Source organism: Dendrobates tinctorius, unplaced genomic scaffold (assembly GCF_039654945.1).
Source record: "Dendrobates tinctorius isolate UK_male_01 unplaced genomic scaffold, ASM3965494v1 ptg000046l, whole genome shotgun sequence".
Classification (NCBI taxonomy): domain Eukaryota; kingdom Metazoa; phylum Chordata; class Amphibia; order Anura; family Dendrobatidae; genus Dendrobates; species Dendrobates tinctorius.
Window position 1 is genome coordinate 61,146,001 of NW_027361714.1, and position 144,179 is coordinate 61,290,179.

At 45.2% G+C, this 144,179-nt stretch overlaps 1 protein-coding gene across 1 annotated transcript; it reads right to left on the minus strand.

The window, feature by feature from the left end:
• Window positions 1-3,549: 3,549 nt before the first annotated feature.
• On the minus strand, window positions 3,550-88,021 carry DCBLD1 (discoidin, CUB and LCCL domain containing 1). Its single transcript, XM_073575943.1, has 15 exons — window positions 87,672-88,021; window positions 47,094-47,312; window positions 35,009-35,146; window positions 32,227-32,278; window positions 29,800-29,872; window positions 19,313-19,446; window positions 17,418-17,458; window positions 14,779-14,985; window positions 13,898-14,022; window positions 10,598-10,745; window positions 9,813-9,929; window positions 9,275-9,359; window positions 9,074-9,120; window positions 8,874-8,993; window positions 3,550-7,390 (listed from the first exon to the last, which is right to left on the minus strand). Exons 1-15 carry the CDS (start codon window positions 87,760-87,762, stop codon window positions 6,867-6,869), a joined length of 2,121 nt encoding a protein of 706 aa, XP_073432044.1. The 5' UTR covers window positions 87,763-88,021; the 3' UTR covers window positions 3,550-6,866.
• Window positions 88,022-144,179: the final 56,158 nt, after the last annotated feature.

Genomic DNA, 144,179 nt, shown 5'->3' on the forward strand with positions numbered 1-144,179 from the left:
GGGCGGTACTTCCGGGTCTGCGGCCTAGCCGCGCTCTGAAGCCGGGGACTAAATTTATCCACCGCCGCCCAGGCCTGGGGGGCGGGCCGCCAGAAGTGACACGCGGCCCGGAGGCGGAACTTCCGGTCGCGGCTTAGCTTTGGCTAAAGCCGCAGCCTCAATTTATCCCCTGCCCGCGACGGGGGGGGGGGGACGGGGGGTGCGAACTCCATGGCGCCACAAAAAATGGCACTACTTACTGGCGCAGGCTTCTCCGCACCGCTCTGCAGCCACGCTCAGCCAGACATGGCCGGTGGCATCTGACAGCTAAGGGCTCCAGCCCCAGATCTTCGCTGCAGGAGCCCTCTCCTCACTGACGATCCTCTTCAGCCTCCCAGCTCAGGTGAGGGGGCCTTGAAAAAAATAGTACGGTGCAGGCACCCTAGCTCCATCTAACCCCTTTGGGGGGTGAGGAGAGGGACCATCCGCCGCCTTGCAGCACCGTAGTCTAAGCATTGGTGGAGCAGGGGGGGCCGCACGGACTAGTCTTGTGCCTCTGTACAGCCCATGGTTTCAATACCTAGGGGTGGTCAGGGCTAAGTCCGGCATTGTGTCCCACGTCGCGGGAGAGGATACGTGGAGGGACACTCGCACGTGGTCGCCCGTTGATGGTTTGGGGAAATCGGACCCTTTCAATAGGATCCGTTGCCCCTGTCTCATCTTCATAGACGGTAAAAATAAAATAAAAAAAGGTCTGGGGAAACGGCCCAGATATGTCCCACGGTGCGGGAGAGGATACCCCGAGACGATACTCAACACGTGCTCGCCTGTTGATGGTTTGGGGAGATCGGACCCTTTCAAATAGGGTCCATCGCCCGTCTCATCTTCATGGAATAAAAAAAAAAGAAAAAGTCTGGAGCAAAACCAGACGTGTGTGCCTCCATGGACACTAAGCAAAAAACTGAGTTCCGCCCGCAATAGGGGCGAGGGTGTATACGGAGGAGCTAACCTTTTTTTCACTTAGTGTCAGCCTCCTAGCGGCAGAAGCATACACCAACAGTATCTGTGTCCCCCAATGAGGCGAAGGAGAAATGAATCATAGAATCGTAGAGTTGGAAGGGACCTCCTGGGCCATCTGGTCCAACCCCCTGCTCAAAGCAGGATTCGCTAAATCATCCCAGTCAGATGTCTGTCCAGCCTCTGTTTGAAGACTTCCATTGAAGGAGAACTCACTTCTCGTGGCAGCCTGTTCCACTCATTGATCACTCTAACTGTCAAAAAGTTTTTTCTAATATCTAATCTGTGTCTCCTCCCATTCAGTTTCATCCCATTGCTTCTAGTCTTTCCTTGTGCAAATGAGAATAAAGTTGATCCTTCTACAATGTGACAGCCCTTTAGATATTTGTAGACAGCTATTAAGTCTCCTCTCAGTCTTCTCTTTTGCAAACTAAACATTCCCAAATCCTGCAACCTTTCCTCATAAGACAGGGTTTGCAGACCGGTCACCATTCTGGTCGCTCTTTTCTGAACTTGCTCCAGTTTGTTGATGTCTTTTTTAAAATGTGGTGCCCAAAACTGGACACAATATTCCAGATGAGGTCTGACCAAAGAGGAGTAGAGGGCAATAATGACTTCACGTGATCTAGACTGTATGCTTCTGTTAATACATCCTAGAATTGCATTTGCCTTTTTTGCTGCTGCATCACACTGTTGACTCATATTCAGTCTGTGATCTATTAGTATACCCAAGTCTTTTTCACATGTGCTGTCACTTAGCCCTATTCCTCCCATTCTATATATGCTTTTTTCATTTTTATTGCCCAGATGTAGTACTTTGCATTTCTCCCTGTTAGAAACCATTCTGTTAGTTGCTGCCCACTTCTCCAGTTTATTTATATATTTTTGAATCCTCTCTCTCTCTTCTCTAGTATTAGCTATCCCTCCTAGCTTTGTGTCATCAGCAAATTTAATCAGTTTACCCTCAATTCCTTCATCTAAATCGTTGATAAAGATGTTGAGCAATACAGGGCCCAGGACAGAGCCCTGTGGTACCCCACTTGAGACATTCTTCCAACTGGATGTGCAGCCATTTACGACCACTCTTTGGGTCCGATCACTAAGCCAGTTATGAATCCACCTAACAGTTGCCTTGTCCATTCCATACTTAGTCATTTTTTCAATAAGGATTGTATGAGAGACTTTGTCAAATGCTTTGCTGAAGTCAAGATATACTATATCTACAGCATTTCCTTGATCCACCCAATCAGTGATACCGTCATAGAAGGAAATTAAGTTAGTCTGACATGACTTATTAGTTACAAACCCATGCTGACTCTGTTTAATCACTTCATTCTTATCCAGGTATTGACATACATGTTGTTTAATAATTTGTTCAAAGATCTTTCCTGGTATAGAAGTCAGACTCACCGGCCTATAGTTGCCTGAGTCCACCTTCTTCCCCTTTTTGAAGATAGGAACAACATTTGCTCTTCTCCAGTCTTCTGGCACTTCTCCTGTTCTCCAAGAATTTTCAAAGATTATGGAGAGGGGTTCAAAAATTTCTTCTGCTATCTCCTTCAGTACTCTGGGGTGTAATTCATCTGGACCTGGAGACTTGAATTCATTTAGGTTAGCTAAGTGTTTCCTCACTATCTTTGTTTATAGATATCCTGGATTCTTCTATTCCCTTAATAGGACAGTGAATAACAGTTGATGTTACATTTCCTTTCTGAGAGAAAACAGATGCAAAATAGGAATTTAAAAGTTCAGCCTTCTCAACATCCTGTCTTATCATTTTCATCCTGTAAAAATCCTATAGCATCTTTGACTTTTCTTTTACTTTTGACATATCCCCAAAATCCTTTATTATTTCTTTTGACATCTCTTGCAAGCCTCAATTCATTTTCAACTTTAGATAATCTGATTTGTGCCCTGCAGGTTCTGCAGACAGCATTATATTCTTTTTTAGATATGCCTCCCTCTTTCCATTTTATAAACATTTTTTTCTTCCTTTTTAGCATGTGCTTAAGTTCTGTGTTCATCCATCCTGGTTTCCTTAAATGCTTCCTATTCTTCCCTCTTTTCAGAATTGTTAACAACTGTGCTTTGAGAATTTCATTTTTCAAGATATCCCATCCTTCCTGGACATTTTTGTCTTTAAGGATATCCAGCCATTGGATCCCTCCAATTCTCTTTCTGAATCCCTTAAAATCTGCCTTTCTGAAATCTAACCTTGACGTCTGAGTCTTCACAGGTCTTCCGCCTCTAGTTATCCAAAATTCTAAAATAGCATGGTCGCTACCTCCTAGGGTCCCAGCCACTTTTACCTCCTCAACCATTTCCTCCCTGTTTATAAGGATTAGATCCAAGGTAGCAGTTCCCCTTGTTTTCTCCCTTACCTTTTGGAAGATAAAGTTGTCAGCAAGAGAGGATAAGAATTTCCTTGACCTGTTAGTTTTCCCTGAGAGAGATTCCCAAAAAATGTCTGGATAGTTGAAATCTCCCATGACAACTATGTCATATTTTTTTGGGTGGATTAAACTTTACATAAGATTAACAGAAAAAATACAATTCAGACCAGAATACCCAATTTTATTTGTCTTCACAGTGGATCCAGCAATTACTTATGATGGATGCATAGTTCTATTGGTCAGGTCACAGCAGCTTAAATAGAAATCGGTGAACAAGACTGGGCCATGTATTCTTTTCATGGTCAGAAACCGTGTTCAGATAGCACCATGGCAGCTTCACAGGAATGTACCCACCATGGGTGAGGCTCATGTGTATCCTCCCATACTAACCTAATATTTCAGGTGCATTTACCAAATGTGTACAGATGTCTGACTGATTTCGGTCTGATCAAACCAAAATAGGTGTGTGCAAGATGAAAATTCTCAGGCAAACTTTATAATCTGTACGCTTGGTCTAACTGGTCAGAAATCTGTGTGCGTAAATGCAGCTTTACTGTATAAAACCCTTGGCGTTTTTATCAGTTGTCCGAGATCACTTGTCCTCTGGTTCGAGGCCAATGAATGCAATGTAAAGCAGAACACTGGATTTGCTATGTTTATGTAAGATAAGATCTGCAGTATATACAGAGTATGGGTACCGTTACACTTAGCGACGCACCAGCGATTCCGACAACGATATAACCCGGTCAGGATCGCTGGAGCGTCTCTAAACGGTTGCTAGTAAGCTGTCAAACAGGCAGATTTACCCAATGACGCAGCAACAATCCAGCGATCCATATAACGACCTCGGCGGTCGTTGACGACTCCCGCCTGCGTCCATGATTTCTGAGTCGCTAACGAGGTCGCTCGTTGGTGTCAAACACAGCAATGCCTTCTGGTCAGCAGGACGCCAATGATCAAAAAATGGCCCAGGACATATGAGCACGATCAGCGACATTGCAGTGGGGGCCGGTCACCGCTATGTGTCACATGTAGCGAGATCGCTGGCGAGGTCGCTGTTTGCGTCACAAAATCAGTGACGCTCCAGCGATCTCGCCATGTGAGACAGGGCCTCTATACTCCGGGTCGATGTAGCTGCCTGTGTGACAACTAACGTAATTCCACCTTGTGAGAACACTTCCTTAGGCCAGACATCAATATTGGCCAAAAAGAGGTTTTCGAAAGTTAAAAATGGCACAGTGCCAAGCAATACTGACTGGTAACAGACTGCACAAAGTGCCCCACCCACAGCAGGTTCCCAAGTCGCAGGTCACACTTTGCATTTAGGTCTTTAAGACCTGTCACCAAATCAGAAGTGGCAGCTTTTGCTCTTGCTTTATTCCCGCTGCTCCTGAGTTTTACTTTCTTCTTTTATATCCGCCATATGGTTCCAGAAATATGTTTATTTAGTGTCAATCTGTATGGTTTTTACAAAGGGCGCATTAGTCTCAAGATTCTCTGCTTTTAGGTTACTCTGTGAGAACTGTCCAACTGGTAAAGACGTAAAATTTAGCCCTGGATGAAAAGGCCTATATCTATAGCGGATGTGAGAAAAAGCAGAACATAAAGTAGTGAGACTAAAGGCAAAAACTGGACACTTCGGTCCTGGTGACACAGGTCCTCTCTAAAATTACAAATGTGAAAACACTGGAACAATACTTGTTTTGAAATCGCTCCAATCATAAAGTATTGGTCTCTAACCAAGTAACTACGTGCATCATTGAGAATATTGGTAAAGGCTACATAAACTCTCATTTCATTTAAAGGGAATCTCATGTTGCTATCACATCTGAGAGCAGCATAATGTAGGGGCAGAGACCCTGATTCCAGCAATGTGTCACTTCCTGGGCAGCTTACTTATTTTGATAAAATCACTGTTATCTGCTATAGATCTTCCAGTTCTCTGAATGCTGAGCTCTGTATAAGCCCATCCACATCACTGATTGGCTGCTGTGTACACTGTACATGGGCAGAAGACTGCCAATTAGTGATGGGGGCGGGGTTATACAGAGCTCATGAATATGGCGGACTACCTGGCAGCAGGTTTACTTGTCCTCTATTGATAGAATCAGTGTTTTATCTGCAAGAGATTATCAAAACTACAGCAAGCAACCCAGTAAGTGACATTGCTGGAATCAGGATCTCTGCCCCTACATTATACTGCTCTCATATTCGGTGGCCAAAACCTACTGACAGATTCCCTTTAAAGAACTTTAACAAATCTGCAGTTTTGATCCCCCTTGATGGTTCAAATAAAAAGCTGAGTGTTTCTATTCCTATAAGTAACACTGTGGGGTCTCAGCAATTCACTCTGATCAAAACTTTGACATGTTGCAAGTTTTTTTGTTTTTTTTTTAACAAAATCGGAAAACCTCTATCTATTCGCTTTTACAGTTGAAACTATACTTGGTAGGGGAGTTAAAAAAAAAAAAAATAAATAAATTAGTAGGTCATAAAATTATATCTTTTGTTCTGTACTTGTCACAGTTTTGCAAATGTGATGTGCAAGCATATTGTTTGTCACTTTTTAATGAGCTTTTTAGCAAGTGACTGTGAAAGGTCCCTTTGTTATTTTCCGATATCACCTGTCACTCTCACAGGATATGCAGAGACCATGGCAGGTGATAATTAGCAAACTACGGCTGCGGATCTAACTTTACTTCATTTAACGATGTTGTGGCTGGAAATCCTGGAAAACTGTATTTCTGCACAATCAATGGTGGATGTGTTCAGCGTGAATTTAAAAGGACAGCATGAACGTTCTGATAGGAAAGCCTGTGCGTATCAATATGCAGAGGTCACGTGGGGAATAACCAGCATTTAAAGTGACAGACGATATTACCAAGTCAGCCATGTATGAAATGATGTAAGAGCGTCATTCTCACCTACAGACTGCTGATGCAGCTGGTGTCTGATGTCCAAAGGGAATGGATGGGCTTACTGCAGGGATCTTACTATAAATTGCCTGATTCCAAGCAAGATCACACTTTATAAAGTGACCTGGATATCTGCCCCCCCCCCCCGAGCCAGACAATGGGCTAACACAGACCTGTACATGTAATGAAGAGGTATAATGGGTTAACACTGAGCCCATTGGGTCCTGTTTTACAGGAATATAAATTAAACATTCACAGTGTTCATAAAGCACCGGTGAAGTCGGGTGTAGCAATGTCTGGCGCACCCCGACTACATTTAGGTCAAGTACGACATCACGTCAGGACAGAAGCCAGGTATAAAGTGATCGAGTCCGCCATAAATATCTTCTGTACACATTGCACATATTTCACAAGGTAGCTGCGGCTGCAGATACTGGATGCAGACCTTCACCCCATGCGGCAGGATTCCGGGCCATGTCCATGTAAACTCCTTTAGTCTTCAGCAGCTGAGCGGTAACATTCATGTATGGGGGTCTCTATAGGCATAGTCTCCAGGAGCTAGTCATAAGAGGGCCGTTATTGCAGTCTGATTTATGGGCTTCAAACAGTCCCTGGGCGAAGAGTAGCCATCGGCGACTAAGGTGCAGAACTGTGGCTTCTGATAGTCCCTGCTGTCCGCCACAGCCCATGTGCTGTGCATTTTAGGCCGGTCATAGTCGCACTCCTCAGTGTGAACGCTGTGAGGGGTCTGGTAGTCTCCACCACTGTTCTCCGCACTGGAAGACATGGAAAAGCTGACAGCAGAGAATGAATGCTTGCGATCAAGAGATACCACTGGGACGTTGTATCCAGAGTCTGGCGAGAAGGTGCAGTCCCTCATTATGTGACGTTCTATGATGGGGGTGGCATACTCGGGCTCGGGATATGTGAGAGGCAGCGCGTACTCATTGGTCCTGAGGGGGCAGTCATAGTGGGTTTCTTTATCCTGCCCACCAAATGTGTCTTTATTATCGGTGTCCATTGGCTTGAAGGTGGATCCTTTCCTGGTGACGGTGCCAGTGCCAATCATGAGGGACTGCCCATAATCTAAGTGAAAAGAAAAAAAAAAAAAACAATGCTTTACTTAAATTTTGCTATAGTTTGGCTCCAGTGATATAAAAAAAAAAAAGTTATTCTAGAAAAAGTGGAAAAGAAATACATTCAGAGGTTAGGAGGAGTTTACTTAAAACAGGCACAACACAATCTTCCAGAATTATATTTGCATTTCTGGATTCATCCTTACTTATGGTGAATTGCCACTAGATGGCACTATTGCTAAGGAGAATGCCAAATGTGAATCCCTGTATATGGGGTTTCCTGTTCCAGTGAATAGTCCTGAATATCGGAGGACTTAGAAATCTTCTGGCCTTTATATCACACATAGGATCTCTGCTTTCATTAATATGAAAGTCTTCACTTCCGCAAGGTAAAATCTCTCATTCAAAGGGATGACAACAGCCGTGGCGATTTTGTGATAGTAACCTGTGTGATCATAACATGGCCAGGACAGATTATAGAACCCCCAATAGACGTGGTTAGGAATAAAGCGGCTTTCTATGTCACTCCATTGCCCCGTCAACCTCTCTCGCGATGTGATTGCAGAGAGCCCATCTAAATTTGCATGGCAGCCAGTTCTTACTGAAGACCCCTGCATTTGCCAAAAGTACTGTTGTAAAAATAAGGATCAAGAGTGTAAAATGTATATGAAAAACATAAAGTCAAAAGTTTAAATTCCCACCATTTCTCCATTCTATAGATAAAAACATTCTTTCTTTTAATATTTGTTGTCACTGCATCTGATAACCTCTGAACATAAAAAAAAACTAACAGCTATCCTGTACAAATGACGGAAAAAAATAAAATTTAAGCCCTCATACAACTTATACGGCTTTTTTATAAGTAGTAAAACATTAAAAAAAGATATAAATGTGTTGCCACAGTAATCGTACTGCCCCGGAGGATAAAGTTGCCTGGTTATTTTTCAAAGGCAGTAAACACAAAAATAAAAAAAATAAGCCACAATGGTGGAATCACAATTTTTTTCGTCATTGCACCCCAAAACTATTTTTTTCCCATACATTTTATAGTAAGATAAATGGTGTCAAACAAGACGACAGTAGTTTCTCACACAAAAAAAAAAAAAAAAACCAAAGAAAAAACAAAACAAGCTTTTACATGACCATGTCGACGGTGAACTAAAAAATGAGATTTGGGACAAAAAGCAGACAAAAAAAAAGTCAACGTCAGTAAGGGGTTAACGGCAGAGATCTTGATGAAAAGAAATTGATAAAGTATATCACACAATTGCATGACTTTGGATTATACAGCGGATAACCGGCAGCGGGAGGACCCACGGACCCCTGAGCAGAGCAGCCCTGGAACATGGATGAAGGCAGCGTGCTAGGCCTAGCAGGAGCTGTCAGGTGAAGTATGCGGGGTGTGGACTTCATGCCCAGGCACATGGAGTATGCTGAACTTTCCGAGCTAGGAGGGGAATGAAGGCAGGTATGCAGTAACGCTAGGTTCTTACCTTCTGTGTCGCACTTGACAAGGTCGAACTTCTGCAGGATATCCTTGTCACTATTGTAGCTGATGGTATACTCTGTGGACTGCTGCCTCGTGAATGGCTGCTCCTGCTGCTTCCAGCACCCTGCACAAGACACCACGTCTATATTATACAGGCCCCATTAGACCCCCCTGAGTGTAAGGCCTCATGCATCCCTTACTAACCAGTACTCTGGTCCTCAGTCTTATATGTGTCTGTTTTCAATCGTTTTCTGCAATACAGGGTGGGCTTCATTAGTGGAGACATACAGGAGAATATATTGCTTTACCTGCCTGACATCATTTATCAAAAAACATCCCCATACAATTAGATCAGTGTCGCTTGTATCCAGCAACTGCTGGGAATAATGGAAACAAAATACATACCTTCTTGCTATGCATATACAGATGACTGCTATGAATACACACACCACCAGTGCCAAGGTAAGAAAGATTGCTATCAGCTTCCACCCTAAAATAAAGGACAGAGAATGGTATATATGGGACTATGGAATCAAATGTTAGTTTTAAATAAATAAAAACTGATTAAAGGGGTTTTCCAGGATCCAAGCATATCACCTTCTCACTGGTGTGCATCCACCAGTTACGAGAACAGTGTCCTGTGGCCGCTGTCTGTTTGGAGGGGCAACTGAGTACCACGTGAGAAGAGAAACAATGTCTGTACAAAGGAGCAATGCGGGAGCACCTTGTGCCCTTGTTATCCCCACCTGTATGACTGCACGGGCATCTTCCTTGTCAACACAGACCAGGAACACAACTCGGGCCTGCCTTTCTCATTATCTACAGTATTCGTTCACACATTTCCAGAGGAACGACATAAGGAAACGTAGGAAATGGTTTTCTATTAAAAATGTGTTACTAAATTTCTAAATATAAAACAGATACAAATGCTATGAATAAATACCAAAATCACTTTCTTCAGAAGGAACAGGCTCGGTGATGTTCTTTTCTTCCTTTATGACAGTCTTTCGCTCCTTCTCATTTGGCTTCTTCCACATGGGATGAGTGGATGAGTTGTGAGCTGTGAAGGCAAAAACAAGACAGGAGGTTTAAAAAAAAAAAATAAAAAGAAAAAAGTGCCTCCGAGTTAGTACTGGCAGCATGGAGGGCTGTACCACAGCGCAGGTCCTTAGTGTGGAGCCGTACAGTGTCCGTGGGCTCCTGTATGTATTCAGCCATGGGACAATACAGACAGCATCTGAGGGTCCGTGTCACGATATACAGAAAACATGGAGAAAAAAATCACACACACGCCCCTGTATGAAACCAAAGGCATAAAGAGGTACAGTAAAGACCCTCTACAATCTCTATACAAACCAATGTGGCTTTAGTACAAAATCAATAATCATTATTTGTTACAGGTCAGAAGGCCTAAGAAATATTTGTTACCGCAGGTACTTGATGCTCTTATATTACTACATTTCAATAATTCAGACTAATTAGAGCTTACTTTGCTGGATGTCACAATTCTATTTTGTGTCAATGTTGTGATTCTGATGCACATTACAGGATCGATGCGATCTGAATATTTATACCACTCATGGCCACCAAATAAGAACAAAACTAATGGATATAAATGGAAATACGCTACAATAAAAAAAAAAAACAACTAAAAGCGCAGGCTGCCTCACATGGACACGTACACAGTGACACGTACAAACACTCACAGACAGACACGGCTTTACATACATTGTGCAAGTCCACATCCCATCAGTTCCACCTTCAGGGCGATCCTTTGGTTCCACGTCCGTGGTATAATCCGAACAATGCGAGCCACAATTGGAGGAATAAAGTTGTTACGAGTATGACCCTGAAAGTCTGAGCTGCCTGCAAAAACCTTAAGGAAAACACATACAAGTAAAACATAAAAATTAGGTGTGAAGACCCACATGCCGGCATCAGAAAAGTTTTTATTCTGAAAGTGGGTATTCCACCATTTATCACTACAAGTAGTTATGGAACTAGAGGAAATCAAGAGCTGGAGGAAAATAAAGCAGAAGGTGGTTAGGATCCAGATAGGGGACATGCGAGTAGAAGTGTCTGGCAAAGCCTTGTATCCCTTCCCAATGAAATAATCATGCACACTTTGCTGTCCACATTCGCAGGGAGTTTGTTCAGCCAGAATTAAAGTTGTTAGAGTAACCACTAGGTCACCTTTTAAGTTGCCCATACAAGGAATATTAGGGTGTGTGCACACGCTGCGGATCCGCAGCGGATTCGGTCCTGCGGATCCGCAGGAGTTTCTGCTGCGGTGTACAGTACCAGTATATCCTATGGGAAATGGAAACCGCAGTGCAGACGGTGCAGATTTTTCTGCGCGGATTTGCTGCGTTTTCTAATCCGCAGAAAGAATTGACATGTCATTCTTTCTGCGGATTCCGCTGCGGTTTACCATCTCCTCCATTGTAGAGGAGATAAACCGCAGGGCAAAACCGCAGGCTAATCCGCAGGTCTTTTGACCTGCGGATTTTGCTAAATCCGAGCGGATCAATCCGCAGCAGAATCCACAGCGTGTGCAAAGGTAAGTCAGACATAAGCCCCTTAGCGCATCCTACTAGAAAGACGTATCTGTAAGGCCTCTTTCACACATCAGTTTTTTGCCTTCAGGCGCGATCCGGCTTTTTTTGGAAAAAACAGATCCGGCAAAATGCAATGCCGGATCCGGTTTTTCCCCATTGACTTGCATTAGCGCCGGATCGCGCCGGATGGCATTGCGTTTCATCCGTTTTTTGCCGGATCCGGCAACTTGTCTCATTCCGGCGTCTTGAAAAAACGTCTACTGTAACGTTTTTTGTCTCCGGCGAAAAAGCCGGAAGCGCCGGATCCGGCGCTTCCAGCTTTTTGCTACAATGAAAGTCTATGGGCGCCGGAATGCGCCGGATCCAGAAAAAGACGGATCCAGCAACCGGATCCGGTTTTTTTAAGTCTGCGCATGCTCAGATCCAATTGGCCAGCCGCCAGGAACAGAGACGGATCCAGCAAAAAAACGGATCCGTTTCTACAGTTCTCCAAAATTTATGCCGGATCCGTTTTTTCTAAAAAAAGCCGGATCCTGCCTGACGGCAAAAACTGATGTGTGAAAGTAGCCTTAGCCTCTCAAAATTGGAAGCTAGACTACAAAGAACTGCGGCATCATCAATATGGATCGGCACTCTAAAGGGGTTGTCTGGCCTTAGGTAACAAGTCTGCAATTACGCTATGTGACTGCAGACTTGTGAATCCTCACATTGTGCGCACTGCACATTGTGAGGATTCTCCAGTGCCGGGAGTGGGTGATCATGTGACAGCAAGTAAGCGATTTACATACTTCCAGACACATTCCGACTAGACGTGTCTGGTTTCACTCAATGTACAAGCATTCAAGACCATGCCCATCTAGTATGCATGTGACAGCATGCATGCAAATCACATATGCGCGATCACGCACCTGCCGCAGGAGAAGGGAATGTGATGTGAGGAGTCACAAGTCTGGAGTCACATAACGTGTCTGCAGACTTATAGCTTAAGACCAGACAACCCCCTTAAGGGGTTGAGCCACCCTAAATAAATATACATATTATTAACAAAATTGTATTTTTTTTTATATGTAATTGGTACCAGGTGGCCATGCACGTGCAATCAATCTTATGTCACTAGAAGCACTCAAGGGAGACAATATAACCACCTGACCCCATCAGCTATCATCTATTTTAATGTAAAGCTCGGGGGTAATATATACAGAGTCGGTCAGGATGGAGTTATTTGTTTACTGTTGAGTGCAGCTACTGAGACAGATTGATCGCTCCTGCTTGGATATATATATATATATATATATATATATATATATATATATATATATATATATATATCTCTATCTATCTCAGTAATATCATAATGGGGGCAGGCTTTCCAGCATAGAGAATCACTCTCCCCCACCTATCCACTCTCTCTTTCCCATGTGCTGACTTCTCCCGTCTGTGCTCTCTTCTTGTCCTGTCTACCCCATGTGCTATCTCTCCTGTCTGCTGTCTCTCTCGTTCCTGTGCTGTGTTCTCCCCTCATGTGCTGTCCCGTTTGAGCCGTCTCCCCCTGGGCTCTCTCTCTCTCACCCCTGTGTCTGACCATGTACAGAACATACCACAGCTCCTGGGCAGGGGAAGAAGCAAAAGGCACTACTGACATTACAGCAGGAGGTCGCAGAGGATACATTTTGTGAGGTAAAATATTGTTTAAAAACAGTCAGTGAAATATTTTACCTCACAAAATGAATCCTCTGTGATCCCCTGCTGTAATGTCAGTATTGTCTTTTGCTTCCTCCCCTGCCCAGGAGATGTGGTACGCTCAGCAGACGGTCAGACACAGACAATTTTTAAAATGAACTTTCGTTCGTGGGAAACCCCTTTAATGTGACCAGCTTCCTCTGCCTGTAGACACGTCGCGAATCCGCCGCCGAGATCAGCCGAATGATTCACTGTACCTGCGTGGAATTCGTGCAGGCGCAGTGCGACAGTGTTCTGCTGGTGGTACCGTGCAAGAGGCTGCGTGAGTGTGTGAGTGTGTGGTGCGTACGGCGTATAGAGTGTGTGTGTGTTGCGACGGTGTTCCGCTGGTGGTACCACGCAATAGGTTGGTACCAGTAGCACTTTCCATATTGAGACACCCATCACTTGGGTGTCCCAATATGGCGGTCGGTGAACTTCCTCTGGTTGGAATTCTGGGATACGGGGACATTTGGACAGAACAGGAAATGAAAACATTACAAGGCAATTATATAAATAGATAGCCATAAGACAGGCAGTATTGCAAAATGTATAGACTGCATTCGTATGAGAAAACAAATACATGTATAACCATGCATTCGTTTTAAAAGAAGTAGATTGAAAAATCATCAAAATACAGTTTAAATATATAGATTATAGTGGTTCAACGTCTGTCAGAAATTAAAGAGACAATATTAGGGTATAGAAGGAAAAAGTGTGCACTGATCAGAAGTCAGGAATGAGGCTTCACCTTTTCTTCACTGCTCAGTGCTCCCTTATATGTCCTCCACTTGGATCCATCCCTTTTGTAGTTGATGATATAAGATGTCACAAAGAAGTTAAAGTTGGGTAATGTGGATCCTGTAGTTACAATACCTGGAAAATAAAAAAAAAAAAACAGTGAAAGATTCTGAAGCGCTAATATCTTACCGGCATGAGAAAAAAAAAAAAAAAAAAAAAAAATCGCAGATCTGTACTGCCCCATGGTATATCCGATAAATCATCAGATTGTGCTCATCAGTGTTATACGCCAGTGTTAGTGAGCCCTAAGGGGACATTGTTATGCAACACATTTTTAGCAGAAGGGGAACAGTACAGATTTCTAAGAAAAAAGGCTCGAAAATTGTTGTGTCTTAATAGTACTTGCATTTCCTATAAAATTACAGGAGAGCTCTTGGGCCAATTTCTTCATACATTCTCAGGAGTAATAATGGGAATGCCACAAAGGCCAGTTCTCAGAAATGTTACTCCAGGATTGTTATTGCATTACATGAACTTATGAAAACACATCAGAAGATCTGGTAAGTCGCCTTTCATGTCTATGAAGATGGCCAAAGAATCCCTTAAAATCTGACTGAGGAATAAAAGATACAAATGTGTTATAACTTTATTCATATGTTTTCTAAAGGGTTGAAACTGCTGTCAGACACCACTTGTGATGGCGTGCCTCCAGAGAAAGCAAAAGGATGGCGAGTTCAAACTGATATCGGTGGTAAAGTCAAGGAGCCCCTACAGACATTACATAGTGGACCATCTAGTGTGTATGGGACCCTTCAGGCTAGGCTCTGTGTCTATGTAAAAGAGTGATGCAGCAGAATCGCCTTTACTTTGTGCAACAGTGATGGGGCTCACCAGTGATTTTCCTTTTGTCTCCCAAATCAATTGCAAGCCATTCCCGAACAGACTGATGACTGGATGCCCAAGAGACACCTGGACTGTTGAGCTGTGCCTTTTCAGGAGACCATTGTGTCATTTCACCAGTCTCACTGCTCCACTCCCAGGACGAGGTAGCTGAAAATTTGTCTGTTTCATGTCCTCCAGTGAGCGAAGTGCTGCAATCTAAATGGAACAAGTGAAGGTTAATAAAATAAAACCAGCTCTTGTTCTTTGGATCATGAACGGCCTTCACTCATGGCCTAGGTAGTGAGGAAAAAAACACTGGCAAGAAGCCTGAGCTCTAGACACAGCAATAACTGACCCCAGAAACAGAAAATGGAGCTAATCTTGTAGAGGCACCCAAGGATGATTGATAGGAAGAGTTATTTTTACAAACTTCTGTGACATATTTAGCTGGCTAAGTGTGGTATGGTTATTTGGTCACTTCTAACCTACCGGCACCAAACAGTTAACATGATACCAGATCACGTCTACGCATTATGTATTGTGCGAATGCTTCACAAGCATCCTAACCAGTGTTGGCAAAACCAGCACACACTGTAGACATAAAGCAGCAAAGTCAAGATGGTGCTAGTATGGTACATCAGAAGGAGCAGCCCTGAAGGCAGACTCAGAATGTGGAATTTGTGTAACCTTCACACATTGCCTCAACAAGCTACATATTTTACACAGCAGCTGCAGATGTATTATGACCCCGGGTGCCTGATTTCTGAGAGTCCTTCACTATCCTCTGCCAGACAACACTAATTACTGAGCTGATGCACGATAATGTAATGCAATGATGATATAATGCACAATGGCAAATTATATGCAGAGCAGGTATATCCATAGACATACATATCATGCATATTATTGAATATACATAGACATATATTCATAGATATGTATCTATCCCTGTAGATGGATATATCTAGCTATATAGAAAATCTGGTCCTTGGGGGTCCTACAAATATGTAAATAGACCTTCAGATGCAGAACATATGATAAGTTACACTGTCATTATTTAACAAAAAAATAAGCCAATGCAGAAACAGTTTGGGAAAAAATTACACCCTTTCTGCTTCAATAATAAGGTGGGTAAGTAGTAGGCAGGTGGTGCTAATTAATTGCCCTTAAATTTGCATCAACAAGTGTGACTACTCTATAACATCAGAAGGTTTCACACTTTGCTGATCTGGAGTATTCAGGTGTGTGTTAACACAATACCAAGATGGAAAGACATCAGCAATGATCTTGGAGAAGCAATTACTGCTGCCCATCCATCTGTGAAGGGTTATAAGGAAATTTCAAAACAATTAGGAATACATCACTCTACAGCGAGAAAGACAAGTGGAAAACATACAAGACAGATGACAATCTTCTCAGGAGTTGTTATCCCAGCAAAGTCACTACAAAGTCAGTTTGTGTAATGCTCAGACAAATTGCAAAAGAAAAAAAAAGCCCCAAGAGCTACAGCTCACACTCTAAAGGCCTCAATTAGCATGTTAAATGTTCATGACCAGACAATTAGAAAAAAAACTGAACAAGTATGACTTGTTCAAAATGGATACCAGGCCAGGAGAAAGACCCTTCTTTCTAAAAAGAACATTATAGCACAGCTGTAACTGGCAAAGTTCAATGTGAACAAACCACAAAACTTCTCTAATAATGCCTTTTGGACAGACAAGACTAAAGTAGAGATGTTTGGCCATAATGCCCTGCATCATGTTTGGTGAAAACCAAAAACAGCATACCAGACGAAATGCCTCATATCAACTGTCAAACAATGTACTGAAAAGGGTGATGATCTAGGCTTGTTTTACAACCACAGGACCTGGGCACCTTGTAGTCATTGAGTTGACCATGAACTCCTCTGTATACCAAAGTATTCTAGAGTCAAATGTGAGGCCATCTATTCAAATGCTAAAACTTGGCCAAAACTGGGTCATGTAAGAGGACAATGATCCCAAGCACACCACGAAATCTAGATCAGAATGGCTGAAAATGAAAAGAATGAAGGTGACGCAATGGCACAGTCGGTATCAGTTAGGCAGGCCACATACTAAACACTTGCTGAAATAATTTGGTTGTTAGATTGCACTGTACAGGCACATCAGAGAGTCCATCATTCAAACACTACTCTCACGGTTTTTATTGCAGCGCTGGAGTGGTGCTCCTAGTCCAAATTCCCCGCCCCTAGTCTCCTACCTATCAGTCACCATCTTCAACTTCTTTTGGCGCAGCTCTAGTCAGTGTCCGGCAGGTTGTGGCTGCCAGATGACTCCAGTGTTTGCTTGGTAAGCCGGAAGTCACTACTCAATATAAGTCTATGAGAACCAGATGAGGACAGAATGAGACCTTCTCATAGACTTACACTGACAATGTGACCCATTCTGACTTCTGGTCAGTCAGACGTTGGAGTCACAGGACCAAAACAGAGCCGGGAAGATCTGAAAACAGTGGTTTGTAAGTATAATAGGCTCAGAGAGCTTAGATAAGTAGCACCACTCCAGCACTGAAATAAAAGAAAACAATAGAGTGGTGCTTTATTGTAACCGAATACACAAGTTCACCCTCAAGGACACACACAGACGTTTACTGTAAATTATTCTTACCAAGTCTGTTAAACACAAATCTCCGATCAGAAAGTGAGCCACTGTGAGAAAAAACAAAAAGGGGAAAAGCGATTAGTAGCAGGAGACAAAGCATTCTTTCACAAGGCGGGTAATCTCATTATCTGAGAGGTACAAAGTGCTGCTCCTATCAGTGCCTGCACCACAGATGACAGATGAGCACCGAACAAGGCTTTTCTTTCCTTTCAGAGGCCTTTGCCCTGTGTATGTTTGTGTAGAGTCCTCGCCGTGTCACGGATCATTGTCATGTTTATTCACTTTTTAGGAGTAGCATTTAAAAAGTCATCTTGTGGCGATTCAACAGCTGTTCCCAAGTCAGTGTCTTTGGGGATTGGGGTCATAGCAATATGCTCTCCAGTCAAGTGTCAGGCTAAAGAAGGCTCATTTTGCACCAAAATAGCATAAAGAGACAAGTTTTAATGTGAACACTGCATTGCCCAGTGTAAGGCTTTATGCTGCAACGTGACATCTGCTGTGATATCAGCAGGACATGTATGTGGCAGGGTCCGCTGATGGCACGTGAAGAATTGGAAATGTTGGACGTAAAAGTGGCCAAACTTTTATTCCAGGAGCATTTGGCAGCAGATTTCTCCACTCTACCTCTAGAGAAAACACAAGCGTGAGAAGGGCATGTGTGTGTATGGGTGGATCGGGGAGTGATAACCATCGGCCTACTGAGCAGTTGGCTTTCAGACATCCACGAGTCACGCACTAGTTGTATCAGTGTTTTTCACGGATAGAACATGTACCCACTATAGTCTATGGGGCTGTTCACATGTTCATGCTTTCTGAAGACTATGCTGTTTGCAAAAATCACGGCTCCATGAGTGTATGTGAAAATCTCAGAGAGCACACAGATGGCATGAGTCTGTAGTCCGCTTGCTGTCCATGATTAATATTGCAATGAATAGGAGACGCTTTCTAATTTTTTTCACATACATGAAAATGACTGATGAAACAGGTATGGCAAAAACTGACAAGCAAACACTGATGACACTCCGATGAATAACAATCATGGATATCTGACTCAGGCCTAAGGTGTATGGCTACCCTTAAAGTAAAAGCCACTACAAATCTGCTCTTTACCACCTGCTAACAGCATACGACCTTTACCATAGTACGATGTGTCAATAATGGAGTATTCGTGAACTGTGACAACGCAAACCACAAGTCTGTTGGTGACTAATGCACTGAAACTGGAAATATGTAGGTCCAGAAACACCATAAACGTGACTCCAAGTGTCCGCACACAGGAGTATAGCTGGAATTCTAGCCTGTGACGACAGAACAGCGGCACTGCCTTTGGCATTTGAACTCCATTTACCTCCCTTCATTGAGAAAACGCTAGAGCATTTAACCCCTAACAATGGCCATTCTAGGTCTATGAAAGAGAACACTATTGTGGGCCCACACACTAGAAGGAGACTGCTAATTACTTTAGTCGGAGGGACAAGGTCAGGGACGCACAGTAAGGAGGCCAGTCAGAACTTTGCTGTATCATTCCAGCTAACGCGACAGGCTTGCTGCACATTACCATGCCATGGAAATTCAGCGAAAACTCAGACTTGAAAAACAAATGCTGCTCTGAGAAAAGTCTTCATACAGGTGAAAAATATCTGCAGCTCTGTCCAACCGGCCTGACGTATAGATCTGGGAAATAAAGCTCTTTCGTATACGATTGTTTTGGGCGTTTCTAATGTTATTTTTATAAGTATTTTTGACACTGGTTACATGCTTTGTCTTTTTATATAGGGAGCTTATTAAGCTCTACAGGGAAGACTAAGTAACTTTCCAATACATTACTATATACTGTAAAATTAATCAGGGAATAATGCCACTGAAAATGCACAAAAAGGCTGTGTTTGAATCATACTTACTCTTTCGAAAGGATTCCATTCGCCTGTACCCCGCTGTATCGACTTGCGCCTTTGTAATGGGTGAGATGAATCTGACCCCCAAGTTCATCCGCAATAACGCCAGCATGAACTGCTGCTTTGCAAAGTAATGACGTCTGCAAAATTAGAAAATAAATAAAAATTCTGGTCATTTGTAACATATTGTGCTATTAATTGTAAGGGAGAAACCAGGGAAAATGTTGCAAGAGATTTTCAGCATTCATTTTTATTATAAACTGATGTTTATATAAAACCTACACTCATTAACATCACAGAACTATAGCACCATGGCTAGCTTATTGGCAGGGCAGTGGTCTCTGACTCAGACTCCTCAATTTCCCTGACTCCACAGCACTGGAGGAGGAGGTTCACTACTGTACCCAATTTTTCATTATAGGAGCAGAGCACTGCTTATTGGCCTAAAAATACCAGCTGTAATGTCTTAAAGAGGTTTTCTGTGCTCATAAGAGCCATCCATAGTTACTAACCAGTAAGCTTAGGGGGCAGCAGCGGAGACTCCGTGCTGGACCTGGAGATGTCAGGTAAAGGTCACTGAACTTATTGAATAAAGTCGTCTGACAGCTGATTTCTGCCAACAGCTCTCTTATGCCGATGGCTACCTTAAAAAAGATCTTTAACAAGGTCAAAAGTGGCCAGCTTTGTTCTCATTTTATTCTGCTCAGCGGTCAGTGTTGTATACAGCATACATAGTGATGGAAAGATTCTACAGAGGTGGCAAAGTTAAGATCTGTTCAGGCCTCTGTTCAGATCCCCCGTTGTCAGTTTTGTCCACATGTAGTGTCGACAGGCCTTATAATAGGTCTACCAGAACTTGTCATGACACCCAATACAAGGGAAGTAAAACTAACCTGCTGTAACTTTCTAGATAACAAAGCCTTTTATATCGTCTCCAAGAATTTTACATTTAGAGTATTCGAAAACCAGCCAGAGACATAGAAAAAACCTAGATAAAAAGACTGAGAACCAGGCTCAACTGCCACAATCCAAAGTGATACTACATCATGAAACCTATTGGACATTTTCTCTGGACAAGTAATGGTACAATCAGCATAATCGCACAAAATCTGTAACTGGAAACAATAGAGCACAGCTTTAATGGCCATTACGGTATGATATAGTAGTGTGCATCTATTGCTGAGCTGGGAAAGAAATAACCTTGTGCACCTGAATTAATGGACGTGCCTGTCCGTCACCCTCAGGAGATTGTGCAGGAATGTATTTGTTGTTGGGGGGGTCTCTGACCTCTGTCAGGTGCTACTATCCAACCATATCGGTCCGTAGACAAGATGAACTGGATTTTCTCACATGGCCTGTCTGCCTGCCTGCCTGTCCGGGGATGTGCAGACATGAGGAATGTACAGCGCAGGGCTCTAGCTGCAGATGGACGGCTCGCTTAACCACTGATGCGGCTCCAAGCTGAAGAGCTGAATATATTATTGTCAGCACATTAAACCCATCTCAAGCATATGGGAATCTATTTTAGTGCACAACTCAAAATCATACTCATCTCCAGCAATCTGTATATTAGGAATGGATGCTGGCGATTTTAGTCAGGGCTTGCCTGAATCCGCCAATATGGGAACTATCTCCGAATAGGAAAATCCAAGTAATCTGCCTGGTAAGAACTGAGAATTCGAGTGATAGTGACAACAAACACAAAAGGAGAACTGGCTTATATGCATCATGCAGGAGCAGCTTTGCTACACCCGTCATCGAGTGAAGTCCATCTTTAAAGCATTTTACAAAGAAAATACATTTATATGTAAGTTCAGTAACTTTGAATGAGAAATTGGTTAAACTATGTTGTACTGACTCTAGCCAGTAAATGCAGAATTATCTAGCACCGTCACAAGACATTCGGAGCCCGTTTATTGGCCCATTACATGGGCTGACAAATGGGCTAACATGAATGTTCTGTCCCCATACAGCATCAGGTTATTCGCAGCACAATCCCTGTCATGGGGCGATGGGCTGCTTATAACAATGAGGTTTTATCGCCAGCAGAAACAATCCATTCACTCAATGAATGAGCATTGTCCATCAGGCGATTGCCGGCATGTCTACGCTGGCAGATAATTCGGGGCACTGATAATTGGGGTAAATGCACCTTTACGCAATCCTGCTAATTTCAAAGCCGAAACCTTTCAACTATTCCAGCTGGATCAATGTCTGCACACTGGTTATTCTAGTGGATTGCCATAAAATGTATGGTAATGAAACAGGGATTTTTGTGAGTACTCACCGTAAAATCCTTTTCTCCGAGACGCTCATTGGGGGACACAGAGACTGTGGGTGAATGCTACTGCCGTCTGGAGGCTGACACTAGGTATACAAAAAAAAAGTTAGCTCCTCCTCCGCCACATACACCCTCGCCCCGGTACCGGGCGGAAACCAGTTTAGTGCAAAAAGCAGTAGGAGGACATAAACATAATTTTAACTTATGCCAAACATATGTCTGAAAAAGGACCACCCTACCTTAAATAAGGAATTATTCTAATTAAATAAACAAGAGCCAACTGGCTATCAGGGTGGGTGCTGTGTCCCCCAATGAGCGTCTCGGAGAAAAGGATTTTACGGTGAGTACTCACAAAAATCCCTGTTTCTCCTTCGTCTCATTGGGGGACACAGAGACTGTGGGACGTCCTAAAGCAGTCCCTGGGTGGGAAGACAACTCACCGCTCCAAGCCGCATGCCCTCCTGACTAAAGGTGTGCCACTGCTGCCTGGAGAATTTTCCTACCCAGGCTCGCATCAGACGAAGCATGAGTATGCACATTGTAATGTTTACAAAAAGTGTGCAGGCTGGACCAGGTTGCTGCCTTGCATACCTGCTCTGCCGAAGCCTGGTGCCGAAGCGCCCAAGAGGCGCCCACTGCCCGAGTAGAGTGCGCCCCTATTCCCGTAGGAATCGGCGTGCCTCTAAGACGATAAGCCTCCTGAATAGTTAGGCGAATCCATCTGGCTATGGTTGACCGAGAAGCTGCGAGCCCCTTCCTGCGCCCTTCGGGGATCACAAACAGCGAGTCTGTCTGGCGGAAAGGTGCTGTCCTTGACACATACCTCCTGAGAGCTCTTACCAGGTCCAACGTGTGGAGCGCTCTCTCCACTCTGTGAACTGGTGCCGGACAAAACGAAGGCAGAACAATGTCCTCATTAATATGGAAAGAGGACACGACCTTCGGCAAAAAAGGCGGCGGCGGTCTAATGACTACCTTATCCTTAAAAAAAGTCAAAAATGGAGCTCTGCAAGACAATGCCCCCAATTCCGAGACCCGCCTAATGGAAGTTATGGCTACCAGAAACACCACCTTCCTGGAGAGATATGGCAACGAAACCTCCTGTAGCGGCTCAAACGGGGCCTCCTGCAGGACACCCAGTACCAGATTCAGGTCCCAGGCCTCCAAGGGTGCCCTAAAGGGGGGTACCAAATGAGAGACCCCTTGAATGAACGTCCTGACCTGCATGATGGTAGCGATCTTTCGCTGAAAAAGGACCGACAAGGCCGATATCTGCCTCTTAAGAGAACTCGGAGCCAACCCTGCGTCTAGGCCGGACTGGAGAAAAGCCAGGATGTTGGGGACCGAGAAGGATAATGGCGCAACTCCGCGTTCTCGACACCACTGAAAGAAAACCTTCCAAGTGTTATGGTAGATTCTCGCCGAGGCCGGTTTCCGGGCGCTAACCATTGTAGCCACCACATCACGCCTGAACCCTGCCCGGGTCAGAACCCAAGATTCAACGGCCATGCCGTCAAACACAGGGCCCCTAAGTTCGGGTGGCAGATCGGCCCCTGAGACAGCAAGTCTGGACGTTCTGGTAGCCGCCAGGGTACGTCTGCGAGGAGCTGCACCAGATTCGCATACCATGCCCGACGGGGCCAATCTGGGGCCAGCAGAATCGACTGAACCCCCTCGGTCTTGATCTTTCTGATGACCCTCGGGAGAAGTGGCAGCGGGGGAAATAAGTACGGGAGCCGAAACTGGTTCCATGGTAGGACCAGCGCATCTACTGCGAGCGCTCGCGGGTCCCGAGACCGGGCGACAAACACGCCCACCTTGGCGTTTTCCCTGGAGGCCATCAGATCCACGTCTGGAGTCCCCCACCGCTGGCAAATTTGCTGAAAAACATCGGGGTGCAGAGACCTTTCCCCGGCCGCGATCCCCTGCCGGCTTAGGAAATCTGCCGCCCAATTTTCCACGCCTGGTATGTGGACTGCTGAGATCATCGAGTGGTTCCTCTCGGCCCAGCGGAGTACATGTTCTATCTCGCGCATGGTTGCCTTGCTGCGCGTGCCTCCATGGTGATTCACATATGCTACTGCCGTGGCGTTGTCTGACTGAATCCGGACCGGGCGCCCTGCCAGCAAGTGCTGAAACTGCTGCAGTGCCAACCGCACTGCTCGAATCTCCAACAAGTTGATAGGGAGACGCGCCTCCTGAGGCGACCATTGCCCCTGGGCCGTGTGGTGGCGGAAGATTGCCCCCCAACCGAAAAGACTTGCATCGGTCGTGATCACTAACCACTGATCCGGGGGAAAGGGCCTTCCCTGACGGAGAGAGGAGTCGCGCGTCCACCACTGAAGCGCCCCTCGGACCTGAGAGGACAACCTGCACTGATGATCGAGCGAGAACGGGCTTTTGTCCCATGTCGCTAAGAGAGCATGCTGCAGGGGGCGGAGATGAAATTGCGCAAACGGAATTGCTTCCATCGCCGCCACCATCTTCCCTAGAACCCTCATCCCAAACCGGATAGTGTGGGGCCCCGGCTGTTGAAGGGTTCGAACTCCCTGCCGCAGTGCTCGAGCCTTGTCCTGAGGGAGAATCACCAACCCTCGGGAAGTATCGAAAATCATCCCTAGAAATAGAATCCTCTGGGCTGGAATAAGGGATGACTTCTTCCCGTTGATCAACCACCCTAGGCGAGTTAGGGTGTCCAGAGTAATGCTGACATTCTCTTCGCAAGCTCGAAAGGTCGAACCCTTTACCAGGAGGTCGTCCAGGTACGGCATAACCACTATGCCCCGAGAATGTAGGGTGGCCATAACAACCGCCATCACTTTCGTGAATATCCTGGGGGCTGTGGCCAACCCGAAAGGTAGGGCCACAAACTGGAAATGTCGCCCATTGATTGCGAACCTCAGGAATTTTTGATGCGGGAGAAAAATAGGGATGTGCAGGTAGGCGTCCTGGACATCGATGGAGGCCAAATATTCTCCCTGCTCCATGGACGCTATGACCGACCGGAGAGATTCCATGCGGAAATGCCTGACCCTGATGAACCTGTTCAGGAGCTTTAAGTCCAGAACCGGCCTTACTGTTCCATCCTTCTTGGGTACCGCGAATAGGTTGGAATAAAAACCCCGGGTTTTCTCGCCCTCTGGTACCGGGACAATGACCTCGTTGCGCTGCAGCACTTTGATGGCCTCTAGCAAAGCCTGTGCCCGAACTTCCGTCTTGGGAAGCCGAGAAAGAAAAAATCGTTTTGGCGGATCCCTCAAATTCTATTTTGTACCCGGAAGACACTAATTCTGCCACCCATGCGTCGCGCGCCACTGCGACCCAGACGTGGCAGAACCTGAGCAGACGTCCACCTACCCTGCTGTCCCCGGGTACTGGATGTTTCGAGTCATTTTGTTGAGGTCCTTTGAGACCTGGCCCCCCTTGATCTGGGCGGCCGGCCCCGCATTCTGCCCAAGGGGTTGGCCTTGTACGTAACCTGACGCTCTTTGTCTTGGCCATAGCGAGCTGGGCCGGAATTACCGGCCGCTGCCATCCCTGGGGTACGAATTGCTCGAAAGCGCGTTTGTGGTTGACGAAACGGCACTTTATTTCTCTGTTGTGGAAGAAAGCTGCTTTTTCCCCCCGTGGCGTCTGAAATAATCTTATCCAATTTCTCCCCAAATAACCGGTCCCCCTGAAAGGGCAGAGAAGTCAACGACTTTTTAGAGATTGAATCAGCTCGCCACAGCCTTAGCCATAAGGCTCTCCTAATGGCGATTGCATTTGCCGCCGCTAGCGCTGCGCCATTAGCTGCATCTAAAGATGCATTGATTAAATAGTCCCCTGCCATTGCGATCTGACTTGCTATCTCGCCTACTTCTGTCGGCACCTCTCTATCCTGCAGGATTTTGTTCAAAGACTCCGACCACGACATCATGGCCTTGGCTACCCATGTCGCTGCAAAAGAAGGGAGGAGCGCTGATCCTGATGCCTCATATACCGAGCGGGCTAAGCCCTCTATGAGCCGATCGGTGGGGTCCTTAATGGCGGAGCCACTGGGAACTGACAACAGGGATCTTGAGGCTAGGCGAGACACTGGGGGATCCACTACCGGGGATTCCGCCCATTTTTTACAGAGCTCTGATGCGAACGGATATTTCGCTTCTAGCGTTTTCTGTCCCGAAAACCGCTTATCAGGACGTTCCCTGTGCCGCTGCACAATGTCCTCGAACTCAGGATGGGAGCTAAATACTCTGTGTGGTATCCTGGCCCTTTTAAAAGATACCTTATGACCTGTAGCTGGGGAGACATCATCCTCAATACCCAGAGTCTTATTAACAGCTTCAATAAGACTGTCTACCGTCTCCCGACACCCCGGTATATCCAGGTTCAAGGGTTCCTCTACGTCGTCACCCGAACTCTGCTCGTTCCCGGAAAAAGGTGACGGTGAGCGTGATGCCACACTCGCGGATGCTGACGCACCGGAGGGGCCTGGAGACACAGTATGGGTTCTTTTCCTGTGCGTCTGCCTAGAGAGTGTGCGGCCCCTGCAGGCCGGAGGCTCCTGTGAGGTGGACGACCCCTCCCAAACAAGCGAGCCATCGTCTCTACCCCTATCCGGGGCCTGAAGGGTCTCAATCGCTTTCGTAAGTGAAGCCATGGACCGAGACAGTGATAACGCCCATTCCGGGGGATCCAGACCCCTGGGCTCTGTCGCAGGGGAGGGCTCCTGGGCGCGTTCGGAGTCGCAGGCTTCACACAATTTGATAGTCTGTGCTCGTGGGAACATAACCCCACAGGAAACGCATGCGGCATAAAGGAACGTGTGCGTTTTCCCTTTTCCAGACATAATGCCGCTTACTCCTATCACAAGCTAAAGGGGAAAGGAGGAGGAGGAGGGTAACTTTTAAATGTGCCCCGGGCAGTCCAGGACAGGGTCGCACTTACCCACAGTCTGTGTGCCCCCCTTCCAGCGTGACTCCTTGCACTGGCGGATGCTCAGCCTGGTGCCGATCCTCTGGGTAGGTTGCCCGTGCTTTTTCCGCATGCGGCCTACCCTGCTCTGAAGCCGGGGCCTCGATTTAAGCCAGCGCCCGCCCTAGGCTGAGGGGCGGCGCCGGATCTGATGTCACGCTGGGGCGGTGCCGCTGTGACGCCGCCGACCGTGACGTCACGCCGGGGGCGGCGCCGGCTGTGACGTCGCGCCGGGGGGCGGCGCCGGCTATGATGCTGCGCCGGGGGCGGCGCCAACCGTGACGCCGCGCCGGGAGCGGCGCCGGCCGTGCCGCCGCGCCGGGGGCGGCGCCGATCACGCCGCCGCGTGCCCCTAATGGCGGCGCCATCCTGATGAGTCCAGCTCACCCCCCGACGGCGCCCGGCCCTTGGCCTACTCCGGTCCTACACCCTCGCCCTTCCTGCAGGTAATCTTAGGCGAGGGGCGCGAGGAGGAGGGGGGGTACCTGGCTCCTACTCCTACTCCTTGGCCAGAGCCCTCCCCAGCTGCAAAAACTTACCGGGTATTTTGCTCCGTGGACGGTGCAGGCACCCTAACTCCGTCTGCCCAGCAGGGGCGAGGAGAGGGACCGTCCGCCGCCATGCAGCACCGCCGTCTAGCGTTGGTGGAGCAGTGGGGGCGCACAGACTAGTCTTGTGCCACTGTGGAAGCCCATGGTTTCCATACCTAGGGGTGGACAGGGCTAAGTCTGGCATAATGTCCCACGTCGCGGGAGAGGAAACGTGGAGGGATACTCGCACGTGGTCGCCCGTTGCTGGTTTGGGGAAATCGGATCCTTTCAATAGGATGCGTTGCCCCTGTCTCATCTTCAAAAAATAATAAACACGGAAAAAATAGATGTCTGGGGAAAAGTCCCAGAGATGTCCCTCGGTGCGGGAAAGGATACGCGGAGCGATGCTCAACGCGTGCTCGCCCGTTGTTGGTTTGGGGAGATCGGACCCTTTCTATAGGATCCGTTGCCCCTGTCTCCTCTTCATAGCGAGAGAACCGAAAAGGAATTAAAAAAAAAAAAAAAAAATAGTCTGGAGAACTCCAGACTGCATGTGCCTCCAAAGACACTAAGCATAAAACTGGTTTCCGCCCGGTACCGGGGCGAGGGTGTATGTGGCGGAGGAGGAGCTAACTTGTTTTCTGTATACCTAGTGTCAGCCTCCAGACGGCAGTAGCATACACCCACAGTCTCTGTGTCCCCCAATGAGACGAAGGAGAAATGATTCATTTGTGCCACTACTGAGTTAAAGGGGTCTTTCTCTTCCAATAAAGTTGGCCCTCAGTTGTAGGTTACTATAAACAAGCTGCGCTGTACTCGCCTTCCCTGGATCCACCGGCGAGTCTCTGCTGCAACCTCCAGTGCCTGTCATTTGCTGCGGAGCAGATGGCAGCCAATCAGTGCTCTCATCAGCTCTAATGGGGACGTTCCATCCACACTGGCAAAGCTGTTGAGCTCACTGATTGGCTTCTAGGTGACCATAAGTGCTGTAGTCAATGCATACAACGAGAGCAGTGGTTGAAACTCAGTTCTGCACACGGGGATGGTGATCGTGCATGATTTATTTTTTTTACCAACCTGACAGCAGCCTTGTCAATGGTTTCCAATGATGACCCGAAAATGTGATTACAGCTCATTACCACAGTATAAATTAGTGACCAGCAAAAAATGACTAATGTAATGTTTTTAAACAAACTTTATATCCCACTTCTGTTATGCTTTATTTTACTGTTGGCAACATCCTTTTCTACTAGAGAGGATGTGCTGGCAATCAATGACGTGACAATTATTATGCAGATGTTGTCGATCAAATTAACAATTTGTTCTGTGTCCATGGAAGGACGGTCAGCCTGTCTAGATAAACGAGCGCTGATCGGCAAATGTAGCCAATCAGCAGTTGTTTAAGGCCAGAATTATGTAGGGTCAATGCACTTTTTTAAGATCAAATGATCCTTTAACTCTTAATGGGTGCATCATAACAAAATTACATGCAGATTATGTTAATAGTCGTCGGCTGAGTCCAAAAACCATACAACAGAAGGGTAACAGAACTAGATATCGAGTCACTGTTCTGACTAGGTATTTCAGCAGTCCTATGTAAAACCAGTGATAACATACCATGAGATCATGATAACTAACACAAAATGAGGATCTACATGACCAGTGTTTTCTAAAGCACAGCGAAAGGTCGAGGTCAAGAACATACTTTAGCAACTCAAAGATGTCAATACAACAAGTCTTTGTCCTTGCAAATAGGTTTTAACTGCAGGAAACAAGCTTTCACAAGCTGGTAATCCCTGGTAACATGCAAAAATGCACACCGAGAATGTCTTCTATTCATATCCAAGTCTTACAGAAATATTATTATGTAGATAAACCAGTTATGGATGGAATTTAGGCCCCAGGTCCTGTTTCTAATAAATAGGGAAAAACGTGTGGCTGCTAAAATCAAGTTTTAGTCTTATGGACTGAATTCTTGATGAAATGTGCTGATGATTACTTGCTCAAATGATGGGGCACTCATGTAGGTAAACAAGGAAAACATGAAGATAGAAAACCAAGACAACAATGTCTTGAATGTCTATATATAACTACAGAAACTAGGAATGATCAGTCACCCATTGTTGGGAAAGCAGACAGTCCAATTAATGGACGCGGAGAGCACCCAGCTCTCTAATGTCATTTTGATCACTGTCATATATAATTGTCAGGCGTGGCAATCTCCTGGCTTCTTGTTTTGTTTCTTGAGTCAGGTGAAGATCTTCAAAGGACTTCTGGGACACACCAAGCAATCAGTATGTGACACAGAGGTGAGATCTTAGAGGTCACTAATCTCTGCTTCCTTCATGTGGCTGGGTGGTGACTGTACCAGCAAGACGGGTGGGTACTTGCATGCTTTTCATTAAATCGATTGACTTTGAGTTTGTATTTTACCGCAACCGCCTGACCTTGACATGAGGAGTTTCACATATATCTCACCACTAAATTATGGCACTTTCTCACCATCTACTACCAACAATAGGAACAGGAAACATAATGGGCTGAAAAGGTGGTTAAAAAAAAATATATACAGTATATATCAAATCACAATATAGTCATGTTTTATCCCAGTGTTTATTTATTCTGGATATACAAAGGAATAAAGGAAAAAGTCATTGCCTGAGATTTCATCAATCCATTGGAATTTAAGGTCAAATCTAAGACAAAAAGTATATATGAATACTTACATCTCTATATCCTTCATGTACATCCCCTGATATATCCCCTTCCACATCTCTACAGCCAACTGGACAGAACCTGCTGCAAATAGATAAGCGGAAAAATGGATGAAACATCGAAGTTCAAAACATGTCTTTGTTATTCATCTGTCTTTAACAGATCCCATAGACCTTAAAGGGAATCTGTCACCCCCGGGACATTTATAACCTATTATTATGGGCATACAGGTGATAGAAATGTTAAAAAGAGAAAAAAAAGCCAGCTCACCTGAAGGCATGTGTAGTGGATAGCCCGGACCACGTGCAGTCTTCACGCAGTAACCAAGGAAAAAGAAAAAAGGTCCAGCTTTGCAAATTCAAGTCCAATTTATTGTTAAAAACAAGTCCAAAACAGAGCAAAAAATGGTGTGTTCACATGAGTAACAAGTAGTAGATTACGCGTTTCGAACAATAGCTTGTTCTTTCTCAAAACTGTTTTGAGAAAGAACAAGCTATTGTTCGAAACGCGTAATCTACTACTTGTTACTCATGTGAACACACCATTTTTTGCTCTGTTTTGGACTTGTTTTTAACAATAAATTGGACTTGAATTTGCAAAGCTGGACCTTTTTTCTTTTTCCTTGATAGAAATGTTAAACTTGTCCTACCTGTATGCCTCATATTAACCCCTTTCTGACCTTGGACACAATAGTACGTCCAAGGACAGATCCCCCACTTTGATGAGGGCTCCTGCGGTGAGCCTGCATCAAAGACGGGACATGTCAGCTGTTTTGAACAGCTGACATGTGCCCGCAATAGGCGCTGGTGGAATTGCGATTCACCCGCGCCAATTAACTAGTTAAATGCCACTGTCAAACGCTGACAGTGGCAGTTAACAAGCGCTTCCGGCCGCCAGGCTGGAAATACGCGCATCACTGACCCCGTCACGTGATCTGGGGTCAGCGATGCGTTGGCATAACAACCAGAGGTCTCCTGGAGACCTCTATGGTTGTTGATGCCAGATTGCTATGAGTGCCACCCGGTGGTCAGCGCTCATAGCAATGCTGTAGTTCAGCTACATATAGGCGATCTGCTCATTGCTTATATGTAGCAGAGCCTATAAGGTTATGGCTGTTTCTAGCCTCCCATGGGAGGCTATTGAAGCATGCCAAAATTAAAAAAAAAAAAGTTTTTAAAAACATGAAAAAAAAAAAAAAAAAGTTTAATTCACCCCCCTTTTGCCCCATTCAAAATAAAACAATAATAAAAAAAAAAAAAAAAAAAAAAAAAAAAAATCACATATAAACATTAGGTACCACACTTGGAATTTTTCCTGTTTTCGACTACACGGCATGCTAAAACCAATGATGTCTTTCAAAAGTACAATTTGACCCACAAAAAATAAGCCCTCATATGGCCATATTGATGGAATAATAAAAAAGTTATGGCTCTGGGTAGAAGGGGAGCGAAAAACGAAAGCGCAAAACTGAAAAAAGTGCCAGTCATTAAGGGGGTTAATGGTCTTGTTGTTGAGAAATCTTATTTTATTTTTGTATGTTAATGATTTTGGTGTGCGATGCCTAGAAGAAATCTCTGCCTCCTGTCTTCATTGCCATATCACCCATCAGCGTCACAGTGCCATGTGACATGAAATGGTGTCCCTAGAATATCGTGTCTGCTCCCGGCAAGAGTGCGATTATACAGTACCTATTCTGCCCTTCTATGGGTATTGGCTTCAGGGTTCTTCTGCGCAGGCAAGTCACTGCTATTTATGTTGCAGTAAGCTCCAACCTGCGTGGCAATAAGATGCTCTCCTCATCATGCATACATGGGTCAGAAACTGTATGGTTCCTAACTATTCAAACAGGAAGAAAGTTGGGAGAGCACCTTATCGCCGCGCACGCCGATGAAGAAGAAAGCTGAACCCAATGCCCATAGGACGGAATAGGTACTGTATAATCGCGCTACTGCAGTGCCCAGGCGCAGGACTCCGGAGCCACCATTAAATGTCAGACATGGAGACAAAAGGCAGAGATTTCTTCCAGGTAGCACACACCACAGAGCAAGAAATCATTAGCACACAGAAAAAAAATAAGATTTCTCAACAACAAGACCGCAGCATTTAGGCATACAGATAGAACTAGTTTAACATTTCTATCACCTGTGTGCCCATATTAATAGGTTATATATGTCCCGGGGGTGATAGATTCCCTTTAATGGCAGAGTCTGATCTGCAAAACAGATGAGAATAGGACATCCTTTTCAGCCTTAAGGACCGAACACATGGATCTATTTTTATATCTGGATGGCTCAATGAAACCTTACGAGTCCATGTGCTGGCCATTTAAAAACATACAGCATACAACGGATGTGTGAATGTAGCCCAAGTAGAATGGTACACAACTGTTACAAATGTCTTATGCAAAACCATCAACAAGTTAAAATATGAAACGTTACCTGTATTCAGTCTCCTTAAAATGGTTGGATCGGGCCAAGCATGTGATTAAATCTGTTTTTGAAGAACAAAAAGAACAATTACTTACTATCACATAGAAGAGCACAGTAGTATAATGGTTTACCCAATTAACAATTGATGTTAATGCACAAAAAAAGAGGATGTGGTGGCACTCACCAGTAAAAGTCCATTCTTTATTACACAAACGGGTTACAGCATCTTCATATGGAGAAAGGGAGGGGGAGTGTGCGGCTGACAACGGCCGTTTCGCTCTGTTGAGCTTCTAAGGGACCTGCAGCCACACGCTCCCCCTCCCTTTCTCCCTATGAAGATGCTGTAACCCGTTTGTGTAATAAAGAATGGACTTTTACTGGTGTGTGCCACCGCATCCTCCTTTTTGTGCATTCTGCATTCATATTCATTTTTTCATTCGGTGTGCACCCGAAGTACTGGTTCACATGTGCAGTTTATAACGGAATGAACCTTGATGCACCTCTGTTTGTTGGCACTTTGGTTTTCCTGCGGTGCAGTCTGTTTTTGCTTTTGAATTAATGTTAATCATTACCAAATAACACTCATCATATTGGACCCGCGTTATCTAATGCTGGGTGGCGACCAGCTACCTTCAAATCGGCCACCATTTAATGTCCCGTTTAGACTGGCCAACCATAATTATGTGCCTATAGAACCTGCCATTGTGCCATCAGTGACTGACAGCTGTCTCCGTATGCACCCTTTGGCCCCTTTCACACATCAGTTTTTTGCCATCAGTCAATCTGCCGCTTTTTTATAAAAAAAAAAAAAAAAAAACACATCCGGTGACTGATGCCCTGGATCCGTTTTTTTCTCATAGACTTGTATTAGCGACGGATTGCGATGGATAGTGTCACGTTTCGTCCGTCGGATCAGTCGCTGTCCGTCGTTTGCTAGAATGAAAGCCTATGGGCGCAGGATCCGTCGTCATCCGTCAAATGACGGATCCATTTTTTTTAAATGAACATGCTCCTGATAAGTTAAAACACAAGAGAAAGAATAGATATATATACACACATACACACGTCACTGAGACACACACACACACACACATATATTTATAATTGATAGAGTTCTACATAGCATAATAGCCACTAAGTCAATTGCCGGCTTCAGTAAAATCATTCCCGAACCCGACATGATAGGACACATGGTTTACATATAGTAAACCATGTCATATCAAAACGATTTACATATGTCAGTGTTTAATCAATTTAGTAGTTTGTGTAAGGAAAAATTTAGAACTCTAGGAGTTAAATTTAAGGCTTTAAATCATGGAAAAAAAATTGCGTGGGCTCCCACGCAATTTTCTCCGCCAGAGAGGGAAAGCCAGTGAATGAAGTTAGATATTAATAGCCTAGAGCGGGACCATTGTTTTTGTCCCCCCCCCCGGCTAAAAAAATCTGCCCCCAGGCACTCCAGAAAAGGCACATCAATAAGATGCGCCTTTTCTGACACTTAGCCTCTCTATTCCCATGGCCTTTAGCGGTGGCTTATGGATTAATAATAATGGGTTAATGTCATCTTGCTATTGAAAGGTGACATTAAGCCAGGTTAATAATGGAGGTGTGTCAATAAGACACCTCTCCATTATTAACCATAGAACAGTAAAGGGTTTAAAAAGACACACATTAATCAAAAATTCTTTTAATGAAATAAATACACAAAGTTATTGACAAAATTTATTATTCTGTCAATCTAAAAAACGCCCTTGTTCTGTAAAACCCCCCAAAAAAAAAACAACACTATACATACCTCTCCGCCGTTCAGTCAGGTCCCCCGCTGCAATCCATCACAAGGGGTTAACTAGTTTACAACGGGGACCGGTGCTAATTCTACCGGCCCTGCTGTAAACCACTGCAGAATGAATTAAATCATGTCTGCGCAGGCACCCCGGCTGACCGGAGATGAACTAAGAAGCAAGGGAAAAAACTGATGTGTGAAAGTACCCTTATACACAGATGGCTGTCAGTCACTGATAGCACCGCCCAGGGGACCAAAAATCCCAGAAACAGCAGAGGATTAAATGAATAAGACACAGGTTATACTGAATCCTTTCTCACAAAACTGTGTATCAATCTACTCCTCTGCCCTATGGCATGTTGCCTGCAGAATGGACTGCATTTTCATGGTGACAGGTTCCCTTTAATTACATGTGTTTTCTGCTTAGAATGGATGAAAAACCCTAAAAACTGACATGTTGCAGATATGAAGCTGCTTCAAATCCGCAAAGAAAAAAAATTAAGCAACGTGTGCATGAGATTTCAGAAATCTCCTTCAGTTTGCTACATTTTATCACACAAAATAGTGACGTGTGAACATATCCTTAGTATTCAATAATATTCTGCAAATAACACAGCAAAAAAAAAATGTCCTGCAAGTTTATGTTACTGACATTTGGGCTCTTCCATTGTGCATTAGTTGTCCTACTGTATATTTCTTTTCCAAATAATTTTATTGAAGGATTTTCAACAATAATGGGGAGGGAGAGTAAGGAAGGGAGGGGGATGGAGAGAGGGTTGAAAAGGGGAAGGACCAAGTGGTCCTGTTAAATTTCCGATCAAATCACATTTTGTGAAACAAAACAGTAAGTTATGCAGTCATGTAAGTAAATCCAGTAACTATATAATCAACAGCTTAAATCAAGAGACTTAGAAGAACGCAGATACAATGTCTTTCACTTAGAGGATATAAAGTGATCCATCTTTCTACCAATTTATACACAAGCTATAACTGGGTAACTGTCAATACCTGGGTGATCGCTGCTGGCAAAGTTGAGTAAAAATCCCCGCCCAGACACATGGAACCCGCTCTCAAAGCGCACCCTGACTTCATTGGTGTCCAAGTAAAGCTCTTTAGATGCAGTATTCTGGTTTCCACAATAGCTAGCTAAAATTAAAAAAAAAAATCTGTTTATATATATTTCTTTGGCAACACATATTATAAGATATTCAGAAAAATCCCAATAAGAAAGATGCAGCTGACGACACATTTACCCATCTAGAATATTGTTATTTAGGATAGGTTAAAACTGCTCACTGAGTGTTTGGGTATTAGTAGCATGTGGTGAAATGAAGAATTATTCAGCTTTCCAGCTCTTCAAGTATATAAATCTCATGAAAACATCCATAGAAACTACATGTTTGAAACACTGAGGCGCTTCTGGCGCGTAAAGCACCCTCAATCATCTTTACCCACCAGAAACACGTGGGTTTCTAATATGAAGTTTATATGTAGGTTATCATGATTTTATGTACTTACCAATAACTGAAGAGTTTACGTCTGGGAAGCTGGATTATTCTTCATTGCTGTTGTGCCTTGGCGGAGACACCTTCCGTGCTCCGGACTGGATTGGGGCTACACGTGGTGAGATGGATTTCTTTGCCTATTAGTAGCTTGTGCCTTAGATGCCAGACTGCAAGTCCCTAATAAAGCCAAAGGGACTTGTGTCTTCTTTTAACCTTAAAATTATGTTTTCCTTTGGATTTTCTCCATCAGTCATTACTGATGGATATAAAAAATATGGTCCAGGTGAGAGGCCAGGTCATGGCACAACATGTCTCTAGCAATCCATTAGATAGATGATGACTTGGAATCCTCACCGGAGGAGAGTCATCATCACACAGGATAGTAATGGAAGTGTCAGGCATAATCTACACAGTGAGCTACAGGCAGGAACTGAGGATTAGGGCACTCAGTGACAGACTGATAAAGGGCATCAGGACAGGCAGAGAGGTCCTTATCTATCCCCTGCTCAGCAGACTGGTCTTCAGACCTCTCCCTGAGCATTGCTACACAACTGATGGACCTTTCCTTCCAGGAAAACACGATCAATTATCCTTAATCAGAGCCCAGGGTTCTGGGATGGAAGACATGCAGGGACTTTATACCTGCCTGGCAGAACAAAGATTCCCCATTCCCCTATTCTCAGGAGGCAAGTGTAATAAATGTTAGACATCTACAAATAGAAAAAGCACATAAACATGTTCCCCTTTATTCTGTTATTAAGAAAGCAAAAAATAAGAGGCTGGAGGGCAACAAAGACAATATCAGATCATATTCAACATATGCAGTGGCATTTAAAAGTTTTGGAACCCCTAATTACTATTAGTGTTATAGTTAATGGGCCAATGCAGAAGTTTGGGCACCGCTGGAGATTTTATTTTTGACCAAGGTTTCAGACCTTAATTAGTCTGTTAGGGTTATGGCTTGTTCACAATCAAGGTTAGGAAAGGTTGGGTGAAGCAAAATTTCCCAGCTTTATATAGAAACGAAAGATGCTCTACCTACCCTCCTGACAGGTCTATTTTATCAAGAATTTGCACACTTCAAAATCAAGACCAAAGCATTAGAGGTATGCGTTAGGTTGTTGCCCTGTTACTTCTCCAAGGAATTTATGAAAAAATTTACAACTGGGCGTCACCATTTCCCCTTGCACACTGACACTGTCCAATCAGGGCTGACCGTATCAGACGGTGTAAAAAGTAAAACACACCCTTTTGACAAGGAAACGGTAATTGTATCATGCATTCCTAAGAGTAATAGTAGCGGAACAGAACAATTCACAGCTGTGAGAAGAGGTGCTACAGAATTGATATATCAGTCATAAAAATCAGGAGAGAAGACCGCTTTAAGGCTGGGTGCACACGTTGCGGATTGTAAGCGTTTTTGCCGAGTTTTTTCGCCGCAAAAATGCATACAAAACGCAACCCATTGAATTCAGTGGAATTCCGCAAATGCTGTGCTAATGCTGCGTATTTTTCCACAGTGGAATCGCATCGCGGAAAAATATGCAGCATGCTCATTCTTTGTGCGTAATCGCTTACTTTCCCATATGTGGCTATGCCCACCATGCTCAAAGTAAGCGGATCATGTGCGGATGGTACCCAGGGTCTGGAGGAGAGAAGACTCTCCTCCAAGCCCTGGGTACCATATCCCTGTTAAAAAAAAGAATTAAAATAAACAATTGCGATATTCTCACCTTCCGACGTCGCCCTGAGTCCTTCCTGCCTCTCGCCACGCTGCCGCATCTTCCGGTCCCAGTGATGCCTTGCTACCATGACCTGTGATGACGTAGCGGTCTTGCGTGATGCTACGTCATCTGGGGTCATTGTCGCAAGGCATCACTGGGAACGGGAGTTGCCGGGAGCATCGCGAGGATCGGGAAGACTGTGGGGGTCCGCAGGAAGAATATCACGATTTTTTTTCAAACACTATGTTTGACAAGTGTGACCAACCTGAATCAGTTTTCCAAACGATGCTACAGATCGCTTGGAAAACGCTAGCATTCTGCAAGCTAATTACGCTTGCAAAACGCTAGTTTTTTCGTGGGAATTCCGCATGCGAATTTCCTGCAGCAGGGAGTTGCGCACGTGTGCACATAAACTCCCACTATAAACATATTTACAGGATTCTTCAAAAATTTGCAAGGAGTAAAAATGCCATGAAATTGGGGAATTGAGTAAAAGTACTGAGTTTACCTGGGAAGCAGAGGGGATTGTATACCTCGGGATTACCATAACTAGTTCAATCCAAGCAACCGTTAAAGCAAATTTAAATGGTATCCTTAAAACTATCTCCCAAGATATCTCTTTCGTCTCACAGATAGATCTTTCCATGTTTGGAAAAATATTGACTGTTAAGTCTATCATCTTACCCAAGGTTCTTTACCTTTTGAGGACCCTTCCAATTAATATTCCATTTCAGTCTATATACAATATACAGAATATTATAACTCATTTATATGGAACGATAGGAGGCCTAGAGTGTCGGCAGAAATTCTGTACAGACATAAATATAGAGGAGGTGCAAGCCTTCCCAATTTACAGGCGTATTATATGGCTCTCCTAATCAAACAGAGCTGGTGCTGGCTCAATATAATCTGATCAATTCCGCCTGGCTTCACATAGAGAGGCACTCAAGTAAAACAGGAAATACTCGGGAATTACTTTTTCATTTTTTGTTTCAAATGCCTCAAAGAGAATCTTCACATCCCATTATCTCTGCTTGTTGTAGAGGTTGCGGACAACAGGGAAGCCTTTCTTTTGGTGTTGTTTGAAACGAAAATACCTATGGCTCCAAGTCTCACATCATATCAATTCTTTCTCAGATAAATTTATTCTTACTCCCCAGAAAACATTACTTTCCATAGATTTGGATCATCTGGACTTATCGGTGAGACAGGTTATCATTCATATTCTCCTAGTTGTCAAAAACAATATAGCCTATTGTTGGAAGAAACCTGACCCACCTAAATTTTCCGACATTCTGGACAAAATTCACCAACACAATGTCCTCGAATGGAGGTTGGCGATTAGTAACAAAAATATTCACAAATACAACAAGAAGTGGAATATCTGGAATAAAAAATTTAGATATATCTAATCTTCATCCGGCTTACTCTAGTTAATGACTGGTTGGCATTGCCGTTTTGTACCTCTCTTCAGGAATCGGGAGTTTGTATATATATTATCTCTTGTTATACATCTCTAACTATATATGATCTGACCCTTCAATTGAAGATAGGTTTCTCTAGTTTTATTACCTTTCCCCTACCTTTTGTATATACTCCCTTTCCTTCCCTTCCCCCTCACCTCCTTCCTTACCTTCGCATCTTACCCATACCCCTCCACTTGGTTATAACATTTCAATAAAAAATATTTAAAAAAGAATAAAAATGCCATAAAAGGCTGCAACACTGAAATGTTTGGATTATACACAATGAAATTCGATGAAAATGTGAAAACTAGATGCCATTTGCCCCATCATTAATCTATATGTTTGGTATTTTTGGCTACAAATAAGGTTTCTCTTTAGTTGAGCAGATCACTGACAGTAATAACACGTGTCCGACTATTCCAGCTTCCTTTTCTAGAGGCCTACAACAGACTAACATCCGTTATGACATATCGTCCTGGAGCGCACACAATACAATGCACATATTCCAATGCGATCATACCTTTTGTCCTGATTCTTTACGTCATATGTTGGCTAAATAACAGGAAACTATCATTTGTCCAGGAATGACTTTAACCCAAACAGGCGCATCTCAGAATAATAGGTACAACATAAAAACAGACACAGACAATGTGCCATAAAAATGGGACAGAAATAAAAATGCAGACATTGGTCTCTGTGACCTTTATAAAAAAAACACGTCCACATGTGAGTATTTGGCTGTGCGGGAACCGAGGCACATCGTAACACTGAGGCGTAAATTACAAGTGGATTCCAGTTACAGTTTTCTAATGTAATAAGCGAGATAGTGCAAATGATGAATTGGGGCCTATTTTATATATTTTTTTTATTAAGTCACTTTTCTTTTTTGCCTTGTGGTTTTTGTTGCTGTTTTTCGTGCCTCATACTTCAAAACATCACATGTGGTTCATTACTTTGAGGGCAAAGTCTTTATTTTTTGTCATTAACCTTTGTTTTGCAAATTTTTAGTACAACAAGTTACACATTTTTACAAATGGCGTACGTAAAATCACCCAGGTGTGGGGTGAAGCTGCAGGAGAGGGGCTAGCGTGCACTTGTGCAAACCATTTAGCAACTCTGGACTCGTGCATACAAACACCAAGGATTTCAATGAATATAATGAACTATATCCTGTAACTTTTCCCCCCAAAATATATAAATCTAAACAGCTCCTCCTGCTCTATAACATCCTGCCTGCAAATCAGATACAATTTTCAACACGCCAGATTCCCTTTAATAAATCATTGGCCAGTACTAGCACCAAAAAGAAGTGTTTGTGGGCATCACCCAAAACTGCAGTCATCATATGAAGTCTACATGCCTATTTTAGATCCAATCTCTGGAATCATGTGATTAGATGTCAGATTTGGTGTCTAGGTGCTTATTGTAGATCGCATGTAAATCGTGATTATTGTTCAAATGATTTCTTCATGAGGACAGAAGGAGGAGAGGGTAGGGTGAAAAGCAACAGAAGTTGAAGAATCTCCACCAATAAATAGTGGTTGGCTGCTGCCAATATATGAAGTGGTCACCTCCTAAACCTTCTCTGATGTCTGTCACTAGATGAAGCAGTCAGTATTTGGAAAAGTGCAGAATTAACAGTTCAATAAACCTTGTTTGTACAGACAAGTTCTCCCACTCTCCGCACGCTCAAGCTCTGGTTGTAATTGCTGCAAATATTGTAAACCGTCGAACTTGAAGGGCCATGTCGTGGTCTAAGGTCTAATAAAATTCTTGTTTTGCATGAGCTCCTTAGTGTATCCTGAAACCCTTCACTAGACGGGGTTGTATTGTACAGCCGATTTAGAAGGTGCGAGAACAGTGCCCTTATGCTAATATCTTGTGACATGAACAGCTGTTTGTAGAAGCTCAGGCTGAACAAAGCATGAGGAATGCACAGCCGAAAACAGAGGTCACCTAAGGGTAAGAGGACTTATGCTCAGACTCCTTAAGCTCCACAACACAACCTGTTAACTGGTAATTAATTGTAAGAGAGATAACATATAATTATTCTGTAATCCCTTCATGCAGTTTACTGAACAAGAGTAGGCCGAGTAGACATGGCAGACTGACTCATGCAGCATGGTCAGTGCTGCTACATGCACCAGAACTCCCGACATATACTTCAAACACACGCATTCACCCAAGAGTTTTCCTGATTATCTTGTTATACCCCCCCATAGTCAACTACACTATTCTATAGGCATCAAGTGACCCATAGCTCTCAGTACCTCAGTAGCCTAAGGGCATCATATAAATGTACAGTGGCATACATTGGAGGAGTCCATCAACGGTCTAAGTTGGGAAGTCCTCCTAACCTATAGGCCCGATGTTAAAAAATGGACATTGCAAAAGAAGTGTTAATCCACCCTTAAAGGGGTTCTCCAGTGAAGACAAGTTATCACTCATCCACAGGATAAGCAATAACTTATTGATTAGTGGGGGTTCGAACTTTGCCGATCATCTTATCGGCAGTAAGGAGCACCTTTATTCCCGTTGGAATGAAGCTGAAGTTTGAATACTTGACTGTTGCGCCATTCATTCTCTAAGTGGCTGCTGACCATTAGCAGCTCATAGAGAACGCAATAGAGCAGCGATTGGGCATTCGCACTGCCAATCCATTCTAGGAGATAAAAGCTCTAGTTTGAGAATAAAAACTTCCCATTCTTTTGATTGATGCGGGTCTCAGCGCTCAGACTCCCATAGATCAGTAAGTTATCACTATACAATGGAAGAATGATAAAGGGGTTTACCAGTGAAAACAAGGTAAAGCACAATTCCAGAGTTTTCTTTTATTGCACAGCTGGAGAGGTGCCACTATTCTAAGTTCCCTGCACTTAGGGTCCCGTTTCACATAGCGACGCTCCAGCGATCCCGACAACGATACGACCTGGTAAGGATCGCTGGTGCGTCGCTACATGGTTGCTATTAAGCTGTCAAAAAGTCAGATCTATTCAACGTCGCAGCAACGATACAGCGATCCGTACAACGACCTCGGCGGTCATTGGGACCTTGTCACACAGCAGCTACTGTATTCTGACGACTCACGCCTGCGTCCCTGAGTTCTGCGTCACTAACGACGTCGCTTGTCGGCATCAAACACAGCGATGCATGCTGGCCAGCGGGACGCCAATGATAAAAAATGGCCTAGGACATTCGAGCACGATCAGCGATATCCAGCGGGAAGGAGGTGGTTGCCGCTATGTATCACACATAGCGAGATCGCTGGCGAGGTCCCTGTTGCATCACAAAACCTGTGACGTTTCAGCGATCTCGCTAACAATCTCGTTATGTGAGATGGGGACTTTAGTCTCATTCTCATACTTACCAGCTGGTGTCTTCTTCTGTTATTGATGCCACTCCGATAGTTTCGGACCTGCTGGATCGATCCAGTGTTTGCTGGGCAGGCCGGAGGTCACTTCTCAATGTAAGTCCATGAGAGACAGAATGAGGCCAGAATGAGGCTCTCAGACTTGCATTGAGAGCTTGTGACTGCTACATCTGAAGTCCGGTAAGTCAGAACTTGTAATCACAAGATGGCAGTGTGGGACCGGAGAGGCACCGGGTAAGTATATTACTGGGGGCAGGGAACTTACATTACACCACTCCAACGCTAAAAATTAAGACAAATGCTGGAGTGGAGCTGTAAGCAAGATGGAAGGTGCTATAGCATATTGACACATCTTGGTCTAGTGCCTTTGATCATCTAACCATCCCCTGGTGTGCTGGCCCCAGCTGCCAAATTATATCCAACCAGCTCCCACAATCCCTCTCTCCTGACCCTGTGGTGTGGCCTATATATGTAGTAGTTCCTAAGGGGAAGCACGCAGTGTGGGGTGCAGCACGCAAGCATCCCATAAGCAAAGCATCCAGCAAAACGGCAGTTATACATGGCAGTTAGTCAGGGCAGGAGTCAGGTAACCCACACTTTGCTATCCCTTTTAACCATGTGCTTTACTTTTATCCTCCTGTGTTCCCTTGCCATCCACATTCACCACCCTATCCCCCCTCCATCACGACTCATACACATCAGTCCCTCTATACTTCCCTTTCCCATGTACAGCTCCCACGCACTCCTCACCTTCCTGAGAAACCTCAGCCCATCTTGCCCAAACACATCGCAGAAAAAAACTACTTACAATTCCAACAACTATTTGCTCTTTATCTTCCTACTCCTACTGATTTCAGGGGACATCTCCCCCAACCCTGGTCCACCATCCCCCAACCTCAACCCCTACCCTACCTCATATCGAAACCATAATAATCTTATTAACATTACTTGCACTCCCTCATCTCCATCTTTTAATTGTGCCCTCTGGAATCCACGGTCTGCTTGTAACAAGCTTCCTTTCCTACACAACTACTTTCTGAACAACTCTCTTAATCTGTTGGCCCTCACTGAAACCTGGATTCAGGATTCTGACACTGTCTCTCCTGCTGCCGTTTCCTACGGTGGCTTACAATTCTCTCACTCCCCGAGACCCAAAAACAGACCTGGAGGTGGAGTCGGCATACTCCTGTCCCCAAAATGCACTTTCCAGGTCATCCCCCCCAGTTCCATCACTCTTATTCCCGTCTTTTGAGGGCCACACCATCAGGCTCATCCGTCCCCTCTCCCTCAGGGTAGCGGTCATATACCGGCCCCCAGGCTCACCCACCCACTTCCTTGACCACTTTTCAGCCTGGCTGCCGCACTTCATGTCCTCAGAACTTCCAACCCTCATCCTGGGAGACTTCAACATCCCCATTAACAGCCCTACTTCCACCTCTGCATCCCAGCTTCTATCACTAACCACCTCTCTAGGCCTCTCACAGCTTTCAACCTCTGAGACACATAAGGACGGTAACACCCTTGATCTGGTCTTCGGTCGGCTCTGTTCAATCTCCCACCTAAATAACTCACCGCTTCCACTCTCTGACCACAACATCCTCTCCTTCACGCTCACAAATCCTCGCCCACCCCAGCTCACTCCTACCTACCACACAGTCAGAAATCTACAAGCTATTAACCCTCAGACACTTTCAGATTCCCTACGCTCATCACTGTACCCAATCTCCTCTTTCCTGTCCTAATCTGGCTGTTCATCGCTACAATGACACTCTTAGTAGCACCCTTGACCAAGTAGCTCCCCTCACCCTCAGAACCTCCAAACACAGAGTAAAACAGACCTGCCTCACATTGCAAACTCAACTTCTCCAGCGATGCTCTAGGAGTGCTGAACGCCTATGGAGAAAAACCTGCACACTAGAAGACTTCATCCACTTCAAATTTATGTTAAGAACCTATAATGCTGCCCTTCACCTCGCCAAACAGATCTACTTCACCACCCTGATCTCCTCACTAGGCAACAACCCCAAGAAACTTTTTGACACTTTTCACTCCCTCCTCAGGCCAAAAGCACAAGCCCCTATCACAGACATTTGTGCTGATGACCTGGCCTCCCACTTTACAGAAAAAATAGATAATATCCGTCAAGAAATCTGCTCCCAACCACCAAGTGCTGTGACTCCCATCCCTTCCTGCATCTCCCCTGGCTCACTTTCCACATTTGATCCCATAACAGAAGAAGTCTCCAGACTCCTCTCTTCTTCTCGTCCGACTACATGCACTACCGACCCCATGCCCTCACATCTCCTCCAGTCTCTCTCTCCAGTCGTCACAACCCAACTAACTACAATCTTTAATCTCTCCCTCTCCTCGGGCATTTTCCCATCCTCCTTCAAACACGCCATTGTTACTCCATTACTAAAGGAACCTGCTCTCGACCCATCCTGCACAAACAACTACAGACCAGTCTCCAATCTCCCCTTCATCTCTAAACTTTTGGAACGCCTAGTTTACTCCAGCCTTACCCGTTAACTCTCCACTCACTCCCTTCTAGACCCTTCACAGTCCGGCTTCCGCCCCCTACATTCGACTGACACTGCACTCATCGAAGTGATCAATGACCTTCTGACAGCAAAACGTAACGGTGACCACTCTCTGCTCATTCTTCTTGACCTATCTGCAGCTTTCGATACTGTTGAGCACCATCTCCTACTCTCTAGGCTCCAATCACTAGGCATTAAGGACACTACACTCTCCTGGTTCTCTTCCTATCTCTCTGACCGCTCCTTCAGTGTTTTGTTCTCTGGCTCCACGTCATCTCCTCTTTCTCTTGCTGTCGGGGTACCTCAGGGCTCAGTCCTTGGCCCCCTTCTTTTCTCTCTCTACACGGCCCCAATTGGACAGACCATCAGCAGATTTGGCTTTCAGTACCATCTTTATGCTGATGACACACAACTATACATGTCTTCCCCTGACCTTACCCCCGCTGTACTACAGAACGCCAGTGACTGTCTGTCCGCAGTCTTCAATATCATGTCCACTCTCTATCTGAAACTCAACCTCTCTAAAACTGAACAACTTCTGCTCCCACCGTCTACTAACCTCCCTAAATCTGACATTTCCCTCTCCGTGGGTGGTACCACAATAACACCCCGGCAGCAGGCGTGCTGTCTGGGTGTTATGTTTGACACCAATCTCTCCTTCACATCCCATATACAATCTCTTGCCCGCTCTCACCTAAAGAACATCTCTAGAATCCGCCCTTTTTTTCTCACTATGGAAACAACAAAAACCCTCAATGTTGCATTGATCCACTCCCGCCTGGATTACTGCAACGCTCTATTAATTGGCCTCCCCGTCACTCGACTATCCCCTCTCCAGTCCATACTTAATGCAGCGGCCAGGATCGTCCATCTGACTAATCGGTACTCGGACGCGTCCGCTCTTCGCCAGTCCTTACATTGGCTGCCCATTCATTATAGGATCCAATTCAAAGTACTTGTTCTCACCCACAAAGCTCTCCACAGTGCGGCACCCCCTTACAGCTCTTCCCTCATTTCTGTCTATCGGCCTAGCCGATCGCTGCGCTCTGCAAACGACTTTCGACTAACCTCTGCACTAATCTGTACCTCCCACTCCCGACTCCAAGACTTCTCCCGTGCTGCTCCTATCCTCTGGAATGCTCTACCCCAAGAAATCAGGACTATCCACAATTTGCATAGTTTTAGGCGCTCTCTCAAAACACACTTGTTCAGAGCAGCCAATCACGTTCACTAATCACAGTCATTCTATGTGTAAGTGTGCGTGTGTAGCCCATTCACTATCTCCATCCATCCTTCACTCCCTCAAGATGGCTGGACCTTCATTGTAAATACACAATTGTAAATACACACCTGTACTTTGTATCTCCCTCATCTCATTGTAGATTGTAAGCTCTCACGAGCAGGGTCGTCTTATTTCGTCTTATTTTGCTTTAATTATTGTATTGTTAACGTTGTTACTTATGACTTGTGTTTTGAAACTGTTAAACTGTAAAGCGCTGCGGAATATGTTGGCGCTATATAAAGATTATTATTATTATTATTATTATTAAGCAGGACATACACATTAGAGGTACATCAGTCATCTTTAAATGCTTCTCAAATCTCTTCTGACAACAGATTACAACTGCCTGATCCTTGTGTAAGGGCTTTCTCCCACTTGCGATGTAATCAGACAAGTGAAATCCGCTAAAAAAAAAAAATCGGATTGCACTCGGCCGAACAAAAACCTATGGGTAACTCACATCTGCGATTACTTTCTCATGCCGGTTCGGATTGCATGCGCCCATATAAGTCTATGAGTGCATGTGAAATATCTCACTGCACATGGATATCACCAGAGTGCAGTGCGATTCCCGCGGATGTGGGCAATAAAGGAGACAGAGAAATTCATTTCTCTGTCTCCTTCGCAGCTGTGCTCCAATTCTGTGATGCAAGAGGTTGGGAGCACAGACAATTGGATCACGCTCGCAGGAGAGCAGGAGCTCAGTGTCAATAGCATACCGCATTCAACACTCTCGCATCAGATGTGATACACTACTGTTGTCTCTGGCCTAACACAGAAAATAAAGACGCCACCCAAAAAAAAAAAAAAGTCTGGCAGCAACTTTCAGTGGGAATTGGGAGACATAGCTTGAGAGGATCCTTGGGGACTGAGTGTTAGGATCAGCAAGTTATCAGTTCTCCTGTGGATAGGTGACAACTAGCAATCACCATCGCTTGTATTATCATGTAGAAACCCAATGCCAACCAGGTCCTCTTCATCTTTATACAGAGACAGGATGTATTCTACTGTCAGCAAGGGAGGAACGGAACAATTGTGATTCAGTGCATCACACTTCAAGATCATTTACACCTCTTAACCCTTTCCAAGGAAATAATAAGGCGGCCTTGTATAATATAGGAGGTGGATTGCAAGGAGATTACTTTCATCCAGATCTGTCTCAGGCAGTGAAAAACAGGTGGCACAACCCATTTTGTGTCAACTCACCAACTTCCTCATCTGATGATCCCTTGTAGATTTTAAGATAAGCAGATTCACAGTCTGGGGATTCTATATCCAGGTCGGCCATCTTCACATACAGGCTCTTCCCCATGGGTACTCGGATTGTCACTGTACATTGGGTGTAGTTTGGATAGGTACCGGGATAGTTCTTCGATGTTATTGTTCCACTTTCTTCATTACTGACGATATGTCCACATCCACCAACTGTAAAAGTGAAGAAAGACGATCAATATACATCCACTTACCTCTTCACACCCATGCTACAAATTACAGATTCAGAAGAGTACATGTGTTTCACCCTGAGAGTAACATGAGAAATCATTCTCTGTGCTCTGGCCGTGTAGATCACACAACTACCAAGTAATATTGCAGGGTCAGACAAAATAGCATACACCAAAGGCATAAGATATACTATTTCTAGGGATAATCTGATCTTATAAGAAACTTCCATAGACAAAAAAATATTCATCCCTAGTTTTAATAAGATCATATCATCCTACATGAAAGGCTGACGGGGTTCATGATAGTCAGTGCCGAGGGTGAGTATCTATCTGCCATACTTCACACTATTTCATGGTGTCTGATACATTTTCAACAGCAATTATTTATTGCAGTGTACATCCACTTTCTGCATTTGCACACATCTTGTCCCTGTCGTTACAAGACCCCTTCCCTTCACAAACCAGTAAAAGGGTTTTATACAGGAAAGAGATGCCATTTATTCAGCACTGGGGATTTTTCTGGTTTAGTCCGTGATCAGCATACAATAATACAGAAAAGAGTCAGGTACTTTCTTAGGTAAATCATCTCATCACCTACAACCAATAAGTTAGTAAGCTAAAGCTGATGGCTTCCAGTGCTATGGAAAAATGAAAGCTGTAAGTCCCTAAAAATTAGTCATCTCACAATGTATGCAAAAGGTAATGACGCAGTCCTCTTGGCCTGCTCCCTTATACCCAGCCACATTTCAACTTTCGCTGGAACACCACATCGTTACAGACCGTATGGTTGTAACGCCAAAGCCGGATTCATACTGCAGGTAGTTTGGTGACCATGAAGCCACTTATGGGTTTGCGCTCATACAGGAGCTCTTGGGATATTTGCCACTTTTGTCCTTCCTATAACCTAGTGAGAGGTCTACTATAAAAACATGTGTTTCCTTTTTTCCATTGGTATGCCTGCATGTGTTTATTTAATGGCATCTTTATCTTGGACAAGGGTGGTCATAGCAGTGCATGACTCGGCATCACAGGCCCTAACATTGCCCTGTTTATACACCACTCTCGATGTAGAGGTATGCTTACCATGTTATCTAGATGAGAAAGGTGTGGACTGAGTCCCTGGGAAGCTATTTTATGAATTTCATTCATATTTCAGCCCTTCCCAGCCCAACCTTGTATCTCGTCTTTCTGTTGTTCTTCATCTATATGTTGCATATCTGCTGGCGCCTCATTCTTTACGTTCATAGAAGGAAACATAATGAAGTGATCTTTCAAGAACAATCATGTACGTAGACCGTGACATTGATTGGTGTAAGTTTTTTTAAAACATATTTTCACATGACTCTAGTTGTTGTTGGAATAGAATTATGAACAAAAAGAAGTTACTGCAAATGCCAATCTGCTGGTGGGCTATTTAAACAAGTCATGCGTCTGTACAGATTGTCTCCTTCAGCTACCTAATGTCAGCCGCTAAAGCATGGTTCACATGTCCAAACACAGCAAAAACAGACGCACACTTTAATATCAGTTTCTAATCCAACTTTATTCGGCTTGTAAGTGATCCGTTTTACTGGCGGGGTCTCTGAACATATCTAGTATTCTGGGCATAGACTTTAATAAGTTACTGACTGCTCCTTTGCTATGAAGTTACAAAGCACAGAAGCTGTCAGTCAAGCAGGAGGCAGTGGCGTTGGGCGGGGAATAGAGCTGGAGTGACATAGGCTTCAGATCTACCATAGCCATTTGCAGATCAGTTCAGACGCTCATTTCTCAGTAACAGGAATGGAATGGCCATGTAAAAGTATTGCTGGACTTGTCTTTGAAACGTGCTTACAAATGGATTGTTTTTTGTTTGTGAGAGAATAGCGGGTTAAGTAATCCTACAGATAGATTCCCTTTACAGATTGATCTGTTCAAAAATGATAACTTTGGCTTCCTCTTTGCAATCCAGATGGCAACTGACAACTGGACATATGATCAGAGCCTGACATGTATATTAACCCCGTCATTCTGAAGCCTGTTTACACCTTCCTGACCAGGCCAATTTTTTCAATTCTGACCAGTGTTCTTGTGCCATATTCTACTTCATGATAGGGGTAAAATTTGTTCGATACATTTGAGTTTATTTGTGAAAATATCAGAAATTTGGTGAAAATTTCATAAATTTTCTATCTTTTATGCCCCTAGACAAGAGATACATCACACAAGATAGTTAATAAATAACATTTCCCACATGTCTACTTTAACCCAGCACAATTTTTGAAACAATTTTATTTGTTAGGAAGTAAGAGGGGTTAAAAGGTGATCAGCAATTTCTCAGTTCTCCAACAAAACTTACAAAACTATTTTTTTTTTTTTTTTTTAGGGACAACTTCACATTTGAAGTGACATTGAGGAGTCTATATGACAGAAAGTACCAAAAAGTGATGACTCAAAGCCCTCAAAACCACATTCCATGTTTATTAACCCTTCAGGTGCTTCACAGGAATTATTGCCATGTAAAAGGAAAAAAAAATAAACATTTTACCTTTAACAAAAATTAAATTTTAGCCCCAAATTTTTATTTTCACAAGGGTAACAGGAGAAAAATGTACCCCAAAACTTGTTGTGCAATTTCTCTTGAGTACACAAATACCCCATATGTAGAGAGGAGCGGACTCCTGGGTACTCGCATCTGGCCGAACAGTTAAACAATGTTCAGGTACCAAAACAGTACCCGAACCCTATTTACTTGGGGGGTCCGAACATCCAGTGTTTGCCACTCTGTCATGTGCATGACAACGTGGCAAACACTGCCCCTGATTGGCGGTAAAATCATTACGGCCGGTCAGACAGCAACAGTCCCCACGCTGTCAAATGAAAGCGTGTTCCTGCAGCTGCAATTGAAGGTAAAAAGTTTACCTCCAGTCACTGGTGTCGGCGGATGGGACTACTATTCCATCAGCCTACGTCTGCTGCCACTAACAGTGAGATGTATTAAATGAGCCAATTCTTTGCCCGGCTCTTCCCTCTTGCCCTGTGTTGGTGGCAAGTGGAGTTCATATTTGTAGGGTGGATGTCACCTTTGTATTGCCCGGTGACAATAAGCCCATGACTTAGTAATGGAGAGTCGTCTATAAGGGTATGTGCACACGATCAGAATTTGGCAGCGCTTTGGACAAAGCGCATGTCCACTGCATACAAAGTTCTGCTGGCTATTGAAAGCACGTGACTCTGCATGTGTTCATTGAACCATGTGGATTCACCGCGTCCAATACATTATACAGGTAAAATTTATCATGTGAAGGCTTGTGTCTCCGCAGGATAAGTAGACATGCAGCGGTCTGGAGAGATATGCCACATGTCTGTCTCCACGGGTGAAATGTGGGTGTCTCTAGACGCATAGTGAACATTAGATTTCTTGAAATCCTATCTACTATGCTGTAACATCTGGACTCTGCAAGTTGGATGCTGTACAAGTACGCAGCGTCTACTGATCCTGTGCACATACCCTTAGACACCTATCCATTACGAATTCTGAAGTTATATTGTAAATAAACACGCAGTCAGAATAAAGGCCTTTACTTTAAATAAAAAACACACACTTTTTTATCTAAAAATAAACAGTTAAAGCCCATTCCATTGAAGCCATCATCTCCTGTAAAAAAAACAAAAATAAAAAACAACCATATCCTTCACCTGTCCATCGTTCTGTCCCACGCCGAAATCCATGTCTGGGGACAAACAGTTTTCAACTTGAACAGCACCAAGATGTGACCATCCAGGCTGAGAACCACTGAGGAATAAGCTGAAGCGAGCTCAGCCTCAGGTACTAGCGGTGACTAGAAGTCCTATCAGCCGATGCCACTGACTGGAGGTAAACTTTTTCTTCCGATCATAGCTGCGGGCTCACGCTGTCATTTGACAATGTGGAACGGCAGCTGTGTGCCGCCGGTAATGATTTTACCGTCGATCAGAGTAAGTGTTTTGCTGCGCTATTATTCACATGACAGCATGAGAAACACCAGGGCTGCCAAACCCAAACAGTAACACGGGCTTCATGGTGAAGTCTGAGTTCGGGGTCTGTGCCTGAGCAGTAGATGTTCTGTACGAACCCCGAACTTTACTGCTCCGGTTTGCCCATCTCTACCCATATGTGATCAAAAACTACTTTTAAGCCACAGTGCAAAGCTCAGAATGGAAGAAGCGTCATAGTGTAGTTCAGATTTTGCTGGAATGGTTTGAAGGTGCAATGTCACACTGGCAGAGCCCCTGAGGTGCCAGAACAACAGAAACCCTCCCATAAGTTACCCTGTTTCAGAGAGGCATGTAGCGTCAAATTGGATTCCTGAGCTGCCCGTAAGATCCAGAATAACAGGCTGATAATTTTCAGGGGGTGGAATTCATATGTGATCGATAGCTGTAGGCCTCATCCTAGGGCACCTTGCTGGGGGTCCCTCCGCACTAGATGTGGATGAGGAGGAGGAAGATAGAGGAATGTGGGACCTTCCGCACTTGCCTGAATCCATGTTGGAGACAAGGAAAGCGTTTGCCTTCTTGATGAATGGGCCATTTTTATTTTATTCTTCAAAACATTGGGGAAGTGGGCCTTTTACACGTGTATTGTGTGGGGCTTGTGTGAAGGGTACTATTTATTATAAAAAGTAGAGAGAAAAAAAGTAGAGAAAAAAGTAAAGAGGAAAAATTTAGAAGAAACACTTAAAAAAAAAAAATGAAGAGAAAAATTAGTACAAGTAAAAAAAAAAGTTTAGTGACGTTCACTACACTAATGCCCAAACTATAAAGTTACTCGTCGAAAACTTTTTTTTTGCAAAATAAAAAAGAGACGGCACTAACAATGTGACATACGCTCCCTTAATGTGCTTGTGCTATTTGTACATTTACCCAGCATTTACATTTTTTTTTCTTGCAAAAGAAAAATGCTACCTCCATACCCCCGTACTAACTAATATTTTCTTTTCAAAACGAAAAAAAGATATATATTGGACGTCACTTACACTACGACGTCCACTACTCTATCTATTTTTATAAAATGAAAACATCCCTTGTTGCAGACTCTGATCAGCAGCCACACTAAGCAGAGTGCTGCAGCCACGGGAAGAGTATGAATGCTCAGTGCATGATGTCGTGCACAAGGAAAATGAGCAAAAAAAGTGGGCCAAAAATACAGTTGGGAGTGGGGCGGATTGGTGGTGTTTGGAGAGCTGGAACAGGCATTTGAGAACTGCTGCTGCAGCGCTCACAGATCGGTCACCCAGACAGCACAGGAGGCAGGAGACAGATCACAGGAGGATCCCATTGGCCACCAATGAATTTCTTTCTCTCAGGTAACACAGAGGGGGTATACAACCGCTTTGCACACCAGCTCTCAGGAAAAGATTGCGTGCAAAGAGGAGATGACAAATTTAGATCAACCCTTTGGCGCTGATTGGCTGAACAGTACTTACTGACCAATCAGTGCCAAAACTGTCACCTGAAGTGATGTGCCAATTCGAGTTGAGCAAATTTTTCAACATTTGGTTCCGATTATGATCAGCGGCGAATATTGTTTTTGCAATATTTGCCGAACGTTATTGGAGCCAATGGGAGTAGAAATGAACGAATATGTTTGGAACCGATCGTCAAACATAACTTCGGCATGAATATGGTAAAAATATGACACAAATATGGCAAATTCAGATTCAGCAACCAATTCCGAACATATTCGCTCAACTGTAGTCCCAAGCACCCCATCCACTGTGACTGCTGCGACTGGTGTGGACTCAGACAGCACCAATAATAGCGTATCAGATTGATAAATATATATACCGTATAAACTTTGTCACATCACTGTGATTGGGTGGTCAGCATTGATCAGCCAATCACAGCGACGCTGAAGTGTGGGGTGGTACAGACCTCCGAGGTGACATGCATGGATAGCCTGCTGTCAGAGACAGAAGTCATCTAAAGTCACTGTACGATGGACTGGAAATCGCAGCGGCATGTACTGTATGTACTTCAGTTTGCGGGAACACACTTCTCGAAGCGCCGTACATACGGTGCATGTCGTGAAGAGGTTAAAATTAGGGAGTTTGGAGTAAAAGGCCAAAACAATTTTATGGCCATCGTCATTTTAACGCCAAGCCCAGAATCTTCCTTTTGGCAGGTATGTTATTGTTTTTATATCAATTGGGTCAGCTGGATTTGGAATCAGAAAACAGTCTTGTATTGGGGCCTAGATCTTCACAGCTGTGCTATAAAAGATTCAAAACTATGCATATTACAAGAGACTAGTGTGGCCTCAAATACACCATGCTGCTCTTAATACAATCTGGCCGCATATAGACCTCACACCCTTTACGGATTTATACTTGGTATAATGCCAACAGAATCTATTATGTCCAGTCCTCTGCTGACTTAATAGAGACGCTACTATGAAAAATATCCTGCTAAATGGGTCAAAAGGTAGACAGAGTGACAATTACAGCATTACCTAGATTTCACCATCAGTATACCGTAATAACGCCCAGATTTTCTGTTTTATTTTGCACTACTATTTACACAACCTTGGTTGTATCATGCTTTTTACATGACAGTCCCTATTGGGGGTCTTCTGTGTGTGGGAGCAATAGTCCATGTGTAAAAGACACTGATGTCCCAGCAGACAAAGCTATGATGTGACAATACTGAAAACTAAAGGAAAGACAAGAAGGAGTAGACAACAGCAAAGGAAATTTTTAGTCGATAGTGTTTAAAGAGTCACTAAACTTTCATGGACCTCAATATGCAAGCAATTTAAGCACCTGCCAAATATGAAAAAAAAAAAAAACTTCATGACAGTTTAATTACGCTTTTATTTACGAGCCCATAGTTTAGACATTGACAAGTCAATTGGATGATGTAACAGTTTTGCAGCTGGATGGTACATTTGGGCCTATAATAATTAACCATGTTAAATGCCATCTACCTAGTCTCCATATAATACACAAAGCACAATAGCCTTTTTTTCTTTTGTTACAGGAGATTTACCTTGCAAATGGAAGCTTTCAATGCGGAGATTAATTGTGCACTATGATGCACTATAACCAGTAGAAATTTAAAGTGATTGTCAGCTATTAAGGCAACACCTTCCCAATCATTATATTTCCCCCCCATATAAAATAACAGCAGCTAATGCTTGACTCTGGTACTGGCGGTGCCATTCCAGCAATGTCGGCACCTGGTCTTTGTCATACGAGCCCTGCAGCCAATCAGAGTCTGCTTCACTCACCTCCTTTGGACATAGCTGACATCAGGAGGATGTCAGAGAGCAACAGCAGATCTCCCTTATTTGGGCTGACAGTTTTGTCCGAAAGAAGTGAGAGTGATGTGATGTTGATAGTCTGCAGGGCTCGCGTGACAATGTCATGCAAGCCCCGGGAGAGCAGGAGCCAATTGCTGGAACAGTGCATTCACCAGAGGAGAGTATAGACTTATTTTACATGGGGAAATATAGTGATTGAGAAGGGGTTGCCTAAGTAATGTATAACCCCCATTAAAGAAGACTTTTCACAAATTTTAGGAATGTAGCCAAAATGGTTTTTTACTTTGCTCCACTCTGTTCTAGAGATATAGTGCATCGAAATGACTTGCGCCCAATATGCTAATTTTGTTACCATTCAGAGTGATAGCGACGAAAAAGTAAATGTCCACAATTCTGACTGAAATGAAACGCACATTCAGAAGGTCAGAACTCTGCAAGGTGTGATGTTTACCCCATCTCAGTATTCACTCTGGCGCTACAGTTTGCCTCCTCTCAAGGCCTTGCACTGACAGAAAGTGGCGGGAGGCCGAAGTGATCACGGGACAGAAAGTCTTGCACGCTCATGCTGGCACAGTTCTGGAAGTGTCAGGATGGTGGCAGACAGCAGCATCATGGGAACCGCTGAGGACCCAGGATGGGCAAGGATCACTTTGGCACAGGTCTGATTGTCTATATGGGTGTCTACTTTTTCATCCCTGTGACACTGCCTTTTTAAAGATTGGACAGCATCATAGTAGGTTGGGAACACAATTAAATGCCCTGCTGAATGATTAATTTTGGTGCCCTTTATCTCTACAATGGAGAGGAGAAAAAGAAAAGTGCACAGCACTCTTGTGCAGTAGCAGGAATGTAGACATGCGGGGTTGAGATACTTCTCTAAGGCTGGTTTCACATTTGCGTTTTTTAGCGCTGGAAAAAAACGCTAACCTGCGCATGCGTTTTTTCCCCTATCTTTAACATGGGTGCGCATACTTGCGCGCTTGTAAGCGCATGTATGCGATTTTCATGCGCTGCGTTTTTTTGGGGTGTGCGATTGGATTTTCCAGACGCATCATGTTGCATTTTTTGGCCCTGCAAAAAAGCGCATGCGCACATATGCGCACGTTTTGCGCTAAAAAGGGCCATTATAGCCTATGGATGCGCATATGTGCGCACTGGCATGCTCATGTAAGCGTTTTTTTGCATATGCGTTTTTTTTTTTAACCATGGAATTTAGGGGTTTGAGTTAGAGTTAGGGTTAGTTAAGGGGGTTTAGGGTTAGGGTTAGGGTCAGGGTCAGGGTTAGGGTTGGGTTTTGGGTCAGGGTTAGGGTTTAGTATGGTTTGGTTAAGGGTTAGGGTCAGGGTTAGGGTCAGGATTAGGGTTAAGTATGGTTTTGTTAAGGGTTAGGGTCAGGGTTAGGGTTAGGGTTAGGGTCAGGGTTAGGGTTAGGGTTAGGGTCAGGGTCAGGGTTAGGGTCAGGGTTAGGGTCAGGGTTAGGGTCAGGGTCAGGGTTAGGGTTAGGGTTAGGGTTAGGGTTAGTTAGGGTTTAGGGTTTGGGTTAGGGTTAAGTATGATTTGGTTAAGGGTTAGGGTCAGGGTTAGGGTTAGGGTCAGGGTTAGTGTTAGGGTTAGGGTCAGGGTTAGGGTTAGGGTCAGGGTTAGGGTTAGGGTTAGTTAGGGTTTAGGGTTTGGGTTAGGGTTAAGTATGATTTGGTTAAGGGTTAGGGTCAGGGTTAGGGTTAGGGTTAGGGTCAGGGTTAGTGTTAGGGTTAGGGTCAGGGTTAGGGTTAGTAAAGTCATGGTTTGGGTAGTGTGAGGGGCCACCTAAAAATGTTGGAAAAAAACGCAAACGCGGTAAAAACGCGCTAAAAACGCATACAAACGCATAAAAACGCTGCGTTTTTTTCATGCATGCTCATAAAAATGCTTGAAAAAAACGCAGCAGTTGTATGCTTATGTATGCGTTTTTTCAATGCGTTTTTTTGCGGGAAAAACGCGCTGCAAAAAAAAGCAAGTGTGAAACTAGCCTCAGCAACTGCTGCACAGCCCTTGTTGAACATTTACTATGTGACTTTGCTTCATTATAGTAAAAATTCTTCTCACAAGAATTTATTTTTTTACACTGACAGCTGAAATTTCCTTGTGAGAGATTACTGCAGCCATCGTGCCAAATGATGGGTTAATCATTTTAGAAATGGCAGCAGTAAACACACGCAAGGCTGAAACTTACAGTGCGCACAAAAGCTCAGGAAATCCTTTTTGGATTATAATATAAAAGGAGACAAGCCAGGGAAACCTTGAATAGCCCTCCAACCTGCAGATGTTCCTGCCTCTCCAGTGCTTAGCATTTACTTACAATCTAATTATCTCCACTACAGTTTGCAGGAACGATTGCTGCAGGCCAAACTGCCAGGCCCTTTTGTGTGTTCGGGACCCTTTCTAACACGCAGCTGTGGTGAGATGATGATTTATGTACAACGTTGAACATATATGTGGAAAGTGTCGTACATTTTAAAAGCTAAACTTTCTTCTACCAATCACTTCTTCCTTCAAGGGAACCTGACATGTTAAAAATGGTATCCGACATGCAGACCTGATGCTATAGAGCAAGAGGAGCTGATCAGATTGTTATACGTTTTAGTAACCTTAATTTAATTCCTGGGGAGCCGAGGAATTCCACGTTGGGCCACCTCCTCCTCAAGTGGCACGTGGAGAGTTGACACTAGATCAGTGTGTAATGGGTAGTTTATCCACATGAAGCCTCTGCTTCCAGGGAGGCTTGTGGATGTTGTTATGTCCCGTTAAAGCTTCACCCTCCTCGGCTGGGCAGAGTACAGGACTAACGGCAGGAGGAAAAATTGATCAATCAGGAGAGAGAGGTGGTGGAGCCTATTCAGAACAGCAGCAGGAGAAAAAAGAGTACATACAAGAAAAGTAAAAAAGTGAAGACAGGAAGGAGAGGAAGAAAGATCAGACATGTAAAGAAAAATAAGGGAGGAAAATGAGAAAGGTAATGTGCAGCCATCTGGTGCCAATGCCAGAACAAGTAGCAGCTGAAAGGAGGCCAGAAACCAGGAACAGGGCCTTCTGTCACCTCACAAAAGCAGGTGTACACCACCTTCAGTTTCCCCTTGGCTACCATTAACCCAGTGTTCCACTTCTTGGCCCTTAAAGGAAGTCCTCATTTTTTTCACCAGGTCCTACGACACAAAACAACTTTATAAATATTATCTAATTGTCCTTAGTAATACAGCAAGATATCAATGTTATAAAATAAGGTATAAAGTCTCCTAACATAGATGGCAAATCCACAGGTTCCTCCAGTTCCACTTGCATTGGGAACTCCCTGTTGTAGACAGAAGCCTCAAAAAAATGGACAACTCCTTTTGAATGTTCCTAATTTGCTCAATCAAAAAAAAGTTGAAAGCATACTGAACTCCAGTATAAGTGCTGGCTCTGACAGGGCTAGGAAAAAGGCTGCAGGGCTCGCGTGACAAACAATATCCTGAGATTGCCGGGGAAAACAACACTTGGAGCAACATATTTTTATTTCTATTTATTGAGCAAATTAGGCCCATTCGAAAAGAGCTGTCAAGTGGAAAATCCCCTTAATAGGACACGTGCTGGACCCATACACAACTTATATAAGGACCATCACAGAAGGGGATTTGAGCCTGACTGGTGCCGCTGCAGCCTCTACACATACTACATATCTCCTAATCAGAGTCTTACCTTCTCTTACAAGGTAATAAAATATTCAACTTACCTTTGCCTTCATGGAAAAAACCTATCTCTCTCAGCATGCCGTGACTGCCAAAGATTTTCGGACTTACTAAGAGTATTAGTTTTAATCACTGATTTTATCCTTCAATTACCTTTAGGCCAGTTTCACAAATCCATGTTTCGCTGTCAAAGTACTAACTGTGATCTCAGGACCAGTCGCAGATCTCTTGACCTGACCGCAACAGCCTCACAGGAACTTATGAGGCTCTTTAGTCTGGATTAGTAGACAAGCGGCCATTACAAGCCTAGCGGGTCGTACTGGGGCCGTGAAACACGGATGTGTCATTCCAGCCTCAATAAGGGTCAGCTCACAGGTAGCTGCAACATTGCGGCTAATATGCTGAAGAGCAGTGCTAACCAGGACTGTGGAGCCAGTAAGCCAAACCTTTCCCTAACTCCCAATACCACAGCACTGCCTCTCTACTGAGCAAGCAGAGATCCTTAGATCAGGAATACAACATTTCATAACTTTCCCAAATTCTTATCAAAACATTTACAGCACTGACCTACTGTACACAATTTATTATATATTGCAGGATCAACTCAGCTGTCATGAGCTGAAAAAGATGTGGGCTCAATGCCGGAACACGCATCAAATGCCGAGACATGACCTATGACGCATCTTAACATCACAGGTCATGAAGGAGTTAAATATCAGTCATTCAAAGAGTCCAATAAAAGTCAGGGGGAACGGTGTCAATCCATACTTGCCTCAAGGATCAATATCTCCTAAGGCCTCATTCACGCATCAGTTTTTTGCTATCAGTCACAATCCATCGTTTTGTGAAAAAAAAACGAATTAAAAGAATAGAAATGACTCTGGGCATGCTCAATTGCAAAAACCGGAATCCAGTGACGGATCCGTCTTTTGACGGACAGCGACGGATCCTGCGCCCATGGGCTTCCAGGCTACTTTCACACTAGCGTCGCCCGAAGCTAGAGCCAACAATGGATGGCGCTCCATCCGTCACTGTGCGACTTTTCGACGTACACAAAAAACGTTCCTATATCCGTTGTATCCAGTCGACGGACACAGAATTTCCGACGGATCCGTTGAAAGAAACGTGTGGCCATCCGTCGCTAATACAAGTCTATGAGGGAAAAAAAACAGATCCAGCAGCATCATTTGCTGGATCTGTTTTTTTCACAAAACAAAGGATTGTGACTGATGGAAAAAAACTGATGTGTGAAAGGGGCCTTAAATGACCATTAGTTGACCAGGAGAACAAAGAACTGAGAACTTATCATTTATTACCAGACTGCCCAGTTTATTATTATATACAGATTTAGGTAAATTTGTGAGCGAGGATAGTGTAACATTTGTATGCAGGTGAAATGTGGATGCCTCATAGTTAATGTTACTGGTAGACCCTTGGCACTCCAGTCCGACACTGGACACATTAGCCTTATTACAGCATGTGTATATCACCCTTGTAGTATCCAGACAAGCAGAATTACTGGCCAGAAGAATCTGTTATTTATTTTCCACTTTTTAGATTTTAGAGGTTTATAATAAAAGTGATGTTTTACTAATTACTGCTGTGATTATAGTGTTAGTCTACACAGAGGTGGTTCGCCTCGGTGATGTGAAACCGGGAGAGCAGAGACTATTGGGCTTACTGCAGGGCCAGAGGGGGCTGTATGCTATCGTAAGGTCATAAAATATCCGAATCCATGTGTCATGCACACGCCACGGTGTCAAAGTAGCATCAGTTATTTCTTAGCCAGTTCACACAGTATTTTCTATCAGTATTTGTAACCCAAAACCAGGAGAGGAACAGAAACAGAGAAATAGTATAATGGAAAAATGTGCACTTCAATCTATTAGATTCACTTCTGGTTTTACAATGTAAAATATTGACCTCGCAAAAGCGGCCGTATTCCAATATCACATACAGCATATTCTGCACATAGCATTTATTGGCATTTATTTATCCCATGAGATTCTTAATTGGATTTGAACACAGCCTGAAACAAATGTTAAAATACGCCATAAAATTACTCAAAACTATGGCGAATCCTCAATGGTACAGAAGAGAACAGGAACTGGTGCTGCTCAGGGAAACCTCAATACTCTGCTACTGAAATTGCACATTACATCAAAGGTCAATAGATGGACAATTCTCATTAAGAAACACATATAGGCAAAAGCAGACTTCTGGTCAAACAAAGAAGGTAATCTCTCCTGTCATTTCAAGCGCCCATTACATTCACCCAGTTGGTAAATATTTGAGCTTGGAGCCACTGATAGTCATCTTTCAAAATTGTCAGCAGTTTCACAGAAAGAGGTAAATAGCCAATATAACTGCACCCATGGAGGCCAATAAATATCCACAGCTATAGATTGGGAACGGTTTTGTATTTTACCATTTGTGTAGGTTATGGGCAACACGAAGGGTTAAACCACAAACTGGGCCACTGCTGCAATGTAGCCACTTGCAGACTAGCAATAGGATACAACCATGTCTAGTCTAGTAGGTTTACACAGCAGAGTTGCAGCGACAAATTTGATGCCGATTTTACCCTGCGCAGCGCAAAGAGCTAAATCCATAACAAATTTTGTACAAACACAGTGTGGGCATTAAAATCCACACTGCTGGTCAATCTCTATGCAGACATTTCTGCAAAGTGTAAGTTTTGTTGCAAACTCTTCCACTAGCCAGTACTGGACTACTCTGGGGACTTCATACAGTGGATAAAATACCATAAGTATTTGATACACTGCCGATTTTGCAAGTTTTGCCACCTACAAAGACTGGAGAGGTCTGTAATTTGTAGGTAGGTAGGTACACTTCATCTGGGCAAAACACAGAATCTGGAAAAAAAATTAAAAAATTAAAAAAAAGAAAATGACATGGTTTGATTTTTACATAATTAAATTGCATTTTATTGTATGAAAGAAGTATTTGATCATCTACCAACTAGCAAGAATTCTGGCTCCCACAGAACTGTTAGTTTTCCTTTAAGAAGCCCTCCTACTCTGCAATCATTACCTGTATTAATTGCACTTGTTTGAATGTGTTGCCTCTATAAAAGACACCAGTCCACACAGTCACACACCAACCTTCTGACCATGGCCAAGACCAAAGAGCTGTCTAAGGACACCAGGGACAAAATTGTAAACCTGTACAAGGCTGTAATGGGCTACAGGACAACAGGCAAGAAGTTTAGTGAGAAGGTATCAACAGTTGGCACAATTATTAAAATAATGGAACAAAAGATGACTGTCAATCTTCCTTGGTATGGGGCTCCAAGTAAAATCTCACCTCGTGGGGTAAGGTTGATTCTGAGAAAGGTCAGGAATCAGCCAAGAACTACATGATGGGACCACAGTCTCAAACATTACTGCTAGTAACACACTACGCCATCATGGATTAAAATCCTGGAGGGCACGCAAGGTCCCTCTGCTCATGCACACATGTCCAGACCCGTTTGAAGTTCCCCAATGTCCATCTGGATGATCCAGAGGAAGCATGGGAGAAGGTTATGTGTTTGGAGGAAGAAGGATGAGTAGAACCCCAAGAATACTGTCCCAACCGTGAAGCATGGTGGGGGAAACATCATACTTTGGGGGTTCTTTTCTACAAATGAGGACAGAATGACTGCAAAGTATTGAAGGGAGTATGGATGTTGTCATGTATTGCAAGATTTTGGTCAACCTCCTTCCCTCAGTAAGAGCACTGGAGATGGGTCGTGGCTGGGTCCTCCAGCATGTTAATACAGCCTGAAACACACAGCCAGGGCAACTAAGGAGTGGCTCTGTAAGAAGCATTTCAAGGTCCTGGAATGACTTAGCCAGTTTCCAGACCTGAACCCAATAGAAAATCTTTAGAGGGAGCTGAAATGCAATGACGCAACATTATGGATAAAATACGTGTAATTTGCACATAATTGTAAGAACATTTCTGTAGCAAAAACGCTCTAAAAATGCATGCTTTTTTCTGTGCCAATTTTCTGAATCTGATGCAATTATATAAGGAAAATCTGCACATAAAACTCAATGTACTTGCAAGAGAATTAACATGTTTCAGATTTGGAAAAACGCACCGTAGATCGGCTTACAAAGCGTAAAAAAGAAAAAGCATAGCCAGCATGAGATTTCTAGAAATCCCATCCACTTTTCAGAAACTGAGAGATGCTGCATTTTTTTAAAGCAGAAATGTGGAAAATTAGGCATCATATTCACTACGTGTGCATTTACCATTACCTTGCATGGATCCTCATAAAATGTATGCTACGCATATATACAGGCTACAATGCTGTCTCACATTTGCTTTTTCACTTGGTGATCATGTGATGTGATTGATACAGGAAAGTTTTATGGCAGTTACTGCTACAGGGTGAAACCTGTCACTGTAAAAAACAGGGGAATGGTTGAGGCCATAAAGTCATGAAGTGGTTAAGAGGACAATTCCATGTGGCATTCAGTGCACATTACAGCATGCTGTAAATACAAAAAACTTTAGTAAAGCCCAGGCCAGCTAGTTATCAGCAGCATTTACACCACAAGTCATCATTTCAGAATGCCCCAGAGGTTGTATGCACCAAGGCGAATACGGGCAACCCTGGTGCCAAACACCCAAGCACAGCTGTAACAGAAGGAAAGTGGCAATTAGTGAGCAGGACAAATGAGGATTCCTTCCATCGCGCTTCATTACGGGGCAGAACTGCAAATACTGAACAGTATAAGAAAGCATCCTGCAAGAATCGAATGCATGAACCATCTTATGGGGAGTAGAGATATACCGTACATAGGGTTCCTATACAGCATTGGGCACAATGCTGAGCAGACAAGGGTTAGATCCGTTCTGTGATGGCGGGAACACTGCTCGACTTTGCAGTATATCATTAATCATATTATTATTACATGGATAATTACATTTCCTTGCTAATCTGCAAACAGGAGACTCCATTTAGGCCTACATTACAGCTTTGTACCCCTCCAAGTTGTACGCCCAGACATATTTAGTGCCCTACTACAATTCCCTATGCCTCTAGTTTTATAGGTAAAAATGTGGGATGTTGATCAGATGCCACGCATAAGGAAAAGTTCCCTCTTTACAAACAATGAGGCCTTGAAGAGGAAAGTGGCCAATTCTTGCAGAGCTTTCTGATTTTTATTTAAAGGGGTTGTCCGGTCTAAAATAACAAGACTAGTGTATTGCGTGAGGTTGGAAACAACCTAGTCAGATTCTATCCGGTAGTAGCTTCATCACATTTTTTTTGCAGTCACATGACCCCATTCCCGGCGACGACTGGTGAAAGCTCACAGCACGCAGTGCGTGTGCTGTGAAGATTCACAAGTCTGCAGTCACACAGAGTGACTTGTCGTTTTACACCGGACAACCCCTTTACACCAGTCATATGGTGCCAAAGATGTGGGCCTACATTTAGTGTAAATTTGTATGGTCTTCACCAAGGGGCTACTGTGCATCACAGCCTAAAAACACAGCTCTGCAGAATCCTGTGAGGAATGTCCCCCCATCTAGGGAACCATTTGACGGATTTGAAAAATAAAAATACTCGGGAGCAGTGAGAAGAAAATGAGAGCAAAAACGGGCCATTTTTTACCTATTGACAGGTCCTACTACGTTAGCAAAGAATGACTTTTCAAATTAAGTCCCGTTGCTCGGTGCTTCACTGCGGGTCTAATAATCTTTATACACCTTCCCCCTGCTTGGTTTCCATCTATCGCCTCCATTTTCTGGCCCTTTGAAGCCAGAGCTGTCAATCAAAGAAGAGGGGAGGAGATAGAGGAAAACGAGCAGGTGTGACGGTGTATACGCATGACCCCACCGTGAAGCACCGAGTGGCGGGACTTTGTTTGAACAGTCATTCAGCACTGACAGTCCCTTTACAGCATACACACGCATGTAACCTTTAATATAACTGCATAGTACATTTCTAGAATCAGTGTTGATATTCATCCACACTGCTAACTTGTGCCAGAAGATAGCACACATCTGTAATACATTTCTTGTAAAGGATCTAACATGCAATATATTTAGTGCACGCCATTTGCAGCTGCATAAAGGAATCATTTGGATCGGGCTCTGTTCCCATCTGCATTATTTTGGTATTTGTGCTTAGCTAGAAGAACAAAAATATGAACATATTAAAAGATCAACTTCATGCTGGACACCGATAAGGCTAGAAGGACTCCACTGACTATATTGCGGACTGTCTTACTTCCGACATGGTTTATTTTTTGGTTTAGCGTTTTTAGTTAATCTGTGATCGAGGTTCTAAATGGAATACCTAATGCAGATGTGAACAGGGTCTTAGGAAATCTTCCCATTACATAAAAATATAGTGTGATTCCTTTACAATGAACCCCTTTAAAAAAAAATGGTTACACTGAACTTAGAGAAAAAACTGTTTAGTGTTTTAGAAATAAGACCTGTGCTCTTTAATTCACCTAGCTGGGTCAAAACTAGTCCTAAAATCCACATAAGAGTCAGGATGACATTCACACTGGCAGAGACGATCAGCTCTGATCGGTAATAAAAGACTTTCCGTAAGATCCATAGGGCAGTCATTGGCAATTTACATAAGAAAGAAGGTCGGCAGAGAAGCAGTAGAGCATGTTGTGTTTTGTTTGAAACTGATCAGCTCACTAAAATGCCATTCCAATCCCAGAAATTGCTGAAATCAGCACCAAGTGTGCCAGCTGGTGTCTCTCCAGAACAATACCCGCAAAGCTAAGGTGTAAATGACAATCTGTGAATGCAGCGCTGCAACACAACCTGCTCTCACCACAAGGATTATATCATAATGGCGAGAAAAAGGGTAGGCTGGACAATTGGACCCAAACCAGAAAGGTTCAGGAACATTGGCCACAATATAAATAACATCATAACTGGAAACACTCACAATCCTGCTCCCAGCAGGGTCATCACTCGGGTGTGTTCACATGGATTTTTTTTTTTTTTACTGAGTTTTCAGATCAGAAACTCTCCAAATGGTTATTGCTGCACTTCTCATGGTTTGGGGAGATTGCCTGCTCCAAAAGCTCAGTGTGAGCACACCCTTACATTGGCTTCATGACACTAATTGCAGTGGTTTGGATTTTGGCTGTTCTGGATCAGTGTTGCTCCTGTCATTCGTGGCATAGAGCCCATTAGATGCCTAAAGAGAGACTCCTGCTAATAGTTTGGACTGTACAAAGTTCCATCTAACAATACATTCGCCATGTTTTGGTTTTACCTATAGTAAATATTGGGTTGGTTCCATAAATATTACTAAACATTTCCCATTACAGACAATAAAACACTTTACAATACTGCTTATTGACAAAACAAGACATGGCACTGTGGGGTATCAGGAATCACTGTCGCTGGAGAATGTCTCCTAATGAAATCTCCAAAGAAAACCTGCATGTCATCCAACAGGACGCAATGACAGGACCAGAGCGCGGCACAACATGTGTGGGCATGGGAGGAAAGAGCGCCAACAGCTCAGGCACAGGAGCGTATGAAGGAGCCGGATGGAGGGGGCCTGCATGCACGCTCCATAGGAGGGGATAAATCACATTGTAAGCAGCAGGTTGGGCAAGAAGATTCGGAGAACCAATGGAAGAACCGCCTCTTACCTACCAGAATCCACGGCTCGTCTGTTTAGCTGGCCTCTGGCGCCATGCCACGGATTCTGATAGGCAAGAGGCGGTTCTCATGGCTCCAGTCTAGCAGCCACAGATTACTGACGTGGCCGACGGATCGGGTCATGTTAATCAATTCGCACCAACTCAGCTAGGCAGAATTATTTTACTCACTGACAAGAAAGGTGCAAAAAAGGTCTAAGGCTACGTTAACATTGGTGCAGATTGGTTTTTCTGTTCTGTGATAAGTGACAATGACAGCGGTGCTGGACTTGTGATATGCGGACACCAATGGCGTTTGACAGACTCCATTAAAGGGTTACTCCCATCTTCTTAAATTAGCATTGTGAGGAGGACAGTGCTGCTTAACTAGACAAGACATTTTGCAGTTTACAGCTTATTAGCATTTTCCTCTGTTTTTGAGATATTAACACTTTCTTTGCGGTCCGACCACCACTGTAGGACAGCAGAACGTGTGCAGCGCTTACAAGCTCTTTTAGATTTCGCTTGTACGCACAGTTCTGCAACTGGCTGGGATTGCTGGAGGGCCCGGTTACCTCCTGAACATTGCCAGCTTCAGCGGTGGTTGGTTTTTTAGGCAATAAGGAGTAAATCAAAGGAAAATTGTATTATCCCAAGAACAGTTACAAACTGTAATAAACACCAAGTTGAAAAAAAGTCCTCGTTTTTACAGGAACTGACAATATCCATTCATGAGGATGGGATTCATCCTTTAAAAATATTGGGGTTCTGTTGTGACATTTTTCAACTTATAGTGCTTGTACTGAAAAGAAAAAACCGGATTACTTACCGGTAATACTCTTTTGTAGAGTCCACGACAGCACCCACTGAGAGAGGGGATCCGCCCCCGGAACAGGTAACCTACAGAGAGATAAATGGGGCGGTCCCCCTCGCTCCCTCAGTTTGTGTTACCGAGAACAACGGAGGAACCGCCATACATGTTTTAGTCAAACTGTCTTGGCGATTCATCTATCTTACCCCTATGCAGCTTTAAGCTTACTAAGTTTAATCACATATCTAACTTAAATCATAATCTCCACCACCAAGGAGACCCATGTGTGCAAAATTAATACGGGAGGGAAGTGAGCGGGTGCTGTCGTGGACTCTACAAAAGAGTATTACCGGTAAGTAATCTGGTTTTTCCTCTTCGCCACGACAGCACCCACTGAGAGATTTTCAGAGATAATCACTTGGGCGGGCACACCGTGTTAAGGACTGATCTCCCAAAAGTTAGATCCTCGGTAGAGGACAAATCTAGTCTATAGTGACTATAAAAGGTAGATGGAGAAGACCAGGTTGCAGCCTTACATATTTGTTCAATTGGGACGTTCGCCCTCTCGGCCCAGGAGGATGATATGGCTCTAGTGGAGTGCGCCTTATTCCCCAATGGAGGGTCTTCTCCCTTTGCCAAATATGCCATCGTGATCGCATCTCTAATCCACCTGGATATCGTGCTCGTTGTAACTGCAGACCCCTTTCTGCTGCCCTGGAAGGAGACAAAAAGTGACCTACTCTGCCTCCAGGGACTGGTCCTATCTAGATAGACTAGCACGGCTCTCTTCACATCTAAGGTGTGATATTTCTCCTCGTCCTGTGTTGACGGGTTCTCATAGAATGAAGGTAGACATATCTCTTGAGATCTATGAAATTTAGTTGCCCGTTTGGGCAGGTAGGACGGGTCCGTCTTTAAAATCAGACTGTCTCGTGTTATAATCAGGAACGGAGGGTCTACTGATAGAGCGTGAAGATCACTCACCCTCCTGGCCGATACTAAGGCCACTAGCATAGCCGTTTTCAATGAGAGGCACTTTACTGATGCTGAGCTTATGGGCTCAAACGGTGCCTGGGTGAAGGCATCCAAAACTAGAGTAAGGTTCCACGCTGGTAGCCGAGGCGTATGCACCGGTTCTGCTCGTTGACAGGCCGAGATAAACCGAGTCACCCATCTATTTGCTGCCACGTTATAATTAAACAGGGCTCCTAGGGCTGATACGTGGACCTTTAGAGTGCTCACTGAGAGTCTCAATTCTCGGCCTTTTTGTAGAAACTCTAGAATGGCCGTAATGGGTACTTCACCGGCTAGTTTTGTTGGGTGAAGGGCCAGGAACTTCCTCCACACCTTACCATATATTTTTGTTGTGGACTCCTTCCTACTTTGCAGCAGGGTATTGATTAGGTTCTTTGAGAAACCCTTCTGCCTCAGTAGCTCCCTTTCAAATTCCAGGCCGCTAGGTGCAGGGCTTTTGCCTGTGGATGGTAGCAGGGTCCCTGCGAGAGAAGATTCTGGTGCAGCGGCAGGATCCACGGGTCGGTAACTGACATGGCTCTTAGCCATGAAAACCACGGTCTTTTTGGCCAAAACGGGGCTATCAAGATGACCCTCGCCCTCTCCTGTCTTATTTTCCTGACTACTGTTGGTAGTAGCACCATTGGAGGGAAGGCATAGGCTAGTTGGAATGCCCAGGGTGCTTGGAGGGCATCTAGAATGTCTGGGTTGTCCGACCTGTAGAGTGAAGCAAACCTTTTTACGCGCCTGTTGGCTCTGGTTGCGAATAGATCTATCTCTGGTCTGCCCCATGCTGACGCTATCATTTCGAAGACGTGTCTGCTGAGGACCCATTCGCGCTGGTATAGGGCCTGGCGACCGAGATAGTCTGCTCGGGAGTTGTCTACTCCTCTTATATGGAGAGCTGACAAGGAGAGAAGATGGACCTCGGCCATTTCCAGGATCTTTCCCGCGATAGACATCAGTGGCATTGACCGCGTGCCTCCTTGCCGGTTTATATAGGCCACTGCGGTGGTATTGTCTGTCTGGATCTTTACGTGGGTGCCCCTTAACTGCGGGAGAAAGTGAGATATCGCATAAAAAATCGCTGTTAGCTCCTTAACATTAGAGGAGGCCTCTATTTCATCCTCACGCCACCAGCCTTGTACCATGTGCTCCTCTAGATGGGCTCCCCAACCTAAGGGGCTGGCATCCGTGGTGAGTATTCTGGAGGGAGTCACCCACCACTGTACTCCCTTCGCTAGATTGGAAGGATTTAACCACCATTTTAGGGATTCAACCACCTCGGGCAATAGGGACATCTTCCCTTCCAGCCGCCCCTGCAGTCTGTCTCCTGCAGAATAGCCCACTGCAGTTCTCTGGAGTGGAACTGAGCCCATTGCACTGCTGGGATGCACGATATCAGAGACCCCAGCAAGGAAATACCCTGTCTCAATGATATTACGGGTCTTCCTGTAGTACTCTGTATCTTATCGATTATGGCCATTACCTTGGCGTTCGGCAGAAAGCACTCCTCAGTTACGGAGTCCACTTGCAGGCCCAAAAACCTCTGACAGGTCACTGGCTCTAGTCTGGACTTCTCCCAGTTAATTAGCCAACCCAGTGTTTGTAGGGATGAGATAATCCTAGCTATTCTCGCTTCACACTGTGAAACAGAATTCCCCACTATGAGTAGGTCGTCTAAGTAAGGGACAACTAGGGTGTCATTCAGCCTTACAAACGACATTACTTCCAGCATCAATTTTGTAAATACCCGAGGAGCCATGGATAGCCCGAATGGCATTGCCGCAAACTGGAAATGCTGAATCCGACCTTTGAACCAGACTGTTACCCGCAGGAACCTCTGGTGCCCTCGATATATGGGGAGATGGTAGTAGGCGTCCTTTAGGTCCAAGACTGCCATATAACACCTGGGAAACAAAAGCTTTATTGCAGACTTAATCGACTCCATTTTAAACGACCTCAGTCTTAGGAAGGTATTAAGTTTCTTTAAATTTATTATAGTCCTGTAAGAGCCATCTGGTTTTGGGACTAAAAATAGAGGAGAATAAAAGCCCATCCCTATTTCGTCGTCTGGGACCTCTACTAGGACCTGCTTAGTTAGCAGTACTGCAATCTCCATCTCCAGCGCTTCCTGCTGTGTCAAGGACTTCATGGAAGTCAATAGGAAGGAGTTCGGTGGGTACCGAACAAATTCTAATTTCAGGCCTGATGACACGATATTCAAGGTCCATGGATTTGATGTCACTTTTTCCCATTGGCGGCTAAATTTTAATAGCCTGCCACCTACCGGTATAATGATTCTATCGGGATCTGTCTCCCCTGAAGGGACGCTTCCCGAAAAGGTTGCCCCTTTGTTTGGGGTCCTTATTTCCCCAGCGGTCCTGGGGTCTAAAGTCTTTCTTTTTACCAAACGGCGGCTTCCTGTAGGCCCTCCTGTTGATCGGAACATACGGGTTAGGGAAACCCTTCTTCCTCTCCCCCGCTTTTGTCAAAATCTCATCCAGTTCCGTGCCAAACAAGTACTTACCCTTGCAGGGTATAGCACACAGTCTAGTTTTTGTTTGTGTGTCTCCTTTCCACCCCTTCAACCATAAGGCTCGCCTGCCTGCATTGGTCAGTCCTGCCGCTCTAGCCGATAACCGGAGAGAGTCCGCGGAGGAGTCGGAGAGGAAGGCCGCTGCTCCCTTAATGAGGGGCATAGAGGAAAGGAGTCTATTCCTAGCTACTCCATTCTTAATATTGTCCTCTAAGTCATTCAGCCACACCAACAATGATCTTGCCGTACATGTGGCTGCTATTGCGGGCTTAAAGGCTGCCGTACATGCCTCCCAAGACCTTTTAAGAAATGTATCAGTTTTCCGATCCAAAGAATCAGCCAAGGTTCCCGAATCCTCTACCGGCAGAGAGGATCTACGAGAGGTAGAGGCCACTGCCGCATCCACCTTGGGGGCTCTTGACCAGGCTATTAACTCCTCATCGTCAAAGGGGTACTTACGCTTTGACGTTAAGGGGAGGAAGGTTCTTTGACCTTGTTTTTCCCACTCCCTTTTAACTAGCTCTTTAACAGCTGGTACCACTGGGAAAGCCCGGACCTTTCTACGGGAAATGCCTGCAAACATTATGTCCTGTGGGGTCTTGGGGTCCTTACTTTCTGGCAACCCCATGGTATTTTGGACAGACTTCACTAAATTACTGACACTGTCCGTGGGGAAACACGTTTGGTCCTCGTCCTCTGAGGAAAGGTATTCCTGGGATTTGTCGGAATCTAGTTCCCCGGTCTCAGATGGCGATTTTGACGCCAGCGAGGCTCCTCCTCCTGGCGAACATATTTCTCTTGCGGAGGAGTGACCCCCAAAACTACTGGAACCGCCTAAGGCCCGTAGCTCCTCTCTTATAATTGCCCGGATATCCTCCTTCTTTCGTGAGGATTCCTCCTGTAAAGCCTCCTCAATACATGATTGGCATAATCTCTTAGGGTGGCCGTCTGGGAGGGGCTGAGAACATAAGGCACACTCTCTATGTTTCGCCTTCTCCGTTCTTTTAGCCTAAAGGGGGTATGGACCAGAAAGAGAAGGCCATCAATTATACATTCTGACCAAAAAACACTCACCCGTGAGTTTCGTCAGTAAACTACTGGCTGCGGGGTCCGCGACCCAGGCGGAGGCGAGGCATGGGACGACTTCTTTTCTTTGCGTTTTTTCTCCAAGGGCTCATCTTGCATGGAAGGTCCACTAGATTCCTTCCTGGAGCTGCCACTTTTCCTGGTGCTACCACTTCTCCTTGTAGCACTGATCTGTCTACTGCCATGTGGGGATAGCACTGGCTGACCTAACGGGAGCGAAGCTGGGTCATCTAAGGACGACATGACTGCGCACCCCCACAGCGTTTGTGGCTTCTTTTTATAGCCACTGCTATAGCTGCTCCTCTTCCTCTCCTTTTTTTTTTTTTTGTCCACCATTTTTTTTTTTTGCGCTTCTGCGCATGCGCGGGCGTTCTCCCGCGATCTTTGCCTCCTGTCTGACCCCGGAAGTTCTCTCCACTTCCGGGTTGCCTCTGCTGGGGAAGCGCTCGCTCACAGCAGAGCACTGATGCGGCGGCTGTCCCGCTGTGCCTCCCAGGTATCTGCACCCCGCCACCAACACACGGGGTCCTTCTCCCCTCCACAGGTATGACCCCCGGAAGCGCTGCCCAGCACAAACGCTCGAGCCCTTTGCTGGGGGGGGGGGGGGGGCGGGGGCACCACTGAAATTGCCCGGCCGGTCAATTGTTACCTGTAATGCGCCCCCCCCCCCCCGGGGGGGGGGGTATTTCACCGTCCTCCCCAGTGAGCCTTGGCACCAATTTCACCTCCGGCCTCACCTGCATCACCAGCTCTAGGGGGGGACATACCTCTCCACCCGACGCTGCCTCCGGTCCTGGGGCCCCTGCTGCTCATATTCTGCACGCAGGCGGCTACCAGACCAGGAATCCTCTTCTGCGGGTTCCCTTCCAGGAACAGGAAACCAAAACTGAGGGAGCGAGGGGGACCGCCCCATTTATCTCTCTGTAGGTTTCCTGTTCCGGGGGCGGATCCCCTCTCTCAGTGGGTGCTGTCGTGGCGAAGAGGAAAAAGTGAGGCAAGTTTGTAAAGCAAACCCTGGAAGCTATGCAATATGGTATAGATGTAGAACAAAGAAGCAGCAGGAAATCCTATGGACATGGCAGCAGACGCTGTGCTGCGACCACGCTGAGTGGGGTGTCGTCTCACAGACAGCGATCAGTGGAAACAAAGCATTCCCCTGGCAATTTGTGCTGAAAGCAGGACACACCGATAAAATAATGTCTGCACATACGCCGCGCTGCATCCACGCATTCCCAACCATCGTGATTAAGAGAATCCCTATCAACAGATGCTCGCTTCTTATTAAATGGGGTCATCAGTCATTAAGCACAATGAATGGATAATTCATTTCATTTGCAAAGTGACAGATAAGGACCATCACTTATTAACTACAATAAAATATCATTACAAAAGACTGTTCCTACTAGGGAGCCAGCAACTAGGTGTATACCAGAGGAGAGAAAACAGTCTAGTCAGGTAATTATAAATCAGGGCTCCGACACTGAAGCTTTTCACTTCCCTCCAATGTCACCCTGCAGATCACATCCATGTGTATGCGCTACTTACTGTACCGTATCATCCAGTACATATACATGCACCCAGGACATGCCCACACAACACACTCAATGGAAAGTTGTGAAAGATCCAGACATTTCAGTAATTTCACATAGTATTAACCCCAATTCATCATTGCTGTTTCTTGGAGCAATTTGCACTCTATTAGTCGTTTTCATATATGTGACTTATTCTCTAAAGTTTTGCGCCATTTTTTAAGTTGCATTTAACTTTTTTTTAGCATTTCTTCCTTGACAATTTTGCATATACAGATCTTTTATACAAAATTACGAAAAGCGACTTTTTCCAAAAGTTGCATTTTTTTTGGCATATCTCCCTTGAGTAAGGTTTCTGGTTCAGCTATTTTGGTACAGTTGAAGGCTAATAATAATAATCTTTATTTTTATATAGCGCTAACATATTCCGCAGCGCTTTACAGTTTGCACACATTTTTTTATCACTGTCCCCTATGGGGCTCACAATCTATATTCCCTATCAGTATGTCTTTGGAGTGTGGGAGGAAACCGGAGTGCCCGGAGGAAACCCACGCAAACCCGGGGAGAACATACAAACTCCTTGAAGATGTTGTCCTTGGTGGGATTCGAACCCAGGACTCCAGCGCTAACCACTGAGCCACCGTGTTGCATGTGATATTTTATGGGAGTTGAGACAAAAGTGGCAAAAAAATGATTAAAATAAACAATAAAAAGCATTCTTAATTTTGTACCATATTGAAAGTGTGCCATTTTGAGTTTGGTATAACAAAACCTCAGCTGATACCAAAAGGAAAAAAAAAAAAAAAAAAACAGAAAAGTGACTTCAATAAATCACAAATGACTGTACACAGACAACACACTGACCAATGTTAGTCAGTATGTATTATTCTTGTCCACTTTAACACCAGATATAGAGCATGCAATTGTAGTCCGCTCCTGCAACCCTACACGCTGCGGATGCATGTAACAGGGCTGCAGGCAGATGCATGCACAGGGCTGCGGGCGGATGCAAGCAAAGGGCTGCACATGGACCAAGTAATGTCTGAAAATTGGTGCCAGATAGTTTCAATGCTCATCTGACCCTAGACACGTGGTTCTGTGTTGTACAGAGCCATAAAGGTGCAAGAGATCCTACTAGATCTTCTAATAACTATTTAAAGAGAATCTGTCACTAGGTTTTTGCTCCTCCCTCTGAAAACCGCATGACATACAATGCTGATTGGCAGCTTTCTGTGAATCAATGGTGGGGGCAGGGATATACAGAGATCATGAATATGAAGGACTAAACAACAAGTTAACTAGTCCTCTAGTGATAATCTCCTGCTGATAAAACACCTCCAGCACTGATTAGCAGCTTTCGGTCACTACATAATGTATACTGAAAGCTACTAATCAGTGGTGTGGTGGAGGTTACACAGCTAAACTACTGAACGGCTGCTTGATCTGCAGCAGAGAAAACTATGATTCTATCAATATTGCTGGCACCCAGTTAACTAAGTGATAATCACTGGAATTGGGGTCTCTGTCCCTACCTCATGCTGTTGTTGGATTACATAGCAAAAACTTTGACATATTCCCTTTAAGGATTGACTCAATATTAATCTATGTATATATAAAAAGAGTGCAAAGACCCACTGCGCTCACTAAAGTATAGCGTGCTTAGGACTTTTTTTTTTTGCCTCCTGATACCTGTAACAGAGTGCCTAAAGCTACACTATATTAGGGTGGGTGCACACGCTGCGGAATGCTCTGCGGATTTAGTAAACTCCATAGGTAAATCCGCAGGTCAGAAGACCTGCGATTTATCTGCGGAGTAGCCTGCGGTTTATCTGCGGTTTTGCCCTGCGGTTTATCATCTCTACAATGGAGCAGTTGGCAAACCAGGGCTGTGGAGTTGGTAAGCCAAACCTGCGACTCCGACTCCACGACTCCCACATATATTGCTTATATTTAAGTGAAAAATGTATTGTAGTACAATGTGAACATCAGACATTTAATCATTTTTATGATCCAATAATCAAGATATTTAGATAGAACATAAGATATATTTATTTCAACTTTAAACATAAAAAACTAATAAATTGTAAATATGTAATATACTATGTAATATCGATTACATATATACTGTACAGACCAAAAGTATGGACACGTTCTCAAAGAGTTTTCTTTATTTTCATGACTATGAAAATTGTAGATTCACTCTGAAGGCATCAAAACTATGAATTAACATATGTGGAATTATATAATTAACAAAAAAGTGTGAAACAACTGAAAATATGTCTTATATTCTTGGCATTCTCTTGATGAGCTTCAAGTGGTAGTCACCAGAAATGGTCTTTCAACAGTCTTGAAGGAGTTCACAGAGATGCTTAGCACTTGTTGGCCCTTTTGCCTTCACTCTGCGGTCCAGCTCACCCCAAACCATCTCGATTGGGTTCAGGTCTGGTGACTGTGGAGGCCACGTCATCTGGGATAGAACCCCATCACTCTCCTTCTTGGTCAAATAGCCCTTACACAGACTGGAGGTGTGTTTGGGGTCATTGTCCTATTGAAAAATAAATGATGGTCCAACTAAACGCAAACCGTATGGAATAGCATGCCGCTGCAAGATGCTGTGGTAGCCATGCTGGTTCAGTATGCCTTCAATTTTGAATAAATCCCCAACAGTGTCACCAGCAAAGCACCCCCACACCATCACACCTCCTCCTCCATGCTTCACAGTGGGAGCCAGGCATGTAGAGTCCATCCGTTCACCTTTAGTGCGTCGCACAAAGACACGGTGGTTGGAACCAAAGATCTCAAATTTGGACTCATCAGACCAAACCACAGATTAACACTGGTCTAATGTCCATTCCTTGTGTTCTTTAGCCCAAACAAGTCTCTTCTGCTTGTTGCCTGTCCTTAGCAGTGGTTTCCTAGCAGCTATTTTACCATGAAGGCCTGCTGCACAAAGTCTCCTCTTAACAGTTGTTGTAGAGAGGTGTCTGCTGCTAGAACTCTGTGTGGCATTGACCTGGTCTCTAATCTGAGCTGATTTTTAACCTACGATTTCTGAGGCTTGCGACTCGGATGAACTTATCCTCCGCAGCAGAGGTGACTCTTGGTCTTCCTTTCCTGGGGGGGTCCTCATGTGAGCCAGTTTCTTTGGAGCGCTTGATGGTTTTTGCCACTGCACTTGGGGACACTTTCAAAGTTTTCCCAAATTTTCGGACTGACTGACCTTCATTTCTTAAAGTAATGATGGCCACTTGTTTTCCTTTACTTAGCTGCTTTTTTCTTTCCATAATACAAATTCTAACAGTCTATTCAGTAGGACTATCAGCTGTGTATCCACCAGACTTCTGCACAACATAACTGATGGTCCCAACCCCATTTATAAGGCAAGAAATCCCACTTATTAAACCTGAGAGGGCACACCTGTGCAGTGAAAACCATTTCTGGTGACTACCTCTTGAAGCTCATCAAGAGAACGCCAAGATTGTGCAAAGCAGTAATCAAAGCAAGAGGTGGGCTACTTTGAAGAACATAGAATATAAGACACACAGTATTTTCAGTTGTTTCACACTTTTTTGCTAATTATATAATTCCACATGTGTTAATTCATAGTTTTGATGCCTCCAGGGTGAATCTACAATTTTCATAGTCATGAAAATAAAGAAAACTCTTTGAATGAGGTGTGCCCAAATATTTGGTCTGTACTGTGTGTGTGTGTAATATATATATTATATATATATATATATATATATATATATATATATATATATATATATATGTGTTATATATAACACTATGACTTATCTCAGCTAAGACAAAGCCTAGATCCTCAGGCTACATTCACACCATGGGCGAAGCCAGGATCAAACCTGGGGGGGGGGCAGAACCTCATACTGCACACCTCAGCTGCTGCAGAACCTCATACTGCACACCCCTACACTTGAAAACAAAGCCTGCACCTTAAGAAGATGTGGTGATGAATGCAGTCTATTTATTCCAACTACCAAATGATGTTGATGTGTTACTGAAGACGAGCAATGCCTGTCCTGGGCGTCCTTTTGGACAGCTATGAGGTGTACCTGGCTGGTGCTAAAAAAAAAAAAAAAAAAAAAAAAGAGTGTTAGTCTGTGTGCTACCCGGCTTTCATTCTTTTTGGTACAGATATGGATAGACAGATATGAATAAATGGATAGATGGATGGATAGAGCAGATTTCTAATTTGCTTTTGCTATTGAAAACATTAGCTATGAGCTCAAAAACCTTTCAGGTGATGCCGTTTTTTAAAACGCTGATCTGCTTTTGCAGCTGAAAACAGTATCCTCAAACGCAGGAAAAACGCTGTGTGTGAATGTCGCCTTAGATCAGGAATAGAACAGCCATTTATAGGACATTTCATAACTTTCCCAAATTCCTATGAAAAATATTCAGCACATTCTGCACTGAACTACTGTACCCAATTTATTATATATTTTAGGAGTCGGAGTCGGACCATTTTATTCCGACTACACCAACATGAGCACCGACTCCACGACTCCACAGCCCTGTGGCAAACCGCAGCGGAATCCACAGAAAGAATTGACATGTCATTTCTTTCTGCGGATTCCATAGGTTATAATGCTACTGTGCACCGCGGTTCCGCAGGGCCAAAACCGCTGCGGATCCGCAGCGTGTGCACAGACCCTAAGGCACGCTGATACATTCATACAGTTATGTAAACCATTTTTTTTATCATTATGCTCAACAACAAAAAAAAAAAGAGAAGAGAAGGGACAAACCCTCATGTCTATAACCTTCTGGTACACAATTTGAAAGGCTGGCATATTTAGTAGAGGCGGTCAAATGCTGACAACCACAGGTCGCCTCGCATATATTTTGACACAGGAAACCAAGACACTTGTGAGGCATTCTGTTTTCTTAATCCATAAATAGAGCGCACGGCTTCCTTTGGTGGGAGAGCACAATGAAGCCAAAAGTATCTCTAGCTTTGAACACGGTCCAAATCACAACGTAACATGCGGTCTCTGTTTACAGTATCCAATGGCCAAACAGGAATTGTCATCACAGGCCTGGGATATACAGGAGCGGCCTTATAGCACATATGCTTCCCTACAACAAAAAAAAGCTAGCTGTAAACAGAACCTTCCCAAAATTAGGGCCACCCATTCCCCAGGAAGAGGCTCAATTCTTGCCGACACCTAAAAACAGGCTTATTTTTTACTGGCGCCATTCACATTGTGAAATGAATTCATACCGTATGTGGGGTCCTGTTCACCAGTGCTAAAGTTGATCAGTCAGAAAATCTAGGCTCAATCTCAGATTAGGCGGGGTACTTATAGGACCTGGCAGCGTCCACTACACATTGAACGGAGCTGCAGAGCTTGTAACGCTAGTGTATACATATGTCGGATGTGGGACTCACACCGATCTGACATTTATTCATTCCAACACCCATATGCTCCAAAGGATTTTTCGCCAGCAACATCAGCAGTGTACGATTTTTTAGTTATTTTTCTCATTTATATAGCGCCATTAATTCCACAGCACAGTGCTGAAACCCACGCAAACCTGGGGAGAACATACAAACTCCTTGCAGATGTTGTGTCCTTGGTGGGATCTGAACTCAGAACCCCAGCGCTGCAAAGCTGCAGTGCTAACCATAAAGTCACTCTGCGGCCCCTAATAATCTAATACACACTAGACTAGACAGTCTGCAGATCCCACCACAACGATATACATTGTATACAACACTTAGGGTACCGTTACACCTAGCGATGCACCAGCGATCCCGACTAGCGATATGACGCGGTCAGGATCGCTGGTGCATCGCTAGGTGGTTGCTAGTGAGCTGCCACACAGGCAGATCTCACCAGCGACATAGCAGGGGTCGGGGGCCGCTACTTACCTGTCAGACGCGGCGATCCTGCGTCCTCCCGCCATGCTCAACGCGTCGCTCGTCGGCGCCACAGGAAGCCCAGCAGGAAGTGGCCGACGAGGAACGGTCCAGGAGCTTCTTGCGCGATCAGCGATAACCAGCGGGGGAGCGGTCGGAGGCAAGTATCACATGCAGCGATATCGCTAGCAATATCGCTATAACGTCACAAAATCGGTGACTTTACAGCGATATTGCTAGTGATATCGCAGTGTGTAACTGGGTCTTAAGGGTTCAGGAGACTCGTGTAATCTGAATGGGGGTGTCCCAAACCACCACTTATGGCAGATTCCATGGGAAAGAAGGTTGGGCAAGCTGGACTTCAGGATGCCCAACCCTCAGGCAAGTAGGTAAGCCACCACCATGTGTGTTCAACAGCAGGTTACTCCACTCTCCCCATTGACACTGCATGCGATTTTGCAGTCTTCTGTCACATAGATTGACTCAAGTCTTTTACCCCAAGCCTGCGGTGATTCAGAGAAAAACATGCTTTAATAGCAGTCGGAGATAGAGCCTCATGGGTGACTAGTCATGCAGGCGGGTACCCGGCAGTGACTAGCAAGCCTCAGGCTTTACGCGCATGCAGGCAGCGCCGATGGTTATTAAAGGCATGTTATTCTCTTAAATGCTGCAGCGTTTCAGAACTAAACATATATGGCAGTGGCTAATACATGCTGCTCACAGTTTAGGCAGTGTGGACCAGCCGGCAGGTTCCCTTTAAGTGAGTCTTCTACCTACAAGATACTTTTTGTTACAGTGTATAAAGTTCCCTATGGAATTATTCAGAGACTGAGAACCAGTTTGTCATTCTTAGTATCTGAACGTTGATATTTACACAATCATTGCTAGAGCGATTTTCTCACCCTAATTACGGTATGTGTGTTTCATAAACAGAATTTACATTATGTGTCGGTGGGAACTCATCAGATCAGTCAGAAAACCAGTCTGCAGAGTATCTCAGACAGTGACTAACAAAGGATCCAAACCATAAATATGACTCTATAATTAGTAATGTGTCCATGAAACCAACAGTCACTTCATTCTATACCTGGACGCCATATGTGTCTGCCATGGCTGCTCTTCATCATGTGAAATACACATTTGTATACATTGCGTCATGTCGGTATGCAATGGCTACACTACGTCAGTGGGTTTAAGGATGTGACTCATTGGTATACAATATGTAGTGCATTAGCATTATGCAGCAAACGTATAAACAATGAGTGTACCATTAAAGGGGTTGTCTCAACTTTTAAATGGTTTAAAACTGCAAAGTGTTTGTAAAAACAATGTACCTCTTTTTAAAAATCTCCCCTATTCTCAAGAACAGAAGGATTTTTAATGTCATAGCTTATCCATCCCCCCTCCCCACAGTCTAGGAGAGTGGCAGGTTTCATGGGCAGCGAGCGCACACTTGCAAGTGTAAGGGGTTGGATATATAGGCTTGTTCACCTTAAAGACATCAGTGCTAGGTACAATGTAAAGTGCAAAGTGTGTAATGCCATGCGTTATTGTGAGGGTGATGTGTAATGTGAATTGTATTGTGATGCATTGCGGTGTTCTGCCCAGCAACAGACAGTGAATAGGGTAAGCTAAAGATAATGTTGGGACTAAACCATAGCTCGAGGGGCTAGTGCAAGGGACAGACACAGCTTCCATTTAGAAAAGGAGTTGAGGCCCAGCAAGAGACAGAAACACACCTAAGTTCCAGTGCAGTGTCACAGTTCTCGAGTGTTCCTTATCCGAGAGAGGAGAACACAGCAGAGGATAGTGAGATTATTAAAGGGGTTGTCCAGTCAAATCCGATAAGTCTGCAGTCACTCTGTGTAATTGTGCGCTGTGAGGATTCGCCAGTCTCAGACCCAGGACCGAAGGGGTATGTATGAGTTATAAATACGCCCGACCAGTTGTAGGGAAGGTGACCTGACGGACGGACGGACTAGTCAGAGTGAAGAAGGAAAGGTTTGCACAGTGTGAGTAGGTGTCAGGTATTACAGTGGGAAAACAGCTAGGAAAGTGTAGTGGACGTGCAGTACCTTGGGTTGACCATTAGATGGCAGGGAGGAGTGTGAGCAAAGGACTTGACATCAGCTTAGGGCTTTAGAAACCGTTGGTCATGGGGGGCGGAGTGACAGTTTCAAGGAATCGGGTTAGCTATAAATACTGAGGGAGGGTTCCAGAAGGTTCCAGTCCCCAGGGGGAGCTCCAGTGACAGGAGGACTGCTACAGTCTGTGCGCTGTGAGGTGAATCCAGACCAGGGGGACTGAGGAGAGAGAACGTCAGGGGGGTGGTCCTGACAGGAAAGTACCGCAAAAAGGACGAGACAGAGGCGAAACATACCGTGTGGAAGAAGACGTCTGACCAGTAAACTTACTGTTGGTGTACGGGCCTAAGGCGGCCACAGTGACGGACCTGTCAGCAGCGTCATCAAGTGAAGTAGGGACGGTACGTGCATGTACGTCCCTGGTGCTAAGGTACGGTGTGTAAAGCGGGCCTAGAAACGGAGGCTCAGGAAAGTGAAGTGAATTGAAGTGAAGTGCGGTGTACTTCAGAGGCCGTCAGACGGACGGCAAGCGAATAAACCTGGACCTGTTGTACCCGAATGTTGCCTCCAATTGTCTCTGTACGTCTCTGCGCGGTATAACGAGGGATCACCCCCCTAGTCCGGCCCTCACACCTCTACACAGTGGGCGCAGTCTCGCTCCATACACTTGTATTGAGCTGAGGCCAAGCCCTGTCTAGTTACATGGCCGGTCAGTGGACTTGACCGACCAGTCCAGAGTCTGAAACTGGTGAATCAGAGCAGTGTGTGCCCTGGGGTATTCAGAAGTCTTCAGTCACACAGAGTGACTACAGATTTCTCGAATTTTGACGAGATAAAATAACCCCTTTAATACTGGGAGAGAAGAGAAAGAGCTGACTAAATTACAGAGAGATCAAGGTGAAACCAATAAGCGGGACTAACCAGAGGACTAGGAGACTGGTCCTGGTAATGGACAGACCAGAACTTGGAACAAAGTGTTTTTGGCAGGAGTTCCTTAGGCGTCAAAGTGACAAGCTATTTTCGGCCATATTGAAATTATCCCTTTAAAAGGAAAAGAGCACTTTTGTGGACTGTAATGTGGTACTAGACTGGGTTGTGCAGAAACAAGTGAGATTACTGGAACCAGAGAAGTGGAGAGAATATGTACAGAGATGCGCTGTGATATTGAAACGTACGAGAAGACGCGACATCGGATACATGTGGCCTGCATGGGCGCAACACCCCTACAGCACAAACTCACACACCAAGCCCGGACCACCACTTTCATGTAACATGCTGGGGTGCAAGAGGAGTACCTCGCACATGGCTACCGCCCCGAGCTACATTACACAACCATTACTCTGACCCAATCTCATTATCCGGCTAGCTTTAATGCCCTGCGCTCCTCTGATGATGCAACAACCACAAGACGGATTTCATCACCGCAGGTATCATATATTAATCAGTATAACGGTGCTGACCTGACACTGTCTGTAGGTTACTGTGCACAATCCTGCTGACAGGTTCCCTTTAAGTAAATGGTTAAGCTAAATTCAATAGAGCTCAGAGCACTTTAATATGGATAGTCAACGGATGGGGGCCCTGTGGATTTTTTGGGAAAGATTTACTTGCATCTTCCAAACCAAGATCCTTGCAAAAAATGATGTTTACACAGGGGTGAACCCACAGTTTTCCTAGAGGAAGACACTGTAGGACTCGTTGGCGGTTTCTGTCTTGTACTGTATTTTTTTTGCGTCTTTTTGGACATTCCTGAGAGCTTGTTCGTTGTATTTGACTACAGCTTTTAAAGATTTTTTCCATTGTATTTGGCTGTTATTTTTACTGGCGGTTTCCGGTCATGAATGAAGAAAACGCTAGGACTTTCTGAAGTCAAAATGTTCAAGAAGCCCGACTGTCCTTTGAGCCTTCCCACAGACTTAGATTGTAAAGTATAGAGCATCTTCAGACCAGAAAACACCTGAAGAATTGTTAGAACACTGCATTTAGCTGCTCGGCGTCTTTTGAAACTCAAAGTTGTAAAAAGCCGCAGAAAGGTCTTGTGCACATACCCTAAGGCTGCGGACAAATGTATACCCGGACATACTGGAACAGTATAGCACAACGTAAGGAAAGGAAGCACAACACTTCAGATCAAAAATCTTCCAGCAGAACTTCTCAACTGAAAAGCAAAGAGCCAACTACACGTTCCAAACTGAAAGTAACACAAGCAACATTTCAGGCGAGTTTTCCAATCTGAAGATGTTATCCAGTGTGCAGGAACCCAGGTGAATAAAGACTCGGACAGTTTCAGAATAACCGATGACAAATTACATTTGTAGTAGGCTAGACTCAAATTTCAGGCCAACTTCTGACCCCCCAACTCACAACTTCATTGATCCCTATGGAGATGTCAGATCACATCATTAGACCATCAATAGTTGGCATCAAGATAAAACGGGTGCAAAAATGCACTAGTGATAGGTTGGCTTTAAAGGGAATCTGCCACCCCCTGGATAATTTTGATCTATTACTATGGGCATACAGGTAATAGGATGGTTAAACCAGTCATACCTGTATGCCTCATAGCTGAGGGATTATAGCACCAAACAGGTCACTGTGACGCTGACGGGAGAGGGGTTACCATTATAATGAAGTCAGGAGGCAGCGTGTGTCTTCCAGGCATCGGAGCCTGGAAGAAATCATAAACATAAAACAAATGTCTCAAGTTCTACACGACAGCTATGAGGCATACAGGTAAGACTGGTTTAACCATCCTATTACCTGTATGTCCATAATAGATCAAAATTCTCCAGGGGATGACAGATTCCCTTTAAACTGGTCAGTCCGTTTCCACCTTCAGGCTTTTTTTTTTTTTATGTTTTTGAAGACAAAGCCAGGATTGGATAATACCTGGTCCTTCCCCACCTTGAAAAAGGGCCAACAAATATTATCTGAACGCCAAATACATATTAGATGGTCTGTCGACCTTAAGGCCGTGGTACACATGATGTGAAAGTGCTGGTTTTGGTGGCCCTGCTACTCATTTGACATCATCCGACACAGAGAAGGGCAGTTTGAAGGTCATTGCCGATGGTTTTGTTTTCAGGGGAGTTATGCCGCTATGATAAGTGACTTGCACCATCTTTCTCCGCTCTGTTGAAAACACATGAAAGCTCTGCAAACGACCGCTCAGGCCATCTGATGAGTGCGGCCTGGCTCAGACGGCCATTGTGACTAGCTCCTGGTGAAGGAACTGTATCCTATCACACAGATTAGTCTGGTCTGTAAAATTGCGCAGGAATATAGACTATTACTGGTCGGCTGGAGTCACACTGCCGAATTCCTCATGCGATAATCCCATCGCATAGCACGGACTGGCCGGCACCTCTCCTGACCTGAGCATGACAGCGTGATGGATTACTATGCAGCTGTCAAGCTCAGGTCAGGAGAGCCGACAGTCAGTGCGAGTTTTACGATGCGATTCTCGGGACGAAAAATACGCCAGTGTGTCTCTGCCCGTCAAGTTATCAAGTGCGCACATGTCCAAGCATATTGACCAAAAATATGGTAGTCCAGTATTGGTCTTGGACTAATGAGTACGGCGACCTTTCACTCTGTTCTGAAGTCGAGGCTTCCATGTTCACTGAATCCGTACAGGTTTTACAAAACACAAGAAAAACAGTGCCCTCTCCCCTTGCACAGTTATGTGTACAAAAAATACAAACAAATTGTACCTTACTCACCCTCCACCGGTCCAGTGTCTCTGCTCCTGGTGTCGCTTATTGTCTGCAAGGCTAAGATCACGTCTAGAGCCATAGCCATTAACAGAAATCAGTGGCTCACGGACGAAATGACATCAGAACTGTAGACAATCACAGACACTGGAAGTAGCAAAGACTCGTTGATGGACCTGGGGACAGTGAGTAAAGCACAGTTTGATTTTTTTTAAAGCTGGGGTCAGGGATTTTCTGAAACTGGAAAACCCTTTTAGTGGTTATGCCAGATTTCTTTCTCAGAAAACCTTACAAATCCGCTGCTCTGATTGGGCACCAGGTGTCATAAACCGCACGGAAGCCCCAGGACCGTGAGTGCCGACGACGCTGGACCAGCGCTGGCACAGGAGTATAGGCTTTTTTATTTTATCGGACCAAACATATAGATCGAGGGGTTGTCCTAATAGTGGACAACCCGTTTAAGTTTCCTTTACCTTCACTAGATAGAATAATGCCACGTGCTGAGATATTCTAGCAGTCAAACAGCAGCGAAAGCCGGACCGAACTAACGCCACTGCGAACACAGATGACGCTAAACTGTTCACATCATGGGAAGAATCAGCAGGGTGTACATAAATATCCCAGCACGGACGCTCATCACTAGTAAAGATTTATCTTGTAGTATGAGAAAAACTGTCATCAATTTATATTGGATACTATCAGAAGGTTTTTACTAATCTAATTCTAGCACCAAGCTACAATATGCATCATCTGACCAGCCACTGAAATTACAAGGTGGGAAATCTCAGCCGACAAGAAGCAAAACCCTTAAGGTCTAAAAACGTGCAGAAAAAATGCCTAGTGTGAACATAGCCTGAAGCTAGTTTTTTGGTTGTCTCCTGAACACTTCTTCCATGGCTATTTTAATTTTTTTAATTTTAACTTTTTTTTATTTATTTTTTTTTTTGGGGGGAGGGGGGGTCTTTTTAATGGTACTTTCGGGAAGTTTTTCGAAATCTATATAGTAATGAAAGATGGAAATTGCCAGAAGAATGTACGGCTTTTTGTTTGTTTTTTTTTAGAAATACTGACCATATGAACAGTAAGTTGTTTTTCCATACATATGAATGGGTCATTTCTTTCCAGCATTTACTGTAAGTCAGCACCTTATAAAAAAAATGGAGTGTGAACATACCCTCGGGTTTCTTGAACACGGCATGGATCAGTCTGGTAAAAAGAAAAGTTTTAGGCTGTGTTCAGTATTTGGTGACTTTTTTACCTCAGTATGTGTAAGCCAAAACCAGGAGTGGGTGATAAATCCAGAAGTGGTGACGGGTTTCTATTATACATTTCCTCTGATTGTTCCTCTCCTGGTTTTGGCTTACAGATACTGAGGTAAAATACTGACCAAATACTGAATGTGTAACCGTGACCTTAGAAAGTCTCTTCCGATTCATTTCTACTCTTCATATGTTCGGTCTTTATAAGAGATTTTTTTTTGCTACTTCAGATTTTGAAAAATGCCCGGTTGAAAAAAAAAAAAGAAAGTGGATGTCACTTCTTAGGCTATGTGCACACGCTGCAGATTCTGCTGCATTTCCGCAGCGTTTTTGGCCCTGGGGAAACGCAGCAGTTCCGCACACATGGTACAGTACCATGTTACCCTATGGCATTTCAAATCCGCTGTGCTCACGCTGTGGTTTTTTCCGCGCGGTTTTGCTGCGGTTTACAATACACAGCATGGCAATTCTTTGTGCGGATTCCGCAGCGGTTTCACACCTTTAACATAGTAGAGGTGTGAAACCGCAAAACTGCAGACCGAACCACAGGAAAACCGCAGGTCACTTTACCTGCGGATCCGCACGGAAAAACCCGCAGGTGAATCCGCAGCGTGTGGAATCCACCCCAAACTAGGTACTGTGCAGTCAAATGGCTGCAAAAAAAAAAAAAAAAGACACTTGAAAAAAATTCTTCATTCTGTAAAAAAAAAAAAAAAAAGTGTTTTCCCATGGTTTCTGGGACTTTTTTCTCTCGCTTTTCTCACTTTATAATGGAGAAACAATTAGTGGGGGGTTTAGTAAGTAAAAATGATGGAAACGCTCCGAGAGATGTCCGGGCATCCTTAGAAAGTTCCCATTGCCTTGTAAATTAGAGCATCTCCCAAGCGGCGCCCGCCAGGAGAGAACCCGGACGGCGCCCGCCAGGAGAGAACACGGACGGCGCCCGCCAGGAGAGAACACGGACGGCGCCCGCCAGGAGAGAACCCGGACGGCGCCCGCCAGGAGAGAACCCGGACGGCGCCCGCCAGGAGAGAACCCGGACGGCGCCCGCCAGGAGAGAACCCGGACGGCGCCCGCCAGGAGAGAACCCGGACGGCGCCCGCCAGGAGAGAACCCGGACGGCGCCCGCCAGGAGAGAACCCGGACGGCGCCCGCCAGGAGAGAACCCGGACGGCGCCCGCCAGGAGAGAACCCGGACGGCGCCCGCCAGGAGAGAACCCGGACGGCGCCCGCCAGGAGAGAACACGGACGGCGCCCGCCAGGAGAGAACACGGACGGCGCCCGCCAGGAGAGAACACGGACGGCGCCCGCGCCGTTTTTAGACGTTGAGAAGCCTGAACATGTGAACAAGGGTCTACATAGAAGGTCCATTCTTCTGAGAGCTTCCTAGCAGGTTTTCCAGGTGGTCTCTGCACACACCTCAGCATTTTCTGATGAGGTTTTCACTAGTCAGTTTTGGACGCCCCAACAACCTCCGTCCGCACGTAGACCCCATTATTGTTATTAATCATTTATAAGAACATGTGGGCGACATCTCCAGCCACACACACACCACCTGCAGCAATGCCTTCCACATACAGCTCGCAAGGATCAGGACATGGGAACAAGTCACAGAAACCTTACATACAAGACCCCACTGGTGTCACCCAGCTCTCCTAAAGCACTGCATGTAACCTATGCAGCCAGTATGGGGGGCTCAGGCTCTTCACCCAACTTTCCCAGGAACAGATGAAACTTAGGAGACAGTTTAGTATAACAGAAGGAAAGACACTGCAGGGGCAGACAGGTAGGACTCACCCGGGGTCTCCGCCAGCAGCAGTGCAGGGGCTGTGAGCCAGAGCAGGGGCAGCAGTCCGGTCACCGGCAGAGTCCAGCGCAGAGCGGCCATTGCGCCAGGTACACTCCACTTCACCTGGTAAGAAGTTTCCCGCAGGCTGAGACTACGAGCAGCACAGGGCAATGTCTGCACACAGCGAGCGCCGGCCTCTCCATCCAGGACAACTCCACATGGAGAAGACACACGACCGTCCCGGGCGCCCCCTGTGCGGGGTCTACTCCCACACCGACTGCCATCCAGCCCCTGCTCCTCCCGGGGAGGGGAGAGCACTGCACTGTGGCCGCAGTGCTGCCCCCTGCTGGCCACACTCCTCACTGACACCCAGGGCTGTCCCACACTGACACTGTATGGAGACAAACTGTTACTGTGCGTGCTCAGATTATATATTATTCTATGCACTAATACTGTGTGTGCTCAGATTATATATTATTCTATACACTAATACTGTGTGTGCTCAGATTATATATTATTCTATACACTAATACTGTGTGTGCTCAGATTATATATTATTCTATACACTAATACTGTGTGTGCTCAGATTATATATTATTCTATACACTAATACTGTGTGTGCTCAGATTATATATTATTCTATATACTAATACTGTGTGTGCTCAGATTATATATTATTCTATATACTAATACTGTGTGTGCTCAGATTATATATTATTCTATACACTAATACTGTGTGTGCTCAGATTATATATTATTCTATATACTAATACTGTGTGTGCTCAGATTATATATTATTCTATACTAGATGGTGGCCCGGTTCTAACGCATCGGGTATTCTAGAATATGTATGCAGTTTATTTTTGAAGATTTAATAATAATGCAATAATGCACCCCCAATCCTGTTATGCATGGTCCTCTCACCCCCAATCCTGATATGCATGGTCCTCTCACCCCCAATCCTGATATGCATGGTTCTCTCACCCCCAAACCTGATATGCATGGTCCTCTCACCACCCCTATCCTGGTATGCATGGTCCCCTCACCCCCCAATCCTGGTATGCATGGTACCCCTCATCCCCCAATCCTGGAATGCATGGTCCTCTCACCCCCCAATCCTGGTATGCATGGTCCCCTCACCCCCCCAATCCTGGTATGCATGGTCCTCTCACCACCCCTATCCTGGTATGCATGGCCCCCTCATCCCCCAATCCTGGAATGCATGGTCCTCTCACTCCCCAATCCTGGTATGCATGGTCCTCTCATCCCCCAATCCTGGTATGCATGGTCCCCTCACCCCCCAATCCTGGTATGCATGGTCCCCTCATCCCCCAATCCTGGTATGCATGGTCCTCTCACTCCCCTATCCTGGTATGCATGGTCCTCTCACCCCTCTTTCCTGGTATGCATAGTCCTCTCACCCCCTAATCCTGGAATGCATAGTCCTCTCACCCCCCAATCCTGGTATGCATGGTCCCCTCACCCCCCAATCCTGGTATGCATGGTACCCCTCATCCCCCAATCCTGGAATGCATGGTCCTCTCACCCCCCAATCCTGGTATGCATGGTCCCCTCACCCCCAATCCTGGTATGCATGGTACCCCTCATCCCCCAATCCTGGAATGCATAGTCCTCTCACCCCCCAATCCTGGTATGCATGGCCCCCTCACCCCCCAATCCTGGTATGCATGGTCCTCTCACCACCCCTATCCTGGTATGCATGGCCCCCTCATCCCCCAATCCTGGAATGCATGGTCCTCTCACTCCCCAATCCTGGTATGCATGGTCCTCTCATCCCCCAATCCTGGTATGCATGGTCCCCTCACCCCCCAATCCTGGTATGCATGGTCCCCTCATCCCCCAATCCTGGTATGCATGGTCCTCTCACTCCCCTATCCTGGTATGCATGGTCCTCTCACCCCTCTTTCCTGGTATGCATAGTCCTCTCACCCCCTAATCCTGGAATGCATAGTCCTCTCACCCCCCAATCCTGGTATGCATGGTCCCCTCACCCCCCAATCCTGGTATGCATGGTACCCCTCATCCCCCAATCCTGGAATGCATGGTCCTCTCACCCCCCAATCCTGGTATGCATGGTCCCCTCACCCCCAATCCTGGTATGCATGGTACCCCTCATCCCCCAATCCTGGAATGCATAGTCCTCTCACCCCCCAATCCTGGTATGCATGGCCCCCTCACCCCCCAATCCTGGTATGCATGGTCCTCTCACCACCCCTATCCTGGTATGCATGGCCCCCTCATCCCCCAATCCTGGAATGCATGGTCCTCTCACTCCCCAATCCTGGTATGCATGGTCCTCTCATCCCCCAATCCTGGTATGCATGGTCCCCTCACCCCCCAATCCTGGTATGCATGGTCCCCTCATCCCCCAATCCTGGTATGCATGGTCCTCTCACTCCCCTATCCTGGTATGCATGGTCCTCTCACCCCTCTTTCCTGGTATGCATAGTCCTCTCACCCCCTAATCCTGGAATGCATAGTCCTCTCACCCCCCAATCCTGGTATGCATGGTCCCCTCACCCCCCAATCCTGGTATGCATGGTACCCCTCATCCCCCAATCCTGGAATGCATGGTCCTCTCACCCCCCAATCCTGGTATGCATGGTCCCCTCACCCCCCAATCCTGGTATGCATGGTACCCCTCATCCCCCAATCCTGGAATGCATGGTCCTCTCACCCCCCAATCCTGGTATGCATGGTCCTCTCACCACCCCTATCCTGGTATGCATGGTCCTCTCATCCCCCAATCCTGGTATGCATGGTCCCCTCACCCCCCAATCCTGGTATGCATGGTCCCCTCATCCCCCAATCCTGGTATGCATGGTCCTCTCACCCCTCTTTCCTGGTATGCATAGTCTACTCACCCCCTAATCCTGGTATGCATGGTCCTCTCACCCCCCAATCCTGGTATGCATGGTCCCCTCACCCCCCAATCCTGGTATGCATGGTACCCCTCATCCCCCAATCCTGGAATGCATGGTCCTCTCACCCCCCAATCCTGGTATGCATGGTCCCCTCACCCCCCAATCCTGGTATACATGGTCCTCTCACCCTCCAAACCTGATATGCATGCTACCCCTCAACCCCCAATCCTGGTATGCATGGTCCTCTCACCACCCCTATCCTGGTATGCATGGTCCCTTCATCCCCCAATCCTGGAATGCATGGTCCTCTCACCCCCCAATCCTGGTATGCATGGTACCCCTCATCCCCCAATCCTGGTATGCATGGTACCCCTCATCCCCCAATCCTGGTATGCATGGTCCTCTCACCCCCCAATCCTGGTATGCATGGTCCTCTCACCCCTCTTTCCTGGTATGCATGGTCCTCTCACCCCCTAATCCTGGAATGCATGGTCCTCTCACCCCCCAATCCTGGTATGCATGGTCCCCTCACCCCCCAATCCTGGTATGCATGGTACCCCTCATCCCCCAATCCTGGTATGCATGGTCCCCTCACCCCCCAATCCTGGTATACATGGTCCTCTCACCCCTCTTTCCTGGTATGCATGGTCCCCTCACCCCCCCAATCCTGGTATGCATGGTCCTCTCACCCCTCTTTCCTGGTATGCATGGTCCCCTCACCCCCCAATCCTGGTATGCATGGTCCCCTCACCCCCCAATCCTGGTATACATGGTCCTCTTACCTCCCTTTCCTGATATGCATGGTCCCCTCACCCCCCAATCCTGGTATGCATGGTACCCCTTAGCCCCAATCCTGGTATGCATGGTCCCCTCACCCCCCAATCCTGGAATGCATGGTCCTCTCACCCCCCAGTCCTGGTATGCATGGTCCTATCACCCCTCTTTCCTGGTATGCATGGTCCCCTCACCCCCCAATCCTGGTATGCATGGTCCCCTCACCCCCCATTCCTGGTATGCATGGTCCTCTTACCTCCCTTTCCTGATATGCATGGTCCCCTCACCCCCCAATCCTGGTATGCATGGTCCCCTCACCCCCCAATCCTGGTATGCATGGTCCCCTCACCCCCCAATCCTGGTATGCATGGTCCCCTCACCCCCCAATCCTGGTATGCATGGTCCCCTCACCCCCCTTTCTTGGTATGTATGGTCCCCTCACCCCCAATCCTGGTATGTATGGTCCCCTCAACCCCCTTTCTTGGTATGTATGGTCCCCTCACCCCCAATCCTGGTATGTATGGTCCCCTCACCCCCTATCCTGGTATGCATGGTCCCCTCACCCCCCAATCCTGGAATGCATGGTCCTCTCACCCCCCAATCCTGGTATGCATGGTCCCCTCACCCCCCAATCCTGGTATGCATGGTCCCCTCACCCCTCTTTCCTGGTATGCATGGTCCCCTCACCCCCCTTTCCTGGTATGCATGGTCCCCTCACCCCCCTTTCCTGGTATGCATGGTCCCCTCACCCCCCTTTCCATGTAGCCGCGACCAATCAGCGTCGCAGACCTCTAGCATGTAAAAAAATAATATTAAAAAAGTTATTCTCACCTTCCGACGGCCTCCTGTCTTCTTTCCACTCGCCTGGCCTCGCGTTCCCAGTAATGCCCGCTGATGACGTCGGTCTTCTTTCTCGCTCTCGCGAGAGTGACGTCGGTCTTCTTTCTTGCTCTCGAGAGATTGACGTCATCAGCGGTCTAAACCGCAAAGCATTACTGGGAACGCGAGGCCGGGCGCGTGGAAAGAAGACAGGAGGCCGTCGGAAGGTGAGAATAACCTTTTTTTTATTTTAATTCTCTTTTTTACAGATTAAGGCCTGCGCCCGATTGAGCACTGCACCCGACTGCGCCTGCCGCTGATTGGCAGGCGCAGCTTACCGTTACAAACAGCTGCGCCTGTTGCTGATTGGTTGCGGCCTGGCGGGGGCTTGGCGGCTGCGACCAATCAGCTACCCGCGATTTCGGTTACAGACAGACATGATAAGGCGTTTATATATATAGATACTGTGTGTGTTCAGATTATATATTATTCTATATACTAATACTGTGTGTGCTCAGATTATATATAATCTGTACACTAATACTGTATGTACTCAGATTATATATTATTCTATACACTAATGCTGTGTGTACTCAGATTATATATTATTATATATACTAATACTGTGTGTGCTCAGATTATATATTTTTCTATATACTAATACTGTGTGTGCTAAGATTATATATTATTCTATATACTGATACTATGTGTGCTCAGATTTTATTATTCTATATACTAATACTGTGTATGCTCAGATTATATATTATTCTATATACTAATACTGTGTGTGCTCAGATTATATATTGTTCTATATACTGATACTGTGTGTGCTCAGATTATATATTATTATATATACTAATACTGTGTGTGCTCAGATTATATATTATTCTATATACTAATACTGTGTGTGCTCAGATTCTATAAATAATATATACACTAATACTGTGTATACTCAGATTATATATTATTCTATACACTAATACTGTGCGTGCTCAGATTATATATTATTCTATATACTAATACTGTGTGTGCTCAGATTATATATTATTCTATACACTAATACTGTGTGTGCTCAGATTATATATAATCTATACACTAATACTGTGTGTGCTCAGTATTAGTATATAGAATAATATATAATCTGAGCACACACAGTATTAGTGTATAGATTATATATAATCTGAGCACACACAGTATTAGTACATAGAATAATATATAATCTGAGCACACACAGTATTAGTATATAGAATAATATATAATCTGAGCACGCACAGTATTAGTGTATAGAATAATATATAATCTGAGTATACACAGTATTAGTGTATAGATTATTTATATAATCTGAGCACACACAGTATTAGTATATAGAATAATATATAATCTGAGCATACACAGTATTAGTATATAGAATAATATATAATCTGAGCACACACAGTATTAGTGCATAAATTATATATAATCTTAGCACACACAGTATTAGTATATAGAATAATATATAATCTGAGCACACACAGTATTAGTATATACAGTAGAATAATATATAATCTGAGTACACACAGCATTAGTGTATAGAATAATATATAATCTGAGTACATACAGTATTAGTGTACAGATTATATATAATCTGAGCACACACAGTATTAATATATAGAGCAATATATAATCTGAGCACACACAGTATTAGTATATAGAATAATATATAATCTGAGCACACACAGTAGTAGTGTATAGAATAATATATAATCTGAGTACACACAGCATTAGTGTATAGATTATAAATAATCTGAGCACACACAGTATTAGTATATAGAATAATATATACTGTAATCTGAGCACACACAGTATTAGTATATAGAATAATATATAATCTGAGCACACACAGTATTAGTATATAGAATAATATATAATCTGAGCACACACAGTATTAGTATATAGAATAATATTATATAATCTGAACACACACAGTATTAGTATATAGAATAATATTTAATCTGAGCACACATAGTATTAGTGTATTATTATTATTCATTTATATGGCAGCATTGATTCCATGGTGCTGTACATGAGAAGGGGTTACATACAAATTACAGATATCACTTACAGTAAACAAACAATGACAGACTGATACAGAGGGGAGAGGACCCTGCCCTTTCGGGCTTACATGCTACAGGATGGTGGGGAAGGAGACAGTAAGTTGGTGGGTTGCAGCAGTTCCGGTGTTCGTTGAGGTGATATCTCCAGTAGTGGTGAGGAGGTAGCGGGGTCATTGCAGGCTGTAAGCTTTCCTGAAGAGGTGGGTTTTCAGGTTCTGTCTGAAGGATCCGAATGTGGTTGATAGTCGGACATGTTGGGGCAAAGAATTCCAGAGGATGGGGGCTATTCAGGAGAAGTCTTAGAGGAGGTTGGGTGAGGAGTGAATAAGTGTGGAGGAGAGAAGGAGGTCTTGGGATGACCGGAGATTACGTGAGGGAAGGTATCGGGAGATTAGTTCAGAGACATATAGGGAGACAGGTTATGGATGGCCTTGTAGGTCAGTATTACTGTAGTAATTTGAACTGGATACGCTGAGGGAATGGGAGCCAGTGAAGAGCTTTGCAGAGGGGAGAAGCGGAGGAGTAGCAAGGAGGGAGATGAATTAGTCGGACAGCAGAGTTAAAGAGCATCTGTCACCTGGTTTTGGCGGGCTATTTATATGAGGTCTGTCCGGTCCAATGGGTGGTGTTTCGGATCTTTGCTGCCTCCCCATCCTTGGACGCCGTCCGCAGTTTTTTCATGAATAGGAGTAGGTGTCCGCCATTTTTCGCGCATTCGCTAAGCATTCTTGGCTCGCGCACGCGCAGTATGCTTTGCCCAACTGCGGGCAAAGCCAAAAAGCCTTACTGCGCATGCGCCGGTTAACTAAGCCCCGGAAGTATTTTGCTGTGTTCCGAAACACCGCCTATCGGACCGGACAGACCTCATTTAAATAGCCCGCCTAAACCAGGTGACAGATTCCCTTTAAGGATGGACTGGAGAGGTGTGAGGGTATTAGCAGGGATAGCAGTGCATAGATTATATATGATCTCAGTACACACAGTATTAGCAAATAGAATAACATATAATCTGAGCACACACAGTATTAGTGTATAGATTATATATAATCTGAGTACACACAGTATTAGTATATAGAAAAATATATAATCTGAGTACACACAGTATTAGTATATAGAACAATATATAATCTGAGCACATATATGCAACATGGTGCGTTCAGCGCACTCCGGCGCACCTTCAAAAGTGCGCAGCGCGCGCAAAAATCCTACTAGCGCGCGACCAGCGCACGGTCTGGGTATCCTATGCTAAAGATAGGGTGCGCAGATCGCATGCAGCCGTGTGCGATAGTAGGAGGAAATGACCGGATGGGTCGGGCAGGGGGCGGGGCTTAGAGGCGCCGTGCGCTGCATGTAAAATGCGCTAGTCTGAAACCAGCCTAAGCGTTTCCTATGGTGAAAAAAACTCATCAATTGGCACAAAAAGGCCAAACTGCATTAAAATTAATGGGATGCTTATTTTAAGTGTTTCTGAAGAGTCTGATCTGGCACAAACGCTTCAAAAGCGCTTAAAAAAACGCAACATGGGCACACAGCCAAAATAAAACTTCTGTGAAATAAAACTGTCAACTTAGGAAGCAACCCTGATTGACAATCAATTTCACATGCTGTTGTGCAAATGGAATAGACAACAGATGGAAGTTATTGGCAATTATCAAGATACCCTCAATAAAGGAGTGATTCTGCAGGTGGGGACCACAGACCACATCTCAGTACCAATGCTTTCTGGCTGATGTTTTGGTCACTTTTGAATGTTGGTTGTGCTTTCACACTCGTGGTAGCATGAGATGGACTCTACAACCCACACCAATGGCTCAGGTAATGCAGCTCATCCAGGATGGCACATCAATGTGAGCTGTGGCAAGAAGGTTTGCTTTGTCTGTAATAATAAATAATAAAGAAATTGATATATATTAGTCATTTTATAATGCAAGTATAATAATAATTTTATAAGAGAAATGTATATATATATTGTCTATTAAGTGTCTATCATGTGTTCAAGCAATGAACTTTGACATCCTTTTAAATCAGGTGACCTGTTAGACGCCGAGCACCTGAATGACAAGTGTACCGTTTTTTCTATTTAAGAACCTTTTCATGATACTTGCATGTGTTTTTTTTTCCTGAGGAAGGAGTTCTGTGAAACTTCGAAACGCGTCGAATAAAGACCACTGTAATAATAATTGTTCATAGTGATTTGCAGCGCGGATTGTCTGACCACCCTTTTTTTTTTCAAATCTGCATCTTCTACGTCGGTTACTCGTGGATCTGTGGTTTCTGCAGCAGCGAATCCTCAATGCTCATTACAAGCTCCATCTGGTGAGTGTATTATTTTTAAATTGATATACCTACACTGGATAATGCACTATTGCGCTATTTCTCTTCAATAGTATCCCTTGTACTCAGATTATATAATATTATTCTATATACTAATACTGTGTGTACTCAGATTATATAATATTATTCTATATCCTACTACTGTGTATGCTCAGATTACATAATATTATTCTATATACTAATACTTTGTATGCTCAGATTATATATTATTCTATACACTAATACTGTGTGTGCTCAGATGATATATTATTCTATACACTAATACTGTGTGTACTCAGATTATATATTATTCTATTTACTAATACTGTGTGTGCTCAGATTATATATAATCTATACACTAATACTGTGTGTGCTCAGATTATATTTTATTCTATACACTAATACTGTGTGTGCTCAGATTATATAATATTATTTTATATACTAATACTGTGTGACACGGAGGATGTGCAGAGTCCCCGCCTGACCTGAGGTGAACTCAGGAGCGTGGGAAAATGTTCAGAAAATTTCCCACGCTAATCAGTTCATCTCCGGTCAGCCGGGGCGCCTGCACAGACAGGTATCCATTCATTTCTCATTGGTTTACAGCCAGGCCGGTAGCATTAGCATCGCTCCCGGTTGTAAACTATTTAACCCCTTCAGATGGATTGCAGCGGGGACATGACTGAATGGCGGAGAGGTATGGATATTGTTGCTTTTTTTTTTTTTTTACTGGCGAACGATGGCTTCAGTTAGTTGAATTGGCTGTGTAATAAATTTGGTCAAAAACTGTGTGTCATTATTTCATTAAAATATTTTCTAATTAATGTCTGTGTGTATTTTTTAACCTTTTCATACTAGTTGATTAATAATGAATAGGTGTCTTATTGACACCTCTCCATTATTAACCCAGCTTAATGTCACCTTTCAATAGCAAGGTGATAGTAACCTCTTATTAACCCATATGTCACCGCTGAAGGCAGTGGGAATAGAGAGGCTAAGTGCCAGGAAAGGCGCATCTTATAGATGCCCCTTTTCTGGGGTGGCTGGGGGCAGATGTTTGTAGAGGGGGTCAATAACAATGGTCCCTCTCTAGGCTATTAATATCTGCCCTCAGTCACTGGCTTTCCCTCTCTGGCGGAGAAAATTGCGCGAGAACCCACGTAATTTTTTTCAGCGAATGTACCCATTAATTTAACACCAAATTTTACACACATACACTAATTTAATTATTAGTCAAAGACATATGGCCATGTGTCATTTCATGTCAGGTTCTGCAATGGTTTTACAGAAGCCGGCAATTGAATATTTAACCAATTCTACTATATATATCTCTGAAAAATATATATATTTACTTACTAGAATGGAAATAGTAGCTGACTGGAGACACGCATTCCTGCCGCCCCCTTTTTTAAGTGGCTGTATTTATGGTTATACTATGTACCTAGTTACTTAGTTCTTTGTAGTTCTGATATTATTCATTGGTATCGTACATTAATAAATTTATTATTACAAGGATTATACTCTTGGTGGTGATATTTTCACATACCTTTACTTTTTGGTGTTCAGTTATACTAAACTAATACTATGAATACTAACACACTGTATGGATGCTAAACTAATACTATGTAATATTTGAGCGTTACACTATGTACACTGAAATATTTTTCTATGTACAGTGATGAGCAAGAGGGTAACATTGTTTTGAACTTTTGACTTTCTTGGTCCATATCTCACCCTCCACTACTGCTTTTATCATTGGCTACCATCATTTTATAGACAATCATCTTGGCTATCTCATACATAATTTGACTTGTAACTATTTAGTATATGATTAATTATGCAGATTCTTTTAATGTCAATGCATTGTTAGTGTTTTGCTGCGGGTGGTGAAAAAAATGTTTTTCTTTCTTTATACTACAAATTACAACCTTTTCTCACATTCCCTAAAAGCTCAGTATATTATTAGGTTGATTCCCAAGTGAAATGTCACTGGTTTGAATCAAGGAACAGCCATGAAGAAGATTTCCCAAGAAAAGAGAAACAGCATCATCCAGCTTATTGATAGTGGTCTCACTGCCAAGAAAATTGCCAAACTACATCATGTGAGAGCCATGGCAGTTGGAAGAATACGAAATAAAGTCTGACCATCCATTCAACAAGATGGCTCATCGCAAGGTTTATCAGTTCTGGCACTACAAACATGGCAGTGGAGGTGGCTTGTATGCTTCATAATAGTGAGATCACCATCACTGATGCAAACACCGTGCGCTGTATGTTATACAAGTCTGGAATGGTGGCTCAAAAAAAAAAAAAGCATCAACTTCAATATTGACATAAGAAGCATTGGCTCAAGTATATTTTTATTTTTCTATAAGAAAATGAGTCACATACATTTTTTAAAATGATCAATAATACCACATCAAAGGGAAAAATACCATCACACCATGGCTGGACTACTTATTACCACCACATACTACATACAGGGCATAAATATCGCCACACCAGACCACATATTACCACTACATAGTGATCATATAATACCACTTACAAGGAACAAATACTGCCACATCATGAGCAGACCACATATTAGCACCATATAGTAATCGAATACTACAATACTGATAATTAATAAGAAAAAACCCACAATACTACCATTACCATAAGTGCCATTATACACAGGAGCTCTGTATATATTGTACATATTGTACAGGAAATACAGGGATCATTGGTGACATTATACACAGGAGCTCTGTATATAGTGTCAGTATACAGGTAATACAGTGATAACCAGTGACCTTATACACAGGAACTTTGTATTTAGTGTTAGTTATCATCAGTGACATTATACACAGGCGCTCTGTATACAGTGTATAGTGTACAGGTAAGGCTAGTTTCACACTAGCATATAGAGGACCTGCGGAGGGCTGCAGACTTCCTCCCTGAAGCTCCAGCCACTGTCGCATCTCCTCCGGTCAGCTCCGCCTCCATCAGCATGAGGCCTGCGTACCCTATCTTTAGCACTGGGTACACAGGCCATGCCGATGTATGCGGATGCCTCCGCATGCGTCTTTTTGACACCAGTGATATTATACACAGGAGCTCTGTATATAGTGTCAGTGTACAGGTAATACAGTAATCACCAGTGACATTATATACAGGAGCTCTGTATATAGTGTCAGTGTGCAGATAATACAGTGATCACCAGTGACATTATACACAGGAGCTCTGTATATAATGTGTGTGTACAAATAATACAGGGATCACGAATGACATTATACACAGTAGCTCTGCACATAGTATACAGTATATAGTGTCAGTGTACAGATAGCACATTGACTCACCAGTGATGTCTCTAATTGAGGTCCTTTATCTTCACTTTTCTTCTTCATCCAGCGCAGACTTCCATCACTTCTTCCAGCCAGGACTCGACTCTACATAAAATAACACATCTAGAGCACTGCTTCCAGAGTACATTCTCCACTTTTCCCGCAACTTCTACGCTATGCATCTGAATATAAACGTGCACCCACCATTAATATATAATTAGTTATTATGCAACCCACCATTCCAAATAATCCACCACTGTGCCCCCACTAACTATGTCACCACATTAACCACCTAATAAATATATAAATTAGCATCTGTACTCTTTCCCCAATTCATTACTAGTCACACTCCTGCATCATTAAGGCTGGTTTCACATTTGCGTTTTTTTGCGCTGGAAAAAAACGCATACGTGCGCATGCGTTTTTTCCCCTATATTTAACATGGGTGCGCATACCTGCGCGCTGGCATGCGCACGTATGCGATTTTCATGCGCTGCGTTTTTTTGGGGTGTGCGTTTGTATTTTCCAGACGCAGCATGTTGCATTTTTTGGCCCTGCAAAAAAGCGCATGCGCACGTATGCGCACGTTTTGCGCTAAAAATGGCCATTATAGCCTATGGATGCGCATACGTGCGCACTGGCATGCGCAGGTAAGCGTTTTTTTAGCGCTGCGTTTTTTTGGTGTGTCCACTTGTTGTACTAGTTATAATCTTCTAAAGTCAAAAAAAAAAAGTCTATATAAAGGAGGTGCCTGCCAAAACTCTGCCACTACTACACTGACAGATTGGAGAGCAGACAGTCAACAAGGAACCTATCTTCGATCAGCGAAGAATGTGAGTATATTACATTATATGCCTGTCCTTTTAAATTATGTATGTACTAATGATTTTTATTATTTTTACATGCAGTATGTCTTCAGAATCCGAGTATTCCCCATCGCGGCAGGAATTGGCGCAAGCAGACCGTGAGGTGATTATTTTCGTGCATCTGGTAAGTATATCTGCAGCTTCTCCAAATCTCTTACGTTTTTTTCAACTTTTTTAAGACATCGTCATCATCATCTTCTGCGGACGGGACTAGTGAGGGCGAAGAGCAGGAGCAGCGAAGCCAAGTCCCGGTGGTGATACGGAATGTATGTATCAAATGATTTGTAATGTTCATTATTTTTTATCTTCTATTTTTACTCTTTTTTATGTTTATTTTTTTGTAACTTTTTATTCAATTTAAATTTGATTATTCTAATGAATGTGTTTTGTCTAGGTTCCACAACGGGATGAAGACGTCTACCTGGATAATGAGCAGCTCATCAGCCTGGTCCAGGAGCGTTCGCCGTTGTGGGACAGCCGTGACCGGCTGCACAAGGACATTGTGGTGACCCGGCGACTATGGAATGAGGTGGCCGCAGCGTTGATGGATGGCTGGGACAGCGCCACAGCATCCTCCAAAAAGGCGTTTAGTGAGTATTTCCCTGCTCTGTATTGTGCCGCAGTGACTGTTGTCCTTGACGGCACTGTTGGGTTTCGTGCTAGGTGTATTCTAGCAGGAAACCCAACAGTGTCATCAGGGTCTACAGTGACTGCTTTGAGTATTGTATTGCTACATTGTGCCGCAGTGACTGTTGTCCTTGACGGCACTGTTGGGTTTCGTGCTAGGTGTATTCTAGCAGGAAACCCAACAGTGTCATCGGGGTCTACAGTGACTGCTTTGAGTATTGTATTGCTACATTGTGCCGCAGTGACTGTTGTCCTTGACGGCACTGTTGGGTTTCGTGCTAGGTGTATTCTAGCAGGAAACCCAACAGTGTCATCGGGGTCTACAGTGACTGCTTTGAGTATTGTATTGCTACATTGTGCCGCAGTGACTGTTGTCCTTGACGGCACTGTTGGGTTTCGTGCTAGGTGTATTCTAGCAGGAAACCCAACAGTGTCATCGGGGTCTACAGTGACTGCTTTGAGTATTGTATTGCTACATTGTGCCGCAGTGACTGTTGTCCTTGACGGCACTGTTGGGTTTCGTGCTAGGTGTATTCTAGCAGGAAACCCAACAGTGTCATCGGGGTCTACAGTGACTGCTTTGAGTATTGTATTGCTATATTGTGCCACATTGACTGTTGTCCTTGACGGCACTGTTTTTTTTTTAACAACAGTGGACAAAGTCCGAACACGTTGGCGTTCGATCAAGGACCGCTTCAACAGTGATGTTCGTGCTGAGGGCCAGGTTCACAGTGGATCTGCGTCAAGGACCAGAACTAGATACCGTCACTATCACGCGTTGCAGTTCCTAAGACCGGTCCTTGCCACGAGATCGTAAGTATTATAAATTTTGGGTTTTTATTTTTATTAATCTGTGTTTTTCTAATCCACAGCTGATGCTTCTTGTAAAGGCATGGTAGTAATGATTTTCCTTTCTTCCACAGCACCTGGAGCAGCACCCTGCAACCTGGCCCTGGAGCGGTCCTTCCTCGGACGTCCTCTGACCCGTCCCAGCCATCCGACAGCCAGGAAGCACCTTGCAGGTCAACCACACACACAGCTGGTGACCAGGAAGCTGGGCCATCAGGTGTTCCCCTGTCCCAGGTCTCTGCCACTGGTTATGCGGGCACTACCCGCCAGCGGCAGAGGGCCTTGGACCGGAATGTCTTGCCCGAGTTTATGCATTTGAGCGAGGCCTTTAATTCCAGCCTCAAGTCACTGTCCGACAGAGTTGAAAGCGGTTTTGCACTCATGGAACGTGGTTTTAACCACTTTGAACACCGCTTCAATTCTGTAGAACAGCGCCTTGACCGTCTGGAGGCCGACCTCAACAGACCAGCACACCATTTTTTTAGTAAGATTGAAAAGGGCATGGCGGAACACCTTAGTCCTGAACAACAGCTGAATGTGCTGCAGGCCTGCAACAATGCTTTCTTGCAGGCTATGCAGCATAATCGGTACGGTCAGCAGTCAGTGGTGTCATTTCCACCTGTGCCACCATTGACTCGCTTCACCTCACTACCGACTTGTGCTGCATACCACTGCACGGACACCTCTATTCAAAGCCAGGACACCCACCGTTACACCACCACAAGTCTGAGTGCAGCTGGTCACTTCACAGACACCACCATGGCAAGCGCTGCTCCTGTCTGGAGCACCACCGCCACTCCCATGCATGCGTGGAGCTCAGCCACCACTAGGCAAACATGGAACAGCCCTGCCGCTACAACAACATGTAGTAGCCCTGCCACCACCACTCTGCAAACCTGGACCATCACTGCCGCCACCAGTCCTCCTGCAAGGACGAGCACTGCCAACGAAGAGCAGCAGCAGCAGCCACCTCAGCAGCAGCAGCCACCTCAGCAGCAGCCACCTCAGCAGCAGCAGCAGCCACCTCAGAAGCAGCAGCAGCCACCTCAGCAGCAGCAGCAACCACCTCAGCAGCAGCAGCAGCCACCTCAGCAGCAGCAGCAGCCACCTCAGCAGCAGCCGCCACCTCAGCAGCAGCAGCAGCCACCTCAGCAGCAGCAGCAGCCACACCAGCAGACGGGGGACCTACATTCAATATTTGCCCCTAGTTCAAGGCAAAATCTATCAAGGCGGGCATTGGGCCAAAGTCGGTCCAGGCACACAAGCCTACGGCGACATGCCATTACAACTAATGTACCTGAACAGATTTCCTCTCCTCCAAGTGTTCCTAGTTTAATTCCATTAACTGGACTACCTTCCCCCACAAGTTTTGTTGCCCCTTCCCCTCAAACACCGTCTTCAACTGCAAGTGTTGCATATTCCCTGCACACCCCCAAATTGAAACCATCTGCCCCCAAACGCCGTAAAAAATAATTTTTTGGTTTATTTTTGTGATTAAAAATAAATTTACATTTGTGGTTCACCATTACAAAGTTTCATTAATGTTGTTTGCGCCGCTCACACACACTGATGGGTAAATACATGTTAAAAACCAACCCAAGGCCTAGTATAGTCATATGTGAAATAACACGGACTAGTATAGTCATACCAAGGCCTAGTGTAATAACTCGAGTTTTACCAACTTGGATCTGGTTTCATGAAAAACAAACTGTTGAAACTTGTCTTAAAAATAAGTTTCTTTCTAGTTTCACCAGTTTGTTTTTTGTGAAACAAGATGCTAGTTGTTAAAAATCGAGTTATTACAGTAGGCCTTGGTATGACTATACTAGGCCGTGGTATTTCACATATTACTATACTACTAGCCCCAAGGCCTACTATACTCATATTTGAAATACCACGGCCTAGTGTAGTCATTACAAGGCCTAGTGTAATAACTCGAGTTTTACCAACTAGAATCTGGTTTCATGAAAAACAAACTGTTGAAACTTGTCTAAAAAATAAGTTTCTTTCTAGTTTCACCAGTTTGTTTTTTGTGAAACAAGATGCTAGTTGTTAAAAATCGAGTTATTACAGTAGGCCTTGGTATGACTATACTAGGCCGTGGTATTTCACATATTACTATACTACTAGCCCCAAGGCCTACTATACTCATATTTGAAATACCACGGCCTAGTGTAGTCATTACAAGGCCTAGTGTAATAACTCGAGTTTTACCAACTAGAATCTGGTTTCATGAAAAACAAACTGTTGAAACTTGTCAAGTTTCACCAGTTTGTTTTTCGTGAAACAAGATCCTAGTTGGCAAAAATCGAGTAGGCCTTGGTATGACTATACTAGGCCGTGGTATTTCACATATGACTATACTAGTAGGCCCAAGGCCTACTATACTCATATTTGAAATACCACGGCCTAGTATAGTCATTCCAAGGCCTAGTGTAATAACTTGTAAGTTGGAATGGAGCAGATTACATTCATCCACTCAATGCTGACTTGTATTCCCCATGGACTTTCATTGGGGTTGGGTTTTGAGGGTTGTGTTTTGAGAAAATCACATACTTTTTTTTCAACTAGTTGCACAATTTTCTCTTGAAAAAAATTGGTTTCCTGATTCATGGCCTGCAGCTTTGCTCGTTCCAATATATTTTTATTTAATTGGAGTTTAAAAAATATAGTGCACTCAGTAATGGTATCAAATAAGGTTTTTTATTACCATAAACAAACAAAAACATTACACCATTTCATCTTGCCAGTGCACCCGTCCTACATCAGAAATAAAGTAGGCCGCAAATTGGTCCCTCATTTGGCCAACTTCAACGGATGACCTGAGAGTGTGCTGAGTGAATTCAGGCAATGGGTTAGGAGCATCATCGTCCAGTTCAAAGGTCGGGTGCTCTTTAGCCATCACAAAGTTATGTAGAACCACACAGGCCTTCACCACCTCATCGACTGTTTCAAGTTTAAGATTAATGGCCGTGCCCAGAATTCGCCATCTGGAGACAAGAATCCCAAAAGCACACTCGACAGTTCTTCTGGCCCTGGTCAGCCTGTAATTAAATATTTTTTTGGTGTGGTCCAAGTCCCGGCTGGAGTAGGGTTTCAGTAAGTTTCCGCACATTTGAAAAGCGTCATCGCCAACCATTACAAAGGGCAGTGGCGGAGCTTCGGTGTGAGGAAGAGGCCGTGGCATAGGGAAATTAAATTGGTTGCCATACAACCTCTGGCCCATGTCTGAGTTTTTAAAAGCCTGTGAGTCATTACCACGGCCAAATGCTCCAATGTCCACTGCTACAAACATACATCCGGCATCCGCAATCGCCATGAGTACTATTGAAAAGTACTTTTTGTAATTATAGTACTCAGATCCCGTTCTTTGGGGTTTGATGATCCGTATGTGTTTACCATCAACAGCTCCCAAACAGTTGGGAAAATTGCATACTGTCCAGAATTTGTCAGCAATTTCCATCCACTTTTCAGCGGTGGGCAGGGGCATAAATTCTGGACAAAGAACATTCCAGAGAGCCCGGCAGGTGTCAGCAACAATTCCAGACAAGGTAGAGATTCCAATACGGTACTGGAAGTGTAGTGAAGATAGGGTTTCTCCAGTCGCCAGGAATCTGTGAACAGACAAAGAAGTAAAATTAATATTTATGTATATTATTTTAAAAAACTATAAAATAAAATATTAGTACATTCACGAAAACTAATTACCCAAGGTTTTGAATACTAAATTTAAAAAAAAAACATCAGACCGCACCCCTTGGTTTTTAAAACATACCGTAATGTCACCAGTAGCCGTTCCTCAGGAGGAATCGCACGACGGAGCTGTGTGTCCTGTCTCCGGATGGATTGTTGGACACGAGCAAGCAAATCCATGAAACTTTCGTGGGACATCCGGATATAATCTGTAAATTTCTCCGGGTTTGACTGGAGCTCGCTGTAGAGGGTGTGGTATGCCCCACGGCTCTCCCGGAGTTCAACAATCGGATGTATCCACATACGCCGCCGTCTTCGCTGCCTCTCTCTCTTCCTTTGTTCATGGCAAGCAACTGCATACGCCTGAGCCATCGCGATGTCCAAATCCAAGTTGAAGTGAAAACTCTTCCAGCGCAGATCCATGGTCACGAGAAGAATCAAGCAAATGTGAAGAATACTGTAGACAGGGTCTATATATTAACATACCACACCCACAATGAAGTCCCATTGGTCTTGTGTGTTGTTGAATGGTTGTTTTTTTTTTTTGGGGGGGTTTTTCCAAAGTCTGTAAAAAAACGCAAACGCACAAAAAACGCATACAAACGCACAAAAACGCTTCGTTTTTTTCCTGCATGCGCATAAAAATGCTTGAAAAAAACGCAGCGTTTGTATGCATTTGTATGCGTTTTTTTAATGCGTTTTTTTGCGGGAAAAACGCGCTGCAAAAAAAAGCAAGTGTGAAACTAGCCTTATGCCCCCACTCTGTACATCCCGCTCCCTCGATTCATTACATTTATATGCACCCCTCCACCCCAATTCATTATGTTATGCCCTCTTTTTCTCCCACCCCCTACTTCATCATTATTTGGTGTCCTCTATCCTCAATACAGCATCATTTGCTCTCCCCCAATCTCATTTCATCATTTACTCTCTTTCACCCTCAATTCATCATCATTTACTGTTCCCCATCCCCAGTTTCAATACATAAGTTCATCATCCTTTTCTCTCCTCTCCTACCGTTAATTCATCATCATTTGCTCTCTGCCCGCCCTCAATTCATTATCATTTGCTGTACCCCAACCTCAATTCCTCATTATTTGCTTTCCTCACCCCCACCCTCAAGTTGTCATTTGCGGTCTCTCACCCTCAAGACAACATTTGCTGTTCCCCATCCCAATTCATTATTTGTGCTCCCCCACCACCAATTCATCATTATTTGCTGTCCCCCGTCCTCTACCCCAATTCATTATTATTTGCTGTCCCCGTTCCCATCCCCAATCCATTAATCATTATTTGCTGTCACCCGCCCATCATTATTTGCTGTCCCCCACCCTCAATCCATCATTATTTGTGCTCCCCACAGCACCCTCAATACATTATCATTCACTGTCCCCCATTCCCCACGCCCAAACCATCATTATTTACTGTTCTCCATCCCCCATTCCATCATTATTTGCTGTCCCCCACACCCATTTAATTCATTTCATTATAAAAAAGATTTTCATACCTACATCTCATACTATCCCCTACAGATGCAGCTCCGCTTCTGGTGTCCTGGCGACGGTGAGTGGTGCGCGTACATGCTGCGCGTACATGATGACGTTATTGCATACGCACCGTCATCAGCGTGTCACATAAGAAGTGGGGGGACTCTCTTGGAGCTGCATGGCTGTTCCGGGGTGCTGCAAGAAGCCTGCCTGTGCCGAGATGTGCGCCGCCTATGTCAGCACAGAATACATTATTATACTAGGTAAGTGGAAGCACAAAAGGGGGTGCTGGACTGGGTCACATAGCAAGAAGAAATAGTAAAGATTATTATTATTAAGTCAATGGGCAAGCAGCCGTCAAAATACAGCTACTGACCCAAGTACAACGTTCGGGAATCTGCCCAGGGGCGAATAAAAGGTAATCGAGGGCCGTAAACGTCCCATGGGCCTGAGGTTCCCCACCTCTACAGTAGTTGGTGGTGAGATATGAAGCCTGAAAGTCAAAAGTTCAAAACATTGTTGCACTTGCTTGTCACTGTACTAAACTAATGCGATAAATACTGAAGCAATGCTTCTGACATTAAATTAATAATAGAAATACTTAACATTACTAACAAACTACTCAGGCAATGCATAGGTAGTAAACTAATGCTATGTATACTCAAATAATATTCTACATACTAGCTAATACTACCATATATACTCGAGTATAAGCTGACTCGAGTATAAGTCGAGGTACCTAATTTTGCCATGAAAAACTGGGTAAACTTATTGACTCGAGTGCAAGCCAGGTATGCATTGTCCCCTCATCCCTGTCCTGGTATGCATGGCTCCTCGGTCCCTGTCCTTGTATGCCTGGCTCCTTATCCCTTATTTTTGTATACATGGTTCCCCCATCACTGTCCTGGTATGCATGGCAACCCCGTCCCTGTCCTTGTATGCATGGCTCCTTATCCATGCATGGTTCCTTAGCCCCTATCCTTGCATGCATGTTTCCTATTAAAAAAAAGCAAACATCCTACTCCCCTTCCTGCGCGCCCTCGATGCATCTCGTTCCGGAGCCAGCAGCTCTTCCTGCCGAGCGATCACATGGCTAATTAAGGTAATGAATATTCACCCCACGCCTATAAGAGTGGAGACGTGTGCATATTCATTACGTTAATGAGTGGAGCCACGTGATCGCTCGGCCGGAAATGCTGCTGGTGCCGGAACCAACGAGATGCAGCAAGGGCGCACAGCAAGGTGAGTAGGATGTCTTCTTGAAGCTGGAGGCTGCGGGTGTCACTGTGCGCGCTATAAGAGAAATGAATATTCATTTCTCTTTAGCAGCGGGCACAGTTAAGGCCCCGTCACACTAAGCGACTTACCAGCGATCCCGACACCGATATGAAGGTGTCAGGATCGCTAGTAAGTCGCTATGTGATCGCTGGTGAGCTGTCACACAGACAGCTTCACCAGCGATCAGCACAGCGATGCCGAGCGCCCGGCATCGCTGGCTATCGCTGTAGAAAATAGAATCAAAATAAAAAATATAGTTATTCTCACCTTCCGACGTCGCGTTCAGCCATCCTGCCTCTCTCCACACTCCGGTCCCAGTAATCCTTTGCACGAATGACCGCGAGATGTCACGGTCTCGAGGGATAACAAAGTCTCGCGGTCATTCGTGCAAAGGATCACTGGAACCGGAGCATGGAGAGAGGCAGGATGGCTGAACGGGACGTCGGAAGGTGAGAATAACTATATTTTTTATTTTTTTTATTATTTTTTTACACCTGATCGCTGGTCTCCCGCTGTCACACACAGCGATGCATGCTGGCCAGCGGGAGACCAGCGATCAAAGAAATGTCCAGAGGTTTCTTGCAGCGATCAGCGATACCGGCAGGGGGGCCGCTCGCTGATCGCTGTCACACACAGCGATCTCGCTGGTGAGATCGCTGTTACGTCACAAAAGTTGTGAGACGTACAGTGGCAGCCGCCAGCTCCGGCCTCCTATGACCCGCTGCTTCGCCGCTCCCCCTCCCCCACCAGCCCTCTGGGACAATGACTCCTGTATAAGCCGAAGGGGATGTTTTCAGCACAAGAAATGTGCTGAAAAACTTGGCTTATACAAGAATATATACAATATAAATACTTAAAAGTTATTTTAAATACTAAGGTAATGCTAGAAATAATATAGCAACACTATGAATGCTAAACTAATGCTATGTGTACTCAAATGATATTCTAAATACTAAACTAATACTAGAAATACTAAGAAAATGGATGGCTTCAGAACTAATGCTATAAATACTAAAGAAGTGTTCTGATCTGATACTAGAGGCAATGTATGAATACTAAGTTAATACTCTAAATACTAGTGCAATGTATGAATACTAATCTAATACTATGCATGCTCAAAAATTATTCTAAATACTAAATAATAAATCATTATATTAATACTAAACTAATGTTAAAATACTAAAATGGATAGCTACTGAATACGCAAATATTTTTCTACATACTAAACTAATTCTAGAAATATTAAGACAATGAATAATAAATCAATGTATGGATACTAAACTAGTACTAAATATACTCAAAATATTAAACTTTTTATAATTTTATGAAATATCCCCTTTGCTGGAGAAAAATCAAAAGTGTGGGTTTCAGTGATTGTGTGGGTCCATCTATGGGATGACCAATCACACGTGAAAGACATAGCTAAGGGATGGGCATTCCATTACTAAATAACAAATAGACTGAGACATCAATACAAATAATACTGCCTCTTCCTCGTCTCTGTGCTATTGCTCAGGTTTTTTGTTTTCTCACCCCGCCTAACAGATTACCATTACACTGGCCCCCCAGTTGTTCCTTCACTTTCAATGTACCATCAATGGCATAAAAGAGGTTACTTTACATTACAAAGTTATCCATATTAAACACTGGAGGGTCTCCAGGAGCAGATTCTATATTCCCAGTTTGGGTTTCTTTTTTCTTAAATGCGTGCCCTGCTAAGATATACATCTTTCCTGCCCTGCTAAGTAAATTTTTGAGCCAAATAGAGTTGGATGACTGGACACTCAGCAGAATTGTGTTTGGCTCCTGGATATACAGCATTGTATAAAAATCCATAGTGACCACTTAATACTGTGTATATGCACACAACATAAACATAATCTAAAACTCCTGAGGAAAACAAAATCGGTAATTGTCATGTGTTGGATTATTTGTCATTGTTTAATATAGCAGTCATTGAATACATGACATCAAATAATTATTGTTATTATAATGTTATAGTTTATAAGGTCAGAGTTTTATGAAGTTGAGCACATGTACTAACACCATATACCAACCACTCAAAGACATTTCAAGTATGTCAGGAGCCATGGGTCAACCATTCTGCCAAAACAACACATATCACATTCCAAGGGCATGAAGGTTAAGTAAAGGTGTCATCTACTAAGACACTTTCAAGAGAAACATGCTCACATTTGTCCCCAAGCAGCCATCACACACATTCCTAGTCTACATTAAGACGTTATCACTTGGGCTGGCCTTAGACTTAAGATAACTGTCAGCTGAACAGCTGTCCTGCTTATTAACAAGCGTGCTTGGATTGGACGAGTGTGCATATTTTGGGAGATAGGTGGATTTATTATTTATTGTGCTTGCTTATATAGCAAAAGTATGTACTTGATTTATTATTTATTATGCTTGCTAGTATAGCACCTTAAGATGCAGCAGCGACACCGGAAGTGAATTGGAGAATAGCTATGGGCAAATCAACAATGAAGTCACTGGACAAGGTCTTCAAATTGATGAACATTTCACTGGCAACGAAGCTATGGCTCGTACATAGTTTGGTCTTTTTTGTGGTAACATATGGATACAAAACCTGGTGTTAGCATTACCATGGATGGCAACAAAAACATGCAAATATATTTTGGAACAAATCAAGCCAGACATGTCTCTCGAAGCAAGGATCACCAAGCTTTGACATGCCTACTTTGGACACATTGTACGAAAAGAGCAATCACTGAAGAAGGACATTATGGTCGGAAGAATAGATGCAACAAGGCAAAGAGGAAGAACCGCAGCCTGATGGCTTGATACAATCAAGGTAACGTCGGTGAAGACCCTGTCGGACCTATCTAGGCTTGCACAAGATGTATCTTCCTACAGATTGTTCATTCATCAACTTGCCATAGCTGAAGATTAAGCTGAAGGCTGTTAATCACTGTCCCATAGAGGCTCATAATCTACATTCCCTATCAGAGTGTGGATGGAATCTATGCAAAACATAATTAGAATACTGTATATACAAGATCCTTGTACATGCTGTCCTTGGTGAAAATTGAACCCAGGATAGTTGGAGCATGCTGTTAGCTCCTACTCCCAGCCAGCTTCAGCCCCACTGCATTTCTAATACTGCGGAGGCAAAACTACTTCATATAACAGAAGCAAGTGCATACAGTTCAGGGTCAATGCTGCAGCAATGCTGGTCATCCTCACTGTCAATCAAGCAGGAACACCCTTCTCCCAGCAAATAGGAAGATGGTTGGCTTGGGAGCAGTATGCTCCTGAGCAAACAGTGTAGGACCAATTATTTAATAGATGTATGGCTGTAGCTATTTTTCCCGATCTTCCCTATACATTTGTTAAAGACTGATTATGCATGTCTTTAACAAAAGGGCAAGAGGGGTAAGCTGCTGCCAGAAATCTAACAAGTATAATCAATTTTACCCCCAACATTTGCCATTCTGAGAGAGATAGAACACCCTAATATTACATTAGGTAGTTTGATTGGGTTGGCAATCTGTTGGCTTCAGCCACCTTTCCTCGAATATGTATTACCACCTTTAGTCTGGAAACCTACATAAACATTCAGATAAACAGTTATTTCAAAAGATTTCCATACATAAAGCTGAACAACTTGGCTCAATTACTGTTACCATTGGGGCGACAGAAGGAGTTAAGCCTCTAAGCCCCCCATGCACATTAGACTAATGTTGGCCAAACCCACCAATATCACTGGGTTAAACTCATGATATAATGTGAATGGGATGTCTTGGACAATTTATTGTCAGGGAAAATATCTATTTGGTATGTACGATTTTGTAACAACAAAGCAGCACTAATGAATCAAAACCCACAAAAAAGTCTCAATTAGAAAAGTAACAGCAATAGAGAAAATATAAAATATAACTTTTAGGCTGTGTGCACACGTAGCGATTTTTAAGCGTTTTTGCCGCGATTGTCGGCGCGAAAACGCTTAAAAATCGTGTACAGAACGCCCCCCATGCATTCCTATGGCATTCCGCATATGCTGTGCTAATGCTGCGCTTTTTTCCGCGGCGGAATCGCATCGCGGAAAAAATCGCAGCATGCTCATTCTTTGTGCGGAATCGCAAAGAATTGCCGCGATTCCGCACCCATAGGAATGCATGAGGATCGCTTATTTCCCGCATGTGGCTATGCCCACCATGCGGGAAGTTAAGCGTCTCATGTGCGGTTGGTACCCACGGTGTGGAGGAGACGAGACTGTCCTCCAGGCCCTGGGTATCATACCCCTGTAAAAAAAGAATAAAAAATAAAAAATCGGGGTATATTTACCTTCCGGCGTCCCGCGATGCATTCCCGGCCTAAGCGTTCCCAGTAATGCCTTGCGGCAAGGTCCTGTGATGACGTAGTCTCGCGTGACTCTAGCGGTCTCGCGAGATCGCTATAGCAACGCGAGACTACCTCATCACAGGTCTCGCAAGGCATTACTGGGAACGCTGAGGCCCGGGAATGCATCGCGGGACGCCGGAAGGTAAATATACCCCGATTTTTTATTTTTTTTTAGCATTTTAACATTCTATCTTCTACTATTGATGCCGCATAGGCGGCCTCAATAGTAAAAACCTGCTCACACTTGTCAAACACTAAGTTTGACAAGTGTGACCAACCTGTCAATCACTCTCCAAGCGATGCTTCAAATCGCTTGGAAAGTGCTTGAATATCGCACGCGAAAATCGCGATCATAATCGCGGTGAAATCGCGCGGAAAAAACCGCGCGATTTCTGGGAAGGAGTCCGGTTTTTAGTAAGCGTTTTAAAACGCTACGTGTGCACATAGCCTTAATGAATATAAGTAAAAATAAGCTATCCTAAAAGGGGAGGTGAGGTTCTAGTGCAATATATAAAAACTGCTTGAGGGCAGTTCTCCCAACTACAGGAAGAGCCCAGGAGTGTTCCCTTCTGTCTGCACTAGTAGTGTGCCCATATGTGCTAATAAGTCCCCTGAGGATTCAGAGATTGATGAAATGCGTGGAGGATGCAAAGGGAAAGTATAGGGCCTCTATTGTAAAGGTCAGATGTGGACTGCCCTTGTCAGGGTGGGAGTACTGGGGTTCAGGTTATGCCAGCCTTTGCAGGGTCTCTAAGAGCTAGTTTACCCTATTTCTCCTGGTGGATCTCCGCTGTACTGCAATGACAGCCGACACCTGACCTCTTTTCCATACATGGGTTAGACCAATCCATACTATATTGTTTAAATTTTGCTGGGTGGATATTATTTGCCTCACTCATGCTTATTTTATCTCCATCCATGTAAGAAGATGAGCCAGGACAGAGTCAGCGGTTCCCTGTACACTTTAGGGCCGGAACTATTGGGACTGTCACCACTGTTGCCGGGGGACGATTCTTCTGAGTGGGGAGGACCTTTGCACTGGACAGCAGGGGACGTGGGGGAGATAAAAGGGATGAGCACGGGAATGGGGGAGATTTGGCGGGAAGGCAACTGGAGAACAAGGAGAAGGTTGACTCTCTCCCCACTGCTCCGACTGCTAACGCCTCATCCTTTAGTCCCTTGCAGATTGACTCAACAACGGGCTGTGTCTTGACTGAGCTGCCCCCGGATGTTTCCATACAGTTCAGATCCTTCCTGCCACCAGTGAAAGATAGTTTTGCTCGCTCTGCTCATAGCGAGTACTTCAGAGGTTCGCACTCTACCATGGTCTGCGGGCCTGCCTGTTGTTCGTGTTCTGCACCTACCCAGTAGACTCAACGAAAGAGACTATTTGTGCATTCCAGCGTACTCAAGCCAAGCGAGTCTGGATACATCGGCACGGTCGGGAGACAGTGCATTTTGTTCCTCCTTAACGGAGCCAGAGACATTGTCCATGATCTACAACGCCATCGGGAGATATTCCAGCTTCTTCCCAACAAGTACTTCAAGCGATAAGTCAACTCTTTTGTACACCTTTTTCCCCAAATATTGTGTTTTTGTTCAAATTCTGTTGTTGCCTCAGTGTTCCTGTGATACTTTCTTTTTGATCTGATCTCCCTGTGCGGAGTACACCTTGTACATCTATATAACCTGTATAAGTAAATTCTGTTAACCCCTTCTCTGCCTCCGGCTCTTCACTTCATCCCACGAACCTCACTCTACTATCTTAACATTTTGGCGTAGTCGGCAGGATGCAGTCTAATAGCATGGAGGCGGCAGAACAGGCAGCTGGACCAGGGGCGGACAGAAGCAGCAATGGGCCCCTGAGCAGGAAATACATTGGGGGCCCCCTCCTGCATGTACACTACGTATAAAATACCTATAATCATATATGTGTTTACACAGCAGTTTATATATACACACACACTAGCCCTATATACACAGCTGTATACACACACACACACTAGCCCTATATACACAGCTGTATACACACACACATTAGCCCTATATACACAGCAGTACACACGCACACTAGCCCTATATACACAGCAGTTTACACACACACACACACACACACACACACACACACACACACACACTAGACAGATCAACATACATCACATGGAATGTGCACCTACAGTGAGTGCAGTTGCAGGGCTGGTCCGTTCACAGAGGAACACAGGAAATGAGCAGGGGAGACATGGAGCCTGTCTAGACTGTCAGCTTTTAGCCCTGCAGACTTTTATTCCCGGCGTGCCGGCCCTTCTCCTACCTAGACTAGCAATTCCTCCTCACCCCACCCCCCCTATTTACACATGTATCGCAGTCCCACAGATCACTGAGAGATGCTGGGAAGAGTGAGCACGTGCACAGCCAGGTCCGTATTTGGCCTTCATGCTGCCATATGCACTTTTCGTGGTCGTGCCCCTTACTGATGTCACAAACTGAGTCTGTGCACACAACTTGGGATGCCAAGAGCAGACAGGTATCAGAAGTCAGAGCGAGCCTGCAGCCACATTGTGTGCACCCACACTGACACTTGGAGTGCGCTGCTGCACTCATCCAGTGTTGCTGGTTTCACACTTGTGTTTATTTTTTTGCAAATCAGGCAAAATCACGTTTTTCAGCCAAATCCTGAACCTTTCAATTCAGTTTTTGCCCATTTAATTTAATGGTGTCAGAATCCAGTTACTCTAGGTTGCTTCCTGACACCATTAAAGTGAGTGGACAAAAAACTGGATCCTGAAATGATCAGGATTTGGCTGAAAAACCTGATTTTTGCCTGACTTGAAAAAAAACCACAAGTGTGAAACCAGCCTCAGTGAGTAAGCACAGACGTGCAAGCTGATTATAGACCGCACTCACTTTTACTAACTTAGCACTGACAATAAAGACAAGATTTAGTATACAAATACGAGAATGCTGCGAAACACCCTCATTTGCACATTAAAGTAGATTTTACTTTATAGAACCAATAAAAACTATTGTACAGGAATATGCCCCCTACTCCCCATTCTAAAGTGTCAGGTTCCCCAAAATCCCGATCCTGCATAGCACCAGACTCCCCTGTTCACCAGTATACAGCAGCACCAGCCTCCCATGTTCACCAGTATACAGCGGTTCCAGCCTCCACTGTCACCAGTATACAGCAGCACCGGCCTCCCCTGCTCCACAGTATACAGCAGAACTGGCCTCCCCTGCTCCCCAGTATATAGCAGCACCGACCTCCCCTGCTCCCCAGTATATAGCAGTGTGGCGCCCCCAGGAGTATGGTCGCCACAGTGGCATTGCCTTCCTCCAGGAAGGGTGATGTCAGGCTTGGAGGCTATGAAGGGTCTCTCTGACAGTTAACCATGTCATGCAACACAGTTCCCACTCCAGGCCAGCAGAGGGAGCTCAGAACCAGAATTGGGGGAGAAGTGCTCTCTGAGGGCCAGGAAGGGAAATGAGGAGTTAGTGTGTGGAGGGCAAAGAGTGTAGACGTGTGGAGAGAAGCTGGAGGTTGAGCTACTCTACCCTGGGACTACAGCCCTACCTGTGGAGGGCTATAACATCACTGCTGCACCCTACCATCTGTCCCAGAGGATCTGTCTGCAGCATCGGCTTAACACCTCCCTTGCCGAACACCACAGGTGGCGTCACGAATCACTCATAAACTTTATTTCATCACTCAAACCCCCTTTTACATGGGCGCCCAGGGCCATGGACCGGGTCACCGCTGCTGTGACACCTCCCTCTGAGAGACCGGCCCGGTACCGAGTACCCCACAGCCCTGGGAGGGTGAGCCATTTTGGCGTCACGAACAGGATTACAGAGCCCCGTATCTCCGGGTCCTGTGTGCCAGAGACTGTGTTTGGTGCTATAGACTGTGTGCGAAATTGGCGCCATTGCCGCCATTATCCCGCTGATTGGCGCGCGCGGGAAAAAAAGAAAAAAAGGGGGCAGGCCTTCGTGGGCAGAGCCAGCCGAGAAGCACAAAAGGAGAAGAGTGCGCGGGAAGTGAAAAGCTGAGGCCTGCAGTTCCGGCGTCCCCGGATCCAGCCGAGGAGCGGCATCCAGTAAGCCAGCGCAACCCCGCGGCCTGGCCCACGTTAACTAGGGGGGAAGGAAAATGTCTGAGGACAACGCCAATGCAGTGGCGGACGCCCCCGCAGACCCCACAGCGCCGCTGAATCCAGCAGTCAGTGTTGCTTCCAGGGCACCGCAAGAAACAGCGCCCACCGCAGCAGTCCCCATAATGCCGCTGTCTATGCCTTACATCCCGGGAGCAGCCTGGCTACAGCAGTATTCAGGGGAGTCACATACCCTGAGTGAATTTAAAGAGAGACTGTTCAGTTTGTTTGAGGTGTATCCTCTATCTGAAAGCCAGAAGGTGAACATCCTGATTGGGCAGCTAACAGGTGCAGCACAGAGAGAAGTAAAAGCCTGGCAGGACACTGATAAAGAGACTGTTAAAAAGATCCTGGCTAAGCTAAGGAGCACCTTTGACACACGCACTGCCGCTGAAATCAAGATGAGATTCTTTGGACGTAAACAGAAAGCGCAGGACAGTATACGGGACTATGCTCTTAACCTGCAGGAGACGCTGCAAGCTGTCAAACGGATTGACCCAGACAGCATGAAAGATGGAGACAGACTGTTAAAGGCGCAGTTTATTGAAGGACTCTTATCCAGCACCCACAGAGCACAGCTGCGCATCATAGCCCTACAGAACCCTAATCTAGACTTTGCTGATTTCAAAGACAGGGCTATCCGGGTGCTGCATGAACCAAATGTCAGCCGTCCAGCGCCCCCTAGGCGCCAAGCGATCACCTACCACCAGGAAGCAACATCTCTGGATAAAGATCCAACAGAAGAGCTGCGTCTTCAGGTCCAGGAATTGACCAAAGGGATGGCTGCACTTACTAAAACCGTGCAGTCCCTGCAGGTGTCCTCCAAGGAGAAGATCCAGCTTGCTTCCAGTCCAGAGGATGTCCCGTGGCTCCGGAAGAGGAGAACCCCGCCACTCCGAGGGAGGAACAACGATCGCTATGACCAGGACGGACGTCCCATCTGTCGTCACTGCCACAAGGCAGGCCACATCGCAAGATTCTGTCATTTAAACGAGCAACCCCTGGGGCAGAGGGCCAACCCTCAGGAGTAGGACCACAAGGCCCAAAGAACTGGCGAGCCAAGTATATTGGAGGACGACCGATCCTCCCAGTGGTGATTGACGGCATCCCCATGAACGCTTTGCTGGACACTGGCTCCCAGGTGACAACTATGCCATTTATCCTTTACAAGCGGTATTGGGCTGACTCTGAACTTACCCGTGGCCCAAGTGATGAACTCACAGTAGTTGCCAGTAATGGTCAGTCTTTACCGCAAGTGGGATGTAAAGAAATTACTGTTAAAGTGGGTCGAGTAGAGTTAAAATCTCAAGGTCTGATAGTTGTGGATATTGATCGACGAGAATGTAATCCCATGATGACTCTTGGTACAAATGTAATTGAAAATTGTCTTTCCGAGGTTATTGTCTTGTTGCGACAGGTGGCTGAGACTGCTGGTTCCAGTGAACAACGAGTCCTGCAGAAGGAGATCAAGGCCCTGATGCAAAGACAGCAGGTAGAACTCTCTGGCGGAGAAATTGGCAGTGTCAGAGTGAGTGATTCTTTCCCCATTGCAATACCCCCCAGATGTGAAATGTTGATTTGGTGTTGGGCAGCCATAGGCCTCAGAGGAAAAGATTACCAGGCAATGGTAGAACCAGTGTACTCTGATAGCAGGCCCACTGTCCTGACAGCCAGAGGGGTAGTTGATGTCCATAAAGGGAGAGTACCTGTACGCCTTCTGAATTGTGGGGAGGAGGAGGCCACAATACCTCGGTATGTCACAGTTGCTAAGCTGCTCACTGTCAGTAACAATGCAATGCAGGCAGCAGAGCCCTTGGTCTCATCCGACCAGGTGGAGGACAATGGCTCTGTCAAGCAGCTGGGGGAGTGGTGCCAGCAACTGCAGGTGGGAACTGACTCCACACCTTCATACCAGAAAAATAGGGTTTACAAAGTGACCCAGGAATATGAGCGGGTATTCAGTAAACACCCCCTAAATTTTGGGAAGGCAACAGGGGTTCAACACCATATGCCCACTGGAGATCATCCACCCATTAAAGAAAGGTACCGGCCTATACCCCCAACACAATACCAATGTGCTAAAGGTATGTTGAGAGAGATGAAGGAAGCTGGGGTTATCGGAGACAGTTATAGTCCCTGGGCAGCTCCAATAGTTTTTGTAAAGAAAAAGAATGGTACCATGAGAATGTGTGTTGATTACAGAAAAATTAACAGCATTACACATAAAGATGCCTACCCATTAACCAGAATTGAAGAGTCATTAGCTGCACTTAAAACTGCTAACTACTTTTCCACCTTAGATCTCACTAGTGGGTATTGGCAGGTTCCTGTGACAGAGGCAGACAAGGAGAAAACGGCCTTCACCACCCCAATGGGACTCTGCAAGTTCAACTACATGCCATTCAGGCTCTGCACCGCTCCTGGGACATTCCAACGGCTGATGGAGTGCTGTCTGGGACACAAAAACTTTGAGACAGTCCTGTTGTTCCTGGATGATGTCATTGTTTTCTCCAAAACTTATGAAGACCATCTGAAGCACCTGGCTGAGGTGTTTGAAGCCTTGTCCAACTTTGGCCTGAAGGTGAAGCCTTCCAAATGCCACCTCCTGAAGCCCAAGGTACAGTACCTCGGTCATGTAGTGAGTGCAGAAGGTGTGGCCCCTGACAAAGTCACAGTCATCCGGGACTGGCCGAAGCCCAGCAACCTCCATGAAGTACGCCAATTTCTTGGGTTGGTAGGCTACTACCGAAGGTTCATCAAGGGCTTCACTGAAATAGCCACTCCTATGCAAAATCTTCTGGTGGGGCAGTCCAAGAAGGCCAAGCAGAAAAGTTCCACCTTTGAATGGACTGAGGAGTTGGAGAGATCCTTCACTCGACTGAAGATGGCTCTCACAGGGGATGAAGTTCTGGCCTATCCAGATTATGACAAACCATTTTTGTTGTATACTGATGCCAGCAACGTGGGACTTGGAGCAGTACTGTCACAGGTACAGAATGGCAAAGAAAGAGTGATCTCCTATGCCAGCAGGAAGCTTCGTCCCACTTAAAGGAACCCTGACAACTACAGTTCCTTCAAGCTGGAGTTCCTCGCCACAGTCTGGGCTGTGACTGAAAGATTCAAGCATTACCTAGCTTCAGCCAAGTTTACCATCTTCACGGACAACAACCCGTTCACTCACTTGGAAACTGCAAAACTAGGTGCACTGGAGCAGCGATGGATGGCTCGGCTGTCTAACTATGAGTTTACCATCAAGTACCGAGCAAGGCATAATAATGCCAATGCTGATGCGCTGTCCAGAATGCCTAATCTGCCAGATGCAGGAGAAGACCCTGAGGCTCTTGAAGAAATAGAGTTACCTCCCTTCCACCAGCCAATTGCGGCCCAACGTGCTCAAGGAGTGAGAAACAGGCGGTCTGGCTTGAAAGAGGTCACCCTAAATCCATTGCCCCATCACGATTGGGCAGTAATGCAGGATAGTGACCCTGCAGTCCGCATGGTGAAGGAGCTACTGTCACAAGCTGACTCACGCCCAGAGCCGGATGCTCCTGAAGAAACCCAGCAGTTGTGGAAGGAGAGAGGCCGGCTGTTCATTTATGAAGGAAAGCTGTGTCGGAGGAGTATCAATGCCCGCACTCATGAGTTGGTCTGGCAGGTGGTAGTCCCAAAGAGAGAGGCATCAATGGTCTTGGAAGCATACCACAATGGAGCTGGACACTTCCGATGGAAGAAGTTGGAAGCCTTGCTCCGGGAGAGATTTTACAGGGCAGGTATGAGGAAAGCCATTGAAAAGTGGTGCCGAGAGTGTGGACAATGTAACCTGCGCAGAAAGGATCGAAATAGCCAGAGAGCTCCTCTACAGCCAATAATAACCAAACAGCCACTTGAGTTGGTCGCCCTAGACCATGTGAAGCTGGTCCCAAGCCGCCCAGGCTACATCTATGCTCTTACCATCGTGGACCACTACTCAAGATTCCTGGTAGTTGTGCCTGTCAAAGATCAAACAGCCAGGACAGCAGCCAGAGCCTTTCAACAGCACTTCTGTAGACCATATGGATATCCTGAGCGAGTGCTTACAGATCAAGGTCCAGCTTTTGAGGCAGAAGTGTTCCAGGAATTCTGTAACTTGTACGGTTGCAAGAAGATCAGGACAACACCGTACCATCCACAGACCAATGGCATTTGTGAAAAGATGAACCAGGTGGTGATCGACCTGCTGAAGACCTTGCCTTTGGAAGAGAGGAATCTGTGGCCAGAAAAGTTGCCAGATCTGGTAGACCTCTACAACCACATTCCTGTGAATTTCACCAACTGCACTCCAGCCTACCTAATGAGAGCAAGGCCTGGTAAACTGCCTATTGATTTGGATATGGGAGTCCTGACACATGAAGTAACATCACCAGATTCTACCCTCAAATTTTGACAATACCAAGGTGTGCCTTATTAGTAAAGATGGAGGAGAAACCTCAGCAGCAATATCGAGGGATCATTTGAAATTATGCCCTGACCAGTTAAGAGAAAGAATGGAATAATAATAATAATAAATTTTATTTCTATAGCGCCGACATATTCCGCAGCACTTTACATTTCAGAGGGGACTTGTACAGACGATAGACATTACAGCATAACAATAATCACATAGATCATAACAGATACCAAGAGGAATGAGGGCCCTGCTCGCAAGCTTACAGTCTATGAGGAAAGAGGGAGACACGAAAGGTGGGTGGTAACAATTGCCCTGATTGTTTGGACCAGCCATAATGTTAAGCGTGTAACAGTCCGGACACAGAGGGATAATAGATGCATAAAGCATGTGGGAACATGATACGGGGAACCTGGTTATGGTAAAACTTTTGACTGTGCCACACAGGGATAGTTAGGTTAATATGTTGAGGTGGTAGGTCAGTCTGAATAAATGAGTTTTCAGGGCACGCTTAAAATTGTAGGGATTGGGGACTACTCGTATTGACCTGGGAAGTGCATTCCAAAGAATTGGCGCAGCACGTGAATAGTCTTGGAGACGGGAGTAGGAGGTTCTGATTATCGAGGATGCTAACCTCAGGTCATCAGCAGAACGGAGGGCACGGGTAGGGTGGTAGACTGAAACAAGGGAGGAGATGTAGGGTGGTGCTGAGCCATGGAGTGCTTTGTGGGTGAGGGCAATAAGTTTGTACTGGATTCTGGAGTGGATGGGTAGCCAGTGTAAGGACTGGCTCAAGGTAGAGGCATCGTTGTAACGATTGGAGAGGAATATAATCCTGGCTGCAGCATTCAAGACAGATTGGAGTGGGGAAAGTTTGGTAAGAGGGAGACCGATTAGAAGAGAGTTACAGAAGTCCAGACGAGAATGAATAACAGAAACAGTAAGAATTTTTGCAGAGTCAAAGGTAAGAAAAGGTCAAATTCTAGAAATGTTTTTGAGATGCAGATAACAAGAGTGAGCAAAATAACATACAACCCATAGAAGAAGAAAAGGTCAACACTATACTTGGAGAATTCCCTGCTAATTGGACTAAAGTAAATGATGCCATAGTGGTGCCAGTGTTGACATTTCCCCAACTGGTAGTACAAGAAGAAGTGACTCATGAGAACTCTGAAAATCAGGAAGTTCAGGTAGCAGATGCCATACCAGCAGTGGAGCCAGAGAATCCTCGCCCTGCCAGTGGTGAATCTGTCATACCCATGGTGAGACTAAGAGTCCGTAGGAGAATACTACCAAGTTTACCCACACCAGAGTTACGCAGGTCTACCCGTACTACACAAGGTATATCGCCCATCAGATATCGTGTATAGATAAGTTCATGTAAATGTTGAAATTGTGTGTATATATGTAACTGTTCAAGTTTGTGCCTACAGATAATCTGTAGGAAATCCCTTTTTGAATATTCCAGTTTAGTTTTGATGGACATTCTGGCCACAGGACTGTGTGTGGTCACTAACTTTGTACATAGTTCACCAATTGCCCAGGAATGGACCATGGACATTGATGCTTGGACTTATCATCACAGGACTATTTTTGGAGCTTTTGGTTTTTGTAAATTCTTCATTTTTCTTAACTCTTGTAACCTTCATATTGTTTACATGTTTATATGTTTTTCATGTTTTTCTTTTATCAGTCCAGGAGTACTGACTTGCACTAGGGGGGAATGTGGCGCCCCCTGGAGTATGGTTGCCACAGTGTCATTGCCTTCCTCCAGGGAGGGTGATGTCAGGCTTGGAGGCAATGAAGGGTCTCTCTGACAGTTAACCATGTCATGCAACACAGTTCCCACTCCAGGCCAGCAGAGGGAGCTCTGAACCAGAATTGGGGGAGGACTGCTCTCTGAGGGCCAGGAAGGGAAATGAGGAGTTAGTGTGAGGAGGGCAAAGAGTGTAGACGTGTGAAGAGAAGCTGGAGGTTGAGCTGAGGATAGAGAGCTCCCTCCCAGTGATAGCGCTTGATCTGGACCCTGGTCTCCATGGTTGTATGGATACTGAAGGTCCTGCAACAGAAACCAGAGGAATAGGAAGCTGTAAATGCTCTATTCCCACCTAAGACTCGAAGGCACAACAGCGACGGGTGAGCCAAGAGAAATAGAGGGCTACAGCTGTCTGCCATACGAGGTAGATCCAAAAGGGAAGAGGAAGGAGGAACTTCAGTGTAACACAGTACTGCATGTACCTCAAGTAAGCGCTAGAGAGGAGACTACACAACCCATCTGACAGAGAGATTCCTAAGTTGCTTCCAGGCTAATCATCTCCTGTGCCATCTGCAATCTGGACCCTGGACTGCACTTACAAGTAAAGGTAAAGAAACTTCATTCCGCTGTGTCCTTGCCTTCTTCCTGCAACTTCTTCAGCACTGCTACAGCTCTGTGCCAGACACTGCACCTTCTTCCTCAACACCTATCCTCTTCATCTACTCTACCCTGGGACTACAGCCCTACCTGTGGAGGGCTATAACATCACTGCTGCACCCCACCATCTGTCCCAGAGGATCTGCAGCATCGGCTTAACACCTCCCTTGCCGAACACCACAGGTGGCGTCACAAATCACTCATAAACTTTATTTCATCACTCTAAACCCCTTTTACATGGGCGCCCAGGGCCATGGACCGGGTCACCGCTGCTGTGACACCTCCCTCTGAGAGACCGGTCCGGTAACGAGTACCACACAGCCCTGGGAGGGTGACCCAGCAGCACCGGCCTCCCCTGTTCCCCAGTATATAGCAGCACCAGCCTCCCCTGTTCCCCAGTATACAGCAGCAGCTTCCCTTGTTCCTCAGTATATAGCAGCACCAGCCTCTCCTGCTCCCCAGTATATAGCAGCACCAGCCTCCCTTGCTCCCCAGTATATAGCAGCATTGGCCTCCCCTGTTCCCCAGTATACATTACCACTGGCCTCCCCTGCTCCCCAGTATACAGCAGCAGCTTCCCTTGTTCCCCAGTATATAGCAGCACCAGCCTCCCCTGTTCCCCAGTATATAGCAGCACCAGCCTCCCCTGTCACCGGTATATAGCAGCAGCCTCATCTGTTCACCAGTATATAGCAGCACCAGCCTCTCCTGTTCACCAGCCTACTCTGTTCACCGGTATACAGCACAGGCTCCCCTGTCACCAACCTCCTGTCACCAGCCTCCCCCTCATCTTCAGCTCTATGAGCACTCACCCTGTTCCTGTGTCCTCCCATGTCATCTTCCTTCTCCTCTGCTTTGATGTCTGCAGTGAGACATGATCTCATCCTCCTCACATGTAGAAATGCTTCAGTACCTCGGATACAGGGAGCTCTCTGACCCCAGAAGTTGCGGTGCCACTACTTCCTGGGTCAGTCAGCTCCCCCTCCCTCTCTGTCAATCCTCTCTTCCTGCATCTGCTGCCCCTCAACCTACAGCGCCACACCAGTAACAGCCAGACTGCAGCATAATGTAATAATGTATGCTAACGGGTGAGCTTCTCCTATTAGCAGTAATACTACTGCCGGCTGTCATTCATCTAATTGCTTTGCATGTCCGTCAGGGGCCCCCTCCAGGATGGGCCCCCTCTCCCCCGGGGCCCCCGTTCAATGAACGGTCTGCACGGATGGTAGGTCTGCCCCTGAGCTGGACCCAGAACCAATATCTCCCTGGGGGCCATGTTAGTTAACGCCTAAATTTACAGGGACCAATACTATGTTGTGGATTTGGACGGAGCGCCGGAGGCCGAGGTGGCCATTGTGGCTCTGGATGGAGAGGCTAGAGACTCAGTGATGTTACGTACCCCCAAGACCGTGATACATTTACCAAAGTACTCCAAATCTTAGAGGCGACCCATGGGGACCCCACTGATATAGGAGAACTTAGGACTCGCCTGTTTAGCCGCATGCAAAAAGAGGAGGAGATGGTTACGCAGTGTATGTATGCGCAGCAAGAGTTACACACTGCCATTGCTAGAAAGGACGGAGTGAGGATAGGGCCAGCAGATGTTGTGTTGTGTGACTTATTGGTGACCTGTGGGATGCCGTGGCCAAGCAGACCCTGAAAGAGCAGGTGCGGGCGGACCCTTGTATCACTTTTGCTGACAAAGGAAAAGAGGCCTGCTTACATGAACAGGAGCAGATGGTGATGGTCCCGGTAGGGAAGGTCCAGAGTGGTGAAGCAGCAGTGAAGATAGTTGCTAATCCCCAATGTGTTGAAGAGATGAGAAAGGAGCTGGTGAATTTTCAAGGGGAATTGGCTCAGATGAAGTAGAAAGTTGAAACCGGTCAGTACGCAGCCGGGGGCCAAGGTGGTGCAGATGCCCATAATGATGCCAGGAGGTTCCGCTGACAGAGGCCCTTCACTTGCTATAACTGCGGAGAAGTAGGACATATGGCTAGGAAATGTCCACGGTGGAACGGGCCCCGGCCGCGACGTCCGTTAAACTAGAGGGGGACGTCTTCCGGAGCCAGAATGGAAAGGAAGGAGTAGTGAAAGTCCCACAAATCTGGTGTCTACATGCCCGCTGGTCTGGGCTGAGTTTGATGGTCATGCCGTGCGCTGCCTGGTGGATACTGGTTCTCAATTGACTACGACGCCTGAAGCGTATTTCCGTCGACACTTTCCAGAGACTCTACTGCCTGAGTGGGGCCCGGTAGTAAAGTTGACAGCGGCAAATCACTTGCCCATCCCGGTCACAGGGGTGGTGTGGATGCAGGTCTCTTTGTGCGGGAAAGATCTGGGATGAAAGGGTATAGTGCTGACCCTGGGGAGAGTCGGGCATGGTCATACCGTCTCCCTGGGGATGAACATCCTGAAAGAGTTTGGAAAATTGCTCATCGATGAACACTCATTTGTCACTGAAACAGTGGAGTCCGCATACCCCCCAGCGACAAGTGTTTCAACGGCTAGTTCATACTGCTCGAGCCCAGGAAGCCTCTAGTCATGGGGAAACATAGGGAAAGTGGTTGTGCCGGCCTCCACTAAGCTCACTCTACCACCAGGACTGACTGTACTGACTCTGCCAGTCCCTGCACATACCCTGCTAGAGGGGGTAGAGGTACAGTTGGAACCCTCCATAATTGAACAATTGCGTGCAGGACTCCTAGTGGCATGGACACTGGCCATTGTACGTGAAGGGACAGTGCTTGTATGCTGCGTTAACGTGACAGATCAAGAAATTGTCGTTCCACACCGGGGTGAATTGGCGCGGATAGTGGGTATGCCCGAAGAAATCATACTGCCCTAGACCATACAGTTGGCAGTTAATCCAGAATACCCATGGTCAGTTAAGGTCACCACTTCTCCAACAACAGAACCTCAATATGTCCAGGAGGGTTGAAGCATACTAGATCAGACGCGCGCCAAACTATCGGAACTTCCGCCCACCCAAATACAACAAGTGGAAGCATTACTGGGGTGATACAAGTCCGTGTTGTGAATCATGAGGATGGCTTTGGCTGCACTACAGCTATTAATCATGAAATACCAACAGGGGATACAGCACCCATTCGAGAACGATATCGGCAGATTCCCCCTCAGTTATATCAGGAAGTAAGAGAGATGGTCGGACAGATGCTACAGACTGGCGTCATCAGGGAGAGCCAGAGTCTGTGGGCAGCCCCCATTGTACTGGAGCGAAAGAAGGACGGGACGCTGAGGTTCTGTGTACATTACCGTAAACTCAACGCTTGCACTTTGAGGGATTCATACCCTCTGCCCCGGATTGAGGATTCTCTGTCTGCATTGAGGAAAGCCAAATTCTTCTCAACAGCTGGATCTCACCAGTGGCTACTAGCAAGTGACCATGTCGGAGAAGGACCGGGGGAAGACGACCTTTATACTACCTATGAGCCTCTTTGAATTCAATAGGATGCCATTTGGCCTGGCCCATGCACCAGGTACATTCCAACGATTGATGGAGAGGTGCTTAGGTGATTTGAACTTTGAGGCCACACTCATTTACCTGGATGACATCATAGTATATGCTGCCTCGTTTGAAGATCACCTGCAGAGATTAGAGCAAGTGCTGAGCCGTCTGCAGAACTATGGACTGAAGGTGAAACCCCCGAAGTGCCACTTGTTCCCGACCAAGATCGAGTACCTGGGCCATGTTGTTTCAGCCGAAGGAGTGAAGTCAAAAATCGCAGTGATACAGGATTGGCCGACCCCGGAGACCTAAAAGATATCTGAGCGTTCCTGGGACTGACGGGGTATTATCGTTGCTTCTTGAAGAACTTTGCCCGTGTGGTGAAACCTCTGCTCGAGCTTCTGAAAGGGGTACCCCCGAATGCAAAGGGCCGGTCCATTCACTGGGAGGAAAGGCAGGAGAAAGCTTTACTGGAAATAGAGGGTGATTGCTATTGCTAGTCGGTCCCTTCATGATTCCGAGCGCAACCCAGACAATTACAGTTCCTTCAAGCTGGAATTGCTGGTGTTGGTGTGGGCTATGACGGAGAGATTCACAGAATACCTGTTCGGCTCTGAGGTGTTGGTGCGCACCGATAACAAAACGTTGGCGCATCTGAAGAACTCTAAGTTAGGGGCCCTGGAACAATGCTGGGTGGCCCGGATGATGAAGTTTTGATATAGAATCGTCTACAGGAGGGGAGCGGAGAATACCCACGCCGACGCCTTGTCCAGAGCAAGACATGCAACACCTGGAAAGAGGACTGAAGATACTCTGGCACTGGGAGCGCCTCCAGATGAGAAATGGGCTGTTACATCTGAAGGTCCAAGTGCTAAAAGAGTTAGGAGCCTGTCTACAGTGGCCGCTGAGGCTCATGAACAAGGGGCTCACTTCAGTCTTGAAAAAACTTTTCAATGGCTATAGTGGTTTGTCTACAACCCTCGGTTAAGAACAGCGGTTGAAGAGGCTTGTAGACTCTGTCGGGCATGCGAGTTGGCCAAATCTCCAGAACAAAGAGCACCTACATAAGCTATAGTAACCTCAGCCCCCCTGGAACTGTTGACCATCAACTACTTGACCATCGGGCCGGCACACCAAGGTTACGACCACTGTCTCATGATGGTAGATCATTTCATGAAGTTCGCTGTTGTAGCGCACACCTGGGATCAAACGGCCGAGTGCACTGCACATGCCATCTGTAGTAGAAATTTCATCCAGGACTATGGTTGCCCTCAGCGGATCCATTCTGATCAAGAAGCCTGTTTTTTTGTTAAGAGTAATGGATGAGCTACAACAGATCAATAAGTTTGACAGGTCTCATACTACACCATACCACACTCAGGGAAATGGGGCCTGCGAACGATTTAACCGTACCCTAATCCACATGTTAAGGACCATGGAAGAGGGTAGTAAGGCTCGGTGGCACGAGTACCTGTTTGAGCTCTTGTGGATTTACAATAATTGAGTCCACCAAAGCACCGGTTACAAGCCCTACTCCTTGTTGTTCGGCCAAACAGGGCAAGAAATCACAGAACTAGAGCTGGATTGGGGGAGGACTACCCATGGATGGGGGTGTCTACCTGGGTCTGAGAGCATCGTCACCGTGTGCAGACCTTACATCGTCTAGTACAGACTCGGCTCCGGAAGTTGGAGCACCCTGAGAAGCTTCCTCTGCGGGAGACAGATCTTCAGGTTGGTGATCGAGTGTTGGTACGGGAAAAATGTTCATGGGAAAAGCAGGAAAACCAGTGGGAAAGTAGGCCCTACAGAGTGAAGTGTCGGGTCAGTACAGAAGCGAGTGCTTCAGAGGTTTGCATGCTACCGCGATCTGCAGGCCTGCCTGCTGTTCGTGTTCTACACCATCCCAGAGGAATCAATGAAAGAGACTGTTTCTGCATTTCAGTGTACTCAAGCCAAGCAACTCCGGATACATCGGCACGGTCGGGAGACAGTGCATTTCGTTCCTCCGTAACAGAGCCAGAGACATTGTCCACGATCTACGACGCCGTCGGGAGATATTCCAGCCTCTTCCCAACAAGAACTTCAAGCGATAAGTCACCTCTTTTGAACACCTTTTTCCCCCAAATATTGTGTTTTTGTTCAAATTCTATTGTTGCCTCACTGTTCCTGTGATACTTTGTTTTTAATATGATCTCCCTGTGCGGAGTACACCTTGAACGTCTGTTTACCTTAGATACCAGCGTGCAGCATCGCTGATCGTTGCTATCCCGCTGTCACACGCAGCGATGCATGCTGGCCAGCGGGAGACCAACGATCAAAAAATGGCCCAGGACGATCCTGCATGATCAGCGATACCCGGCGGAGGGGCCGGTCGCTGATGTGTGTCACACACAGCGATGTCGCTGGCAAGATTGCTGATGCGTCACAAAATCAGCGATCTCGCTAGCGATCTCGCTGTGTGTGACGGAGCCTTTAGGACTAAAGGCCCTTTTACATTTAGCGATGCATCAGAGATCCGACCAGCGATACGACCTGGTCAGGATCGCTGGGGCATCGCTAAATGATCACTAGTGAGCTTTCACACAGAAAGATCTCACAGCGATGCAGCAGCGACGCAGCGCATGATACTCACCTTTCACACACAGCGATGAAGACGTCCTCCCGCCCGCGTCCAGCGTCGCTCGTCTCACACAGCAGGAAGCCCAGCAGGAAGCTGACGACGAGAAATGGAGCCGCCCGATCTCGCGCGATCAGCGATAGCCAGCGAGGGGAGCCGGTCGGAGGTAAGTATCACACATAGCGATATCGCTAGCGATATCGCTATAACGTCACAAAATCAGTGACGTTTTAGCGATATTGCTAGCGATATCGCTATGTGTAAAACCCCCTTTACTCACACTATCAGTATTTGGTCAGTATTTTACCTCAGTATCTGTAAGCCAAAACAAGGAGAGGAACAATCAGAGGAAATGTATAATAGAAACACGTCACCACTTCTGGATTTATCACCCACTCCTGGGTTTGGCTTACAAATACTGATTTAAAATACTGACCAAATACTCAACGTGTGTCCATGACCTTAGTCCGATATTTATCTTATGTCTATTTTCTAGCATAGTCTAAAGGCCCCCATACACATTAGTGTCAGCCAAACCGTTGTCAACAGGTCTGGCCAGAGGATTGATAGGCAAGATGAGGATCATGCTTGTCTGAATTTGGACTGCTTGTCCTTTTGTTCACTAATAGATAAGCTGGCACCAGAAATGTCTGGCATTGGATCTTTCAAACAGAACAGAGGAGCACTGGGCCAGCTGAGAACTGCTGTGTGTGGGAGAGTTGGGTGAGATACCTGCCAGCTGAGCAATTGGTCGAACAATCATTTTGTGGACAGCCATCTAATGTGTATGGGGGGCTTTGCTGGTAACCTTCCGACTGGCGCATAGCTGATTGCATGTATTCGCCAGTTTCACTAGAAACTCCCTTTCTTGTTTACCTTCTTTAGTCTACAGCTTACAAGTGACAAAAGACACAGCACACTTCTGTCTCTTCCTCTTTGCAGTGTAGCATGAAGAGGAGCCCATGCTGAGCGCGAATACATCAACCTTTGAGCAAACACAACAGTAGGACTTGCATATGTCTATTTCTCCTGACATGAGCTGTAAAGCTGAATGCCATGTATTGTATGTAAAGACACTGCTCCGAAACTTGTCCTCATCAATATTTCTTTGTGCTTTGTGTTTTCGAGTTTTGTGTGTAAACATCACCTATAAAGAAAAATGCCACATGCTGAGAGATGTGTTTTCAGTCCATAGTCATCTGAAATTATATTAACTGGATCAGAAATAATTTACATGGTGTGAATTAAAATGATAAATGAAACATCTGCTGGTAAGTGATAATTGGATTTTGATGATGTATGTCACATGATGCGATTTATATCCAATGTGCTAGACAAATGGCTGATTAACGACAATTGGCATAATCTCACCAAATGCATCTGTGTCTTTGTGTACATACCATGGATACCTAAGCTACGTTAATGACCTGCACATGCGATAAGCAACATAGCTATGATTCTAATTGGAGGTATTTGCAAATATTATTACCGTATTATTACATGTACTACTTATTGGGATAGGATCTTGGAGATGGGATTAATGTTGGCTGAATAATGTCTACCGTACCCGCCGATATCTACGGTTTAGCTGCTAATCTAATATGTATGGGGCACCAGCCAACTGATGGTCAGGGCAATGCAACATGTCCAATTTTCAGCTGCTGATCACATTGTTGTCCTGAAGATAAGCCACCAGCCAACCGGTAAGGTCTCTTTCACACTTCCGTTTTTGACAATCAGTCAAGATCCGCCAATTTTGAAAAAAAACAGATCCGCCATTTTTCTTTGCGGATCCGTTTTTTTCCCCATTGACTTTCATTATTGGCGGATCCTGACTGATTGCCGTCCGTTGCATCCGTTTTTTTGAGGATCCGCCACAATGTTAGTGTCCGTCAACATCCTCAAAGATTTCCAAACGGAGCTTGCAACGTTTTTTTCGCCGGCGGATCCTCCAGACACTGAATTAACCCCACACTCTGTCTGGGTGCCGGGCACAAAAAAATTCTCTCTCTCTCTCTCTCTCTCTCTCGCTAGCGGTTCCTTTAAATCTCCTCATTTTCAGGATCCGTCTAAAAACGGATCCTGTGCCATCCGTTCACATCAGTTGAGAACGGATCCGCTTATCTGCCTTTTGGCGGATTTTAACTGATGCAAATAACTGAAGTGTGAAAGAGGCCTAAGTCAGTGGCTTTCTCCAAGAGAACACAGAAGTGCTTGACTGAACAAGCACTCCTGTGTGTCGGAGAGTCGACTGAGATGGCTGTTGGCCGAACGAGCTGCAGAAGCATTGTCTACATGACAGCCATCTGATGCGTATAGCCGGTGTAGTGCAACAGTGTCCACGCTGTGCAGTGACGAGGCAGTGACCCAAGCAAGTCCAAAACAAAACGCTTTTTAATGTCCAAAAAGGAAAACTCACACAGTGCACAGCACGCTGTATCCTCCGGATCGCAGCCGGGAAAAATCAAATACAGTCCATGACTACTGTCGTGAGCGATGGCACCACCATGTACGCTGAGGTGCCAGGCTTTAGGCTCCACTGGCTCTGTGTTGCCTCACACAGAAATTGCTCTGCACAAGCCTTCTGCTCCGTCTGATTCCAAGACCAACACTGACACACCCAAAACCCTATACTGCAGGGTTTAAGCAGGAATCTGTGGCCATGGCCATTTGTAAGAACTGGCCCTGGAGTGGAGTGATCTGCCCTACTCCACAGTGTGGCACCCCCCTACATCTCCTCCCTCATTTCTGTCTATCAGCCTAGCCGACCGCTGCGATCTGCAAAAAACCTCTGCACTAATCCACACCTCCCACTTCCGACTCCAAGACTTCTCCCGCGCTGCGTCAATCCTCTGGAATGCTCTACCCCAAGAAATTAGGACTATCCACAATTTGCACAGTTTTAGGCACTCTCTCAAAGCACATCTATTCAGAGCAGCCTATCACGTTCACTAATCAAAGTCATTTTATGTGCAAGTGTGAGTATGTAGCCCATTCACTATCTCTGTCCCCCACCTTCTCAAGATGGCTGGACCATCATTGTAAATACATCATTGTACATACACACCTGTACTTTGTATCTCCCCCACCTCATTGTAGATTGTAAGCTCTCACGAGCAGGGTCGCTTATTTTACTTTAATTACTATATTGTTAACGTTGTTACTTATGACTTGTGTTTTGAAACTGTTAAACTGTAAAGCGCTGCGGAATATGTTGGCGCTATATAAATAAAGATTATTATTATTATTATCCTGCTGATCGCTCCAAAAATAAAAGCCTATGCCGGGTTTTTATTGAATTATACCTTGGCCAAATAACCTGACCAGGTCCATGCATACTTTTATCTCTGCCTTGTGACTCACAGGTGTCCTGCTGTGAACACAAGGCAATCCGGCAGGTCTAATAGGACTCAGTCCTCATTTTGGGGGACACATAGCGACCTGTTGTGAGTTCATTTTCCCCCCCGTCACTGAGGCCTGGTGAACTCCCTATTCTAGTGAAGGAAGGTAGTGAGCCTGATTATCAGACACCTGGGACTAATGAAGACGATTGGCTGAGTGGATTCACTGACTGGATTTAAGGCAGCCTACGCCCTTTCTGCCCTGCGGGTGATTTCTCTGTGGACTCTTGGACACCAGTCTGATTCCTGCTCTCCTAAAGCTAAGTTTTCTGTTTTGCCTTTTTGCATCTAAGATTTGTTTTTGTTTTTCTTACTTTTTGGATTCTGCCACTCCCTGCTGGAGTGTGCAGTGTTCCGTGAGCTCTGTCTTCTGAAGGTACCTGAGTGCTGATTTAGTTTTTGAAGCTTAGTTGCTTCAGGGCCATTTTTATATCAGCTTGTTGGCTTTTGTCTCTGATAGGGTTTTGGCAGATTGCAGACAGCAGCCTTCCTATCCGTTCCTATCTAGGTAGTTTTTGGGCTCCGTCTTTGCTCAGCCTGTCTTTCTGTCTGTGTAAGTGTTTTCATCTTGCTTCACCGTCATTACATATGGGGGGCTGCCTATTGCTTTGGGGTCTGCTCTGGGGCAGTTAGATTTCCCCTTTCCTTCTTTAGGCCTATGTATCTCTCCGGCTGTGATCGAGGGGTCTAGGTCATCGTAGGAACCCCCCATGGCTACTTCTAGTTGTGTTGATAGGTTCAGGGGTCTGCAATCTGATAGTTGCCAACTTCTCTGGTTTTCAGGACTTAGCTAGCTTTTCTGTTTTTGCCTCCTACGGTGACTCAATCATAACAGAATCACCCGGCCAACCGCAGATCCTGGGGTACTCAATAGCAGGAAAGAATTGTGTTTAAAAAAAAAAAAGGTGTGTGTATATTCTTTCCTCTGTATCTCTGAGGCCGTAGGGGGAATTTTTTTTTTTCTCTCAATGGAGATAAAGCAAGTATCTGATCGTGTGGAGCAGCTCGCTGCTGAAGTGCGAGGAATTTCCGCCTATCTTGCTCATTCACATGCTGTTGAACCAAAGATCCCCACACCTGAAGTATTTTTTGGGGATCGATCTAAATTTTTGAGTTTCAAAAATAATTGTAAATTATTTTTTGCTTTGAAGCCTAACTCGTCAGGGAGCCCCGCGCAGCAGGTTAAAATTGTCATCTCTTTGCTGCGCGGCGATCCCCAGGATTGGGCGTTTTCTTTGAAACCAGATGACCCTATTCTGACTAATGTGAACGCATTTTTTCAAGCCTTGGGGTTGCTGTACGACGAACCTAATGCTATTGATCAGGCTAAAAAGACCCTGTTAGCATTGAACCAGGGTCGAGAATCTGCAGAGTTGTACTGTCAAAAGTTCCGAAAGTGGGCGGTCCTTACTACCTGGAATGATAGTTCCTTGGCTGCTCTCTTTCGGAAGGGTTTGTCAGAAGCTGTAAAAGATACTATGGTGGGATTTCCTGTTCCCTCTGGTCTGGACGATTCTATGTCTTTAGCCATTCAGGTTGATCGGCGTTTACGTGAACGCAGGATTACACGAGAGGTGTTGCCACCGGTTGAACAGACGTCTGAACCTATGCAATGTGATAGAGTTTTGTCTAAGGCGTAACGTCAGGAATTCAGAAGGTGTAATAAGCTGTGTTTTTTCTGTGGAGATGCCTCACATGTTATTTCTGTTTGTCCTAAACGTGAGAAACGCTTTGCACACACGTTTTCTGTTGGTGGGGTTCAGCCTGAGTTTCTTTTGGTGATTACTCTGATCTGTTCCCTGTCCACATTTTCCGCCAAGGCTTTTGTGGATTCGGGAGCAGCGCTAAACCTAATGGACTTGGATTTTGCTAAACGTTGTGGATTTCCGTTGACACCTCTGCAGACGCCTATCCCTTTGAGGGGGATTGATGCTACCCCTCTGGCTAAAAATAAACCTCAGTTTTGGACCCAGTTGGTCATGCGGGTCGCCCCAGACCACCAAGAAAATTGCAGATTTTTGGTGTTGCATGGTCTGCATGATGCCGTTGTTCTGGGGTTTCCCTGGTTGCAGATTCATAATCCAGTTTTGGATTGGAAGTCTGTGTCTGTGGTGAGTTGGGGTTGCCGGTGTACCTTTAGTGAGGCTCCGGTTTTTTCCACCTCTCCTCAGTCGCATGAGGTTCCTGACTATTTGGCGGAATACTATGATGTATTTAGTGAGAATGAGTCTGCGTCCTTGCCTCCTCATAGGAGTTATGACTGCGCAATTGAACTAAACCCGGGGTGCAAATTTCCTAAGGGTCGGCTCTTCAATTTATCTGTACCCGAGCACGAGGCTATGCGGTCCTATATTAAGGAGGCGTTGGAGAAGGGTCATATTAGACCATCCTCTTCACCCTTAGGTGCTGGTTTTTTTTTTGTGGCCAAGAAGGATGGTCCTTTAAGGCCTTGTATTGATTATCGTGCCCTCAATAAAATTACTATTAAATATCAGTATCCGTTACCCCTGATTTCAGATCTATTCTCTAGAGTCAGAGGTGCTTGCTGGTTTACCAAGCTTGACCTCAGGGGGGCGTATAATCTTATCCGCATTAAGCAGGGGGATGAATGGAAGACGGCGTTTAATACTCCGGAGGGACATTTTGAGTACCTGGTGATGCCTTTTGGGCTCACTAATGCCCCTTCTGTCTTCCAGTGCTTCATGAACGATATTTTCCGAGACTTTGTCGATAAATTTTTGATTATCTATCTGGATGATATTTTGATCTTCTCCAAGGATTGGGATTCTCATGTGGAACATGTTCGGACTGTGTTCCGGATCTTGAGAGAGATTTCTCTGTATGTCAAAGGATCAAAATGCCTTTTTGGAGTACAGAGAATTTCTTTTTTGGGATTTATTTTGTCTCCGTCAACTATTGAAATGGACCCGGCCAAGGTACAGGCCATTTATGATTGGGTTCAGCCCACTTCTTTGAAGGCCCTCCAGAAGTTTTTGGGTTTTGCTAATTTTTATCGGAAATTTATAGCAAAATTTTCTAGTATTGCCAAACCATTGACTGACCTGACCAGGAAGGGTGCGGATGTGTTGAATTGGTCTCCGGAGGCGGTTGCTTCCTTTCAGGAGCTGAAGCGTAGATTTACCTCCACCCCGGTTCTGCGGCAACCTGATGTCTCACTCCCGTTCCAGGTAGAGGTGGATGCTTCTGAGATTGGTGCAGGAGCGGTGTTGTCCCAAAAGGATCCGGTAACATCTAAAATGAATCCCTGTGCTTTCTTTTCCCGTAAGTTTTCTTCATCTGAACGTAACTATGATGTGGGGAATCGGGAACTGTTGGCCATGAAATGGGCATTTGAGGAGTGGAGACATTGGTTGGAGGGAGCCAAACATCAAGTTGTGGTCCTCACTGACCACAAAAATTTGATTTACCTAGAGTCGGCTAAACGCTTGAACCCTAGACAGGCTAGGTGGGCCTTGTTTTTTACACGTTTTGATTTTGTGGTCTCTTTCCTTCCTGGAACTAAGAATGTCAAGGCAGATGCCCTCTCTAGGAGTTTCCTTGCTGATTCTCCTGTGGTGACCAAACCTGCCACCATCTTAGGCGAAGGGGTAGTTCTTTCTGCCATCTCGCCCGATTTGAGACTTGCTCTGCAAGAGTTCCAGGAGGACAAACCTGAGCATTGTCCCAGTGGAAAGTTGTATGTTCCTGACCAGTGGAAGAAGAGAGTGATGTCTGAAGTTCATTGCTCTGCATTGGCTGGACATCCAGGTATTTTTGGTACTAGAGATCTGGTGAGTCGCTCTTTTTGGTGGCCCACCTTGTCTCATGATGTCAGGAATTTTGTGCAGTCCTGTGGGACTTGCTCCCGGTCTAAATCTTGTTCTCGCTCTGGTGGGTTGTTGATGCCTTTGCCGGTCCCCAGGAGGCCATGGACCCATATTTCAATGGATTTCATCTCTGATATGCCGGTCTCTCAAAGAATGACTGTTATTTGGGTGATTTGTGATAGGTTCTCTAAGATGGTTCATCTTGTACCACTCTCTAAGTTGCCATCTTCCTCTGAGTTGGTGCCTCTGTTTTTGCAACAGGTGGTTCGCTTGCACGGGATTCCTGAGAACATTGTATCTGACAGAGGAGTTCAATTTGTGTCTAAATTTTGGAGGACCTTCTGTTCCAAGTTGGGAATTCAGTTGTCCTTCTCCTCTGCTTTTCACCCTCAGACCAATGGGCAGACAGAGAGAACAAACCAGACCTTGGAGTCGTATTTGAGATGTTTTATTTCCGCTGATCAGGATGATTGGGTTTCATTTTTGCCCTTGGCCGAATTTGCTTTAAATAATAGAGCTAGTTCTGCCACTTTGATGTCACCTTTTTTTTGTAACTTTGGTTTTCATCCTCGATTTTCTTCAGGGCAGGTGGAGCCTTCTGCCTGCCCAGGTGTTGACACTGTGGTGGAGAGAATGCACCAGATCTGGGACCAAGTGGTGGATAAGTTATCTCTCTCCCAGGAAAAGGCCCAGCGGTTTTCCAATCGACATAGGACCATTGGTCCCCAGTTTAAGATTGGTGATATGGTGTGGTTATCATCAAAAAATATTGCTATGAAGGTGGCTTCTCCTAAGTTTAAGCCTAGATTTATTGGACCTTACAAGATTTTGGAGATTATTAATCCGGTCTCTTTTCGTTTGGCTCTTCCTGTCACATTTAAGATCCATAATGTGTTCCATAAGTCCTTGTTGAAGAGGTTTGTTGAGCCAGTTGTGCCTGAGGTGGCACCTCCGGACCCTGTATTGGTTGAAGGTAACTTGGAATATGAGGCAGAGAAAATTCTGGATTCCTGTCTGGCTAGAGGGAGACTCCAGTATTTGGTTAAGTGGAAGGGTTATGGTCAGGAGGATAATTCCTGGGTCTCTGCCTCTGATATTCATGCCAAAAGATTGGTGCGTGCCTTTCATCGGGCTCATCCTGATCGCCCTGGTAGCGTTGTTGAGGGTTCGGTGACCCCTCCTCAAGGGGGGGTACTGTTGTGAGTTCATTTTCCCCCCCGTCACTGAGGCCTGGTGAACTCCCTATTCTAGTGAAGGAAGGTAGTGAGCCTGATTATCAGACACCTGGGACTAATGAAGACGATTGGCTGAGTGGATTCACTGACTGGATTTAAGGCAGCCTACACCCTTTCTGCCCTGCGGGTGATTTCTCTGTGGACTCTTGGACACCAGTCTGATTCCTGCTCTCCTAAAGCTAAGTTTTCTGTTTTGCCTTTTTGCATCTAAGATTTGTTTTTGTTTTTCTTGCTTTTTGGATTCTGCCACTCCCTGCTGGAGTGTGCAGTGTTCCGTGAGCTCTGTCTTCTGAAGGTACCTGAGTGCTGATTTAGTTTTTGAAGCTTAGTTGCTTCAGGGCCATTTTTATATCAGCTTGTTGGCTTTTGTCTCTGATAGGGTTTTGGCAGATTGCAGACAGCAGCCTTCCTATCCGTTCCTATCTAGGTAGTTTTTGGGCCCCGTCTTTGCTCAGCCTGTCTTTCTGTCTGTGTAAGTGTTTTCATCTTGCTTCACCGTCATTACATATGGGGGGCTGCCTATTGCTTTGGGGTCTGCTCTGGGGCAGTTAGATTTCCCCTTTCCTTCTTTAGGCCTATGTATCTCTCCGGCTGTGATCGAGGGGTCTAGGTCATCGTAGGAACCCCCCACGGCTACTTCTAGTTGTGTTGATAGGTTCAGGGGTCTGCAATCTGATAGTTGCCAACTTCTCTGGTTTTCAGGACTTAGCTAGCATTTCTGTTTTTGCCTCCTACGGTGACTCAATCATAACAGCGACCCTCGCATATGACACTGGTCATTGCCTCACACCGGTGTTAGGATAGTCCTTTCTAAAGACCTCCATACACATACATCCCAACTTTTGAAGAAGGGAAAGAGCGACAAAGGCCGCAGCAAATTTTAGGCCACTCCCCGACCACACCCATTTCACAACTAGTCACACCCATGTCCATGCCCAAGCGCACCCATTTAGCATTGCTGATCACACTAACTGGTACTGAGGGCACAATGGCTGGTACTGTGGGCTCACTGGTACTGAGGAAAAGAAAGAAAACAAAGAGAGAAAAAAGAAAACAGAGAGAGAAAGGAGAGCAAGAGAGAAATAAAGAACAGAGAGAAAGAAAGAACAGAGATAGAAAGAAGAAAGAACAGAGAGAGAAAGAACAGAGAGAGAAAGAAAGAACAGAGGGAGAATGAAAGAAAGAAAGAACAGAGAGAGAAAGAGCAAGGAAGAACAGAGAAAGAAAGAGGGGAAGAAAGAACAGCAAGAGAAAGAAAGAGGGGACAGAAAAAAAAGAAAAGAGAGAGAAAGAGAACAGTGAGCGAAAGAAAGAAGGGAAAGAGAGAATAGAGAGCGAATGAAAGAACAGAGAGAAAGAAAGGGGAATGAAATAACAGAGAGAAAAAGAGGGGAAAGAAAGAAAGAATAGAGAAAAAGAAAGATAAAGAAAGAACAGAGAGATAAAGAAAGAGGGGACAGAAAAAAGAACAGAGAGAGAGAAAGAGGGGAAGAAAGAACAGCAAGAGAGAACAGATAGAAAGAAAGAAAGAAAGAACAGAGAGAGAAAGAGAAAGGAAGAATAGAGAGACCGAAAGAGGGTAAAGAAAGAAAGAACAGAGAGAAATAAATGGGAAAGAAAGAGCAGAGAAAGAAAGAGAGGAAAGAAAAAAGAAAGAAAAAGAAAAAAGAGGGGAAAGAAAGAAAGAACAGAGGGAAAGCGAAAGAAAGAAAGAGGGGAAGAAAGAAAAAGAGAACAGAGAGAAAGATAGAGGGGAATGAAAGAAAGAACAAAGAGAAAGAAAGGGGGAAAGAAATAACGAACAAAGAGAAAAAAAGAGGGACAATAAAGAAAGAAGGGAGAGAAAGAAAGAGGGGAAAGAAAGAAAGAACAGAGAGAAAGAAAGAGGGGAAAGAAAGAACAGAGAGAAAGAAAGAAGTAAAGAAAGAAAAAGAACAGAGAGAAAGAAAGAGGGGAAAGAAAGAACAGAGAGAGAGAAAGAAAGAAGTAAAGAAAGAAAAAGAACATTGAGAAAAAAGAAAGAGAGGAAAGAAAAAGAAATAGGGGGAAAGAAAGAACAGAGAAAGAAAGAAAGAAAGAAAGAGGGGAACGAAAGAACAGAGAGAGAAAGAAAGAACAGAGAGAGATAAAAAAGAAAGATTAGATAAAGAAAGAACAGAGAGAAAGAAAGGGAAAGAAAGAACAGAGAGAAAGAAAGAACAGAGAAAGAAAGAGAAACAGAGAGAGAGAAAGAATAGAGAGAAAGAAAGAGAGAGAGAAAGATACAGAGAGAAAGAAAAGAGAAAGAAACAGAGCGAAATAAAGATTCTATAAAGATACTATACCTGTCCAGCTCCCATTGTAATGCCCACCTGATCCTCCCGGTGCAGGACATATCATGATCTGCTCACATGGCCGGCATCCCTGATTATAAGGCGATCCTGCTGTCCGTGCTGTCGGAGGAGGACATAGTGATGGATCTGAAGCATTCCCGGAAGTGCTCCATGGTTCTGTCACAATCTCCTAATGAAATTACCTCATTTCCAGTCAGCTTCCAGCACATCACTTCCAGTGGACCGTCATGTGCGAGTTTTAAAGTGCTCCTCGGGGCTCCGCCGTGTACTCCTGTGTCTGCGGGAAAAGTAAGCTCCCGGCCAGGACAGAGGGGCAGACTCTCAAAATCGTGACTATCCCACTGAATCCGGGATGGATGGGAGGTATGAATTCTCCCCACCATACACCTTGTACACGCACGGCTCCACACACCTCATACACACACGGTTCCGCTTTATATGCCTCGTACACACTTGGCTCCGCTCCATACATCCTGTACACACACGGCGGAGCTCCGTACACTCCGTACACACATGGCTCCCCTCCGCACACCCCATACACACATGGCTCCGCTCCGCATACCCCATGCACACGGCTCCGCTCCGTACACCTCGTACACACACATACGTACACCATTCTTTCTCTGCCTTCGACACAGTCGACCACTGCCTACTGCTACAGATTCTTTCTTCCCTTGGCGTCAAAGACCTTGCCCTGTCCTGGATTGCCTCATACCTTTCTGACTGCACATTCAGCGTTTCTCACTCCCACACTACCTCCTCATCCCGCCCTCTCTCTGTTGGAGTCCCCCAAGGCTTTGTCCTGGGGCCCCTACTTTTTTCCATCTATACCCTTGGCCTAGGACAACTCATAAAGTCCCATGGCTTCCAGTACCACCTGTATGCGGCTGACACTCAGATCTACCTCTCTGGCCCAGATGTCACCTCTCTGCTGTCGAGAATCCCAGACTGTCTATCAGCCAAATCCTCCTTCACCTCTCGCTTCCTAAAACTCAATGTAGACAAAACTGTACTCATTATCTTTCCTCCATCTCACATATCTTCCCTATGCGATCTATCTATTATGGTAAATGGCATCACGCTCTCTCCCGCACATGAAATCCGCTGCCTCGGAGTAACTCTTGACTCTGCCCTGTCCTTCAAACCACATGTCCAAACTCTTGCCACCTCCTGTCGCCTCCTACTCAAAAATATTTCCAGAATCTATCCCTTCCTCAGCCCTCAATCTACTAAAACTCTTGTACATGCCCTCATCATCTCCCGCCTTGACTACTGCAACACTCTTCTCTGTGGTCTCCCTGCTAACTCTTTTGCACCACTCCAGTCTGTCCTCAACTCTGCTGCCCGACTAATCCACCTCTCTCCTTACTGCTCCCCTGTCTCTCCCCTCTGCAAGTCCCTCAACTGGCTCCCAATTCCCCAATGAATCCAGTTCAAACTACTAACACTGACCTTCAAAGCCATCCATAACCTGTCCCCTCCCTATATCTCTGAACTAATCTCCCAATATCTTCCCTCGCGTAATATTCTATCCTCCCAAGACCTCCTACTCCCCTCCACACTTATTCGTTCTTCAGACAACTGCCTCCAAGATTTCTCCCGAATATCCCCCATCCTCTGGAACTTCATGCCTCAACACATCCGATTATCCACCACCCTCGGATCCTTCAAACAGAACTTGAAAACCCATCTTTTCAGGAAAGTCTAGAGCCTGCAATAACCATTCTGCCGCCTCACCACCGCCCAAGCTGCCACCTCATCAGCACCAGAGCTGCTGCATAACTATTCTGCCACCTCACCACTGCCCGAGCTGCCGCCTTATCACTACCAGAGTTGCTTCACCCCCGACCTTCTGTCTCTTCCCCACTATCCCGTAGAATGTAAGTCCGCAAAGACAGGGTCCTCTCCCCTCTGCACCAGTCTGTCATTGTAAATTTGATTACTGTTAACAATATCTATAACTTTGTATGTAACCCCCCTTCTCATCTACAGCACCATGGAATTAATTGTGCTATATAAATAAATAATAATAATACACACACGGCTCTGCTCCATATAACTTGTACACATGGCTCCGCTCCGAACAACCCATACACATGGCTCTGCTCCGTACACCTCATACACACACGGCTCCGCTCTGTACACCTCTTACACACACGGCTCCGCTCCATACACCTTGTACACATACGGTTCCGCTCTGTACACCTTGTACACAAACAGCTCTGCTGCATCCACCCTGTAAACTCCTCCTGACCCCACACAGAAACTTCACCTCATCCAGCACCATCCAACCAGCACAGCAGAGTCCTTAAGAAACGGAGGGCCCTGATCATGTGACCCCTGACTCCTCCCCTCCTGTGACCTCATCACAGGTCCTGTGCGCACAGCCACAGAACAGCCTAGCGACGTCATTGCAGGCTGCGATGGGTGTCTGGGAGGGGCAGGATGGGGTCAGTGCATGGGGAACATGGTGGCTCAGTGCAGTTCAGGAAAAATAGAGTCCCGAGCGGGACGCGGGTGGGGAGGTCAAAAACGGGACTGTCCTGTGAGAATCGGGAAGGTTGGGAGGTATGCATACATGTTAGATAGCTGTCAGTCGAAAGATCATGACAACTATCTCTCCTGACTACTCCATACACAGAAGTGCTCAGCCGATCTCTACTGTGTTCTGAGAGAGTCACTGCCAGTATAATATTGTAACCAGGGTGACCGGAGGGGCAGTTGTGGCAAGTTTTTTAGAGGCACAGTACATAGACAGAGTCCACTGAGCTAATGATCAGCGAGCACCCCCCGGTCCCCTGTACATGAATAGACAGAACTGATACAGTTTTTCCCCACAGGTCACCTTCTCTTCCTCTGGTCACACCAGTCCAGGCAGTTAAGGGTCCCGGAATGCAGCTGTTCTCCAACAGGGAAAAATAACTTTATTTGAACAATGATGAAGGATGGACCAAAAGACAATTTCAACACTGGCTTCCTGCTCCCTCCCTGACACTTGCTACGGCCGTACCCACAACAGATGTAGCAGCCGAAGTTCGCAGTAATGCAATCGCTGGCATCTGGGCACCAGAGACCCATCCCATTCAGCAAAGGCCCTTCCTAAGTCCTAGGAACCTGTGTTGTAATCCTTCAGTCTGTATGAATCTTTGATCCAGAGCAACAGATCTCTCCCATCCGGGAATCTGGCAGTGCCTCTTCAGTAGCATACATCTGCCCTGGCCAACATACCTGGGCTTTCTGACCGGGAAGCAGCAGCTTCCTCTTCA

Bases quoted from the DNA above. Each gene is read 5' to 3' on its own strand.
- DCBLD1 (XM_073575943.1), bottom strand. From the start codon at position 87,762: ATGGCCGCTCTGCGCTGGACTCTGCCGGTGACCGGACTGCTGCCCCTG. The intron at 35,147-47,093 runs GTGAGTTGACAC...TTTTAATTTTAG, and splicing joins ATCATCAGATGAGGAAGTTG to CTAGCTATTGTGGAAACCAG. The intron at 7,391-8,873 runs GTAAGAACCTAG...CTTTTCACTTAG, and splicing joins TGTCAAGTGCGACACAGAAG to ATTATGGGCAGTCCCTCATG.